The sequence below is a fragment of the Necator americanus genome, chromosome II (genome assembly GCF_031761385.1).
Source record: "Necator americanus strain Aroian chromosome II, whole genome shotgun sequence".
NCBI classification, from domain to species: Eukaryota; Metazoa; Nematoda; class Chromadorea; order Rhabditida; family Ancylostomatidae; genus Necator; species Necator americanus.
The window spans coordinates 11,574,037-11,685,188 of record NC_087372.1 but is presented as its reverse complement, the minus strand read 5'-3'; the positions used below and the strand labels follow the sequence as shown (position 1 = coordinate 11,685,188).

Sequence of the window (111,152 nt, the reverse complement as noted above, 5' to 3'; positions counted from 1 at the left end):
CACTGCAATTTCGTGACGTGAGGTGATCTCAATTTTTGTAATCGTACCAGAAACAAGAGAAATTCTCACGTGAAATATGAGATAAGGATGTATCTAATAGCTTCAAATTATGTGCATAAAAATTTTCATTAAAACGGAACATTCCAGCTTTCAAAAGTAACGGTAATGAGAATTATCGTTATCCTGTAACTCCCAAGCTTTTTTGTAGCCTAATTTATTTTTGGACAGGGGGACCTTCTGTATCTCTGACTTCTTGGAACTTACAGGAAGAAAAATAGTTCAAATTTGATAAAATTTCTAGACTTTCTGAAGGTGATATAAAGACAAACTCACTCCACTTCTTTATCAGAACACCATACAAAATCCCATGTACTTCTATATAACACTATTATTCTTTGACTTATTCGGTAATTTTGACAGCTCACACCATTCTTCTTTGTATATTTCCTTGTAACTACGCAGTTTTCTGCGTCTCTGTGGCTAGAAGAACATCTAAGACGGTTGTCTGCGCCTTCATGAACGACTGAAACGTGACCTCGTTTTCGCGCATCTGCCGGCGTATCCACTGGGCACGTTATGTCTCGGAGGCATCCGCGGAAAATCCGCCGTGACCCTCTTTACCGTTCCCCCAAATGAACGGTTGTTTTAATTGGAAACGCTTCTATTTCAAAAAGATCAGACTTTAGGGAAGGCTTGTACCTGAACGAGAGCATAAGATTTGGGAACGGTTAACAGGATCCCGGCGGATGCTCCGCGAATGCCTCACAGTGCACTACGGGTCCAGTGGATATGTCGGGGGATACGCGAACATACCTCGACGAGATCACGCTCGACGCAGACGATCGTCTTAGATCGCCTGCGTCTCTTCGTCTAGCCATAGAGACGCAAAAAACTGCGCCGTCACAAGGAAATATGTAAAGAAGAGTGGTGTGAGTGGTCAAAATTACCGAATAAGTCAAAGAATAATAGAGTCAGATAGAAGTACATGGGATTTCGTATGGTTATATTATAACTGTTATCAACAGAACTCTTTTTCTTCCTTTAAGTGCCAAGAGGTCAGAAATACAGAAGGCCCCTCTGTACGAAAATAAATTAGGTCACAAAAATTCTGGAACTTGGAGGATAACGATACTCCCCATTCCCGTGACTTATGAAAGTAGGAATGTTCCGTTTTTAATGAAAATTCTCATATACGTATTTTGAAGCTGTTAAATACATCCTTATATCATATTTCACAAGAGGATTTCCCTTGCTTCTGGTACCATTTCAAGCTCACCTCACATCGCAAAATTCCAATGAATGTATCTGATTCTTCAATACAAAAGTCTAGTAGCTCATGAACTATATCTTAGCCGGTGATGCGGCGTTTGACTAGGGGTATGTAAGCAGAGTCAGCTATTTAGGTAGCAACAAAGCTGAATCTCCTTAGGTTACGCAGCATCGCTAATTGCTCTGATCCGGGCACGCTCGGAAATTCACCGATACTCTCTTTACACGGACCGAAAATTTGCGACAATCACAGACAAAGAACGCTTAGTATGGTAGGGTCAAAACGACATGAGGGTCGGTGTAGTTGCGTAAGCAGCTGCGCTAGAATACCCGTGGTGGAGTTAGCGGTTGGGATCGAGAAGTGGCCTTCACGAATTGCAGCGCTGAGTGGTGTCAGCAAGGGATCTTAACCGCTAACAAAACACTAATAGATGAACGAATTCGCGCACTCTGCAAAATCCTAGTGATGATCAAAGTTACAAACTATATTCAAGTAACTCTCTCGCATAATCTGCAAATAGTTTGGAAAGTGTTCCTCACTAGTTCTGATATTAATATGATCTTTGGACTACTCTTTTGGTTCGTGAACTTTACTTTCTTATCGCTATTGTCGCCCATGTTTTTAGTTAATTAGGCTGCTCTGTTTTAAGAAGAAAAGGGATGAAGATAGAAGAATCCCGTTCCAATCAATCGCACTCATCGGTTCGACGTGAGATTCCGACATTATTCGCACACGAGTCATCAGTATTTAATGAAAACAACCATATTCTTGCCTCCATGCGTCAGAATTTGATGGAAGTCAATTTATGTTCAGCTCAATTTTATCTAATTATTTATTCTTTACATGGCAATCCGCGTGTTTACGAATGGAGTATACAATGAACAAAAAATGACAAAAATAACACCAGCAAAATAATAGCAATGAATACATATATAGGTTACTGAAAACAAGTGAATAACCCTTCCTAGCTTTAGGAATCTGTTAACAGCTTTCTTAAAGGCATCACCCCACGAATCTGAGGTGGTGCAGATTTCAGGTGGAGTATTCGTATACAGGATGGGAGACTACGGAGAGGGAGGTGATTCCGTCCATTTCTTGCTAATTGCCGTAAAAAACGGCCCGGAAGTTGCGGCGCCGCCCAAGACTGGCGCGCTCCAATCGAACCTCTTGTACAAAATGGTGCGACAAAACGAATGAAGCCGTATCTTCCGGGCCGTTTTTTACGGCAATTAGGAAAAAATGGACGGAATCACCCCCCTCTCTGTAGTCTCCCATCCTGTATACGAATACTCCACCTGAAATCTGCACCAGCTCAGATTCGTGGGGTGATGCCTTTAAAGGCAGCGTACTACGAATCTGAGGTGGTGCGAATTTCAGGTGGAGTATTCATACACGGCATAGTAGATTATGGAGAGGGGGTGATTCCGTCCATTTCTTCCTAATTGTTGTAAAAAAACGGCCCGGAACATACGGCTTCGAACGTTCCGGCGCGTTTATTTTCTACAAGGAGTTCGACTGGAGCGTGCCAGCCTTGTGCGGCGCCGTTTCCAGGCCGTTTTTTACGGCAATTAGGAAGAAATGGACGGAATTACCCCCACCCCTCTCCATAGTCTACGATCCCGTATACGAATACTCCACCTGAAATCCGTACCATCTCAGATTCGTAGGGTGATGCATTTAAATACTGAAAGCTTAGTAGGAATGGGCATTTTTGTACAAAATTGAGTAGTCCGAGCCAGCTATGCTAATGAAAAGTGTTGTAACAACTAACTATTACCGATCTCTGACGAAACGCAGACACGGGCATCGAGACAGGATTGTTCTGGAGTTATCATGCTCTACGGAGATGTCGTGGCGCTGCCGCTTGCGAGGGTGCCGGGAAAGTGCTGGTTATTCGCACTTTCATGAATTCGCATGCTTGTTGCTTTTGCGCTGGCGTGTGCTACGTGTCATCAAATAGATTTTCATCTATGATTTACCTTAGATTGACAAATATCCTAGTTTGTGTTGTTCTTTTTTCCCAAGACTCATTTAACACATACTGTGCCAGATTTGAATTCATTCAGTGGCAATATTTCAGTTTATATGTCTTACTTGTTTCGCCTCGGTTAGGTAACGTGGACTTGTTTCGACTTTCAGCAGCTACTTCATTCAACATATATCCATCGAATGATGTTTGTGAATTGCAGATAATATCGATGTCAACAAAGAGGAAGGGTGGGAAAAAGGTGAGTTACTGTCGTTGTTTTCTTTCCTCCTTGACCTCTTTCCTGAAAAGATCTCAACGGAAAGTGCCAGTTAGAAGCGGATATTGATTCGAAACTCATTTCCAAGTTGATGGGTGTTTCGACTAAATCCTTCCTGGCTAAACATCCGATTGTGCTAGTATGTTACGGGTTTCTTGTGTCCATAGAAGGTGGAATGACTTTTGGAATTTGCCTTTATTTCTGGACGCTCTGACTTTCACTTCCAGCAGCTTTAGCTTACATGTCATAGATCCTTTGAGACTAATGTATAGGTCTTAGGGCTACGACTGATTCAGTTGTTTATTTCTAGAAGTAAGGGCGCCGCTGAGGCCCCCCGCCCAACTACATTTTATCCATGTTTCGTATTATTTCATGTAGTTTCTCTCATTACGTGGTAGGCCCAAGCACTAAAAATCATGAAACCACATTAGCGAAATAGAGCTTAAATGCAGCCAAGCAAGTACTTACCCGTCAGAGGAAAGGACATCTAACTTCGGCGGGTGCGTCGCGGCACGCCACTCTTGGGTGAGCTGTCTAAAATTCGGTCAGCTTCGAATGGGAAGTAAAGTTGGAGTGCTTTTGGACAATTCCAAGAGGAGAACTTCAATCTGATTCCAGTCTGTTACTGGATTTTCAAGAGATTTTTTTTGCTCATCCGACGTTGCACCAATATGCCTTAAATAGGAGATTAAAAATGTCCAAATATAATGGTCGGGTCAAAACAGAATCGGGTGTAGTTGCGTAGGAGGCACGGTAACCGAAGTAAAACCTCCGACATCAAGCTGGAAATAGCGAACACATAATCTCGATTGCAACTGGTGGATCGCACTTTTGTCCATTCCATTCATTCATTTCATTAATATAATATACGTTCTATTTATCAGGAGGAAAGCGGAGACGCTGCTCTTTCGAAAGAGCAAGATGCTATCGCGAGATACGTCCGCTTCAATTGTCCAACGCTCTCAACGATGTTCCAAGGAAACGAAGTCTACTATTTTTCTGGTGAGGATCTCTTTAGCATCACTTTTTACATGTCGGTTTGTATTTCTCTTCTCAAAGTGAACAAACCATCATCCTCTCTACACCAAACTACACTCCGGTGAATAAGCGATAGATTTGGTAATTCTGGATACTGGAAGAAGTTACTGTAGTCCTGAGCACAAATTGCGGTTATTGAATAGAAATTCCTGCAACAATTTCGGAAAGGCCTAAATCAATTTTTCAGTCAACAGTTTTATATTTGAATGTATTATTTCTTGTAAAACCCTACTATAGTATTTTAGTTGTGGTGATTTGATGCTGATGATTTCGGATGGATTATTTTGTCTTGAGTTTCGATTTGCGACTTTTAATCTCTTGAATCCTGATGCTTTGCAAATTACGCAACTCGTGACATCTCACCGTGTTTTTGATCATCAGGTGCCGTAGTTGTTGAGGTGTTTCCAAAGGAAAAAAAAAAACGAAGACGGCTTTGGTTTTGACTGTTCCGTCTTTTCTGTTCTGTAATATTGGGACCTTCAAGGTTCGAAAGCAGTCGATACCCTCATGGAATCGAAGTATGGTGCAAAGGCGAAAAGCGAAGCCGCAGCCTTGTTTCCAAACAGGTTTTATTTCTCGGAATATTTGAAGTAGGTATGGTTTTGTTCTATTTCAAAAAGATCCTGTCTAGGCAAGCTGCCGTGAATTATATGCGTGATTTGATGGCCTATCAACTTTTCTTCCGTGCTCGTAAATTAGTGCCGAAGAAAAAAGATGAGAAGGATAAAAAAGGTTCGATCTATTTCAGGTGCCTGCCTCCGTAGTTTCAAATTCTCTTTCAGAGCCAGGAAAATCTACAAAGTCTGAAAAGGGAGAAAAAAGAAAAAGAGAGGACGAAACACTAACAGAGACTGAGGCGGAAGACAAAAAAGAGGAGAAGAAGACAAAAGAGTCTAAGGTCTGCTTCGGAGGATTCTTTTTATTAGCATTGATCTTTTAGAAACCGAAACTTCCTATCTGCTTCCTATCTACTCCGTGTTTCTCTTTTAAACTAAAGGAAACAAGAGCGTTGGAAGACAATGATATGAATAGATGTTGTTTAGTTTCTTAAATGTGAACTGAATATTATTCATCACTCATTCAGGGAGATGATGAAAAGAAGAAGAAGAAGAAAATCAAGTTGGAAATTCATGACGTTCAGGCACCGTTCCCACGTTTTACTACCACCTTTTTTGATGCATCATTCTTTTTTTTAAGATTTTCAATGACGACAAAGATGTTTACGTTTGGGTGTTTGATCCGACGCCTCTTTACAAAAAAGTGATTGGGCTTTTGATGGGTAGGTTTTAGCTCATCAAACTTTCTTTCATATTTTTCAAGAGGTGTTTTTAGTACTCGGTACTATCGTTGGGTGTTTGTTCCCTCTTTGGCCAATTTGGCTTCGACAAGGAGTTTATTATTTGTCACTCGCAGGAATAGGACTCTTTGGAGTGATCGTAGTAGTTGCTATTTGTGGGTATTTCTTCACAATTAACATTTCTGCTAGTCGAAGCAGTTTGATTCTTTCTTTTCTTTTTACAGTGCGTACTATTCTGTTTGGCATAATTTGGCTTGTCACTAGGGGTGAACACAAGTTGTGGATTCTTCCGAATTTGACTGAGGTAAGCGTCTATCGTGGTGATCTTTGCATGGAATAGAACATATGTTCTTGAATTCATTAATAGCTTCTAAGGGAGATTTTTTTTTCTCTGGTGTCCCGAGCACTGATTAAAGTCAGCGTGTCACGAAATTAGCGAAGTTGGGATCTTTAATGGGCAAAGCAGGGTTTGGGGTGTAGATCAAGGATATGAGCATGCTCGCGCTCAATTCCCTCCTAATCGTGCAGAGGCACGCCGTGAAAAACGGTTCGCGAACGCTTGGGGGGGGGGGGGGTTTTTTTTTTTTTCGCAAATTGGGGCCGAACCACGAAAAAGTTCCCGCTTGGGGGCCACATAAGTGACATAGTTGGTGCTGTTTAAAGTCAGTACAGCTCCTACAGTGACACTCTATTAATGGTTTATTTTGGTGAAGTGTGTATTTCCTTTAAAAGGTTGTCTAGATCGCTTTGTCCATTCGAATAAAACATGAGAGTGCGTATTTTGGAAAAACCTATATATTCTTCTTTTCTTCATACAAGCTTTAGCTATACAAATAACGGGTAATTGATTCAAGCAATTTCAAAGAAGAATTGAATTCTTATTCCAACCAGTTTATCACAAATAATAGAAATATTGACATTTTTGAAGAATAATTTCGATGAAAGGAGGTGCAGTGTTAGTACTTAGTTTTATCGACAACACTTTTCACCTTCCACAAAGCGTGTGTAAATGTGCAACGGGTGCATTTAAGCCATCGGCTGAATATATGCATCATGAAATAACGTAGTCACGTCATTCACCATCAAAACACGAGGGCGTCTGAGAATGGCTTGCCACGATCTTTCTTCTGCGTTTCCGAATTCCGTTTCCGAAAAATTTCCGAACATCGCTCATCTATTACGTCGAGTATTTCTCGTAAACTTGATAACCTTTTATAACAACCAGTACAACAAGTGATAACTCTCTCTTACAACCAGTGTGATGGAGGACCAACGCGAGCTTAGGCAGCTTTTGTGCTGGTAATGTTTTTTTCTTAGGGATAATAGCGCGAGAAAGTACTACATGTTTACAAAACACCCAGCAATGAGATCACACATGAAGTCCACATATCATGTTAAAAAGTTCGAAAAATGTTTAAAGTTTAAAGTTCCCTACTATATGTGAAAGTTGTGATCAGCATGTGTTAAATCTTTTTAAAAAATGGCAGTAATTTTCGTAACAATCCAATGAGGTCTGCGCATTCAACTACTTTGTTCTGGATAGAGAGGATACGTGTAGTTAAATCAACTGACCTGGAACTGGATACATTTGCGTAAGCTGCTGCGCTTGAAGAGGTGCGCTTGAACCAATGATTGCGAGCGAGAAGATGTCGCTCGCTCCAGTTGGATAGCAGAGATGAGTGAAGCTAGCGAGGTTCCCATAATGATCGTAACTGCTAGATTCGCCGCTCCGCTTACAGCGCAGCAACTTAACAACTGCAGTAGATAATAAATTAATAATATAATATAATATAATAATAGATTTAAGGTTATTTTGTGCTTGAAAATACGCAGGTGATGAAGCGCATAATGGTTAAGAATGTGACTGCAGTTGTGTGTTGAAGGTGTTGAGAGTTTCTATTGAGCCATACTCGGATAATCAGTTGTCACCTACAATCCATGTATTACATATTTTGTGCAGAGCTACAATATTCGTAGTCAGCACGCGCAAGAACATCTGTAGTTGATGTTTCACTGAGCCTAGGAAGAAGTTGTTTAAAAATCGAGTTGGCTCGCGTACGCGAGCGAGCAGTCGAAGACCAATGATGTCTCCTCACCAGGCTATTCAAATGAAACCAATGGGTAGTTTGAGGGGAGCGGAGCGTGTACAAGGGTGCGCGTTCTAGAGTACTTCGCAGAAACAAACGCCGTTCCCTCGTCGTCTTCTACGACACCAGGGGAAGTTGAGCGGCGCCACATAGTTTTCCGTAATCTACAACCCGAACTCTACGGGTTCTCTGGGGCTTCCGTGCGACGTCAATTTCGTGATACACTGCCTTTAGGTAAATGTCGGAATCTTTGTGACCTGCGTGATTATCGGATCTACTCACCTGTGCCCTTTAACATAGCTACAGCTTGGGGGAAAAAGTGCGTTCGCATTATTTAAGTGTTAAACAGTTGAAGAACAATAAAGGATATGAAATTCGGAGAATTGACGCCACTGTGTTTCGTCGCGTATATGGACAGCTAAGGCGTGAAGAAATGTGCTTTGGATCGTAAGGCGATAGTTTTCTGCATATTCTACGAGGATTAAATACTATCTCTGTATTTATATTCGCTTATCCCTGCGTATTGACTTCGAGATACTCTGTTCACTGAGGCCCCGACTGTATAAGCCTGCTCGCAGTCGGTGGGTGGATCGTTGACGTGTCATCATAAGAGCAGGAAATGGAGTCTTTGGTCATTGAATATCTGGAGAAGACCTCCAGATAGATTTCCTAGGGTTTGACTATAAAAGCATATAATCTTTATGCTCTGAAAAATTTGGACTAATCTTGTTTTACTACCTGTACTGGTGGTCTACTCGTTATTGTTTATAATAAATTTTTGAATGTTGTAATACAGCTAAGATGGAGAATTAGGAGTGAATTTCTTTTATCGCTGAAAGATTAACCATGTATTCACGTTACAAGCGTCCTCTTGCCTTCTTTGATAGTACTAATTGTGTTTATTCGTATCAGGACTGCGGTTTCTTCGAGTCTTTCCGACCATGGTATACTTATGAGTATTGCCCCCGTGGTAAGAGCGTAGATAAGGATCAGAAGAAAAAGAAGAAGAGAAAGGAGAAAGAAAGTGGTAAGTGATGCTCGCTTTCACTGGAAGCGTTTGCTGCAATTTTATTCTGTTTCAGATGATGAAAAGGAAGGGGAAGGAAACAAGCAAGAAGACATGAATGAAGGAAGAGATGAGCTAGATAATGTCAGTAAAGGCAGTAATTCAGAAAATGAAGAGGTTTCTGTAAGCGAGGTAAGTCGGTTTTTTAAAATCATTCTTACCTAACCATACGAATGAGACTTAGGACGCTTCTTCGGCACCACCATCTCCGCAAGGTGAGGTCAGAAAAAGGCGATCACGACGAGCTGATGCTGATTATGTCATTGTTAAGAAATAATCCAAACTAATTTCATTCGCAACAAACTACTCTAATGAAATTTTTTCACTTACTTGTTTGCCTAAATCTAGAGATAAGTCATAATAGTTCGTTAGTTAATTTCTGTTCTGTACTGGTGCGACTAATACTAATAGTGGTTTTTGGATGGTTTTGACGCTATTTCACTGACTTTTTAAGCGTTCTTTCTGCTGATTCTACCATTGTTAGTAGTGTCTATTTGTTGGTACCAAACACGGTGTCGGTTTCCCCTTTCTTGTAGTCACTTGTTCATGAGCTATGTTCACGATGGTTTTGAGTTTCAAGATAGGATAGGAGAGTGGAAGTGGTTTTTTTCAATACGAAAGGTAGTTGACGGAAGGAAGACATCCAGGTTGCGTCTTTTCCGGAACAAGAACATATTTGAAAAGTGATTGTTGAAAATATGAGCAAGTAGATCGTTATTGGGTCACGTTATTCGCTCGAACTTCTACAAATTAGAGTATCCTAATTGTTTGTCTGTACTACGCTTGAGTCTGTAGTTCAGGTGATGGAACTGTTGCAGATATGATAATAAATATAAATGAAAGCAAGTCCATAGTTTTATCTTTCTACATATCCTTTCTCTTAGCATTTCTTCAATGATTAGTGTCATGTAGCAAACAAGCATGACTTGTTACACTTCTTGTGCCCTGCTTACATGCAGTATTAGTGAGCGCTTTTGGCGCTAACTAGCCAGAAAATGCAATATCAAGTACTGGTGCTGAGCAGTCTGCCCACTACGGAAGGGCGAAATCCTACCACCGTAGTTGTGATGATTCTACCATTTTGGCTTACCCACTTTATTTCAGGGAAACCGTCCATCCGCTACATGTTGGATCGTCATAGTTGTTTTACTGTTCAGCGCCTAAAAGCTCCGTACAATCGTATAATCCTGTCTTTCCTGGTATTACTGTATTTGGTTCTCCTGCATCTTGTAAAAGTGGCGCCATTCGTGAGAGTTGCGACTGTACGATCTGTCGATGGTGTGAAACCGCCCTAGAGCCTTTCATTCTTCCCATGTGGATGAATTGGTGTCACACTTGTCTGGGAAGACGAAAACACCGACTTGATGCAGTCATTGTATCGGATAGACCGCGCTCATAAACCTCAAGTGACTCTGAATTGAAGGCCAGTCCTTATCAATTGTCGAGAAATTCTTTCTTAGTAGATTTGTCAAGAAAACCTAAGGCGGTCTTGTTGAGCAGTGGTGCCATCGAAGCGAAGTGACACATAACGTATCATGGGCGCATTTACTCTTTCTTCCGAGCTTCAAGAATGGATCCTATTTTTTCGAGTCTATTTCAGAATGTCTCCTTTGCGACTCCCGTTTACTACATTATGTTATTCTGACCGAACAAGGTAGAATTTTTACTCACTTATTAGGTTGTCGCCTAAGTATCGTAGTGTTTTTGATCCTTGTATTCTGTTCATACCTGCTATGACTTAGCAAAACATAAGATGTGCATCCTCTGTATTCTGACCCGCGTTAACTTCGCTCAGACATACGATGACTGTGTCATCTCCCTGTCATAAGACGTGTAAGATGTGGTTTGCCAACATTTAAGATTGTCGACACTCGTTGGATGATTCGACCAATAGGATGGTCATCGACAAGCAACGGGACGCTCGAAAACGTATGTCACCTCTGGAGAGTTGGTGATCATGTATGGCTTTCAACATTCTACTATTGGTAGAAGGCTAGCGAAGATTGCCAAGGTTAAGAAGCTCACTTGATGGGTGTACACAAGCATTAAGAGTTTGACCTCACATCAAAGAGTACATTTGTCTCTTTCTTACCTCTCTTTGAGTGATACCCGGGATATCTTGCACCCTACCACAGCCTTCGATTTGTCCGAATGGATTTTCGATGAACCGCAGGCAGGGGCGGGGCGCAATGGTTGTGTATTGCAACAGAAGCCGTCGTAAGAAACAGCGTTCCGAGGTGGTCCGTTTACATTGATGCATGGAGAGCTAAACGGAATCACCCTCTTCCCCACAATATACGACCCAATATAGGCATTACCCGCCTGAAACCCGTACCACCCCAGATTCTTGGGGTGATGCCTTTAAGAAGCGCGATGGTAAAGCGTTCATGTGCGACATTTCTATGGAAAAGAAACAGGGGGTTAGTTGTTAGTTGGTCGTTGTGAAGAGTCTTAGACGGTACCAAGTCCCAACCTCCACCCGCAGAAAGTGTTCATCTCCTCTAGGAATGGGATGAAGTACTCCTGCTTGAAGGGCAAGTGATTAACACTGAGACTTATGTTCTTCAGCTGCAAAAGCTGGAGGGCACCGATTGCACGCTCTTTCTACTGCGACAGCAGAGAACACACACGGAAAACTTGGCATTTGTCGAGCTGAACAGCTAAAGGTGGCCAGTAATTTCTCAGGGTCCTCGTAGTCTGAACATTGCTCCCATAGATTACTGGCTCTTCAGCCGCAAAGAATGCTAAAGAGTTGAAGGGAGGTCATAAAGGAGGGAATCGACAAGTTGATAGAACTTTGGAGTGAGGTAGTGGATGAGGATGGTGCATACTTCTGATATCCAGGTCTTATTTCTTGAAATATTTACAATAGAGTGTCATTTAAAAATATTGACAATACACCTAATAGATACATGCACAGATGCAAATTTGAATACAACTTCTGAATACTTATAATCCTGTCTCAGCAAAAACAGAAGGACCATTTCATGATTCTATGTCCGGGTACAGGGTTGGGTGTTCTACCCCTGATTTGACGTTGTTCGCCCTATAGATATTATCGGATGCGAGTCAAGGCTCTTCGATCAATTCCAAGGTGGATATCGGAGCTTAATAGCGGCCATAGCATACGACAATGATGAGAAACGAACGAAGTTCATGTACTGTAGTGCCTTGCTCCGCAACATAGCTCCGCAACATAGTATAGGAAAGCCGAATCGAATGCATTAGAACAAAAAGCTATGCAATCGGGAAAGGGGGCAAAGAAAGGAAAGAAAAATAAGTAGAAGAGGAGAAAAGAATTTATCCCTAAGCAAACACAACACAAAAAAGTTTGTATGGTTGCTAACAACGGGAAATACGTTGATAAGATCTATATATTTGGTAAATAGATAATAATCACCTTGATCACCTTGACTCCCGTTGATCTTCGAACTAGTCGAGCGGGCGCCAGTAATTCTTCCATTTGTCCCGATCGCGTGCCAGAGTAGCCCAGTGGTTCCTCCTTTCGCGTGGGACACGAAGAGCATCATATTTTTCTTTCAAGGACTTCGTGAAGAAATCTGACCATCGGGTCGGCGGTCTTCCTGTAGTGCGCTTAATATCGCGGGGAACCCAGTCGCTCACGGCTCTGGTCCAGCGGTTGTCATCAAAGCGCATCACGTGTCCGGCCCACCTTATTTTACTTTCCTTGGCAAACGCGGCGGCGTCTCTAATCTTCGATCGCTGACGTAGGAGGGAACTTCGAATCCCGTTCCTCACTTGCGTGAAACGGGATACTCCTAGCATCACTCTCTCAATTGCGCGTTCAATGACGCTCACCGCGTTTTCTTCCTGCTTGCGAAATGCCCAGGTTTCCGAAGCATAGGTCAAAGCAGGAAGTACGGTGGTGTTGAAGAGGTGAGCACGGAGCCGGGTGTTCCTGGTCTTCTTCACTACATCCTCGATGCTCTTGTACGCTCCCCAAGCCGCTCGTCTCCTCCTGCCCAGCTCGGGGGTCAGGTCGTTCATCATGTTCAGTTCCCGACCCAGATAAACGTAGCTGGTGCATTCGGATATGTTCGTTCCGTTGAGCGTGAATGGGGCATCCGAGACCCATCCGTTCCGCATGAACATCGTCTTTTGTAGATTCAGCTGAAGACCGATGCATCCACATGTTTCGTCGAATTCGGTCAGCATTCGTTCCGCTTGGCTGATGCTAGGTGTTACCAGTACGATGTCATCAGCAAAGCGCAAATGGTGTAGCTGCCGACCATCAACCTTCACTCCCATGTCGTCCCATTCCAACTTTCGCATTGCGTTCTCGAGGGTGGCTGTGAATATTTTGGGTGAAATTGTATCACCCTGTCGGACCCCCCTCTTCACGTCAATGATGATGTTCTTGTAGAATGGCGAAATTCCGGTCGTGAAGTTACTGTACAACTCTCGAAGTACCTTAATATACTGAGTAGGGACGCCTTGGTTGTCCAAGGCTTCCACGACCGCTTCCGTCTCAACCGAGTCGAAAGCCTTCTTTAAGTCGATGAAGGTGAGACAGAGCGGCATCTTGTACTCTCATGATACCTCGATGAGTTTCGAAACAGTGTGAATGTGGTCAATCGTGCTGAATCCTTTTCGAAACCCTGCTTGCTCGCATGACTGTCCTTCATCCAAGACTTTTTCAATCCTATTAAGGATTACTCTTGTAAAGAGCTTGTAGATGACGGACAGTAGGCAGATTGGGCGATAGTTGCCGATGTCATGTGGATCTCCCTTTTTATACAACAACACGGTCTTGCTGGTCTTCCACTGTTTAGGAACCTTGCATTCCGACAGATAACGTGTAAAGAGCCTCGCCAGGGTGTTGATGAGTACTGGCGGAAGGCTCTTCAGGTGTTCTGGTCTTATTCTGTCGGGACCGGGTGCCGTACGATTTCTTACCGACATGATAGCATGTCGTATTTCGGACGGGAGAACCTCTGGAATGACTTGTCCATCTTCCCTCAGATGGTGAGGAGGCAAGTGGACATGGCTGTCGAAGAGATCAGAGTAGAAGTCGTAGATGATTTTCTCCATCCCCCTTCTCGATGCAGTGGCTGTTCCCTTTGGGTTCCGGAGAGCAGTCATCCTCGTCTTGCGACTGGCGAAGTCTCGACGGACATAGCGGATGCTTTTCCCCGCCTCTGCAGCTTCAGCCAGCACTTCTGCTCTAATCTAGATAATAATAAATAAATAAATAGTAAATTCATATCCTCTTAAATACACCATACAATTTAAACAACAAGTAAATTCATATCCTCTTAAATACACCATACAATTTAAACAATATTCGCGAAATTAGATGGAATTTTCATGTACTCTACTTACCTTTTTTAAAGAGGAAAGTTACCCTGAGGGAGGTGCACAACGTCAAATGTTAACGCAATTTCATTATAGATATAATAGGATGAAGACAAAATGTAGCGTGGAGCAGTTGTGTATGCAGCTGTGCCCGAAGCGGTGCGGTGAACGTAGCGGTTAGGATCGAGTTAGGAACCTTCCTAGCCCCCATTCTTCGCTGCAGTTCGCGATGGTCCCACCTCGACTCCAACCGTTTTCTCCACCGCACCGCTTCGAGCGCAGTCGCCTACGCAACTGCGCCGTGCTTCATGTCGTTTTGATCCGGCTTAAAGGCATCACCCCACGAATCTGAGGTGGTGTAGATTTCAGGTGGAGTATTCGTATACGGGATGGGAGACTACGGAGAGGGGGGTGATTCCGTCCATTTCTTGCTAATTGCCGTAGAAAACGGCCTGGAAGATGCGGCGCCGCACAAGACTGGCGCGCTCCAATCAAACCTCTTGTACAAAATGGTGCGCCAAAACGAATTAAGCCGTATCTTCCGGGCCGTTTTTTACGGCAATTAGGAAGAAATGGACGGAATCACCCCCCTCTCCGTAGTCTCCCATCCTGTATACGAATACTCCACCTGAAATCTGCACCACCTCAGATTCGTGGGGTGATGCCTTTAAAGTTCACTTCAGTAGATGACAATATTTCCTTTTTATCTTTCTCCGCTTGTTATTTCCAATTTTTGATCTTTACCTCGACTTCTTAGTCTCCTGGATTTAACTTCTATTTTATCCTGAGTTCACGGTAAAAAAAAACTACCAACGAGCTAAGAAGCTTTGCTGTAAACTGCATGCTGTAACCAATTTTCTAAACTATTTTGAGTATATTTCTTCAACATTATTTTCGCCGAATGCGCGTAGCGGGTTGCCCAAAAAGGTCCCACCTCCGTCCACGGTTACCGAGCAAACAGCTCGCCACCCTTTAGTCTCTTCTCCGCCGCCTCGTGAAACGGCAGAAATCGCCGCGCCTGACTCTCGTAGATTTCAGCCGTAGTGAGATTCACCACATCTACAAAAATTCCCTAAAAGTGATTTTATGGATTTGTGGCGAGTTTGCTGTGCGGGTATTGTTGCGCTACCAGTGCCCGAAAAACTCCCTCTTAGGCTTGCAATTTTTATCCAGAGGATGGATGTTAAGTTCCATCATTATACAAGTAAACACCATTCATTCTGCAGCATGTGCAGATGAAACATTCCAATATCTAATCTTTCGTTGCGTACATATCAGGAATAACCGATTGTGAATAACCATAATTCTGAATAAGTTTTTGCGAGAATGCAACGTAGAAAATCATTTGAAGGGCAGAGCATGGATTTTGGTACACATTTCTAACTTCCATCACTATATGGAATGTAATGGGCTGATATAGGGCAGTCAATGAGATGTCCCGCTGTGTCTGCACAGTCGATCGAAGGTTCCAATCCACCCACGTGCTGACCAGGCCTTTCATCTTTCCGGTGTCTATCAACTGGTACCAAGCATAGGAGGATAAAAAAAAACACTGGCTCCATACCATAGCTATCTCCCGCAAGCGATGGAGTGGAATGGAAACATGGAAAAGAAAAAAGAGGAGAAGAATGACAGAAGAACAACGAGAAGAAGAGAACAGCGGAATAATAAAAGTGTTTCTTTCTTCGGAATAACAAAAGTCTTTTTTTTTTCATTGAAGACATCCTATACAAGAACCTTTATTCCGTTTATTTCACAATTCGACTTGATCTTGAAAAGTTACCAAAGCAGCAAGTAACTTCTCCATTTTCTCCTGTGTTCTGAAACTCTTCAGAGGTTCATTGAGCTTATCACGGATCGCTTCCTTTTGTGAAGATGGAACCTGGACAGAGCATTTTTGATCAGCGAAGATTAGCGCTCTTAGCGCTTGAAGGTGGCGTTTGGAAGAATTCTCAAAGTCGAAGGATAGATAGGCTTGAAAGAACGTTGGGTCGAGGTATAAGTCACGTTTCGTTGATTTTAAAAATACACGAGATAAAAATATTGAAAAAACACTAGAAATTGAAGGGAAGGTTTCATACACTATTTTATGGATACTATCTCGCTCTAAGAAGAAGTTGCGTTTTACATTTCAATTTTATTGAATTTTAAGTGTCGTTGAATTGTATGTTGTTTTATATTCATCGGATTCGACGTGCTCATTCTGAAGCGGCAACTCTACGCGATGATATTTGCTCTTTACTTAATGAGCAGTACTTACTGTTAGAGCGCTGGAAACAGAAGTGAAGTGATGCTAAAGGTTCTACTCATTGATCATAGTCCATATTGATTCATTATATTGATCGCAGTGTTTAGTTTATTTTTCTAGTTTTTCACCAAGTTTCACCGCAGGTGTTGTGGAGTGGATGGACCCAACTACTATTACTTTTGTGATCAATGCAATCGAAAAACATATCTCCGTACTTCATTGACGATCTTGCGGACCACACTAAGTTGTGATTTGCTGAAGTCGCCTTTGTATTCCTTGTCCGCTTCCAACTTCCATTCATCGATCTAGAATTATTTGAACATTGACTGTGCATTTTATGGAGAGTTGTGTGGAAATAAATACCTCCTCTTTTAGGTCCTCCGTGATGTCGTCTTCTATGAGGTACATCGCAGCTGCATAAATTTTACGTAACATCAGATCTTTTTCCCACAGGTCCAGGAATTTGTGGATAAGTGATTTTTGCTGTATATAGTTGAGATTGTTTGACAGATATTATTGAGTTTCATGTCAACAAAAACAAACCTCTTTAATTCCTCGTAATGACTTCAGAAAGGCGACTCCCGCTTCCTTTCCTCTTCCAATTTTTACTCCTTCGTTGTATTTATTAGCCAACTAAATGCTTATTACACACAATACATTTCTTCGGTGATGAGAGACATCTGAGGAGTAGTACTTGATAATGGTAATACTTGTCCAATTGTAGTGATCTTTCTGTTAAAGGCAGTGTTTTACCTCCTAACTACTCCTCTTTTGTACCACAGTTCTATAGAACAGAATGATTGAGAATTACCTGTTCAATTTGTTGATTTGTTAGTGACGTTCCGTTGAAAATTCGAAATAAAGCAGCTGGATCGAGTGAGTAGGCGGTTAGAATAATGGCAAATGCTATTGCACATCTGAATAAACATCTATATATGAGAATGAATGACAATAACGTAGGAGTTTTGATTTTTGCGAGCACATCACTCGTTTTAGTTCTGCTCGTCTCTCTTCACACCTTTACGGAAGGAATTCTCTATGATCTCACTTCTAAAAGGAGTAACCTCCGCTTGTCCCTGTGATGTGTGAGTGAGGAATATTTGTATCCATTTATTGTCGCAAGCTAAAGCTGTGTAGTGGGTTGTCTTTATTCTTTATTTTTTCGAGTTACATAGATGTTATCAGGATGTCGAATAGTCTGATATTTGGCCATCATGGCGGTTTTTGTCTGCAAAACTTTGTTATGTCGTTGGTTGCGAAAATTCATTATATCTCTCCCATAGGATTGGATGAACGTTTGAGGAAATTGGTGTCATTATGACCTTTGCTACGGAATCCATTATCCTTCCATTTGTCGCGAGTTTTAGGATCCAGTTTTGGGATCATCAACAGTGCTTACACAGTTGAAGCTAGCAATGGTCCTACTTCGATTCCAACCGCTTGCTCCACTGTGCCGCTTCGAGAGCACCCACCTATGCAACTGCACCAAGCTTCAGGTGATTTTTACTCAACAGCGCACGAAGAAAAATGGGCAACTGTTCACGTGTGAATCTGCAATACTCTGCGTCCTAACGATTTTTTGGGTCATTTTTTACTGGATAAATCCCAACACCGTCACTTTTATGTTATAGTGCAAAACGACATATAGGGCAGTGCTTGTGTAGGGCGTGGACACTCTTGGGATTTTGCCCCGTATCGTTCCAATGGATAGAACACGTGGTTCAGTGAATCTTCATTACCGCAGATGACCGCACAGTACCAAAGGAGGCGAATTACATGTCTAATACATATCAACCAAGGGCTACTACAAGCGGGCCAAACCCATAATTACCTGAGTTGCAGTGAGATCTGGATAAGTGATCGTCATCGGTATGATGATAGTGCTGTTGCATACGCGGCTGCGCTCGAAGCGGAGCGGTGGAGATAGCGATTGAAGTCGAGGTGGGAACATTGCGAACTATGGTTGGATCAAAACGACATGAAGCACGACAGTTGTGAAAGCGGCTGCGCTCGAACCGGCGCGGTCGGGATCGTGTAAGGATCCTCGCCACCACCACCCATCTCTGTAGTTCACCATGGTCCAACCTCGATTCCAACCGCTGTCTCCGCCGCATCGCCTCGAGCGAGCCGCTTGCGCAACTGTCCGTCCTTCATGTCGTTTTGATCCGACTATGCAACGAAGAATGATGTCAGAAAGGATCCCACCTAAATTCTAACCGCTACGAACGCACCGCACCGCTTTGAACTCCGCCTCTTACGAAACTGGACCGTTGCTTCATGTCGTTTTGACACCACTATACGCTGCCTTTAAATAATGTGTAATCCCGAAGTGTGAAATAAATTACCGCTCAGTTCAGCCGTCTCATTTTTGATGAGAAAAGCTGGAACATGAAGGACAGTTAGTGTTTGAAAAGTATTTCAAGTTTTTCTAGTTTTAGCATTTAACAAAAATTAGCATACACAACACTTAAGAACACGTGCAGCTATACACTACAATACATTTTGTTGATAAAATATCCAGTTAGAAAGGCGGTCCAAAGAACAAAAGTTCTAGAATGGTCCTATTCGCACCTCAAATGACACCAGAGAAATTTGGCAAATTTTAGCTTTGTTTGCCAATTTGAAATGGTGCCTACTTATGTCGCATTCTGCGATTAACCATTGCTTGAGAAATACTGTCACTACCTTAGATGACAGCATTGGACTTCGGATTACTGTGTTTCTCGAAATTGATTCTCATCGGAGAAATTGTGGGAAGGAAGCAAAACGTGAACATAGATTTATGTCAATTTTCTCAATTCTGAGTTTATGGACATAAATTTTGGGATATTATAATGTGATTTATACATTAAACTGCACTATAACCGCATACCACGGATCTGACTTGGTGAGGGAATCAGTGGGACAAGCTAGGGATGGAGTTGTAGATTCCGGGATTCCGCTCATCTGTCCCTTGTTGTCGTAAAAACTGCTTTAATTCCTACGAGATACGTCAGAGAGCTCCTCTACGTACACCTTCCGGTCCTCATTAATCTTCGATCGCTAGAACTCAGATGCGGCGAGTGCACAAGGGTGGCGCGTTGCCACTGAAATCGTCGAAAAGAGCTACGTCTTCCAGACCGTCATTTACGACGATTAGGAGGAGATGAGCGGAACCACCCCGGATTTGCAATCTATAACCCCGTATCCAGCCTTTTCCACTGATTCTCTCTCGGATTTCATAGTGCCTACTTGTTTAGCGTTGGAGATAATCTTTGGGATTGAAATAATCAAATATACCTAGAAGTAATCGAAAATACGTATAAATACATGGCTCTTGGGCTGAAACATTCGCCTCGATTTCTATCAAATAGATATCAAATATCAAATTCCATCCATTTCTTCCTAATCATCGTAAAAAACGGCCCGGAAGATACGGCTTCGAGCGTTCCGGCGCGCTATTTTCTACTTCTTTTCTTTTTTCTTTTTAGAAGTACTTCTGAAAAGTTTTCTTCACGCCCATCCCTCTCAAGCAACCAGGAAATTAGTAGATGTAATGGATTGTGGCAAGTCCGGAGAAGTATCAAAAATGTTACAAAATTCTTACTCAAATCCTAATTATTCTTGTGCAGACTACAGCACGGAACACCACTAGTTTTTTTTTTCTACATGTTAGTGACCTATTTAAATAGTTTTTGATGGGATATAAAACAATTACAACGATCGGTTACTGTCGTTGAAAGTAATATTCTCAAAAAATAAGTAATTCAGAAATATTCTACGTACCTAATTGAAACAATGGCGGACATTGTTGAGTGGTGTAAAAAAATCCAAATGATGCAAGCGACTATGTGGTTTAACTAGTTCGATCCGCGCTCGCTTCACTATACGTGTTGAACAATTTACGCGGATCATCCGCCGATTTTTTTCCCTATCTCGAGTGCTCCCAAAGATCACTGGTGCTTGCTCTGGCGGCCTTGATTTGAGTTGAATTTGCTAATTTGCGAAGCTGTCGGTCCATTCGATTATGCAAATGGCAGGCAAAGTACCTGAAGTCGTCGTGGTTGGACGAATTAGCTAATCTTCACTGGCAGAATTTGTCGACGCGACTGCTCAAACCATCTTCAGCTATTTCCTCTTCTTCTGAAATGTCGCTCGCTTTGACAGTAATGTGTTCATTAGGACACACACGTTTCGCCGTTGGCACCGTAGACAACTTTTTAGATATATCTTTGCTTTCAAACTAATTTTGCGCGGTTTTGAAGAAGTATAATCTACTGCACACATAATTTCAGCTATTCTAATATATTTAGGCGGGGATGTAGAAAACCACTTTGTCAGTTTTCTGTAACAGTTATCAATGAACTGGCGACACCATGCAAAAATTTAAAATTCACTGAGTACCTATATTTCATTTATTTTCCAGGTTGCCTTTTTGTCCCATGCTGTTGATTCTCCTTGATTTGAGTATGTGAACAGGATATGATTTCATTTAGAATAAAAAGAACTAAAGATTTCGCTCGTAGCCCCTCCGTCACGAAAGACGTAAATTTTTCTTATTTGGCGCAATTGTGTCCCCTTCTGGAGCAATCCATTGCTGTCTATTTTAAGAATATTTTGTATTGAACGTAACGCATAGGCAATGAGTGTTTGTCAAGCGTTTATTATCATTCAATGGGTCGAACGTAGCAGGGTGCGGCTGGCTATTTATGTCTTGCAGGCAAAACCATTAAAGTCATCAACATTTTGATGATATTCCCGATTAAAGTGGCTCGTCTTACAAAGTTGAACATTGAAGGCTACATTAATCTTAAGAACACCTTAATGTGTATACGTATAAGAGCCATCGTGCATGTACGTGCATAATTAATTTAGTAGACTCTTCTAAAAACGAAGGTAGAGATGAATCGTCAGTTCCGGTAGGAAAATATTGGTTATAACGTTCGTGTTCTTCTATTTCAAAAGTTTCGCGAAAATTCTGAGACGCAATCAACTGGAGGAATTCACATCGGAAGTTACGTGATGTTCTGATTTCCGCATATGAAAAGTGCATACGCAATAAAAAATAAGTAGCTCGTCTTGTTTCTGTGGACATCCATACTTCTTCATCCTCATGTTCTTCTGCAAAAAAATCCTAGCAACTTACTTTCAAGATTAGATTATTCGGCGTTCGAGCTACATAACATAAGGGCGCTATGTAGCAGTCATGACATTATTGTCTATTTACAAGTAGTGGCAAATAATACAATATAGTAAATTGTATGCTGTAAATAAATCAAGTCTGAAAATTTGTCCTCTCCTGCACTCCTTCCTTAAGTGAACATACAGGACAGCACATAACCACAACCCATAAGCCGATCATAACAAGAAGTATTTCTTTCTCATATGTGAAAAAAGCAAAAAAAAAAGCAAATGCATATTTCGAGGGTCGATGGAATTCTACCCGTAGAGGATCTGGCAAATGGTGAATCGCCTTTTCCGAGAGCATTCATGCTAAACAAAGGGGTCTTGCTGCTCTAATCGTGATTTTCAATGGCCCATCAATAAAATGAGCTAATAAAAATATGAATAAATAATATAAATAAATATATGGCAGTGTAGCGCTGTCGGTGATAGGTTTGCTGTGGCTGCTTGATTGATCGGAGGTTAGGAAATGTCCTAGTGATAAACTAACATTTCACCATTTCGGGGACGATAAATTGGTACCAGACTTGTCTCGGAGAATAAAAAAACAGTGACTTTACATATTAGCTAACTCCCATTAGTGACTGTATCAGTTAGACACGCGTTTGTAAACCTCGAACCATTCTGAATTGAATTCTGAATTGAAGTGAACGCAGTGGCGTATCTAGGCGGATTGATTAAGGATAGAATTTTATTTTTTTAAAGGATTTTTATCGTTTTTCTTCCACAAATAAATACAAGTAAATAAATTAAGACTAATGGCGTACTGAACACTTCTTTATAGATGGTGCTTGCTAGGAAACGCCAGTGCTCGAGTACTCATCAGTGTATAATTCTGTCCAATTCTGTCTCATTAACGTTTGACGTTAAGGAAATTAGTCCGCTCATTTGAAATGACTAATAGAGCAATCTATTCAGAAGTTGAATTTTGAGTGAAACGACGTCAAGCCTCCTCAATTCAGCTGAAGGTGACCTCCGTTCATGAAATCTCATCTGTTACGCTCTTTCATTTCTATGATTATTTTTGTAGCGAGTATTGTCAAAGTAAAGAAAAAGAGTAAAGAGTAATTACTTTTTCACGAACACTTACCTTACAGATTACTTACTGGTGGCTTCAACACTGATAGGAGAGCATGAGACTGATAGATGATCTACGAACATTTCCTGAGAAATAAAAAATAATTTTTTTTTCTAGAAAAACTGCTTACATTACCCACTTTATCACATCCATCCCGCAACCAAAAACCGAAAAGAAGCAATGAAACAAAAATCCTGGTTTTTCAGCAGCAGACTTTTTTCTTTAGTGAGGTAGCCCATCGATTTTTCTTTTTTCTTTAAAGAGTGGTAATTGCCTAAGACATTAAGCCTCTACTCACACTAGGTTGCACCTTGTAACTCATTTTGGTGGCGTTACGAAGAATTGCTTTAAAAGTAATTTTTTTGATTCAAGTGAGTGTGTAGTGGATATTTGCACGTGTCATTTGTGTGTGCACTTTGTCATTCCTACTTCTCAGGCTTTTAATTTTCCTCTTCGAGGCAATTTCCAGGTTTGTTTCTGTTTCAGAAAATTAGTTTCACATGTTACGTTCATAAAGAACTCTAATATAACGCCAAATAGTTTTCGACTTCAAAGTTTACAAAGAGGATACTATTTGGAACAGTACATAGTATTATATCGGCACACCCCTGCGAGTGATTCCGCATTCGTGTGCGTAAACCTTGAGAAAAAATTCCGATTCAAAGTCGAACAAGTTCGACTTACCTAATTACTTTGTCCTCATCTCGATACGATAGATAATGCAGTGTATCGAAAATGCGGTTTTGATGCCAATTTCACAAACAATAGTTGTTTACGTTCCTAAACCTGCGTGAGAGTTACTTGCTCTCCGGTCCTTTTCTGCTTTTTTTCCTTCACAAATCGTTCGCCTTATCCTTCGTTGTATGTGACTTTTATGCTTCGTATATATCCATTTCGCCTTGTTTTGCAGAAGTGTACTATGTCATTGTGAGTAATCTCATTACTTACCACACAGCAATTGTCCACGACACGTCCACGTAATGGCTTCCATGTCAACTACCATTGAAACCGATTCGAAGAAAACAAAACAGAAATTTCTGAGAAACATCGCAAGTCATCTGAAATTTTTCAAATGATTCCTGATATTTCTCAGAAATTTTCCAAAGTATCCTTCGTGTATTATCCTAATTCACAGCATATGTACTGTTTTCGTACAGTACGTCTCTATGACATCTTGTTTTTGACACAAGTTCAGGTTCATGTCAGTCATACACCTATTTCTCGAGTTCGTTTTTTTTTGCTATTTGCTATATTTGCTACAGTATTTAAGGGCATTACCCCACGAATTTGGGGTGGTGCGGGTTTTAGGTGGGTTATGCCTATACGTAGATTATGGAGAGAAGGGTGATTCCGTCCATTTCTTCCTAACTGCCGTAAGAAACGGCCCGGAACATACGGAACTCTCCACTTGAAATCTGCACTACCACAGATTCGTGGGGTGATACTTTTAATACTCCAGCACGTTTCCCTACTAATGATGAATGATATCATATATGATAGCAATGACATAGCAGTGACATACATAGCAATGATATGATATCATTGCTATGTACATCACATTTACCTCAAAAGCAGTAGTTGTCGGCTATTTAAAGTAACGTAAGTCTACTCTTACGGAAGGCAAATATAGATTTTCATAAGGTTTCAGAAGCCATTACCTAATTGTTTGCTTTCTAAAAAGGAATAATTCATATTGTTGGGATTCACAGCGAAGTCAGATGTCATAAGTTGACCATGGGAGTGAGCTTTGGACGAAAACAAATGCAATTTTCTTTGATTATGAATTCCTATCTTCACAATACAGTTATTTTTGCTCCTGGATTTTGTCTATTGCATTCGTCTTTACAAATTTTGCATATATACTTAATGCACATATGCTATTCTAATATTCGCTAATATAAATTCGTCCTAGTCATTCCATGTCATTCTGTTTGTTTTATTTCCTTTCCATTTTTGAAATTCAATTTCATGTGATAGCGTTTCGGCTGCATACACATTTTGATTAACCGTTTTTCGAACAACAAAAACGCAAAGATTTGTGTTTAAAATGCAAAATGTAGGAAAACTCCCATTAGTCCCTACTTCTTTTTCTGAAACCATAATGAATCCCCAGAGCGGTGTAATAGGTTCCAGCTGATTATCTCTTTCAGCACAGGTGTATGGAGTCTAACGACGCAATTTACAAATGTGGTCTGTGATTAATGTATGTCAAAATATGTCGGATATTTTGCGGGTTATACCTGAACTTCTAAGAAAAAAAAAACGGACTCAAATAACCTAATAACAAAAGATTTGTCATCAAAAAATTTTCTAATTTCCTGCGGAATCAGCAGAAGTGAAATTTTGATGATGGTTCTGTGTTACAACGTTTATTTTTCCTAGGATTTCTTTTCTACTAATATCAAGCCATTGTTTTAATTAGGTATGCGAAATATTTCTGAGTGACATAGTCTTTGAGAGTTGAGACTCATTCATCGACTAGCCAGTAAATGTGATTGTTTAGTATGTCGTCAAAACTATTTAAAAGCAGCATATCATGATTTTGACGTGGTGCGGAATCCACGTCAAAAACGTAGGGTTCCGAGAGGAGATTGCGGGACCCACTAGGGTTCCGCTCGTCTTTCCCTAACCGTCGTAAAAAAAATGACGTGGGAACCGACTTAGCTCCTACGAGATACATTAGAACACGTCTCTATGCACACGTTCTCGTCCCCTCGGCAGTCTATTCATTTGTCTCACTTGGATGGGCTGGTGAGAGAACATTGATGAAATTTGACTGCTCGCACTTAGATGCGGCGCGAGCACAAAGGTGGCGCGTTGCCACTGTAATCGTCGTGAAAAAGCAGTGTGGAAGAGCCTGTTTGACAGATGAGCGGAAACACGCTGGGTTCTGCAATCTACTACACGAACTCTGCGCTTTCGTTGTGAGTTACACACTACGTCGAAATCTGTTTTTAAGTAGGGTTGCAGGAACTCACAGCATTTTTCAAAGTTCTGTGGAACACAAATTTGCGTATGGTTGTTTCTTTTTATCTTACTTTTTATTGTGTTCAAAAATATAAAGTATAAATATAAGGATTACGAAAAATAGTTTTTACGAACTAGAACCAAACAATTAGCCTTCCAGTGTTAGGAATAACACATTTCTTTCCACAAAAACAAAAAAGAGAAAAAAGTTTTCTACTAATGCACTATTCTGATTTCGCTACAAACACATTTTTTGCATACTTCGAAATTTTTAGGAATAATTTTTATTAAGGAATTTTTCATTGGAACAATTTTTTAATTTTTTTTTAATGATCTAATGCAAAAATTTATTCATGGTGAAATGAGATCAATGCTTTGTTATGTTAATACACAATGGATAAATACCTTATTAAAATTCAAATTTTTGAAGTTTTCTTCCTGCCTGAACTGCGTGAAAAGTGGTTGAAGAGTTCATTCCGCTGTGTGGTGTTACTCCCTGCAAAGGTGTTGTCTCCACTGCACATTTAGTACAGTGCATGTCTTGCAGTCTATGGAACAGCGACGGATCGAAGGATTTGTGCGAGGTTTTGCAGTAGATCGAGAAAGTTGGACATAGTTTCGGAATGTTTGGAAATTAAAAGAAGAGTACATTGAAAAAAAAGCTAGAATCGTATCTGGAGATACATAAAAAACGATTTTAATACCAAATTGTTCACCAACCAGAGTTGTTATGCACGTGTTTCACCAAGCAAGTTGTTCTTTCATTGAATTCTTGCGAACAATCATTCATTCATTCAACAATCATTCGTAAGTCTTCCGTTTCCATCGTGACGCATTTCTGGAACTTAGATTTACGTTTATTTTAAATTTGAAAAATTTTGAGTTCAGTTTCGGGCAAGAGTTGTGTTTCAAATGGAAAATGTCCCTCAATTGAACCGAACACGCGTCGTAAAATGCGTATCACTGAACATATCGGCAATGTAACGCTTTGAGAAACAATATATCTTATTTCTATATCTGGATAATATAACGATAATATAATGTAATATATAGATAATAATATATCCGGATTTTCTCTTAACAAATCAACTTAACATTTCCAGTCAATTGGTCTTAACTCCTGCAAACGATGCTGATCTCTGCCAGAATCCTAAACGTATATCCATGAATCGTTTTATCCCCTTTCCACGAAAGTTCAATCATACATCTTGTTTACTTATGTACGGCTAAACACACGAGAATACGTTTTATTGCAACATTAGGGAAACTATGCTCACATAGAGCAGATGATGTACACAAACGAATTCGTACGCTTTGTTAGCTTTCTATTGTACCCGGACGGGATCCAGCTGGTGTGCTTGGAACCAAAACTGTGAGAGAAACAGAATTAATTATTCCGGAAAGTATTCTAATTCTCTTGACAACATTCACACATTTCACATAATATTTGTTATTAATTTTTATCCAACTTCTATCTTCTTCATCGTATCTTCTGCTGATCATTTTTTCCAACAGTATTGTTGCTTCGAGGATAACACGAATAGAATTAGAACACAGCTCTCTTTTCATCTCTTCCTCACTCTTATGCTCTGATTTTAAATGAAATTCAAAAACGTTTATGTTTGGTTGTCGTTTCTCTTAGTTTATGGTGATTCAAAGTTGTTGTCGAAAATAGGCAGACTGTAGAGGCTCCCTTCTTTTTAGTAACGTTTCGACTTTTTGGTAAATTTTTCTTTTTTTCATACCCCTGTGGTTTGGGAAACAAATATTCGAAAATAAACGGTGGATTTTTAGAGAGAGAGAGAGAGAGAAATTTTTTAGAGATGTTATATAAAAAAGAACCATCTCATTCTCAGTCATCATCTCAGTTTTTATTCTTATTCTTATTTTCAGAAAGGGGTTAGATAAGTGCCGAAAATTTTTAACTATTCCGTTTAACAGTGATTAGCAGTTAGCTAAAATTTATTTTTAAAAAATTAAGATATTAATAGCACTGCTCTTATGTTTCCTTAGGCTGAGAGAGTTTGAAATTTGAGATTTTTCACCTGAGGATAAAACATTCACGTTTTCATTCTAGCTCATAGTTTTACAGCGCCAACCATAATTGAATTTATTTATGCCTTAGTATTACAAGCTTCATTCTAAAACAACAAAAAATCTCTTTAAAATTCGTAGTTTTCATGACACGTCTTGCAGAGGATTCCTGAGGGTCAGCAAAGGCGTTCGTATAAACTGCAAATTCTGTTTAGACCTCTTTGGTCTCAGCTTCACACGAACGCTAAACATTGGAGTGAAGCGGAAGTCCCTCTTCTCGAGAACATTTTCTTTCCTATTGAATTTCTCCTCTGTTTGTAAATGTTCACAGATTCTTCTGAAAAGAAAACCGGCGTCTATCTTAAAGTATTTTCGAGTTGCATGAGTTCTTGACGATGCAGAATAAAATGACCACATGTCTTTAGTATGTCAGCGTTCGTCATTTTTGACAGCTTGACAGATATTTTTCTTTCATGCTGCTAAAGACTTACTCTTCATGTATTTCGATTGCATCTGTTTCATTACTTTTCGAAAATCTGAGAATAGAAGAACCGCATATCTGTAAGCATGTGTGAAATTGTAGCTAGCGGTCACTTTTAAATCCCGTTTTTTTATGACACACCCTGTGTCTACTGGAAGAAGTGAACAAATCATTGAATCGCTAGTAAGAATGAAATTCTTGCAATACTTGCTAAAAACTCAAAAGTGAACCCATTTTTCACGGATTTTGCTATAGGGCGCATTAGTGCTAACAGCGTTGTCCCCACGATTTGTAAATGTGCACAGCATCTGTATACACAATGCTTTTAAAATTTAATTCATCTATTAGGTTTCTGAGAAAGTGTTGCCAATTCTGTGTCCTTTTCCTTCTTTATTTTTTTTCAAAATACAATGGAGATCAATCAGTAATATGATCGGCATTGTTATTCATTACAGTGCACTACTTAACGCGAACGTCAGCGTTCCTCTTCTCCCAGGAATGGGGAGGTTGGAAGCCGAAGAAGTTGGCGAGTTTCAAATTCATGATTTCTAACTTGGTGAGAGTTTTCTTAGCCAATAAAGCCTTAAGGGGGAGGAATAAGTGGTAGTCAGAGAAAGCTACACGGGTAAATGAAAGGGGGGAGGAGAGGAGAGGGGACAGTTGTGGAACTGTGCTTACACTTAGCTCTTCGATTTTTTGATGAGTCTCCTTAGCTGTATTAGGTTTTCATGAGTTATCCATGAGTTATCATGGAGGAGATTCACCGAAGCACGTCTCGACCTCTTTTCTAGAACAGCCTCAGCGAGCTTATCGAGCTGACTGGGGTGAACAACAACAGTAACCGTGTTTTGTTGCGGGACCAGCTCCTAACACAGCATTTACCTTCGGATTCCAGAAGCGCTAGAGGAAGACTGAAGCTTCCTTTGAAGATCGTGCATCTTCTTGGTTAGCTGGTGAACCAGCGATGAACAGTCGTAATAGTAGTGGTGTCTCCTCGCATCCGGCACCATCCATAGAAGATGATGGCTCGAAGCTGCTCTTGGAAATTGAGATCGTTCTTAAAGCCAAGAAATGATACCAGGCTATATCTATGTTTTTGAAGAAGTCAAGAATATTCTAGGATTCTGGATAATGATCAAGAATAGAAAATTCTAGACTTTTCAGAGAAAGCGCTAACAAGACTTTCTTATCAACCTTGCAGATACTTTGTTGATTTTATCAATTATTTCTTCAAAAAAACTATTTTTACCAATCCTTATGTCGCTGAGGATCTGCAATATCCTAAGCACACATGGAGTTGTTACGCGATGCAGAATATGGCAAGGTGTAAAAAAATATCGAATCGTTTCTCACTCTATGCCTAAGTAATTGGATATTAGGTGAATGAAAGTGGTCTAACTCCCGAGAAAAAAATGCTGTGATTGAGAGAAAGGGAAATCAAATTGGGAGAGATTGGAATGGGACATCGACATCAATGTCATTAGTTGTTTTCCGCTGCTTTGCCGAAGCCTAGATGAAAGTTGTCGTGTCACTCTCTCGCTTTCGAAAGGTGTCTCTAGGAAGGAACCAACCAGAGCGAATTGAGTCGAGAGTGATGATAGAAGAGATGTGGTGAAGAGTTGTGGTGTTATATATTGCATATTTTTTTGTCGTACTTATGTTATTTATTGTACTTCTATCAAAATGAATGATACCGTAAACAAACCGTGATTTGAAGGCAGCATACCAGGAAACTGGCAATGTTGGAGGAGGAGAGATGTAGTTAGCGCCTATGAGCGTGATCACTCCCAATTCCCTTTGAAAATTCAAGAAAAGAGGTGTAGAAGACTTTTATGACCAAGACTCCTAGACAATACAAATTAGTACGGATAATAGAATGAAGGCAATTCGCAACACGTGAACGGTTGTCACGTGTCTCTATGAGTTATATAGGTTGAATTGCGAACGTTCGACGACTGCGGAGATGTCAGCGTTTCGTTACGCACACTGGTAGCATTGTCGGGGAGTTTGAAGCAATCAAAGCTGTTTTGCGCACTTTCTACGGTTAACTTAGGTAAATTGAGCGTGACATGATGAACTTTACCACTACCTCTACTTATGGGACCCGTAGGAGGATCCCAATATCGTTAGTTTCGAGATAAACTGCCTTTAAGCGGATAACTTCCAATTAATTCTTCTTTTTTTCATCACAACATTTTAAGCACATTGTCACGTTGTTCACCTAATCAACTGGTGTGTTTCCAGTTATTTCTATCATCAAAAAGTTTGTTTCTTTTCACATTTGCATATTATTTAGTGATTATTGGCAATTATTTGTATGGCTCGAATATATGTTCGAAACTGCAATACTTAATAATCCACTTATATAGTTCAATTTCAGAAGTAATGCAGTCTTTTTAGAACTAAACTATCTCTTCCGAATGAGAATCTAAAAAGATTTAACGATAAATTTGTCATGTCTTTAGTAAATAGTGTATTGTCAAATTTTGAACAACTTAGTTTTATGTATTTGAGCTTTCTGGCCATATACAACGTACAGTTTCACAGTTTTAGTCTATTGAAATCATTTTCTCGGAGAATCCTGAGCAGCATTCAGTTGGGGGAGATGTTTTGATGATTCAGCTTTCGTGTTCAAAGCAAACAAAAATTTGGTAGAGCCGTATCATTTATAATTTTTCTATTGGTGTTACACATTGTTACTGTTATTATGGTGTTGAATTTTGGAAAAAAGTAGGCGTTGCAACCCAAATGCCACTATACTAATTTATTCGAAGAAGTCTTGTGTAAACGGCTGTATATTGACGAGACCCATTCAGAGTTAGCTCCAGCAATAATAATGAAATTATTTGTGCATTCGGTTTTTCAACGGATTTCTACTTTTTTACAGTTGTAACGATTTCTGCCAGAGTGCTAACCGTTTGACGTTACTCGATTTCGCTTGGATGGTTCTTCTGGATAGCAAATAGTTTCAATGAGTAAAGAGAAATGATAACATACGTGTAATTCCGCTGGAAATTCTTCTGACAAATGCATGAAAACACTGATGGAAAAGAAATGCATCATTCTGACGATACCTTCATTTCTCTTGAACAGATCGCAATTATCGATTATTTCCCAATTATAACGCAAAATTTCTAGGGTATCGGAAAGATCGTAAACTACTATGTTACCTGCATTATTCAAGCGAGTAGAGGAGGTAGAAAGTGAGGAAATTGTGGAAACGAAAATCATGTAAATTTTTATCTTAACAACTTCATGAAGCGCTCAAGAAGAGGGACTTATCTCTAAGTTCTTGCTATGAACTCATCTCTTGAACAATTTATCTGAATTCTTGAACTTCTTTGCCATTCAAATTTTTGCATGTCTGTTTACCTCACGCGGAGTGACTTTCATCAAATTTCACTTTAAGAAACACAGAAAAAACACTTTTTCCTCATGGGAGAAGGTTGGAAATATTAATAATTTATTCGAAAATTTCACTTTATTTGTTCTGATTCATTGTTCGTATCAAAGTGTTATAAGAGTATTTCTTTCTAATCCTCAAATAACCATTCTCATCTTCAGACCAAGTCGGTTTTTAAGAAGAACACCTTACTTTTTTGCTGTGTGGTGGTCGAGACCAACTTCTACAACTGCGGTTGGAGAAAGAAGAAGCTTTTTTAAACTCCTATACGAAATACAGTTAAAAATGAACGGGAATTTTCAGGAATGCAAGGCGGAAAACTACGCAAGTTCCCAAAAAGCCAGAGAGGCGCAGCTTTTGAATTACTTTTTTGGGGGATGTTGGAAGTGGAGAAATGAAAGCCTTGCCATTAAGATGTTTTTTTTTTAGATTCTGATACTTTTAAAACTTTGCTTTAATGAGTTCGTCCACCGTTGTTTTTTCTGCTTCAAACCAGCCTCTTCATAAATCATCACATAAGACTTGTAAGCACGCAACGCTATCACACATTTGTACATTTCATCGAGTATCGCGCTTTCTAGCATCGACTGTTTTAAAGGTCGTTGCTATACTACAACTAAAATTAACTTGTATGTTGATATATGCTGAGTTATCCCACAAATAGTGCTGTATTCAATTGTTCAATTTTTAATGCTCTCTGTAGGGTGATGTGGCGCTTAGGAGAATAAATCACTAATGGTTTTGATTTTTTCCAGGTTCTGACGAAGGCGAAAACGCCGAAACGTTAGATGTTAACGAAAATCAATACCTATCTTGGCCTAAGCTCAAGCAAACCAATAAAAAAAGCTGTATTCAATGCTTTGTTTGTTTTCCAAAGTTACGATAAATGATGCTGTTCCAGAATCTTAAATATATCCTTTTATTTTCCACAATTCTGTTCTATGTTTTTGATTGGAATTCAGTGTCACTTCTACAAAACTCTCTAGTCCGTGAGACGGAAAATACGTTAATGTATGAAATTGAAATGACAGAATAATCCAAGACATATTTAACTATCGTATAAATTGTTATTTGAAGTCAGTATAGCACAAAATTGGCGATGCTGGAATCTTCCTAGGAAAAATATGCCTATGGGTGTAGGAGCATGGGTGCGATTACAGTCAATTCTTCACGTATGCGAGCGTAGGCACATACGCCATGTCTGGAAGCCAGCGGACAATCAGCGGACTGCTGACATTTTCTCTCCCGTTAGCTGAAAGACGCGGCGCGTATGCCTGAGCATACGCTACACGTCGTTAGGTGCGTCGTAAGAGAGTTTGCAATTCGAAGCTGCGTTCTACGCCGTTTTGAAGAATTTTTATATTCTTCAGGACGATAAGGAAGAATTGAGAGTGATGGCGCTCATAGTTTTGACCTATACCTCTAATCTTATCTTCTTCCTGGAGAGGTCCCAACATTGTTAATTTTGTTTTTTGTTGCGTTTAAGCTTTTAAGTGGCGCGCACCTGTACAAAAAGTGCACTCCATTACGGATATATATCGCAAAAGCGAGTGTAATGCAAACGTTGACAACTTCTTCAACTTCTGTTAAAACTTCTTCAGTTTGTGCTCTTTTCTTCAGAGTGGAAAGTGATCGTCAGCGGTAGTTATCCTCGTCGTGTATCAGAAGAACAGCACTTATGTATCCGAGTGAGATATCAGCACTTGAATCAACGTCCAAATTGTAACTTTTGAAAATTTTTCCTATATGTAAGGATGATGATGGGGAGGGATCAGTGAGCGTCTTACTACTTTGCTGTTACTGCCGTTGAAATTTTCTCCGAATTCGGGAAAAATCCTATTTTTCCAAGTTGTTTTCTTTTCCTGAAGGATACTTTTCATTGCTCATGTTTTAGCCTCCAATATTATTTGTCAAGCTCTTATTCCTGTTTGGTTAACTACTACTCTTTTTGTGCATACCCGTTCGTCCTGTTTTTTTTTTTTCATTCCCAGTAGGTCTTTTACTTGCGTCGTTCTGAAGAAAATTGTGTTCCAGGCGAAGAGATAGTCAGTAAGAAGGACTACATTGCTATAGTTATCTGAAAGTTGTTTTCGTCGGCAGCCCAGCTCGAATTGTTGAAGCAATGGTTGAAGTTCCTGTCGTTCTTGGAATTTTCGTATTATTTGCATTAGAACATCATTACTGTAGAAGAAGGTCAATCGAGAAATTATTCTAAACAATTGACGTGCATTCACTTCGTATCCCAATTTTGATGATGAGTTCCTGCCTCTGTTCTTTGATGAGTTCCTACATCAGTGGTCACAAACAACATTGAAACACAAAAGTATGAAACAAATTTTGAATATAGATCCATATCGACTTTTAATTTCTGCTATCTACATTGATTCTTCGTTCCTGTCCTTACTTTCCTACGATAAACTTCTTTTACAGTTTTCTGCATACCCCTAAACAACCACCATTTCCGCTTCTATTTTACCGTGCAAAGTCATCTTCTTAGAGGACTTTTGAAAAGCTTTGCAGCTTTTTTTTTGGAATTTTTGCACCTGCAGTCTTCAAAATGAGCTCTTCAAATAATACTCTACTATTTTTCATGCTGGGAAGAATGTCTTCCGTCATTCTGAGGTACCCTCGCAAGTTGATCCCAAGAATTCATACATAGTTAAACAGCCCCGTGCGAGGTTTCGTTAATGATGGTTATAGTGGTAGGAAAACGACCAGAAGCATTGGTATGTTAGATCAGATTCCCTTAAACAAATTCTTTTTCCGCAAACGCGATGGAAGGTTTTGAAAGCTGAACAAACCCTAAATGTGGTATCGTGGTCTCGGCCACACGAGCTGCGATGTCGGAAATGATATTGCGTGGGTGGAGATTGCGATTCGTTTGTGTAAATGAGTAGATTGCTTCTAGTGATCTCACCCAGCCCCTGAATTGTTCACCATCTCGTTATAATGAACTGAGAAAACTTTTTTGTGATGTTTGCCATATTTTAAGATGAGATCCGTAGTGATTCCATAGAAACGAGGCTTCTTTTTTCTGCGAGACAAACTAGCAGTGAGATGAGATTTGTTGTTCCAATTGTACACCCAGAAGTTCTCTTTTTACAACTCCTCAGTCTTTATTTTTCTCCTCAACCCTTCCCTGTTTTTCTCGATCCTTTTTTCGTTTTCTTTCGCTCATTTTAGGTGAATATTGAACAAAATTTTCTATTTAGGCCGATCTCTGGAGGAGGAATGCGACTTCATAAGAGTGCGACCTCATTGATGAAAGGGATGCTTGGCACCTTCTTTGCCGTATATTGTATGGTACAATTTGTGCGTAAAGATGAAGTTCTCAAAGATTTATCACCAATAGTAAGTTTAGCTATGGGCATCTCTATTTTTATACGTACGCATACGTTTTTTTTATGTTCATTTGAGATCTTCCTATCGTGGTGTGTCAACTGAATTTTTAAAATTTTACGGAACATCTAGTTACAGAAGGTTTCACGTTACAATCAAAAATTACATACATACATAGGTGTTTGCGATGTCGTAGTACAAGATGGCGGATGAAAAATTGAATTCGATATTTATCTGTAAGATGTGCTCACTTCGAGAATGTTTTCTTCAAATTCGAGTGCGATATGATCAACGGGGTCGAACATATTCATTCGTAACACGAGGTTTTTTAAAGCGCTCTTCTTTCTATGAATAGATAACTTTGCACAATGATGAATGAAACTTTCTCGGGTAAAGTGTACTTGGGGGAGGGGCGGAAGGCACTCAGCCACACCCTTATTCCTGCAAGTAAATAACTAAATCAGTCGGTGCCCTAAGACCACTTAACATTACTCAAAGAGGATCTAGGGGATGTAAGCTAAAGTTGCTTAACGATAAAAGAAAGATAGAGCTTCCAGAAACAAGAGCGCGGTTGAGCACAACTCCCACTCTCGCTTCCGTCTATTTTTCTCTTCGTAGAACAATACAAAGCACGCTAGATTAGGGATGCTTAGGTTATGAGAAAAGGAAACAACTTTTACGAGAAATCTCTAGCTTATTTTTCAATCATGGAGTTATGGGGAACAAGGATGGAAGAATTTTTAGGCTTGTAGTGTACTGTTCGCTATAAACAACTTGGGTTGAAAGATTTGGAAGGAGAAGGTTTGAAATTTTTTTTCTTTTTGCATTGCCGTGGTCTACATATTTCGTCTTTTACAACTATACCTCTAACACATTTCCTTTTCACAAAATTCACTTCATATTCCTTTTTTTTTAAATCCACATTACCTTTACGTTGAGCTTATTATTAAAGAAAATATAGGTTAACTCAAATATGTTCTTTTAAAGCTTTGCGCTTGGACACTCTATTTCATTATCTTACATTCATTTGAGTACCACACTCACATTCCGGCTTGCTGAACACCTTCACGACTGCGCGAAGAAGGCTGAAAGTTTTAAAACCACCAAGAGACGCCTGTCTCTTGAAACTCTTGAGCTGATACGCCAGCGTAGAGCAGCACGAGCCACAGGGAACCAAGAACTCACGTCCGAGCTCGCAAGGCTTTGTAGAGAGGCGATAAAGGAAGACCTTAAAGAGAGAAGAGCAGAAGTGCTGGCTGAGGTTGCAGAGGCGGGGAAAGGCATCCGCTATGCCCGTCGAGACTTCGCCAGTCGCAAGACGAGGATGACTGCTCTCAGGAACCCAAAGGGAACAGCCATTGCATCGAGAAGGGGATGGAGAAAATCATCTACGACTCCCACTCTGATCTCTTCGACAGCCATGTCCACTTGCCTCCTCACCATCTGAGGGAAGACGGACAAGTCATTCCAGAGGTTCTCCCGTCCGAAATACGACATGCTATCATGTCGGTAAGAAATCGTACGGCACCCGGCCCCGACAGAATAAGACAAGAACAGCTGAAGAGCCTTCCGCTAGTACTCATCAACACCCTGGCGAGGCTCTTTACACGTTATCTGTCGGAATGCAAGGTTCCTAAACAGTGGAAGACCAGCAAGACCGTGTTGTTGTATAAAAAAGGAGATCCACATGACATCGGCAACTATCGTCCAATCTGCCTACTGTCCGTCATCTACAAGCTCTTTACAAAACTGATCCTTAATAGGATTGAAAAAGTCTTGGATGAAGGACAGCCATGCGAACAAGCAGGGTTTCGAAAAGGATTCAGCACGATTGACCACATTCACACTGTTTCGAATCTCATCGAGGTATCGTGAGAGCACAAGATGCCGCTCTGTCTCTCCTTCATCGACTTAAAGAAGGCCTTCGACTCAGTTGAAACGGAGGCGGTCGTGGAGGCTTTGGACAACCAAGGCGTCCCTACTCAGTACATAAAGGTACTTCGAGAGTTGTACAGCAACTTTACGACCGGAATTTCGCCGTTCTATTATACAAGAACATCATAATTGACGTGAAGAGGGGGGACAGGGTGATACAATTTCACCCAAAATATTCACAGCCACCCTCGAGAACGCAATGCGAAAGTTGGAATGGGACGACATGGGAGTGAAGGTCGATGGTCGGCAGCTACACCATCTGCGCTTTGCTGATGACATCGTATTGATAACACATAGCATCAGCCAAGCGGAACGAATGCTGACCGAATTCGACGAAACATGTGGATGCATCGGTCTTCAGCTGAATCTACAAAAGACGATGTTCATGCGGAACGGATGGGTCTCGGATGCCCCATTCACGCTCAACGGAACGAACATATCCGAATTCACCAGCTACGTTTATCTGGGTCGGGAACTGAACATGATGAAGACGTGACCCCCGAGTTTGGCAGGAGGAGACGAGGGGCTTGGGAAGCGTACAAGAGCATGGATGTAGTGAAGAAGACCAAGAATACCCGGCTCCGTACTCACCTCTTCAACACCACCGTACTTCCTGCTTTGACCTATGCTTCGGAAACCTGGGCATTTCGCAAGCAGGAAGAAAACGCAGTGATCATCACTGAACGCGCAATTGAGAGAGTGATGCTAGGAGTATCCTGTTTCACGCAAGTGAGGGACGGGATTCGAAGCTCTCTCCTACGTCAACGATCGAAGATTAGAGACGCCGCCGCGTTTGCCAAGGAAAGTAAAATAAGGTGGGCCGGACACGTGATGCGCTTTAATGACAACCGTTGGATCAGAGCCGTGAGCGACTAGGTTCCCGCGATATTAAGCGCAGTACAGGAAGACCGCCAACCCGATGGTCAGATTTCTTCACGAAGTCCTTCAAAGAAAATTATGATGCTCTTCGTGTCCCACACGAAAGGAGGAACTACTGGCTACTCTGGCACGCGATTGGGATAAATGGAAGAATTAGTGGCGCCCGCTCGACCAGTTCGAAGATCAACGGGAGTCAAGGTGATCAAGGTGATCAAGCACACATTCAAATAACCCGCAAAGGTTTCTTGAATGCATCTTAGTAAGAACATGCGTAGTCTTACAGTCAGGCAGTTTCGTACAATAAAACCTTTCCCTTCATTGACTTCTGTTTTCTTTTTTGCTTTCTATTGATGGTCCCTCGCGGGTTTTGGAAGAGTTAGAACTGTACTACTAAAGACTGCACGTCTCTGAAGAGAATTAGCGATCTCGATCTCAGTAATTCATTTATTCTATCCTTTATCTATTCTGGGTTGTTGCCGCGCATTTGGGTAAGATGTCCGCTATAGGCACACGCTCCATAGTTCAAAACCGCTTTAGTGCCAACCAAGCCTCTCATCTCTCCGGAGTCAATAAATTAGTAGCAGACTTATTTTAGGAGAATAATAATACTGACTTGATACATCGGCTGGGTCCGCGAGTCACTGTATAGGCCAACACGCGTTCCAATGCCTCAATGATGAGGAATTACAGTAAAACGCGTTGGCACATTCCAGGTGGATTGGTACCGCAGAGGCTTTATCCTTTTGTATCTATCCGCCACATTCATTAACTCATAATTCATATACGCGAGATTTTTTTTCCCGTTCCAACCAATAATTTGTCGTTTCGACAATAACATCATCTTTAACAAATGCTGCTCTATTTACAATTTGAAAAGATGCTGATACCACTGTTGTGTGGCACCAACGTCAGTAATGATTGTCTAATAACTGGCATGGTAGCACTGCGTTCGTCGGGGCGCCATGTTACTCGGGTAATAGTTTGGCGCTCGACACATATTTGAATTTCTAGTAGATTTTTAGTGATTCAGAATGCCTCCTATATACGTTTTCACCACTGTGATCTTAGTATCATGTGAAAGTGTTGAATACACTTACTTATTTACATGCTTACTTAGATACTTAGTTTAGATACTTAGATGGCCCGTTTTCCTTCTTTGCCCTAGCATCATTTCCAATCGTTTCATTCCCTCGCCATCGTCATTATTGATGTTCTTAAGTTTTGTGAGTGAAGTTAACGAGGCCTAGCCGTATGGAGCTGAGCTATCAGCCGGTCCATCCGTGCAGCTAACACGTCACCCCATCTCGTTTGACGAGAGAGAGAAAAAAAAGTGAAACGGCACTTTCGTTGAAGTAATCAACACAGGTGCAATACTTCGAAACAGGTATCCATTCTCGGTACTTCGTCGCATCCCGGGTCCGCTCCAAAGAAGAGCGGCAGGCATCAGTAGGTGGGACTCCCAGGGTTGACTGCCTAGTTCTGGAGGAGCTTGCGCTGGGCAAGCCACCACATAGCAGCCTAGCCCCTCCGAACCCTGCGGGTCCCCGCGGGGGTCCCATCCCAATGCCTCGATTCTTGCGATCTTTAGGGCCTCGCGGCTGCCCCCAGATCCCATCCCTCAACCTTGTGTCCGATGGAAATGTTGCGGTACAAGTAGTTTTATTTGCGGGTTTATCCTAATATCAACAATACGTGGCAAAGATACTACACGACATAAGAAGGATGATCGAGTGGGGGACTCTCAAATGGCTCGATGGTTGCGGTTCTAGGCGATGAAGTGGATAGTGGATACGGTTCGGAGTTCGGGGGCAGCCAGCCATTGTTGATGGTTAAAGGTGGTTACAGATGGTGGAATGCGGATGTAAGTAGTTGCATGTGGTAATCTATCAAATACGTGGACATAAAAGAACGACACCACAATGGAACGAAAAAGGAAACTGGACCCCGAGTAAGCCCTTATACTGCGGATGGCGCGGAAATGCTACCGCGGAAATACTATGCTGAAGGAGTCGTGAAGGGTACAACATCGTTGGTGGTCTCCTTCAAGGCGGTTAGGCATTTCTTGGGATCCACTCCAGCATTCTTTTGGTCTATCTGTCGTCTATTCTTCTTATACGATGACCCACTCATCTATGATTTGCTATCGATATATATTCTGCTTTGTCGCAAAGACGGGATATGGCTCTTAAGTCGGGGCTGCGAAGACCAGCTAGGTGTTTTGTGCGCCGAATAAACTTCAGAAGACATCTCTCAGGGGCTCTGTTAGTAGTAGTAGCTTCATTTGGGCATGGAGACCTTGGTCCGTCAGTCGTTCTTTAGCTATCCAGAAGGGTTGTTGCCCATGTTGCTCTCATCCTTCTGTTCAGTTGTTCCTTCAACTTGTTTCCCATGTCCTTAGAACGTCCAAGGTATACGTGTGACGGAATTTCCACGATTTGGGAGCCTTCAAATTGTACTGCACTGTCCTCTAAGTATACGTTCTTCATGAACTAAGTCTTCTTCCGGTTTATCTGCTATCTTGTTTCCTTCCCTGTTTCGTTCATTGCCTTTTCATCTCTGCCTCATTGCTACTTCTCGAAAAGAAAAAGATGTCATCTGCAAGATGAACGTTCTACAGGAAATTCTTTCTTTTCTTCCCAATCAAGTGAATCCATTATCCATTGTAATGCGGTCGCAAACAGCTCCGGCGATATAGTATTGTCTATCTTTGCTTTACTCGTTTTCCAATTGGTAGGTTTGGGGACGGTGGAAAATTTGTATCTTGGTGGTGCAGCGATCGTAGCAATTCACTAATGTCTGAAGATTCAAAGGTTAGGACAAGAGGAATGCGGTACTCCAGGCAAACCTCTGAATGTGTTCCATGCAGCCGAACCCCTGACGGAATCCAAATTGTTTCCGGAGTTGGGCTTTAGTTGGTTGATCATATCTACGGTCTTAGGTGTGCGCGTGAAAGTGATCTCGGTAAAGTCTTTGTATAAAAAGCTCAGCAAACGCATCGTAGTCTTGGAGGTCGTTTCAAATACTTTTCTTATGGATAAGAACGGTTCGCGGCATCTTCCAGTGGTATAGGACCCTTTCTGTCTGAAGATAGGATCATCATCTGTGCTACTAGAACTACATGAAGCGGATGGCCACCTGCTCGACGAAAATATGCTGATATAAAATTAGGTCCTGGGGTGTTCCAGATTTCATGCTCTTGATGGCAACTCGTACTTCCGAGGGGAAAATCCTTGGCGGGACTTCACCACTAGAAATGATCGAAATTGACAAAGGTATTAATGAATAGAAAAGGCTCGAGTAAAACCTTCCGTGATGATTTCCATATCACGACGAGAAGAGGTGTGGATCCCGTATTCGCTCAACAAGGCTTTTAGCAGAATATTATACTCATGGAGGTCCTAGCGGGACTTCTTTAGGCTCGTCCTTCTTTGTGCTGCTTCCAAAATCTTTTTGTGCCTGTATTTCAAAAGATCCTGCTGCAACTTTTTTCTGCAGCCAGTTTGCAACTAACCGCTCAATGTGCGATGCATTCGGACCAAGTCTCAAAGTTTTTCTTCTTTCCAACAATTCCCTGGTGGTCTTCAAAGTTTGATCCAAGTTTGTCGTGCGCAGCATCGAGGAACATTCAGCGCAGGCTCGCTTGGGTCCTCCTCAATGTGCCAGTCACTTTGGGACAAAGAGTGTTCGAGTATGCAACAGTCGCATACGACTTCTTTCCTTCTTCATTGCCAATAGCAGAAATTATCTTGGATTGTGTGGCTTAGTCGTACTTTTTCGCAAAAGAGACGGTGATCAGAACCACTGCAAAAGAATGGCACCACCGAGAAGTCAGTTAGACATCACCTCCGGTTGGTAACCATGTGGTCGATTCGTGTTTGTTTGTCCGATTGGGCAATTTTAATCTCCACTGACAATGATTTTTCTCATTGGAATAAGAATTTGATTGGGTACTACTGGGAATAAGAATTCCCAGAAAGAGACAAGCGGCCAGTGGCCCGTTTTTATTCCGCTGCCCAGTCCAAGTCTCCCTGTGTTCCTCACCTGTGGCCTTTCCTAGTTTTGCGTTGAAGTCTCCGACAACGAATTTATAGAAGGACTTTTCGTTGCGGGTCACTACTTTCAGCTCCTCGTGAAACGCATCCCATTCGGATTTGCCAGCCGCTGAAGTTGGTGAGTTTGATGTGTTGATGATGCTAGTGGGCTTTAATGCCGAGGGCGGAGACGAAGAATGGCCAGACGAGGCGATATGATCTCTCGAGAATCGACAAAATGGACGACAGACGGATGCGCAACAAAACCAGCATGGTCTGCATTTCGCGACGGTGCTTTTTTCCGCAATTTGCGAGTGTACCGTCATTCATTTGTCGTATATCGCTCCTTTAACTCTTAGTCTGTTGCTTGGCAATCACGAGATATTTGATACGCTTTGCAGCTTCAAAAAGGGCATGTAGGTCAGCGTCTGTGAACTTTGCAAAAAAAAACGGATACCTTCTTTTCACGCTGGGTGATGAGATCACCCAACACAAACCTGCACTTACACTTTTTAATTCTGAAGAATACTTTTAACTGAATAATGCCTAGTAAATATTCAGCGAATTAGCCATTTCACGCAATAAAATCTTGCACTGTTTTTTCAGAGCGTAAGACCGTTTTTGGTGCATACTGTACTGTCACTTGTGTACTGAACAAATTCAGCTGAAATGTTTTTGCGAAGAAACAGCGATGTCCGATTTTCTGTAATGAGACTTGCCACATTCTTTCAGAAGTGCAAATTTTCGACTCTCTTTGAATTTTAGCATAATGACTGCGAGTATTCGTTTGATAATGTCAAGCAATAGTCAAGATTGTTAACAATCTTTTATTACGACTAACATTTTGCTCGTGTAACTCTAGAAGCGTTTCGGTTAAATGCAGAAGGTCCAAAAATGAATAAAAAAAGAAGAGTGCATAGCCGTGACCAACGAGCTGTGCTGTGAGCCAATGTGTCAAGACCTTTGCTGGTTTTGATCTACGAGATCATATCCGGGTCGTATCCTAATTAGTGTTAGTGAAGCGACAGCAGAGCGTGATGTTAGGGGACATCCGTGATTCCACCACGCTTTGCGATCTGAAACAAAAACCAAAGAGCCCAAATTGTTGTGCCTACCTCAGTAGCCGCGTTGCTGTGATGTTAGCGGATATCCGCGTGGTGCAATCGTTCCGCTAATACTAATTAGGATGCGACCAGCATAAGATCCCGTAGATCAAAACCCGCAAAGGTGTTGATACGGAGCCAACACGTTGGTCACGGCTATGCACTCTTTCTTTCTATTTATTTTTGGACCATTTGCATTTATCCAAAATGCTTCTAGAGCTATAATTTCGGGGTCGTACGATAAGATCGCGGCAGCAATACAGCAGGGAGCATCTTCACGACATTTTCTGCATTCGATTGTTTCATGCCAGTTGGATGTTCTTTAATACGAACACAAAGCGGTCGTTCTGTGTATTGGTTCCCACATATATTGCACCAACTTAGATACACTACACCAGAGACCATGCATTCGCCTTCTTTCTCGAATGTGCGTATTACACAGCCTGGAGTAATAAAAAAGCGATCGTACATTCCATTTCGAACTAATTGCTTTTTGAGATTTGTTGAGGTATTTTCACAATTCTCACTTGGTCCTCGAGAATGGATTTCACCACACAAGCCCGTGTTGCTTCACTCAGTTCGTCGGTTATGAAAGGGAGGCAGAAAATCATCCTATTCGAGCCAATCACTGTAGAATATTCTCGCTGCGCACCACGACCTGGCCCACGCGCTACATTAGCAGTGTATCCGCTAGCAATCGCGGTGCGTTGCGCTAGGTTGATCGCATGGACCCGCTTCTGGGCATCTGATGTCATCCTATCCAAGTTTCGTCATTTGAACGCATCAGTTTTCTCGATTCTTAAACGTTTTTCGAGGAAACATCCTATTTCTAATCCAAATGCAACGCTCTGGCCCACGTGAGATACGCGAACTCTGTGGCAAGATAAAGGTCACAATCAGCGATAAGAAAGGATAGTTTCTGGTCATATTACGTGAACTGGACATAACCATCACTCGAAAACACCTCGATGATGCTACACTCTACCACTTTTCGTCACATGAAGAGTTCATAAAACAAAGTCGCCATATCAATAGAACTTGCTTCGAGACCGGAAAGGCTGCAGGGTTACGTAAAACAATAATCATAATGCTGAAATACGAAATTCCTACTTGCCCTGTTCTATACGTGCTAATAAAAACACAAAAACACTCTTCCTCTGCTGTTTTCTCAAAAGACCAAGAGGTATTTAAAGTACGTCCTATCGTAAGCAATGTAGGTGGCTCTACTGATAGAATATCTTAGCTTTTGAACGCTACACTTGCACTGCACCACTGCTCAAATATGTTACCGCACATAAATCCTTTGTCCAAAATCCATAAAATCCAAAACCAACATGTCCCTTGAGCAGCTTCAAAGAGAGCATTCAGGAGAATGCGTCATTGAATCTTTCGATGTCACATCACTTTATACAAATGTATCAAACAGCGCTGCAATGCAAGCTGCACTTTCTTCGAGCTTCTGAACCAGCAGTCCCCTTACATACGGTTATCAAGCGAGAAACCCAAAGACAACTGAATGTTCTTCCTTAATGTAGAAATACAGTGGTCCAATGGTAAATGGAAGACGCGATGGTTCCGATAAACCTAGCTACAAAAACATTTTAGTTCATTGTCTTTCCGCTCACCCTTGGAAAACTAAGAAATCTGTCATTAAAAACATGTTTAGGACTTCCGTGAGGGTGACATCAGATGTCTAGGAGGGGATCAATGCGATCAACCTAGTGCAACGCATCGCGAATTCTGGCGGTTACACTGCTAATGTAGCGCAGCGAAAATATGCTACAGTGATTGACTCGAATAAGACGAATGTCTGCCTCCCTTTCATAACCAATGACTTAGGTAAAGCTATACGGGCTTGTGTGGTGACATCCGTTCCCGAGGACCAAGTGAGAATTGTGGAAATACTTCAACAAATCTCAAGAAGCAATTAGTTCGAAATAGAATGCACAATCGCTTTGTCTTACTCCAGACTGTGTAATATGCACATTTGGGAAGGAAAGCGAGTGAATGTTTTCTAATGTGATCTATCTAATCTCGTGCAAAACATGTTGGAACCAATGCACGATCTGACGAAGGCGACAACGCCGAAACGTTAGCCGTAAGAAAAGACTGTTAACAATCTTGGCTATTGCTTAACATTATCAACTGAATACTTGTCATATTACTTTTCGCTCGCTACTAACAAAATTGTTAATTAATTTACTACTAATGTCGTGGTTGCAGTCCGTGTCTGTGTTCATTTCCTTAGATCACCTCTTCCTGATATAAGTGCCAATATCTCACTGACACAATGGAATACCATTTTGGTGAACGACGAGCAGGTCCCTATAAAGGATAAAAGAAAAGTGTCTGGCGGTAATCAACCCGCCTGGAATACGCTGCCACGATCACTTTACAATTCGAACTTCCGATTGATCGTGCAAGCAGGGGAACCTTTCACCTACTGAGCTACACCTGCTCGTAGATGCAGCTTCAGTGCCCGAACAAAACAGTAGCCTGACGTTGCCAAGTCAGAAGAATAAGCAGGGTGCAGTAGAACTTCCCAACCAAGTTCGACAAATATCTGAAAGTTACAATCGTCCGAAGAAAGTGTGGAATTCAGTTTAAGACGGTCGGGAAAACTTAATGATATATTGAGTTATGGATCAGTCAGCCAACAAAAGCAGGGGTTATAACCAAGGAACTCATCCGATGGGACATCCAAAGGCGGGAATATTTGTAAAAAAATCGGCATCCTATCAATTCATCCAAGATGAGAAATTCGCATGCAATTGTTCAAAAATTTGATCGGTGCAAACACACAAAGTTGCATCTTGTAACAAAAAATCTGAGCTAGAAATAGAACGAAGAAATCAAAGAAGATCCACTATTATCGTTGTATTCAATTCTGCTGAATGAAAATACTTTTATTTAAGAAGCCGTCGGGTACACGGATAATTGAAAACTCTAAGAGAAGGATAGAAAATGAAATCAAGGACAAAGAAGGTAAGCATTGAGAAATTCGCATACAAATGTTATGTCGATAGCCCGTCGATAACGCAACTGATCAAAATAATTTCCACATTCTTCCTTCAGGGATCATGTTCACTCCACTGAGAGAACCTCATTTTATTGCCGAGGAAGTATTGACAAGAAGTGATATTAAACTTGAGGAACGCATGACATCACACTCTAGTCGGCATGGTTTGCTTTAGGCACTCATTTTCAAACTGTGTGAGTCCGAGGTTATGGATCTCGACTTTTCAGCTTCTCCCAAAATTATTCTTTCCTGGAATGCCGGACATACTCAGGGTAATCTGGGAGGATGCCCAGACTGGAACTGTAAGCTAACACACGATAGAGGAAAACTCAAGAAAGCTGATGCAGTAAGTTCCACTGGCAGAAATTGTTCTTTATTGTAAGAAAAAAAATCTAAGGAAAACGAACCACCAGTTATTGATTAATCATCATGTAAACAATGTTAAACATGTTTTTACATACATGTAAACAACAATATCTGCAATATAATTTGTAATAGTATGAACTTCTCAAAAGTATTAAAAGTATTTCTCAAAAGTATCAAAAGAATGAAGGAAAATTAGGCCTGTTGCGGTATTCCAATATTGGAAACAATGGATAATAACAAAAGATGAAGAAAAGAAGAAAAACCATTGAGATCACGGAATCACGTGAAGAAAACCACGGTAGAATAAATCTTCATGACGTTCTCTGCAGTGAGCTCTAGAAGAAATCGATGCTATCCAATTTTTACAACATAGGAAATTTTTTTCAGGCCGAACACATAGTGTATGTTCGGTTTTTTCAGTGTACTACTTTCCGCACTTTTGGGGATATCTTTAAAACTAGGAACCCGTAGAGATCGGGCTTTAGATTAGGGAGATCAGTGTAGGTTCCTTCATGTTCCTCTATTCGTCGTAAAAAAAAAGTCGTAGGAACGGCGTTTGTCCCTATAAGATGAAGTGAAATGAGCTACTCCTAAACACGGGTCCACTAGAGAGCGGTCGAAGATCAATGATAGGTCATAACCAGCCTACTTAAGTGAAACTAATGACTAGACTGTTGAAGGGACCGGAGCGTGTCCAAAGGGACGTGTTCCATCGTGCCTCACAGGAAGAAACGCCGTTATCACACCGTTTTTTAGGACCACGAAGGGGAATTAGACGGGGTCACGCTCGGCTCCTTAATCTACAACCAACACCCTGCGTCCCCTGGATTTTTCGTACCACATCAATTTCGTGATACGGTGTCTTTAAACTACGGGCGGTTTTAGCGTACTCGGTAAGAGGTTCCAATGTGACTGTATTCTCGATCGTTGGTTCGAATGCGCCGTAGTATCAACCACATTTTTCTGTGTAGTTACAAATATGTGACGTAGTCCAACGTAGAATGTCTTGATTGCCATGCGGTATCTCAAACTTGGGTAATTAAACTTTATCTATATTATTCAATCGTTACAAATGCAAGGCACGAACAAGGTTAAAGCTATATGTGTAAGATCAGAAGTAAATGTTACAACAACAAAGGGGCAATTAAGTGAAGATGTAATACAAAGGGATAACGGCAGCAAGTAATGCACAATGTATAAGTGATGTGTTGATGCATTTCAGACGAATAGTCAAAAATAAATGTTACAATAACAAAAGGGGCTATTAAGCAAAGATATAACTGCAACAGAAAATGCACAATGTTTAAGCGATGTATTGATGCACCTCAGACGAATATGACGGAAACAAAGAACTTTGACTCCGCACGAGGCACCAACTAGCTGATTTCTGCGTCACTATATATGCTAAGCGATGCAGCTGGTGTTGCAGCTGCGTCTTTTATCTACGCGATGATTTGTACTAGCACTTAACACGTGTTAAAGAGTCTCATTCAAAGAAATTTGCAGGAGAAGTCAGTTACCGTAATTCTCCTTCACTGTCTATCACCTTCGTGATAAAATAGGGACGTTTTCTCACCCAGGAATCATGCCATGTTCATGTTCGCAGCTTATGGAACCAACATTTTATGCAAATGAACAGAATTGATGTGGGTGGGTGTAGAAAGAGTTTCCAGTGTTTGCACATTCGATCGAGGTTCGGTTTCCGCCCAAGTGCAAAACCCAAACCTACCAAATTCATCATCCCTCTGGTGTCGATATCTCGTACCAGACTTGAATGGCGTGATAAAACTAATGTGACGCATAGGCTGGCCTCGCAAGTCACTATATATGGTAGTTACAGGTTCATAAACTTTTAAGGATTCTCAAGTGAATGATTCTCAAGTGTGGTTCCAAGCGTTCCATTCCAAGCGAATTGATTAACGCCAGACACGCAACCATTATTGAAATACACGAAAAACCATGCATTGTTTGATCTGCTTTGTGCAAAAATAGGACGCCAGCAGAGCTCAACCAGTTGCCTATTCACCTTCTACTATGAGGCAGAGTGTTGTAGTATACCATTTCTGCCAACCCACCAGATGCTGTTAGAGTTACAAACATTGACTGAAGCTATGTGTTGGTAATTTTAAGTGGTAATACCAATGTAACGAATAGCCATTTCCCGAACCGAAACCTCTTAGGAATTTTGTGAGTTAATTGAAACACAAGAGACTTGATAGCTTTCTAGTGAGGAGGATGTGTGCTGTATACACGATGTATCGCAGTGAAGCGTGCGAGTGATGGGTAGCTCGGCTAAGAGGTCTGAAATAAAATTATGCACATTATTCTTGAGTGAGTGCACAGAATGAGTTAGTGGGGATTTTAATCATTTTCTTCTGAGTTCATTTCATTTTCATTATTTCCCTCCACTTTCCACGCAACACATGTTTCAGATTCTTCTAGCTCATAGTGAACCTTTTTTAAATCGCACTACGGACCAATACGTAGTGTACTTCAGCCAGGTACGAGATACTGATACGTTCAATTTCCAAGAAATTCTTTGAATGGAAGTTCAGGAATCCCCAGTGAATTCTAGGATTGAAGTACCATACAGGGACTTCTTTAACATGTCATTGGGTTTTCGTCATGACACACCAGCATCCTCACCCTACGGTTACACTGTGAAGTTGAAGGGAAATTCGAGATATTTCGCAGAGGTGAGTGAACAATAGAAGATCAAATAACCCAATGTTTGTGATTGATTTCTAAGTGGAGCTTCAAAGCTTTCGAATGCACAAGGACTCAAAAGCGCAATATGAATAATTTTGATAATGATGCGAAACATCGGTTAAACACTAATTAAGCATCCAAAAAATGGAACTGAATACAAGCTGAAGTTCTTTTTGAGCTTTATTATTCACGAGTTATGAAATCACAAAGATACCTTCGTTTATGATAATATTCTTTAATAATTGTTTATAATAGTTATCTTGAAGAACAAGTATGAAAATACTACCGGCACAGTTGGTGACTGTTACAGACCAAGTACCTGTACTTTAGTACTGTATTCAGGTCATAAATGCAACACGGGTTCAGAAAAAGAAGAAAGGCGCTGCTTGGTTTGTTTCACACTGCCCCACAAACAGTAAAAGAGAACGCTACGTGAAGCAATTGCAAGTATGTTTGTTAATCAATTTTTGATTGTTAGTTAGAATTTGAAAATGTCTTCTGTCTTCTTATCCTTTCTGGAATACATATAAAATGAAAATAGTGTGATCAATGACGTTCACTTTTAACTTTCCTATAGCTCAGTCACAGCTATAATACGTTAACTCGTGATATACAAATAATAGCGGAACTGTTTCCTTATAGAAATTTGGAATATATTTATCATATGTTCACAACGTAGACCACTTACCGCTAACTTGATCACCTCATTTCCATTGATCTTTGAACTGCTCAAGCCGGCACCAGCAAAACTTCAATTTGTCCCGATACCTCGTTAGTTTCTCTTTTTGCTTGGGGCACGTCTTATTTTCTCTTGAAAGAAGAAAAGTGAGCATCGGGTTGGTGGTCCTCATGTGGTGCGTTTGATATCGCTAGGAACCCAGTCGATCACAGCTCTGGTCCAACGGTTGTCATTAAAGCGCATCACGTGTCCGGCCCACCTTATTTTACTTTCCTTGGCAAACGCGGCGGCGTCTCTAATCTTCGATCGTTGACGTAGGAGAGAACTTCGAATCCCGCCCCTCACTTGTGTGTAGTGGGACACTGTTCGCATTGCTCTTTCGATTGAGCGCTCAACGACGCTGACCGCATTTTCTATCCGCTTACGTGAGCAAGGAGTTGGATGTTTCTGTTCTTCTCCACTACATTCTCAGTGTTCTTATACGCTTGCAAAGCTGCTCATTTCTTCCTTCCTAGGTCGGGGTCAGCTCGTTCTCCATGATCATTTCCCGACTTAGATAAACGAAGTTGGTGCATTTGGACATGTTCGTTCTTTTGAGCGTGAATGGGGCATCTAATGCCCATCCGTTTCTCAAGAACATCGTCCGATGCATAACCCATACATCTACGTGTCTTGACGAATTCGACCAGTTTTCGTTTCGTTTTGTTGACGCTAGACGTTATCAGAACGATGTCATCAACAAAGCGTAGATGGTGTAGGTACCGAGCATCAATCTTCACTCCCATGCCCTTCCACTCCCGCGTTGCGTTCTCAAGAGTGGCTGTGAATACTTTAGGTGAGACATTGTCTTTCTGTCGGACAACTCTCTTCATTTCGATGCTGAAGTTCTTATACAATAGCGAAATTCCGGTCGTGAAATTACTGTACAACTCTCGAATTGCCTATCTGTGCTGAATAGGACGCCTTTTTTCAAGACTTCCATAACGGCTGCAGCCTCAACTGAGTCGAAGGCCTTTGGGTCGATGAAAGTGAGAAGTAGTGGCATATTGTATTCTCGCGACACCTCGCTGAGTTTCGAAACAGTGTGAATGTGGCCAATCGTGGTTAATCGTATTCAAAACCCTGATTCTTGCATCGCTGTCCTTTTTCTAACACTTTTTCAATCCTATCAAGGATTGAATCCACATATCATCATCCTTGTAATGAGATTGTAGATGACTGATAGTGAGCAGATTGGACGTTAGCTGCGAATGTCATGTGGAATTCCGTTCTTATACAATATATGTCTTTTTGGTCTTCCATTGTTTTCTTCACTAGTAAGAACTTCACTAGCAAGCGAAGAACTTCGCTATGGTGTTGATGAGGCTCGGAAGGTTCTTCAGATGTTTAGATGCTATTCTGTCGGGGCAGGGTAAAGTATGCTTTTTCATCGATTTCTTAGAGAAGCTAATCAAATCGGGCCGAATCTGCAACGCTTACCCAGGAAACCGGGAGCTACTGGAACATCAACAGAATCTCCCATTTCCGTCGGCTTGCATTAGGGTCCTTTTTTAGTAACTGTCATGGGTACCATAACGAAAGAGGTTTCAAAGCCCGAAACCATGGACGTTACTTTGCGCCGATAAAAAAACAGGCACAAACAAGAGCTGTAGTAGCAAACACATGTGTTATGCAATAGACTAGCAAGGTTTGGGCTACGTCAGAAAGAGTGAGTGCATGAAGACTGACGTAAGTGAGGTTGACACCATACTGAAGACTTTTAGAGGAAGAGTGCTTCCGAGTATCTCGGTTCCGCATCCTATGGCAGCCTTGCACGTAAGCTTACCGCTCGAGTGAAGGCTTCTTGGCTGAAGTGGCGGGTGATCAATTACGTGCCCTGTAAAAAGAAAATGCCCGACAGTCTGAAGGCAAAGTTGTGCAGAACTGTCATTTGACCGGTAACGCTCTTTTTCACCGGATGCTGGTCTGCAACTAAAGAAGTGGAGTATCATCTTGAGGGTATGGGAATGAAGTTGCTGCGATGGGCGATACATTGAACGGAATGTATCCAAACAGCTGAGAAAAGTGCATTCGACTTGGTTGTGTTCAATAGGATCAGTTGTCGTGGAGAATTCGTCAATGTTTTGGACCTCTACTTCTAAAATAATGGTATTTTTCTAGAAAGACTTTCCTGTGGATGTGTATGGAGATTGTGGAACTCTGAAATGCGCTCGAGGAGGAGAATGCGAGAATATGTTAGATGATAGGTGAGTAAAAGATAACAGTTCATTTCGCGCATAAGTTATTAAATTCCGTAAATTCTCTGTATTTCAAACATTCGAAAGCCAAAAATGTTCCACTTCTTCCTGACTATTTTGGCACACCAACGGAATATACCAGTCAAAACACTACAATAAACCTAAAAGACCTTTGAAAAAATCGAACAGATCGCTTTTTAGTGAAGCGAACTTTAGAACTACTGCACACCCCTGGAAGTGTGCATCAAAACTATTTGAATCAGGAAAATATGGTAACCGACCGTCAATTTCATGTATGAATCAGTTAATTAATGGCTAAGACGCATAATTGGTACCTACTTCCTGAACTTCCACTGCCGCTGTTTTCTGTGCGGGAACTCGAGCCTAAAATGTAGTTATTACTATAGTAGGGAGGACCTTTGCTGACACCGTTCCTCCGCAATGGCGCCAACTTGATTCCAATTCTGCTATCTTCACCGAGCGCAACCCGGTACGCAACTGCTTCATGTCGTTTTGACCCGACCATATGTCTGTCGTGTCGTTCATCCCTCTACAGTAATCACGACGCAGCTGCGCCCGTTGATACAACCAGCAAAAGAAAGAATCTGGTGTAGTAAGCCCTATCTGTCAGTGTGGCATTCATCGAACTGAAACACAATGGCGTATCCTGCTATGTACTATGTTCATCATTATTTTTTTTTAAACCGAATTTGAAAAAAATGGAGTACAAAATGGAAGAATGCGAATAAAGGATAAACAATCGTGCTTAGTTTTGATCGAGAGCATGATATGATCACGCAGTTCGAATTCAGTTAAGAATTGCAAAGGTTTAATTTAAAAAAAACGAAGATGAGTACAATGTATTCTTTCTATAATATATTTTCTACAGTATATTCCAGCTACCACTTCTACATTGCTTTCGAAAATTCGATTTGCGACGATTACATCACTGAAAAGCTCTGGAATCAAGGCTATCGACGAGATATTATTCCTATTGTGTTGAAGGTGAGCGTTTTATCACGATCACCTCAACTATCTTTGAAGAAAATAAATAGTTCACGCAGAGATCGCTGGTGGAGCAACTTGTCCCTCCGAATTCTTTCATAGCAGCCGACGACTTCAATACTACCAAAGATCTCGCTGCGCATCTTCACTACCTCATGTTCAACAAATCAGCATACACGTAGGTTTCAATGGAAATTTGTGGTGTTGCTAATCAGATGAGAAGGAAGTGGAAGCAAGTTTTGGCAGAATTGCTCCAATAATTTCCTGTCCATAAATTATTGCAATTACATATGAATTTTCTGCACTCGCTCCTTCTAGTCTTCCAGCAAGTTAGAGGCAAAAAGTTAAGGCAGGAAATTAAGTTAAGAAATCCTGTCCAGTTCTTCATCCAAGATTCTGATCATTGATGCGCCATTTCTTCACAATATCTCAATCTTGTCTCAAGTCTCTTTTATGTAACAAATAAAACAGTACTGTAGAACTAGTTCGTTTGAACTCTACGATCATTTCTAGCATGATAGTTTCCCAAATACTTAGCCCATCGTCACCTTTTCTGAGCATTTACAAGTTTGCCTCGTTTATTGTTTCATCACCAGTCCTTCAGGGAATATTTTCAATGGAGACGTGAGTACAAAGTTGTGTTTCTTGATGGGAAGAATCATGATGCACTGGAGCGGCCGTGGGGTTTTTGTCAGGTTCTTAGAGTTTTGAGGTTTTCAACACTCAGATCTTCTCCTTCAATCCGAGAAAATTTTTAGCTATGTCGTCTTCTATGGGAGAAACCGAGGCCTCATTTTTCCATACAAGGTGTGTACGTCTTTTGCATAAAGTGGTGGACAAAAGTCCGGTAATTTTCTTCGCCTTGATAGCTTTCTCTGATTTTTCATTTTCCTTTGGCTAAATGTACTATTGTATATAATAAAGAGTAGAGTGGGAAAAGCAACTCCGTTGGAGAAAGACGAAAATTTAACATAGAAAACTTGCTACTTTAAATTTATGGAAAATAGCGCAGGCAAAAGTTCAAAAAATTTTCAGCTCTTGTACTGTTGGCACTACACTTGTTCTCTCTTACTGCTCGTTTTTCGTGCTCTACAGTTTCTTGGCAAATTTCTTTGCTTCAAGGTAAGTATGAGTGAAAAGTAAGAAAGTGTTCTAAATGTGCAAGAGCCAGTTATCAAAGCCAGTTCTTCGGATGCAGGGAAGAGAAAAGTTAAATAAATTTATAGCTGAACTTCTTAGGACTAGCTCGATTAAAGGAAAGAAGGATTGATATCAAAATTGTTAGAAAGACTGGTAGCAATCTACTTCTAATCAATCGATGTTCAAAAGGATCTGGTCAGACTTCCAAACCTTTGAGGACCTCCAGGACCGTCCTACGTTGTTCATGTGCTGGCGGACGGTTTGACATTAGATCCTGTAAAAACCGTCAGTTTTCTTAAAGAAACGTAGCATTTTGTAAAGCCCGCATTTGTATTATGTAGAATAGGACCTATTAGCCGCAGAAACGAACGAACCTTTTTTATCTGGAAGTGCTGAAGCAGAAAACCGCAGGAACGGAAGGATTTGATTATTTATATTATTTTATTTTCGATCTGGAAGTGTTGGAATAAGCTTAACAAGCGTAACGCCGCTATGGCGACAACGGAGTGGTAAGGGTTAAGGTGCAGTTTGGAGTTGATTGAATATCGAGGCCAAGTATGTCCATTACTTCGCAGTAATATAATATGAACATCGACCAATTGCTGAACAGCACACATGCCCGATCCTACTCCGTTCGAAGAACGTGTGGATTTTGCAAATCATCCTTGGGTTGTCCTACTCTTCACGAAAACCATCGATTTCTTACTTTGATAAGTATTAAGAGGAACATTATGACGAACACTTCCTTATTCGCAACCGAAAAAAACGGCTTTGATAATTAGCTCTTACACATTTAGAGCAACTTATTGGTTTTTTACCCACATCTTAGTAAAAAAAAATTTTCAAGAAGGTGAAGAACACGATAAAAGAGTTGCAACATATACTAAATATAAAGTAAACACTGAAAGAACTGAAGAATGCTAAACTTTTCTCTGCGCTATTTCTTGTAAGTATTGAATAGCGAATATTCTTTCTACAAATTCTTCGTTTTTTACTGGATCTGTTTTTCTTACATTACTCTCTATTCACATCATACATACTGTATCATATACTACATTTATATAGTTGAAAATGAAAAACCGGAGCAAAAGCTTGAAGAAAAAAACCGCTAAGCTCTTGGATATTTTAGTTTTCAATTGCTGTTCTCTTCAGCGTGTGGATGCAATGGACAAACGTAGAACAATTTGCTTTTCTTGCAACTGTCTAAATGCATCACACCACGAATCAGAGGTGATACGGATTTCAGGTAGAGTATTCGTACACGGGATCGTAGATTAAGGAGAGGGAAGTGATTCCGTCCATTTTTTCCTAATTTCCGTAAAAAACGGTCCGGAGGATACGGCTCCGAGCGTTCCGATGCGCTATTTTTTACAACGAGTTCGATTGGAGCGCGCCAACCTTGCGCACACGCCACATCTTCCGGGCCGTTTTTCACGCCAATTAGCAAGAAATGCACGGAATCACCCATCTCTTCACAATCTACGATCCCGTATACGAATACTCCGCCTGAAATCCGTACCACCTCAGATTCGTGGGGTGATGCCTTTAAGATTCAGAGTGTCTCAGAGATTGTATTAAAGTCACTGGCGTATCAATCCACCCAGGATGCGTGATTTTACTGCAATTCGTGATCGTTGAAGTTTTCGAAAGCGTTTTGGCCTATACATACAATGATTTGTGGGGGACAGTCGATGATCAGTTCAGTGTTTTTATCTTCCCAGAAAGGTGTTGTACCAATTTACCGGACCCGGAGAGATGAAAGGCTTGGTTTTCACTAAAGCGGCTCGAAGCATCGACCGTGTGGCTACAACGGCTTCTAAAAGACTGGGCCACACCCGCTCCAGAGATCGTATTGGTGATCATCAAATATTGATAGAGAATAGTAGTTTGATTAAAGAAATAACGAAATTGATGATATTATAGTCTGAAAGCAAAGAGATGCAGAGTAGGAATCCAGCTCATAAATATGAACGTGATCACTCTCAATTCCTTCTAGTAAATCTGAGAAAAGTACTTGAAACAGCTTTAGCCGCGCCGGTTTCCCTTACGATTCAACTTATTGTGATTGATGGAGCAATGGCAATCCGCATTGCGTCTGCGATTGTGCACCTTGTTGAGCTTCTTCGTCTTGTTTGAGTTAAAGTACTCGGATTGCGTACCTTAGACGAAGACGGAGTCCCGGATGTTGTGTTAAGAAAAGCAAAACGAGTTTTCAATGAGTCAGGTAGATTCTTTATCAAGTACAATGTTACGACCAGTAGTAACTGTGCTAATGCGGAAGAGGTTGTGGAACAAATAAAGATCAAAAATAACAATTCTGCTGCTAATTCTCCAACGTTTCTTTTCTGTATGACCTGATGTACTACCCAACATGTAACAGATGTTCGGAAAAGAGCACTTAAAATATCCGCATTAGCATAGTCACTACTGGTCGTAACATTGTACTTGATAAAGAATCTACCTGACTCATTGAAACCTGAAAGTGGCAAATATAGAAGTTGTAGATTTCAACAAGTGGTGGGACCAAACATGTGAGAAGGACGGCGAATTAGTGCGTCGACTGTTGGGCGAACTACCGATGAATAATTAAACAGGTTTGTTGATATTGTTGAATGTAACTGTCATTACAACGTCCATAATATTTCTTAGCATTCTTTAGCGCCGCTTTTTTTAAGTATTAGGTTGGTGTTGCTATAACTCAGCTTAAACACAACTTTATTCATCGAAATAAAAACCACCAGAATCTACACACCTTTCCAACGAATTTAAGTCTTTAATATAAAAATTGTAAAAAAAAAGTACAAAAATAAAATGAATTTGAGCCTTCAGTATACAAATTGAGATTAGAGGAACCAACAAAATTATGGAAAGTGCTTTCAACGTCGTCTGAATGCTGTCGCCGATGCAAATGTGAATCAAGAGCTCGAAAAAAGTCATAGTCTGTTGAGAAAAGGTCTGGGGAATATAGTAGGTAAGTGAGAACTTCTATATCCGGATGGGTAAATTTTTGCCGAGTGATTTGTGCGGTATGTGGCCTAGCGTTGTCTTGCAGCAGAATCGCCCCTTCTTATTCACCAGTGCCAGCCACAATTTTGGCAAATGTTCATACGTATGCTTTAAATTACAGCCGTAGGACCCTGCTGTAACTGTTTGGCCTGGTTGCATGAAGCTGTAGTGGATTATATCCTTACAACACCACCAAACTGTAAGCATGACTTTTTTTGAGGTGAACATCGGGTTTAGGAAAAGTGTTTGGAGGGTCATGCTTATCTACAGACGCGAATCCACGTTTCCTATTATCCTAAAAAAAACCACTTTTCATCTTCAGTTATAACACTGCTAAGGAAGGGCTCATTTTTTAACCGAATCAAAAGGTTAGAACACGTGCCATAACATGCCAGACACTGCTCTGTGTGTTAGTTTCTAGATTTGCTTCCAGATCTTCATCATCAAGCGACGACCTACGACCGCAAACAGATTTTTTTTCGAGATCAAGATCGCTAAAAGCGATTTTTTAAAAACCAGAGCTCCATTCGCAAAAAAACTTTGACCTAAAAGCCCAGCTAAGGTTACGAGATGCTTCTGCAGCGGAGTATCCCAGTTTAAATTCCTAAAGCGGTTCATGATTCTCGAAACCCCTGGAAAAGGCCGGCTGAAAAAATTAGTGCGAAAGCTATACATGTATTTGAAAGAGCAGAAAACGGTATGTGTTGTTTGCCTTGAGACGGGATAATTAAGGGTAAAAAATTGTTTTGTTTACGCATAACTCGAATCCGAAATTGATTTTTTACCAACCTAATAGTATTCAGAGATATCCCCGTTGTTGGGATTTTCCTATCAGTGATTGGCAAGGAATGTGTTGAAAAAGTGCAGCTTCCTCTTCACACAAATCCACGAAATTAAGGAACGTTGAGCACGCAGAGCCATTAATCCGCTCTTCGTCCGGGGAAAGGCATCCGACATAATCATATACGCGCTATCAAAGAATGATGAAATTTTTGGGGTACCTCTAAGGAAGTTCTCGACAGTTTGGCAAAAGATTTCATTGCTATAGCATAATGCGCACGTTCGTAGAGTGCGCAGATTATTTCGTAGTGCATACTTTCTAATATCGTGTATCAATTCCCCTGAGTGCTGCGGACACCTCAAATCTGTTGGTTCAGAGTGGGAGTTTCGCGTTTTCATAACTACATTTGCACAAAGTCACCACAGTCTTGCAAACTAATCTCGGTTATGACGTATTGTCAGATAGGAGCGACGCCAAAGTTTTTTGTGAGCATTTTTTTAAAGACAGGAAATTTAACCATTATTTTCAAACAGCTGATGCATTTTTGGATTCGCGTCCTTTTACCAAGATTGTCATTCCAAAATTCTGAATGTACAGGGGTCCCACATTGTATAAATGTCTGAATGCAACACATAGAATAGGTAAAATTCACTAGGCGCAAAGTTAATCAGACATTTTCAGACATTGTGTCATGATGTCTACGGGTTCGGAAAGAATATAACTCAAGGAGGCAGTATGAATTTAATCAAATTGTATTAATTTTATATTCATTGGGTTATATTTATGTTGTTCTGTGATATTCGTTCTAGTCATGCTCATTGTGATGTCAGGTTGAAATTTCTCAATTTACTAATACTTGCGATCGAATAAAATTGTTTATAAATTCTCTTTGATCAAAATGAAGAGGTTCAAACTGAACAGCATTTCTAAGTCCCGCACCGTCAACTCCAGAAGTCTAAGAGAGGCTTAATTCGAAGAAAACAACCGATGTAGTTAACAGGAGGAAAGGTGAAAGAAATAGGTTGAATTGAGGCGCTGGCTTCTGAAAGAGATTCATATTTACTCCTCGATCCATAGGTCCCGGAGGGATCGGGAGGGGCTAGGGCAGATTCGAACCTCCGCTCGTTCGCACAGACACAGCGGAACCTCATACCAGGTGTGTTACATACGCTCTGAACTGTTACGGTAGAAAGTAACGAAACGGAACCCACAGTGTCAGATTGCATCCTATGTCACAGTTTCCTGATGCATTCGCACAAGGAAACTGTAAGATCGGATGAGATCGGATGAACTGTGAGATCGGGTGAGGAAAGTGTAGGGGCGTCCATGAAGGCGTAAGGGTCATATAAGGAAAAATAGCGTCCAGAAGGGCCCCAAAAGGTCAATCTAATGTGCCGATATTATAAAGCAATCAGATTGATCCCATTACACCTAACGACATCTGACACGCTTCGTTTCTGCAAAACTTCAGGAATCAACATAGAATAGGACATTCAACTGGAATGATTGGAATTGAAGATAGCATTTTCCGAGGAAACTATGTCCTTTTCACTTAAAAAAATCTGTTTCATTGCACTGATAATTTAGCCAATCACGTGATTTTGCACGTGCCGTCTCAACCAGGAGAAGAGAACTTCTTTGGTGAAGTTGAAGCTGTCCTAGTGTTAACCTGAGAGTTTTTGAATCATGTGAATAACGTTTTGGACCGTTTGTCATAAGCTCTTTCGGTAAAAAATGTTAACACTGAATAATTTTGTATTGATATTTGTTTACATAAGAGTAAGCCATTTAAAAATACCACGTCTTAGATGGTTAGGGGAGTAAGAGTGTTCCCCATTCACTTCTTAACGACAATGAACGCATACAAAATGATTCATAACTCTTCAAACAGAATTATGTTTTGCACTATTTTGTTTCGGAGAAGCAACACAATTTTCTTTCGAGGAGCGATAAGGCTGACTGGTATCCTGATGTTTTATGTGCCTTCCATGTCATTGCTGGTAAAGAATAATGTCTCTGGTGTCCGATATTGTAAGAATCTTTCTGTCACCATCTGAAGCACTCACATTGTTTTCTTTTCTGGTGTGCAGCATAATCTTATCAGCGTCACTTAACCTTTCATTTATTAGAGAATATGCTATCTAGATATGCTCTATCCGCCGAGATGACAGCTGTTAACACTGTCTCGATCCTTTTGCTATTACTCTTAGCTAGTGCTATGATGCAATTGTCCTATGCACGATCTGCCACAGTTCGCATGAATTCCAGGGAGATAAGCGAGAAGGCAAGAAAAGTCACAAATTAGTTAGCAGATACCAGATAATATAGGAATACGCGAAAGTGCCGATGCACCGTGAATGTACTCCACTTTTGTAGGTGAAAGCAATGATAATGAGCGAAGTGCATTTACATAGCGCTAATCAAGGAACAAAAAGTATGCATGATGGAACTATAATTCAGGATAAAATTGGCGAAAGTATTGTGACAACAACGCCAGATGGTAAGAAATGAGTTCACAGGAAACTTTTCTTTCCAGAGTTTTTTCATTTGTTAGGTGTATGTCATCTAATGGACTCATCCGAAGTTTCTGATTGTTTTACATATCTTATTGATCCTCGAACTCCAGCTGCAACTGCAAAGTTCAGTATGAGGTGAGGAATGATTCAGTGAGTGTTACGCAGTCATGTTTGAATTACTTTTTGCAAGCTATTTGTCTATTGCTTTCATATTACTGTAATAACGAAGGCATTTCACGAAACGTCAGAATGTCAGCGATTGTGCTTCTTTCCGGCATTTCCTCATGTATATTTAAGAGTCCCTACTCTCAAACGGAGCACATGCAGGGTCCCCGTACAGTCGTGGTGCGCTTTACAAGAAAACGACGAAATACCTTCAAAACCTTTTGTGAAATCTTCACAAAATAGTAAGAGAACCCTTCAACTTTCTTACCTTATTCAGTGCAGTTCGATGTGGCTTCCATTTGTCTCCTACCCACATCTAAACGATGCTCAAATTCTTCTCACACCGATTAAGGACGTCTGGTGTAAAGGGTGAATAATGTCTGTGATTCTCTGTCTCAAATGATTAATACTGTGGATACATTCACTGTACACATGCTGGTTCACAACTACACAAATGAAAGTCTGAGGGGTCAAATCCGGGAATCGGGCTATCCATCGCTTGACTAAACCTCTGCCTATCCACCGCTGGGAAAATATTGTATCCGGGAACACGAGGACTGAACCGCTGCTGCCTACTTCGTGGTGTGTCGTCATCAAGTGTGTGCGCACACGCTCGTGCATCATACTACGGAATCTTTGAAGAATTTCGTCCTATTTGGTGAAGATTTCATATTTCTATCTTGTTTTGTTGCGTTTCTGTGGCCGGTCGAAAGTGCACCATGATTTTATCGACACCCTGTGTTTGAGATCACTAGCTCACGTTCTACTCTGAATGTAGCTTTGACCACTGAAGATTACTAAGAATAACTAGGAGACGAATTCTCAGCTTCTATAGCTATGTTTGAGAACGAGTGCATTATTTGAGGTGCTGAGTTATTGCAGTGTGAGGTAAATTCATACATCAACACACAAAAAGTTGGCGTTAAATGATTGTGGCGGTATGACAAGTCACACCCTCTTTGGTCCGGTCTTGTCAGTGCTACGATCAGTGATAGTTTCGATTCTCCCAGGAATGATTAGTCTTGAACCCTAACGCTTCATCCTCAGTTCCTTTTTGTTCGGTATTTTCTCATATCGGAATTGGCACAAAAGTGATCTCAAACCAATTAGAACAAATTGATGGCGATGTATTGCAGTTTTCGTTTTAAAGAATTCGGTTTATTCGTACTCAGCTTCTGAATGCCTATGAAATGAAATAGCTCGAACTTCACACTGTTGCATGACGAAAAATGCTTAAATGAATGCGTTTCAGTTTTTTTTTTGTTAAAAGTCACTGTACCGAATATGCAGTACCAATTTATAAGTCTAAATTCCCAACTTTAATATATATATATATATTAAATCATTAATATTATATATATATATATTAAAGTTCCGTTCCGTGTTCCCAAAAGATGTCCACTTGTCACAATAGACGTGAAACCAGTCCCCTACTTGTGTATCTCATATAAAGATTCAAATTTCTCATTTATTATGGAATGAAATGTTGCAATGTTTCATCATCATTTGTTGACGATGTTACTGGGTGTACATTAGAATCTGCTTCGCTCTCTAATTATGCTTTAGGACATAGTTAAAAGGATCTTTTCAATGACTAATAGGAATGAATGAGTTTTGCTATTTGTATCGCTCTGCGAACTATAACTGCTTGACATTCTGTGTGTGGATCAAATCATACATATCGGTGATCCACATACAGCGATACTCGTTCGCTGGTACACTGAGCATTGTATGTTAAGTTTTCACTACTTTGAGCGATGTTAGTGTGCCACTTGGTGCACTAAATGTAGAATTCATTTTTGAAAGTGGATACCGTTGAAGGAAGTTGTGAAGAAGTGGCAAAAAAAAACTGTTGAAAGACAGACATTGCGGCACTTCCTTTCCAAATAGATAAGAATTGGTTCTATCACTTTCAACCACGTAGCTCAGATTCTATTTCCTTAGCAGAAATCTAACCTGACTGCAATAATAAAGCATGACTCGAAAATGTTTGCGAAGGAGAAAAAACAAAGAAAAAGGAGAACTCAAGGGATAGGAACCATGTGTAGATGAACAGTGCCTTATTCCTATTCTGTGAATACATTTTTTAAAGTCTTTAAAGTTTTTTAAAGTTAGTAGTACTTTTTTAATGTTCGGAGTGTTTAATATTTTTTAAGACTACCAACTTATTCAGCCTTAAAAGAAACATGGAACCAATAAATGCGACGGTGACGCTCTACGAAGTGAGCCGGTGGAGAGCAAATTTTACCAGACTTGGAAGAGCTACACTTGATTGGAAAGAAATTGGCCTTATTCGAAACCTCCGTATCGAAATTCTTCGAAATGCTAAAAGTTGGTTTAATTCAAACGTGGGTTCGAACAAGCGTCTGCTTCACAGAGTGAAGGTTATTTAATTATCTACGGCAATTTCAACGCAGTCATGCTCACTATCCTACTTGCAGGTGGACGTGACAGTGAATAGTCAACCTGTCTCATATTTTAATTTATTTGTTGAGCCGCCCGAACTGGATTTTGCGTACTACGACGCCCCACCACAGTCAGAGTGTAACCCAAGAGTTGAATGCTGTCTTATTCTTCATTATGTCAACTTTACGGAGATAGGTCAACAGTTTAATCCTCACACTCTCTCCAATCATCAATATTTTTAGAACTGGATTTTATACTAATTCAAAAATACGTTCAGGGTGGAACAAATTTATAATGTATCCCGAAGGGTTTTACGCCAACTATTGTATCGGCCCCCTTTATGCCGAATGTGCCCACGACGATCCTGAGGTGGAAAACATTTTGAGGTGAGGTTTCCATTTAGGAGAAAACTCATCGAAACTTTTCTACAAATATTCAGGAGAAAACTCATCGAAACTTTTCTACAAATATCTCCGATACGCTCCTAATACTATTAATGCAAGGTTTGGCAGATATATTTCGTGCCGAATAGGAAGCTAGAAGAAGTGGACTCCAACAGAAGGTGTTTGAGAAGGCTCTCATAGAGAGGTTAGAATGTGTAGGAGTTGCTTCAGTCATTTCCTGACGAAGTATTTCCAAACAGGTAGACGATCTTTTGGAGGGTCCTCTATTTAGCAGTATGTTTTGTCAGATACGAATATAAAAAAAAAGTCGTCCAACAAGCTAATAAATCTTTTCGATGATGATCTAGGGCATGGTTCTTTTTATCCCCTGGAGTCCTTTAGATCTGTCGCGTTCCCGGGTGCTAGTTTCGCAGGTTCTGGGACCCTACCATCTTGGGGAAAAGCGGTTGCGTTAGAGTTGTTCCGCACGAGGGAATGCTAGCCAAGCAGACTTGCACCGGCGTCGATGGTTCATGCCCTACCTCGCGGGTACATTTAATTGGAGGCACTAAGGTTACCACCTTGCCTTACTGCATTGCTGTGGCTCCTGTGTACTCAACTGCATACAGTAAACTCTGAGTACCTACTCAGCCTTCATCCCAAACTACATGTGTACATAACAATTTAATGTAGAAAGGGCGGGGCATAACCAGCCACTTACTATGAGCCCGGTAGGTACAAATACCCAGAGTGTGAGCAAAGTTTGGTCGCGGAGCATGTGCTCCGCTCCGCCAGACAGCCTCATGGACGCCGGTTACCTCCAACCAGCTGCAGCTCCTCTTCCTCCTTTTGGCTGGTGCTCGAAAGTTGCGCGGTTGTTCGTGTTCGCATCCGCTCCTTGAGTCCGTTCCGGTTGCCGTTTGCCATGTGACATGTTGATGAATGAGTTTCGAAACACAGAACGGCTACTTTCATAGAGGCAAAAGTGGGCAGAACGTATAGCGCACGAAACGGAGGAGAACGTTGGGACCTTGCCTCATCTGCGCGACGCGTCCTTTAGATATTATGCGAAAAGAGTCGCGTCGAATCGGCGACAAGATCTCCACCAACATAATCAGATCAAGTGTGATCTACCTGGAGAATGTCTCTTCCTTCCTAACAGAAATTTTTCAGCTCTTTCTGAAAAGTTGAAATAAACATACAAACTGGGTTTAGAGCAGAGAAGATCTATATTATTCCTCCTAGCAAAACGGCGTAAAATAGTAAGCAGATTGGAAAACAGCTTTAGATACGGAAAGACTTCTTTTGAATAATTAGCATTCCTCTTTGGCGTTCATTGTTGCATTGTTTCATTGCAGCGAGCAGATTCAGAAACTTTTCAGGGTTTTTCAAGCCGCAAAGCCAGTTCCAAACGCAAGGTTGTGAGATTGTCTAAGATTTCAAAATTGTCTACCTTGTGTCTCTCAAACAGCGTTTATGGCTCTCTTCTTGATGGATTCGGCTTCCAGCACTTTTCACAGAGAATCGGTTAAACGACAACTTTTCTGCCCTTCGGACACATTTTTAACCTTTTAAGTGCGTGGGGCCTGTACAAAAAGTGCATTCCGTGATCTATAAAAAGTCATAAGCATTTTTAGCGCAAATTAGCTGCGGAGTTGCCTGTAACGATTCCGATTGATAACGCTATGCAATAGTATCAATCATATTTTTTAAAACTAATATTTCTCTTTCTCTCTCAGAACTCAGTGAAATATTGCCGACATTGTTGCAGTATATATTAATAACAGATACAATAATCATTCAGCAAAAATATCGATTTCTGCTAATTTTTTTTGAAACTGTTATCAGTTGATTAGCCAGCTAGCGATGTCAATCCTTTCAAATACCATCTACATGAATCGCGAAATGTGATTTTTTTGTGTGATGTGCATTATCCTAAAACAAAGTCGAGTATGCTGGGCAGAAAAGTAACAAAGCAAATACTGTTGATGTAATTGCTGATCCCTACATACTATCTGAGCTTTCGCATCAAAGTGTAATCTCAGTATTCGTTTTCTATGTCAACTGCCTTTTTTTGTCTTGCCTTCCATATTATACAGTTGTATATTAATGAATGCAAATGTAAATGCAGCTGTGAGACTCTTAATACACTGCAAAAGACAGATTCCAGTGAGGGAGGACTAGATTTACAAGGTTTTTTCGTTCACGTTCCCATCTGAAACGCAAGTAAAATAGTCTGTAGCGATTCGTTATGTTAAAAGATGTGTTTGAGCATAAGAGTTTGATCATGAAGGCCTAATGTTCTATTGTTGTGCGTTCAGTTCGCAGAACAACGTAGTTTGAAAACAAGAAAATTCTCTTGCAGCTTCAAATTATGGACTGCGTGGTCGAAACTGCTCGTTCACCCTGCATTTAGCTCGTTAGCTGTGATTTTCTTAATGAAAATACGTCCGTAGATCAGAAATTGTGTGTATCATTCATTCACCATTCTGTAGAAAGTTCAAAGCTGAAAAGAATGCATTGGAAAGAAGGACTGGGTAGTAGAAGATTGTGTAAACAGCACAAGAAACTGACGTGATTTCAGTAATCATGAAGCGTAGCGGAGCTGGATCTGGAGCTGAGGTCACAATCTTGCATATAGACCTTGCTTGCTTCCAAATCTCGTTAAACTTTTGGAATCACTATCATTCCAAAGAATGTATAGTAAAATAAAACTCCTTTCAGTAACCCAGAAACCCTTTTATCTTTGTATCATAAAATTACACGATGAAAACGGCCTTGTTTTTCACTGAATAAAGCCACTTCCACATTACTATGTTTGCCCAGCACTCGATAACGTTGTCGTTTATGCGCAGTTATGTACTAGGTTGGCTACTTATTTTTTTACACGCGTATACGCTTTATGATTTCATTCCTCGTTAATCGCACATTGATGATCCTCCTTCGGTGTATTCACCATGATTGTCTGCCAAAGGGTTCAACCTTTTTGGGAGGGTTACAATTCCCTGGGATTGGAGGCTGGGAAGCTGAGACTCAAGGAGCAACTCAACAGCGGATTTGAGGTCAGTGGCAAGACTAGACTTTAAGGAATGCTGAAGGGCCCAAAATAAAGGGTTTGATGGGGTGGAATTAGAGGAATGGAGACAATGTGTTATCGCTTCCTAATCCAGGGTATCGATCTGGCTGAGTGTAGTCGCAGCGATATGCGGCCGCGCGTTATCATGAAGGAGATGAACAGCGGCACGCCTCGGTCGGTTTTCTCTGATCGCGGCGGACAACTCCTGATTTTGCTGCGTGTAGATTTTGACTTCGACAGCATGGTTGTCGTGCAGTAGCATCAGCAACGGTATTTCCAGCTAGTCCGGGGTACGGATGTTTCGTTTCTGCTGAGTCGTCGAAAGAGAAGTTTCCCACGTGAAAGTACCCAAGCCTGCCGTTGACGCTAGCGTGGGTACACTCGTATTCGATTAGATCATTCGGAGATGGTGTCGATCCAATTGGATTACAACGGTGGTACAGTTCTTCGGTTCTTTTATATATGTTTGTCCGCAGAAAAATACGTGTTCTAGCCTCCACATGTTAATTTTTTCAGTGTGTAAAAGAGAGAGCACCCAACCTAATAGACATCTCACACACATTTTGTTCGTGTACATATGTTCAGATCATGTAGGGATAATAAGTTTGGAAATCGAAATTCTGGAGTGCTCATTGTAGAACAGAAAACACTGATTCTATTCATTGGTTCTTTTAAGGCGGGATATAATACGACATTTTTTTAAACATTTTTTTGCTCTAGCGATAATTTCTTTTACTTACATAGCTGGCCCGTCTTCAGTGCATGAGCTGCTAGCTGCTCCACCCATACAACGTACACATCACCCCCATCTCTTTGGAGGCCTCCCTCGAAGGAGCTTAGCATCTCTTGGGATCCACTGTAGCGTTCTATTGGTCGATCCTGTCGTCGATCCTCAATGTGATAGGGTCACCTATATGAAGCTTTCGATATATACATATACATTCTGCTGTGCCGTAAAGACGGTACGATTCTGTTGAATTGGAGTAGCAAAGACTGGCAAGGTATTGTGTGCACCGGATGAAGTTTAGAAGAGACAGCTTTTTAGACATGACAGTGGCATGTCCACGTCTCCGCTGCTCAACATAGCGCTGGACTGGACCGAAATGATGGAGCTCTTTATTCGATAGTTGGTCCGTAACTTCCGTGACGTTTGCAACTGCTGCTCAAGCTGTTTTCAGCTTTCTATTCAGATCTTTCTTCAAGTCAACCTTCGTTTTGATGGAACGTCCAAGGTATGCAACAAAGTTTCCACGATTTGGAAGTTTTTCAGTTGCACTACACCGCCCTCGCAGTAGATGTTCTTCACGGACTATGTCTTCTCTCTGCTTATTCAAAATTCTCTTTACTGCTTCAATCAATTCTTTGAGAAGTTCCTTCACTGCCTCGTCTCTGCTTCATCGGTGCTTCTCGGAAAGGGAATGATGTCGCCCGCAAAACGAAGATTTGACAGGAATCGTCCATCGACATGTTTGGCCTTTTCTTCGCAAGGGAGTGATTTCATAATCCATTGTAGTGCAGCCGCATATAGCTTCGGCGATATGGTATCGTTTTGCCGTACCCTCCTTCCAATGGTTAAGGGAGCGATGGAAGTATAGTATTGTAGCGGTGCACCAATTTTAGCTATTGATTTATGTTCTCACATACAAAGCGTACATGTCTGGTCGGCTAACGCTAACAGTACTGCTTTCGTTCTTAAGATGTATAAGACTTTCTCTTGGTCGGCAAACCTAAATGACCCCTGACATGTGGTACATATAGCTCAACACCTAACGGAATCCAACTTGTTCTTGAGGTTGAGCTTCACCCAGCGTCCTAGACATCCGCATAAGGACGACCTTGGCAAAAACTTCGACTTTATAAGACGCTCAGCCTGCGGATAGGGTGGCATGGCTATGGCGCCGCTAGAACTACGTAAAACAGATGACCACCAGCCCGAAAAATATCTACCGCATGAAATTCAGGAGCTACGTCTGGTTCCACGCTCTTGATCACGACTCGCACTGCCGGAAGAAAATTTTGTAGAGGCTCTTTAAAGGAGGTGATCTGAATTAACACAGGAGTTGAAGAACGGAATAGGTTTGAGTGGTTTGAGAAGAACATTTTTCTGACCATTTCAATCTCACTGCGAAAAGAGGAAAGGGTTTCGTCTTCGCCCAACTTCGCACAACCCAACAACAATATTCCACGAATACCCCCCTTTCGAGGGTATTCGTGGAATATTGTTTTGACGGAGATCCTTGGGTCATTCTTTCAGAATAGATCTTTTTTCTGCTGATTCCAGAATTTTCTTCCGCCTGCGTTTCGAAAGATCGCTTCGGAAAGCCTCTCTGCACCTGATTTTTGCTTTTAACCGCTCAATTTTCAATGGATTTTGATGAAACCTCAAAACCCTTCTTCTTTCCAACAATTCCTTGGTAGTTGCTGGAATCCGATTCAAGTTTGTCGTGCGCAGCTATCAGGCGCGTTCAACATAGGCTCATGATCATCTGAAAAGAAGGCCGTAGGCTGTGTCGTATTTCCACTCGAAAAAGATAGTGATCAGATCTAGTACAGAAGGATGCTTCTACCTAGATAAGAATATACTATATTCGGTTGGTGAATATGCTGCTGATCCTCGTCCTCAAGTCGTGCTATCGGGCGATTTTCGCGTAAACCGGCAATCAACAGTGTTCTTTCTCCTTGAAAGGAGAATTCCCATCAAATAGGCGAGAAGCGGACAACAACATGCCGTTTCATTCCGGTCCCCGTTCATAAATTCCTCTTCTGTGGCCTTTCTTAGGTTTGCATTGAAGTTCCGGATAACGAATTGTTGGAAAACTTGCGGATAAAATCCTTCCGCTCTTTATATAATCGCGCCCATTTCAGATTTAGCCACTGATGTTGATTAAAGGCAGATGATGATGTTTGTGGATTTTCGGCGCAGAGGTCGGAGGCGAAGGATGGCCAGACAAAGCGACAAGATCTTGTGAGCCTCGACGAGATAGACAAAATGAACTTCCCTACATTTTGTGCCAGAGCCTTTTGTCTGCTGAGGACGATTGTACCCTCATTCATTTGCCGAACGCCGCTCCTTCTGGTCTTTTGTGGAAATGGAAAGAAACGGCGTGGAATTTTATACGCTTATCTGATTATCTTATCGCCTCCGATTATGCATTCTTGTCAGGGTCTGTGGTTACTGTTTCCGAGCTGTAGAGAGTCTGAGACAATATCTATGACAAGTCGTGCAGCGTCGCTTTGGCCCAGAACCGAAGTCATTCTGAGCAACCTGAGACTTGATCGCCTCACATCGGTCGCATACCGTCGGACGCCTGAAACGGCTTTGCCCAGTGTGCAACTGGGACTGAGGCATGTATGTTGGAGCGACAAGTCGACTTTCCCTCGCGACAAGTCGACTAAGCAGCAGTGCACTTTCACCACATATAGTCGCCATTCCATGCGAATCAGCGGCCTATTTTGCGACAAGTTTTGTCAAGACGAGGTGAATCTTAGTCATATCTTGGTTTACTGCTAAATACGGTCCCGATTTTGAGAAGTCGAATTGTCGGGATCCAACTCCTCCTTAGCCTGTAAGACTCTGCTGGTAGCAGTACATCCGCTGTGCGTCGAACTTTGACGCCCACAGTGACCTTCACGTCACTATGGGTAAACCGCTGTGAAGGACAACTTTCTATATGCGCTCCTATATCAGATTGAAATGACTATCTTCACGCATTCATATACCATCAATAAACAGTATGCAGGATTGTGCTTGACATTTCGAGCATTTGGTGAAATCTTCTAAAAACAATTGGAATTTTTCACTAGGCAACTGTAAACATGTTTTGACTTAATGCTTTTTTTTAGCAGCGCACGGGTGCAATCGAATTTGCCGAAGAGAAAATTTTCGTGTGCTCCTCGGGAATTCGCACCTCTCAATATTCTCTATTCTGTCGGCCCAAATCACTCAATGAAACTGCGACTGGACGATGTACGGGCACTGTCATGTTCATGTATAAACTAATGCTACAAGCAACAATATCTTCATGAACATTTAGTCCTGTTTACATAATATACTGTCTGTTTCTCAAATGCCAATTCTCCGTTTAAATTACCCCTAATTATACTTTCAAAACTGTGATCATACTGATTAAAAAGCAATCGAAAATTTCAAAAGGCTAAAAACCAACAGCACCTAAACATCTGATTAATGAAGAACAGAAGCACAAGGAAGTTGTGCAGAAAGAAATCACGCCAAAAAGACATATACCACCTTGACATTAATTGGGAATAGACTCACATCAGAGCGAAAACCACTAAGTGAAGTAGCGGAAAGTGCTGGATGTATGCATAAATGGCAAACTAAATATGGAAGCTATGAACTTGCAACGCTTTCTTAGAGAGGAAAAGCTCCAAAAATGACACAGGAAACTAAGACAAAAATTTTCTATTTTTTTTTACAAATGTACATAAAGCTGCTAAACAATCCAATCATTCATGCAATTTTAAGTCATTGTTGATTGTTTATGAGAAAACCTGAGGGATCAGACATCAGATGTGCAATAATCTAGTGTATAGCAATGTTGCCAGAAGGGAGTTCTGAAACTAAGCGCATAAACAATCCATGATATCCGTTATCCATAATCCACTATGTATATTTTTTATGAGAAGTTAGAGTACCAAGAGTGAATGGTAAAGGAGGTTGGGACTTTAATAAACTTATTATTATATTATAGCCTGAACAGGCTTTTTTTGCTGTTCGCTTCGCTCGCCTTCAATGAGAAATAACAGTAGCGACATTTTTGTGAAGGTAGAATTGCCTTTTTCTATCAACTCTTCCTTCAATTTTTTACCCCGAAAATTTAAGCATAGATGAAAGATCCCCCCTAAACGCTCAGTTCTATATTTGGAGAATATGTTTCTCTCAAACCTTCACAATTTGGAAACATCATTTGAAGTAGTTCGAGTTTTCTCCGTTCTCAGCTATTAGCAAAGAATGATGTGTTAAAATGAAGATGTAAATATCACCATCGTAGTGATAAAAATGAAGTTCTACGTCAGCTCGCGTAAACTGTTGACTGCTATGTATTGCATTTAAGCAGAAAGAACCGTAGAAACGCATTCTACTGCGTTGGGACTCCCGCGCACCAATCCTACGCAGTGGAGCCCGCACTCTATAGTTTCCCGGCACCATTCCGACCCTGTGAGACCCGCCCCACCTCATTTTACAGCTGTCTGGCTCCTGGGCACGAATTCGACGCCGTAGGACTCGTCTCACCCAATTTTGAATTCATACACATATGTATATATATGTATATATATATATATATCGACTAAGCGCGTTATTATATAGCATGATTGATATGGACTATTATGCCATCAAATTTAAGGATCTTACCATTTCCTAAAGTTATGATATGTGGGGATTAGGCTGCAGAACTGTTGAATATCAATGCATTATCAAATTAATGTTTGCCATTTACATAATCAACGGTTTTATCAGTTCTGCCAATGCTTTATGCTGCAAGCAAATTCTACAAATCCTGGTCTTAATTTGTATTTTAAACAGAGCCCGTAACAGTGTACTGTGAATGCTAATAGCTGGTAAGCGTCCCAGATTATGCATATATACATTACGTAATATAATATTATATATATGATATATATATATATACATATATGATATGGCGAACAGTAGTTTTCACTGCAAATACCATGAAAAGAGATGATATCACATCTAACTAACTTCGATCAAGGAACAAAATCATTATTGAAGAAGTGGAACTTAAAAATAATCAGGTTCAGTCCACGTCCACGTTCAAGGCCTTTGTCTTCGGATTTCTGCCGTAGAACAGGTAAGTTCCTCACAAAAACGATGACACCATTTGAAATTGTTCCTTCTCGGGAACTGTCCAAGTGGAGGTGTACCATATCTGCTTCTCATTCAGCAAAACACTTCTTTGAAGCGTATTCTGATAAAATCAAGCTTCTAAGAATACTGATCAAAATCTCTTTTATCCGAGTCATGTCGGTGTTGACTTCAGTGAGGATTACTGCCTAGCAAGGTAAAGGAATTTCTTGGGTAACAGAAAACACCAGCGAACAAAACGAATGGCGATAATGACAGCCCAGTTCCTTCGGCAACAAAGCAGGACTAAAGTTTCTCAAGGAAATGAAAGTATTATTTGAAAGAAGACGTGGAAAACATGTACCTTCAACCCCACTTTACTGGATGTATGGGAAGATGGAGCTGATAAAGAAGAAACTAGAAGAGAGAAAGGGGAAAAAATCAAGTTGCTCACAAAAATGGGTGATTATCCTCTCATGACAGATAAGGTTTTATTGAAGAGCTGAACATACAACAACAACAATACTATTGAGAAAAGAATATTTTTAAGGTGGTCCATTATCGGTTATGTACATCCTTCTGTGCAACGAATTTTTCAAGCATTCAGCACTATTTATACGGGGGTCCTCTAATTATCACCTTAGCCAATTTGTACCGTAAGCTGACGTCATATTTTTGAGGGAGTCCGAATGAGAGGTTAGCACTATGGAGACTGTATCTTTCTTTTTTTGCTGTAACAAACCACTTTCATCCGATTACACAATATCTTTAACGACGTCAAGAATTCGATTCGAGAATTTAAAAACGCAATATGAAGTCCTATTTTGCAATGATTTAATGTTGTTCATTGTGATTAATTCCCTTTTATGCAACCACCTGAGAACCCTGCAAGGATGCCAGAATTTCTCTAATTTCAGTAATGTTGGTTGTATTTCGGAGGCATTTCTCAGTACAGTTCGACGTGTGTCGCTGAGTGAAAGCACACAAGCTATCCTGTCCTTGCACATTTTCCTGATCTACACTCGAACTTCGAAGAGAATCATGCGTGGAATTTCGTCAATCCCTTTGTTGCACCAGCTTTTACACATTTTTTCATAAAAAAATTACTTTCAATATCATCAAAACGTATAACTTTCTCACATACCGTGTTAGCAAATAAAGAATATTGTGTGATGAAAGAAAGATGATAGATTTTGTCAAAAATAAATGCAGTTTGATTAATCTGGTGGGATTTCTACGAATTATCAAAACTGCAAAGTAAACTACGAATAATTTTTGTTTGTTTACAAAAGAGCAAAAGTTTATCATGGAATTTTTGAATCAAGAAAGGCAAGCAGTCGTCACACTACACGACATTTTTCCCCCTCTGCCGACTACAGTAACACATTCACAATAACAAGAGAATAACAAAGATGATGAAAAGATCTGTCGTCACAGGATTGAAGAGTGGGTGTTGGTTTAGTCAAGGCAAGATATTAATTAATATTAGTTACTTGATCACTTTCAATAATTGATTAGTGATATAAACTTAACATCCTTAAAGGGAAAGAGATTGGTTATTGTGGCTCTCACATTTTCTTCAGCAGATGTTGAAAAGCGAAAGCTTAAATCTGAATCCTGAGAAAATAAAAGACGGAAAGAGAGAGAACGGAATGAAGAAACCACCAAAACGTTGGAAAAAATCAGTGATAAAATGAGAAGATTATTTGGAAAAATAATTTGTAGAAACCCAGATTCTTTCTATGAGATAAATTTTGTCTGAATAAAAGGCTCGTTTATATTTGATAGCCCGTTTTAAAATGTATTGGCAGCAACCCCCATTTATCTTCTCATCCCTCCAGGATCAATAGATTGGTATCAGACTTGTCTGGGAGAACAAAAACACTGACTGGAAACATCAGCTAGCCCCGTAAGCCATTGTATTGCTCCACAGCATTCCAAAACATCAACGATTCCGAATTGTAGTAAAACGCGTTGGCACATCCTAGGCGTATTTATGCGCAGAAACGTTATCCCTTATCCTCTTATTTGCAGTGTCTCAAGCTTCGTAAAAGATACTTACGGTATTCATGGAAACCTTAAAAAATTGTTGCCCGAAAAGGGTTGAAGTACTGAGAATTGCTCAAGCTGCAAACATTTCTACTTCTATCCGCAAAAAAGAACAAAAGACCCGTGGTATGAGCTTCTTGGGAACCTGCTCTTCAAGCTATTAACGTATACTTCTACTTTTATTCATCGATTTTCCTAAGGCCACTTCTCTTTTTTGTCACAAACGCGCTGCGAGAAACACGCTGCTTTCTGACACCGCCAATCATGAGGAGATTAAGGATTTGTTAGGAAGAGAAATGAACACAAATCTAAGGAAGAAGAGAGGATAACACAGCTGAAATAGTGAGACCAATTCGAGAATAAAAACAGAATAAATGTTAGATACGTGCATGCTACTAAAGCGTTTCTATTAATCGCTAAATAATAATAATAAATAATAAATAATATATCTAGCTTAATATTAATCGCTAGCAGTTGCACATACTTCTTTTTATCTGAACAGAACAGGAAAGCTAACTTTTACGTCTTTTAAGTCTTTTACGTTGTGCTCATGCACAATGACGATAATGTTTTTACTTTTTGATCGAAAAGCCTATCGTGACGTCATCAGTGGAGCGGACTCTGCGTGCAAACGCCATGATGTCGCGGAAATCCAGTCTATATCGAGAAAACTGCTTCCAACTGCATAGTTACCAGCTTTTCACGTTTCGTCCACGTTTTACCTCGTCACGATGACGCTATAGAACTTAACGGCTACGTGGTCCTTATTTAATATTTTTCTTCAGTGCAGTACGGTAGCAGTGAAAGAAGGTAAGAGACTCTTTCCCAAAAGTTACAGCACTTTTTATCTGGAAACTTATGTTTCATAAAGCAGCTGGTTCCTGTTTCATAATTACTCACGTCTAATTACAGAATAAAAGGAAATGTATAGGTGGGTAGTGAAAGAAATCTTCGTCAAACACCGAATAAACGAATCGCAGCGCACAAGATTAGTAATCTTCTACAGAATTCTTTGCCAGTATGTAGTTTATTCCTAACTTATTCGATTAGGAGGCACAAATATTTGTCAAATATTTATTTCGTATTAGTATTTTGTCAAAGTACTAATAAGAGCTTCTTGTTGATTTGTGCTTAGCAACTCCTGTCCTTATACGACGTTCTTGCATAAAAAAATTCTATTAATATATTGCAATGCTCCCGTAGCGACCGCATTTCCGGATCCTACAAGACTTTTTATTTTTAAAAATTATTTTTTTAAAATCTATTACACGACTTTTCTAGAGCTATTTTTTAACAGTGCGAAATTTAAGGAAATAAGTGTAAGTCATAAGACTAACGGGGAAAGTTTGTCGGGAAGCTGGCAGTCTATTCTATTATTGACTTTTGGATTTTTATGCAAGTGCAATCTACTAGACGCGCTGAGAAAATCAGCGCTATTGAGCGGCTGAGAATCCGAGAGTGGAACGCTAGTTGGTGCTGGATATGCCCGATTTGCTTCTGTTAACCCTTTCGCGAAGATTCATGTTTCCTAGCACGTACGTAACTAATCTATCAAATAAAAAAAAATCAAATAATCAAAGCGCAGATTTAACCTTTTAACTTCTGAAGAAAATGTCATTACAGGGCATACAAACGATGTAAGCAGCGTACTATCCTAGGCATGCCAAAGTTCTAAACACAAAAGCTGATGAGAACAGTTCTTTTCAAAAGCGAAAATATCCGTATCTAATAAGTGTTCCTTAGCGAACGATTTTTAGCACAGATTTCGGGAGCAAACACCAATACTAGCCGTTAACGATGAAAATTAGCGCCCTCGTATATTTTTTTTGCCCACTATTTTTCGTCGCAACAAATACTAAACTCTTTTCAATCTGCAGAGAAAATGTATTATTTTTGACCCTTGGTATAAATAAAATGTATATAGAAACACAAAATATCCTTATTTTGTTAAAAGTAAATATAGATTTTTAAAATAAATCTTTAAATATACATGTGCATACTTGTCTGTAAATATGATGTAAGAAAAAAAAACAAGCTAGGTGTCTCTTGAGAAACTGTTTCGTTCTGGGAGTACTAGACGATCGATATTATGTTTATCCATCCAAAAAAGCCAGTACGAAAAAATTTAACTCAGCCATCAAGTTGCGACATAATATAATATTAGAAAAGTATTTCTTATGCACTATGCGAATATATTAAATTGCACTCGACGTCCATATTCAATATCCAGAATAATTTGCGAGATTAAACGAGAAATGACGTAGTCGCTATAAGGCTTCTGGGATTAAACTGCTTCATTTTCCAATTTTATTTGCTAAGAAATTGATGTACGGCTGCTCAAGCTCTTTCTCTCTAATTCTTTTCTTAATATTGCTCATCATCTTAATAGCTGGTTGGAGGAAAGTTTTAGGATCCCTCTCGTAGAATAGGGGGTGGCAGCATCATTCATCTTCTCTGAGAAGAACCTGTTTGTAATAAACATAATATCCTCTCTCCTCATTCGTGAATTCTTCCAATATATCAATTCATATCTGAGGTAATGAAGTATCCTTCAAATCTTTCAGACATTCGTTTCTTACTCATCACAATCACAATTATTTGAAGGGCCAATCTTGTTGTGTAAAATTCAGACGAAATTCTAGTGAGCTCTGTTCCATCTTGTTTTTTTTTGTTTTATGGCACACCTGCAGGTATTTTCAATAAATAAATAAATAAATAAATTATTAATTACCTTTCCATCTGTGGAAAGGAAGTTTTATTTCTCTGACTTGGGCCTATGAAATAAGGTATGAGGAAACGCTCGAACAATAACTATGGGTCATTTGAGGAGGTGGTAGTAAAGTACTCAAAAAGAGGGAGAGAGGGAGATAACAGAGGGAGGTAAATGTTCACCGGGCTGCATTTTTTCAATACATATATGTATGTTACATAGTTGTTATCGGTTTACGCTCGGCCGGATGTCCGGGTCCGTCGCGCTTACGTACTTGGCTTGAACGAGTTCGTCATTGAGTTGGCCTAACGTGCCTCGTTGCTTTCATGTTGAAGAACATCGTAAGACGACTGTGGCGGAGAACAATTGGCGCTGATAATGCATCCAGCACCACTTCAGCTCCTCCTCATATCTTAGCATGAGAACTGATAATAGAAACTTGTTTAGGGAAGACTTCTAATAATTAAACTATAGAAGAAGTTCGTCCATTTTTAAAAGTAATTCGGAGAATTCGGAAAATTTCGAGCATTTGGAAATTAGATTTTCGATTAGAATGAATTACATTTGGTTTCGTATTAGGCTTCTAATCTTAACTTTTAGACCCTGAGGGTTAGCACCTTCAAGGCTGTGCACAAGCAGCAGGAGCTCGGATGCTTATACAAGGCGGGATTGCCCAAGGGTATCTCGTTTTTTATTTAAAAAAAACATTTTGAAGAAACGATATAGAGGCTAAAGTTAAACGGATGGATCGTTCCGATCTGATTTAAATTTGAAGTGACTAGTCTTTCAGTGGTCATCCCGAAACACTTAGTAAAGTACACCGTTTAACTACTTAGATAGACTTTTAGATGAAGTAGTGTTGTCTTGGACTTAATTGCACAATCGAATTCCACATTTCGCTCACGTGATATACAGAGCAAGTTCAAGGCGAATGAGCAGGCAGCAATAGGCACTCCGAAGGCGCTACTTTAATTACATGTTCTAAGAACGAACGTTAGGATTCGCGCCGAACGAACGAACGGACAGAGAGAACGGCAAGTCACAGCTCTATATTAACTTATGCTCACAGCTCTTAAAAAAGAGAACTCGACGCGAGTTGGAGTTGACTTCTTCGCTCACTTGGACCGAAAGCATCCATATTTATTCCTTGCTGTATTCGATATTGAAGCTATGCAGCCATTGTTTCGCTCATTATCTATGTTCAAGCGTGAAACTCTACCATCACTCTACTGAATTTCAACGTTATTTGGTTCTATCTATTTCTAAAATGCTGAAAACGAAGCGTAAGCATTCCAGTTTATTGCAGAAATATTTTCCGATAAATGTCATAGCAACTACGGAAATACTATTCAGTGGATCAACAATTTGTTCATTTCCGGCAGGACACTTTCGAAAACACATAGCTTAAAGGCATCAACCCACGAATCTAGGGTGGTACGGGTTTTAGGAGGCTTATACCTATACGGGGTCGTACATCATGGGGAGAAGGGTGATTCCGTCCATTTCTTCCTAATTGCCGTAAAAAACGGTCCGGAAGAATCCGCGCGTGCACAAGGCTGGCGCGCTCCAATCGAACTCGTAGAAAACAGCATCTTCCGGGCCTTTTCTACGCCAATTAGGAATAAATGGAAGGAATAAATGGACCCTCTTCCCATTGACTACGACCCCGTATAGGCATAACCCACCTGAAACTCGCACCACTCCAGATTCGTGGGGTGATGCCTTTAAAGACAGTGTACCACCAAACTCACAAAGTAGGCATCACTAAGGGCAAATTCGGTCACTATGGCAGGCAAGGATTCGGAATGTTGGTTACGAGTATGAGCAGGGCCGCACTCATTTCCCCCTAATCGTTGTGAAAATGGCGTGGAAACCGCCCTACTTCCTACGAGGCACGTTAGAACGCGCCATCCTTGTACGGTTCCTCAACCTCTTCGTTAGTTTTACTTGGGTTGGTTGCTGAGGTGACCTCGCTGATCGTCGACCGCTAGCTCCCGTATGCGAACAGTGCACAAGAATCTCGCTTTTTAATGTACTTCGTAAAAATAAACGCTCTTTCCAAGCCATTTTTAAGGACTATTATGGGAATTGATTGGCACCGCGCTCATACTTGTGATCTACATCCTGAATTCTACATTTGTCCACAGAGATCCCAACATCGTCAGAACTGTGCTGCAGTGCCTTTAAGCCTTTAATATTGAAGCTCAAATGACATTTAGCTGCATAGAACACAGGTAATAAGTGAGGATAACGAAATATTCGAAAGGTCAGACACTGATACTGAAATATTTCACCTAGTAGTCAGGACAACAAGAAGCAATAAAGCACCATAAGCAATTATCTGATTGAGGAACTTAAGAACTCCTAAAAAGGAGCTGACTTTAATAGATGTGTGTTTTTTTTCAGCACCATGACCAGATTCTGTGATGAAATAACTTCCATCACCTTAATCTTTTCTTGCTTTCTGGTAATTCTCACACATTATACATCCTGTATATCCGTCTGTCTGTCTGACAGAATTAGCAAGATACTCTACGATGAAGTTTTGTGAGGAAACGTTAGAAGCTTTCGCAACCTTTAATCTCAGAGGCTTTTGCAATTATCTGATTGAGGAATTTAAGAACTCCAAAAAGAGGAGCTGACTTTAATAGGTGCATGTTTTTTTCAGTTTTCACACGAAGGCGCTATGAATACGATTGACTTTACAATCGTACTAAATTACTTTTTGGGAAGAAAAAAATCTGGCACCTGTGATTAAATCACATCGCCGCATTTTGTTACAAATTACACTGGAAAAAGGTCAAAATTTTGCTCTGAGTTGGTATTTTCCTTAATACTTTACCAATGGTATAATCAAGTTTTTTCTATTGTATGTAGTTGGGGAACCTTGAAAGGATAAATATTCTATATGCTGGCCCCCATATCTGCATACTACTTCAAGCAACAGTCGTTGAGTTCGCGTGAGTAGTCATGAACGCGAATTATTAGTGTTGGGAAGGAGAGCGCGTGTTCGACACTTAGCGGATTTTATTAGATGAACAGCAATGCACTATATTCTTCCACTTCTCACTCGCTTCTGGGATTTCTTGCGTTCATATTTTCGTAGAAAAAACTTCTTTTTTTTTGTTGCTAGAAAGTATTCGTGTCATTTTTTTTTTGTTTAGTTCTCTTCCTGCTTTCGGAATAGATGAGGGCTTTGTAAACCGTTATTATAGGGCAATGTGCCTTCATGGACCTGTGAATTTGTGGCTGGTGTTCGTACCCTTCACTGTAATTTTAGACGTCCAGACAGTACCAATTTATTTGGCGGTCCTGAATTCTAGAAAGTACTTTAAAGTGTATCATGTGAGTTTTTCTTCAACGACCACCTTTCCACCTGCCTGGTCCGGAAAATTAGACCAGATGGCATCTGGGCAGATGGGTCTGAATTTCAACAATTTCATAACTACACTGATTTCGTAGAATACTTCAAGAAGAAGCCGTAAAACTGCGTAGTTCTCTTCCCAGAAACGGTAACAAAAAAACCAATGACTATCGGAGTAAATAGGGGAATTGACTAGACTTGTTCGAAAAAATTGTAACCTTCTGTATTCGTAGGGAAAATTGTGTAGACTCACGTAATACGCAGTGACGCTGAAAAAATTTTGAGAATTTTTTTCCTTATCACAGGCACCTTTTTGACTCTTAAAGGCATCACCCCACGAATCTGGGGTGCTACGGATTTCAGGTGGAGTATTAGTATGCGGGATCGTAGATTATGGAGAGAGGGGGTGATTCCGCCCATTTCTTCCTAATTGCCGTAAAAAACGGCCCGGAAGATGCGGCGCCGCACAAGGCTGGCGCGCTCCAGTCGAACTTTTTGTAGGAAATAGTTCGCTAGAACGCCCGAAGCCGTATCGACTGGGCCGTTTTTTACGGCAATTAGGAAGAAATGGACGGAATCACCCCCCTCCCCATAGTCTCCCATCCCGTATACGAATACTCCACCTGAAACCACCTCAGATTCGTGGAGTGATGCCTTTAAGAAGGTGGATTCTATCCGCTTTGAAGAACACTTCACCTTTCACTTTGGACACATTTTAAAGTGTTCTCCAACAATTAGGATAGTATCACCTTGATCACCTTCACTTCTACCGATTTTCGAACTTGTCGAGTGGACGCCAATAGTTTTTCCGTGGACTTCCCCCGCTAGAAGGATTACAGCCGGTTAACCGCGAGGCTATGTGGCGCGTCCCCATGGAGAGGAGCTAATTGCGAACCAAAATCGACCTTTTATCCTGAGAAGCAGGCGGATTCGGAGGACGGATTCCCTGTTTCTGTGGTGCCTCAAAACATCCTTTTATCCCACACTGCAGTCCGGGCAAAAGCCAGCAATCAAGTGACTGTGAGGTGCAGGGAAGGCGGTTTGAAGACGCCTCAACAAATGAGCTCCACTTGTCCGCTCCTGGGGAACACAACGTTTTCCCAAAACTCATGGCACTAGCAGTTGGGAACCCTTCTCATCGGTTTAAAATCATATGAATTTCACAGTAATAACTATATCACTATTGTATATTGAATGGAGCGTTCGTGTATTTTTGGTGTTTCATTCTTCAACCACATTGTAGGTCTTGGAACGAAAATCCCGAAATTCCTCAGTCATTCTGAAACAATGAAGAGTCCGAAGCATCAAGTGCATCAGATTAGCAGACGGAGATCTCCCTACGCTCGTTCGAGCAGTGAAATAAGAGGCTAAAGTGGATTTCACCGCTCCTAACCTCACCTTTTTAAAGTAATTTTATTGTTTCATCATCTTTATGTTATTTCGTGGTTCGCAGAAGTGTAAAAAAACAGATACATTGATACTTTTGAAAATTACCTGAATTGCAGTGATACTTGCAAAGCATGCAAAATTACTATTGAAAGGAATCCAATATCGAAAAATTCTCCAATAATTCCCTCAACGTTTAGCCTGTGTGGAGAACGCAAATTGTCAGGAGCTTAAGTAACTGCTGGTCTATTGCAAGCAAGAAGTTATTTCCATGAATATTTTTGTGCGAGGCGAAAACAACAGCTGTTTGCAGTTGCAAGAAGTTTCATGACGAGTTGTGTAAGAAAAATGTCCCAGTGCTCTCAAATTAGTTAATATAAAATGATCAATAAAAACGATGAGGGAACGGTTGAGTTACTGTAAACGTATTCGAAAAATAACTATCAAAGAAATTCTGTTAAGTTCAAGAGGAGTTCTCATGAATTTCTATCCTTAGGGTTTATTTAACTTGAAATATGTGCACTAAAAATTCAGATAATCAAAAATGGAATGTCCACGACTGAGTTCCCATTACAATCTTCAACGTATTTGAATGCAAAGACAGCTTCTTTCCCAAGATGATCGATATCCAACCACTGCTAATGTACCTAGACAATATTGAATTATTGTGGATGCATAGTCTCTCTCCAGCACACCGACTTTTCACCGTACTTTTCATCGTTTTTTTTTTCTACTCCTCCTCCTTCTGAATAGGCTCAACATCGCAACAATCAGTATTGAAGCGTGTTACATTTCGCGGAGTTGGAATGAATAAGAAAACAAAATTAAAGCGGCAAGATTCACATCATATAATCCTCACAGAAAAGCTGATTGATTCCTGTAAATCAGCTTAGCACCCTGGCTATGATATCGCTATGTGCGTCTTACACAACCCTTTATTATTCCGATTATGACTGCTTATATATTAGTATTTGCCTCGTAAATTTAATATTTAATTTATTTCCGCGTAAAAAGTGGTAACAACATTTGCTGCCTGTTCTATTCCGACTCCTTCCGATCTAATCCGGACCAGTAGATTCAGCGCTATCAAGTAACTAATTTTTAAAATACAATTTCATTTGTCGCAATCTTTTCCGGGAAGTTCGCGGAAAGAGTATTTAAATTGTGTTTGACGAAACTGCCCTTCTGTTTACGTCATCCGCGTTCCCTGTATCTGGGTAAATTAGACATCTATGCACATATATTCTTTTGTAAAATATGGATATATCCATAGTTTCCCGTGCTTTTACCTGGAACATGTTAATTCTTGCACTACTTCTATGAATTAGTCATTGTTCCTCTCCTTGTTCCTTCTATTTCTTTTAATTTTACATTGATACCAAAGCGTTTTTTGACGAAAAAAAAACCAGTTCTTTATTTCCAAAGCACCAGAATCGATTCTGAATTTTTTTGAAGTTGTTACATCGATGACAGCTCGATAGACGACCTAGAAAGTCGCCGACGAAGTTGTGTAATCGAGGAAAATATCGTGCCAAAATAAGAAACACAGGTAAGACATTTTACAGCGGGACTAAATTTTCCATGTCTGCAAATCTATGCATGGTTTTAACATATTTTGAGAGAATATTTCACTTAAAAAAACCAAATCGAACAAATATGTTTAGAAGAATGTTTGAAAGGAGAATGAAACTAAAAAAACTCAATACTGTGAAAGTTTTTATAATGTAGTGTTTCCTGCAAACAGAAAGGCGAGGCGCTTATTCGTTTCATCGACAACAGAAAGAAAGCCGTGCATGCTAAAAGCTCTCTGATATAGGAAATGAGTGTCCCGGGATTAGCATGTGATTGATTAGTCGGCTGTCCGTTCGTACTCTTAAGAACTACTGCATTCTTTTTCATATTCGTCGGTCCAATCCTTATCTTCAATAAGTGCCGACATAGGTGGTTTTAAAAACTCTAAGAGGGTAATGCGTTGTGGCGATTCAAATTTTATTGAAAGAGTATTAGTAGGTAAAGAAAATCGATATTTATTGAATTGTTTTAGAATATACAATCAGACTTTTAGCGTCTGTTGTGCTACCGAACATTCTAGATTCTTCTGGAAAGAATTTTCACCAGCGGAATGGAATTTTCCTTTTTTCCGCTCCTTCCTCGCTTTCATGAGTCAATCCGAACAGCTAATCTCTACCGATTCGCTCGTTTTGCACCCCTGAGCGAGGTATGATGGTGTCCGCGTGGTGAACGCGACAGAGCAAGTGAAGCAGTTATCTGGCGAGGCATGGCGGAAACGCTCTAAAAAGCATTTCGTGACGGAGTTCGAGCGAATTGGTACAGCGCGGCGGTAACGCGCGCTGTCAGCCCGGCCGGGGCCAGGAGCCGCGGCTCAGATGCTCGGTCCTGTCGTTGCTCCTCCACCGCTTCCTACCTAAAACTTCCTTTCCATTGCGTACGTTTATATTCTACTAATACATAGAAATAAATATTTCATAAAGTACATAGTAGTAATATATATGTATAAATAAATATATAGATATATTATATTATATAGATATATTATATTATATATATTTATATTTTATAAAGTTGAAGTTCGTGAATGATGACCACTTTTTTTTTAGGTGCAGAAATATAGGATGGCAAGATTTTAATAATAAAAATTGTTTAAAAAAATAACATATTGACTGTAATAAAAATATAAGAAAACATATAAATATTTCGGGAGTATATAAAAGATTTGGAACGCGTATCTTTTATACGCGTTCCAAAACCTCAACGATTACGAATTCCAGTAAATCCGCGCATCCCAAGTGGATTGATACTCCAGTGACTTTATCCTTTTATATAAAAGATTGAAAGTGCGGAAGAAGTCAGGCTTACAGCACCGGAGGGTTATGTCGTTTTGTGTCACGTCAGTTTTAAACTGCACATTACGTTATTCTTCTTCAACGAGGGCTCACCTATCACACAGCAGAAATTCACCGACATTGAACATCGCAAATAATTTACACGCTTGGCAAAAATAGCAATAAAAAACAAAAATAGTAATAATAGCAACCTCAAGAAAATTACCACATTTTAATTTTATAAAAGAACGAGATTTCTTTTAGATACGTCTAACATTTAAACGCTTTTTCGCCATTGAACATTGTTGTATCTTCGGGTTGTAGGGGTTTTGCGACTTCATTTAGACAGTTTCTAACTCTTGTGCCCTTCTGTCGATGTCCTAGCATTTTGATATTAGTGGAGGAAAGCTTCTTTATTTCCCTGCTGGAAAATATTCAAGAACGGCAGTTAAAGTTTATGTAAAAACCAATGTGCCTGTTTCTTGTTCAATTCCTATATGTGAGAACTAAGAAATAGACATTTTGTTCTCGTTAAAAATTCTCAAAAGTTCTAAAAGAAGTTCCCTAGCAGAAAAAAATCTAGCATTTTAAAAAGACATCGATCTTTGGAGTGATTTTATCTCACGTTTTACTACAATTATACTACACTACTTTTATATTTTTTTTAGCATGACTGATCGTTCCAGAAACTATTTTAGACTAGTAAACGGAATTAGCAAAATTTCTTTCTGACCTCTTTTTTTTCGCTTGTCTGACGAACGCAAACAGCTCCCAGCAGTTGTTCTAAGCTGTAGGCAACTTAGTGTTACTTTTTTTATCAGTAAAACAGATGTCACACTCCATCTCTTCATGAAGCGCATAGGCATTTTCTTCTCTTTTCTTTTTTTTTTGAAAGTAAAACTACTAATCAAACTACTTGTTGTAGTTTCGGGACATGTCGAGTGTTAGTCTTCAAAATCTGCTTTCCACCACTGGGACAGACGACAGCGATGACAGGTGCGCGTCATTATTTCGAGCATAACGTGCAATTTTTATAGCGAAGAAGGATCCCCTGTCCTCTTTCTCAAATGTATTGCCTACCTGGGGAGCAGAAAAATTGAAATTTGTAGTTTTTGCATGGAAAAAAATGAATTTGTTCTGAGCTTGTGAACTACATAAAGTCACTGGTTTTTGTTACAGTGGGGCAGTTCCACGATCAGTCATGGATGTTTCCGTTTAGTTTGTTAGAGAAAGTATAAACTGCATTTCTACTTTCTAACTTTCGAAATATAAATTGTGGAAAACTTAGTAATATTCTTGCGCCAGTTTAAAATAAGGGAACATGTTCGCGCAGTACAATTCTTTTGAGGTCTCTGTATGTTATCTTCAATGCAGCATTTAATTTGAAATAAAAAGTGAATAGGAATCTTCTTCTACTTCGTGATATCACCTTAATGTATTTCCTTCCTCATCCTATATCCTTCCTCCACACTTATACTTCATATCTTATAATTTATCCTCTTTATAATCTCTTTATAATTCATTTTATTTATCCTCTTTATAATTCATTAGTTTAAGAAATTTTTATTTGTTTGAATTATCATGTTCACCAGTTATCATGAAGTTTATCATGTTCAGTTTAATTTATCATGTTGTCGATTTTTTTTCAACACTGATCTCTTCATGTGAGAACAGGTGTAATAAAGCCTAGAATTATTTTTTTATTTGAATAGATTTCAACTATGATGTGTCTGCATTTTTAAAACTCAGTAGGTGGTTGTTCAGAATAATCCAACATTTCGCTACTATCGTAAAACGTAAGTGTGAAGCTGGTAAGATTGTTGTCCGTTCTTATCTAAACCCACTCTTCCCCATGTGTAGATACGCACAATCGTTCTGGGAAATTTACATATATTATTGTGTTCAACCTAATTAATTGGCAGAAATAGAAAAACATTTTCACAAATAATTCTAGGGGTATTTTTTGAAGTTGAAACTGATGGATGATATTTGGAAAACGTAAATTTGCAAAATACACTATTATTTTTCTCTTATGTAACCTATTTGTGTAATTATTTATTTTCTTCGATAACATTTCAAGGAAAATTCGTGATTGCTTCAAAAACGTTCGAACAGTCAAACTGAAGTGATATAAGGATTTTTTGGGAAACTAGTATTTACTGGCCACTCGACATTTGTTTGAAGCTGTTGAGTATCCACTCTTGGAAAATAGCAGTCACTTCTTCGTTCCTCATTCCTTTCCTTTTATTTGGCACCTCTCTTCTCTCTCTGTACGTCTTTCACGTCCGTCGGCGACGTCGCTGAGATGTTGACTCACTTGCTCGCAACTTTAGTGTTTGAATACTTGACGTTAGAAGTGACTCACCAGGATTGCAAACAACTTCAGTCAGTGCATAGGATTCGCTCGAGCACGTCTACGTTTCTCCACTATCTTACACATTTTATGGATTCTACCGTATAGGTCTATGCAAGATGAACTGCTCACCACCAGTCGTACGATCACAATGTGCCATTTCATCGTCTTCAACTTCTGTGTTGGTTTCTTCGGATACTATATTTGGCTAATATTTCCGAGGCCGAGATCCAATGAGGCCACCGAAAGTGAACGTAAATCTACTGGTGAGTTCTTCTTTCTAGGGATTTCTTCTTTTTTTTTACTTTGGACTACTAGAGAAAAACTTGAAGGAACTTAAACTAACTTAACTTAAAGGTAAAACGATTGGTAAAAATTGATATCAGATTTTTAATTAAGACTGGTTGTTGTTGTGTTGTTCGTGGATAACAACCAAATACCTGTAGATGAATACATCCTTTTGCATCCGACAGAACAAAACCATTAAATTATTCTGGGAGAATTTTTTGTTTACTCTCATAGGATTCTTGTATTCTTTTTTTTTTGTTCACTGAACTGATTTTAAACTGAACAGTTATTTTTGTGCATTCTTGAGTTTTTTGTATTGTTCGTTAAGGGCATAGTCTCTGAAATTTCTCTTGACAAAACAAAACATTCCCTCACAAAGGTTCGGTTAAAGAAATGCGAAATTAACTTTTTTTGAGATTTTGCGGGTCCCATGTATTTAATGAGACGCTTAGAGAGTTGCGACTATCGGCAAATAGCGGATAAGTGTCAGAAAAAGAGGAGAGATGGAATTTCAAAGTGGAATTCTTGGGAACCTATAGAATTCCGCTGTAACACTAGTATTTCTCCAAGCATGTTTTATGGATCGGCTTGGATTTTCGTGTACACGCAAAATCTCCGAATCACCAATCTTACAACAAGTCATTTTTGTTCTAATTTTTCCACGGGGTTCCAGCATCAAAAACAACGCATCAGCAGGACCAATCTATTTGTTTTGTATAGCTAATAAGGAGCTGAAGATATTTTATTTATGTCACTTTTTTGAAGAAGAAGCGAAGAAACGAAAGCGATGGATGTTTACATTGCAACTGCATCCTGCGTCATATTTTATTTACATAGACTATTCACTTTCGCTCTCATGCAAGGTTATTTTCCACATGCAAGGTTCCTTGTCAATACTGTTTGTCACTCGTATGTAGTTCAATAACAAACCTTGCGTGCTACGAAGTAATTGATAGTGGGTTGAGGTATTTTGTGCTTAGAAGTTCGTATTAAAGGCAACATGGCACGAATCTGACGTAGTGAGAGAAGCCACTGAAAAATCCAAGGATTTGGTTGTACAGTGCGGGATCAAGGGTGGTTCCGCTGACCTCTCCCTGCTCGTCCTAAAAAACGAGTTGGAAGACTCTGTTTTCCACGACGATTCCGACTGGAACGCGTCGTCCTTGTGCACGCGCCGCATCCACTTGCGCAGCGGTCGAAAGCCAATGAGTTTTTGTCGGTTCCCCATTCAAGCGAAAACAATGAATAGGTTGCACTAAAAAACAATGAATAGTTTGCAATGAACAGATTGCCTTAACGTACCTGGTAGGAACCACTGCGGTACACACGCCGAGTTTTGGGACGATTAGGGAGAGGTCAACGGGATCAACCCTTATCTTGCATTCTACAACCCCATCTCTAGTTTTTCCATGGGGTTTCCCTCACTACTTCAGACTGATGGTATGCTGGATCATTTAGTAAGTTCTAGCCATAAGTATTGGATGGCGAAAAATTATGTGCGCTTGACATTTGGCTTTGTCAAAATTAATGCTTAGGTCTATCAAGAAGAGATCTTCAAGAAAGCTGTGACCCATGGAAGCAAATCCGTCCCAACTTTATCTTTGAACAGGATAGGGCTAAAACCCATGAACCAAAACAACGATCTTCTTCCTGGAGACCAATATCGGCTCTTTTTTGTCGAACAATTCATGGCCCACAAACAGCCCAAATCTCATCCCATTAGAACTTTCTGTTCGAGGATTTATTTCATCCACTTTTTTTTTACTCCATTCCTTCATCGAATCGATGATTCGCCGCACCAACGATACGTTGAAGGAAAGAACCAACGCCTGTATCAAGACGAATGACAGCAACTTCGAAAAAATTTTTATTATGAAATGATTTGGTTTTATAAAACTAAATTTTTAAAATGTTTGCGAACAAAACTTTTTTTATGGCCCACGTAACTTTTCGCCACTCTGTATAGGCAGGTCAGAAGGACTTCAAGAAGGTGCAGTTGAACTCTTGGAGTCTCCCTCGCTTGCTGCTACCGATCGGGGGCTTCACATAATTTCAATGGAGAAAACGAGAAAGACCTATGACCACGAAACCGAATCTCACATAGAAATGATGTATATATAAATATATATGATCTTCTTATTGGTTTCATTCAATTTCAATGAGTTTATTGTAATTTCACAGTTTTTCTTTTGAGAACATTAATATTTGGAAAAAAAAAAACTATTGCAGGCAATTGTTGTGCACTTCTAGCACTTTTCATTAAAGGCATCATTCCACGAATCTGAGGTGGTAAGGATTTCAGGTGGAGTATTCGTATACGGGATAGCAGATTATGGAAAAAGGGTGATTCCGTCCATTTCTTCCTAAGTGCCGTAAAAAACGACCCGGAAGATACGGCTTCGGGCATTCTGGCGCACTTTTTCCTACAAGGAGTTCGACTAGGGCACGCCAGCCTTGTGCAGCGCAGCATCTTCCGGGCAGTTTTTTACGGCAATTAGGAAGAAATAGACGGAATCACCCCCTTTCCATAATCTGTTATCCCGTATACGAATACTCCACCTGAAATCCTTACCACCTCAGATTCGTGGAATGATGCCTTTAAGGAAGCGCATCAAAAAAATATTTCTTGACTTCCTCAAAATCTTCCTATTTTTTACTACACCTTACGAAATCGTGAAATATTTATTTCCAGATGAAATTCGATGAAAGCACTCGACACTGATGTCAACCGACCAAGACGGAGCTTCGATAATGTGCAAATTATAGAATTCTATGCTTAATGTACGTGAATGTGTATATATTTCAAGTGTTCCCAATAAAGAATGAATTGAGTGCTTCTCGCTGTACTTTCCTTACATACTCCTTCGCTAAATTGTTGTACTGCTTAGTTGAGACAATGCAAGTAATTTCCGCTTTGGGTACATTGCACTTATTGTTATTGTTTGCGCTTAGGGGTCACCCAAACAAGGGATTTTTGTCATCGCCACGCAGGCGGAACTTCAATTAATCTTTTACAACAGTCTAGTGTTGTGCACATTACGTTTTTTTTTGTTAAGTTTAAAAATGTAGAATCAAAAAAATACATTTACGACATGTGATGCCTTGAAAACCTAAACAAAGGTAGTAGCGTTGCGGGCACGGCTCAAAAAATAAACAGTGTATGTGGTAAACAAGTGATAACCGATCGGGCGGTTAAAAATAGATTTTTTAAAATTCTTGCTAGAAATGTGACCTCGAAAGGAGAACCAAGGAGTGGCCCTTCAGACTTCGACGATGATATTTTGAAGTTAATATTAGATCAAAATCCGCGTCAAGCAACGAGAGACGTTAGTAGAGGAGTTCAGCACGTGACATTCAGCTGTTTGCTTCCACCTATAGAAATTTTGGAAAACGCTGCACTCGTAAACCGCAGAAACGACATTCTGCTGCATGATCATGCAAGACTAGAGCAAGACTGGCTCGAGGAAGAATCGTCGAATTTGGCTGTTCTGTTTACCCCATCCACCGTACTCCCCCGACCTTGCTCCAACAGATTACCACCTTTTCTGTTTCCTACAGAATTTTTGGAATGGCAAAACTTTCAGAAGAGGCTGTTTGTGACCTCTTCCTGTACAAACCGGCCAGGAAGGAGGAATCGATAATCGATATTTATGAGGAAGGAGTCGATAAATTAAGAAGGAGATGGGAACGGATTATCATATTAAATAGCGGGAAATGCATCTGGTTTTTCTTTTAAATTAATTTCCTTGTTGCTCGAAAATAAATATATAAAAGGCAAAACGGAAGTTATTTATGATTCAACCCAATACATTTATACTTTTATAAGAAACTTTTATAAAGATGATACTAGGTCCGCTTCAGCTGATACTTAATATTTCAGTCTCTTCAATGAATCCGAAACAGCCTTCGCCCTCAGGCTTTTCATATGACTATTCTGAAAGGTCCCATAAACCATTTAGCCCACCCTGGTTCATGATATGATAATATTTTTAAGAATTAAGTTTTTGCTTAAAATTCCGTAATGTTCTTAGTGTTTGCTAAGAAAGTTCTCCCGAAAAATGTCAAAAATATAAAAGAAATTCTTATAGAAGGATCATTCTCTTCTAATTTTTTCCTGAGAAAAATCTTGAATTAAATGATTTTCCCAACTTCTTGCAAAATAATCGTTAACTTCATTTGCACCATCGAAGACTTCGGTTTGTGTTGAATCGGAAATCGTCGCGAATGTGCTATGTTTGGTGTTTCTTAATCAGGGAATGCGATTATCCGGTCGTCATTCATCTCAATTGGGTCAGTCTACCCGCCTCTGGGCTAGGTTCGAGCGGGAGAGAGAGCGCATTGTGTCTTTTCTATTTCTATTCTGATTCATGTTACTTCCGTTGTTGTTCGTTCTTCTGAGCGTAGCTAATTCTCAAAAAGACCCGAAAGGTAAGTCCTTTTGTATTATAGTTTTTTTCTGCTGTCAGACTCACATGCAAATAATCCGCTGCAGAAAAAAAAGACAGCGCCAGTCTTCTCTGACAATAAATTGGGTTCCGGTTTTAGTGAAGTTTGTGGTTTCTTTTTGTTCCTAAGATTTTCTGACTCATACAAAGTGTGTTCCATTTTTTTGTCTTTCTTTTCTGGTGCACCATTGGTGTATGTGAATAAATAAATAAATAAATAAATAAATAAGGTTCTGCCTTTCTGCAAAAAAAAACATTAATTACGTCTCCTTTTTTTTCTAGAAAGTGACGAACAAAATCCTACATTACAAAGTCAATTATTGATGGTAATGAAAGTGTACTGAGCGATAGGTCATTTCCCATGTCCATAAGCTGGCATGGAATCAGGATCCACGTTTTCTCCTAAGAGTGACGACCGACCGACCGACCTATTCGAAACACCATCAATCACTTTCGTTGGCCGGCGCAAAAGCGATGAATTATGGGGTATTGCGAGTTCACTTAATGTTTCTCGTGCTGAATGTAATGGATTGGGGTGAATGGGATCCGTGATTACCTATCCGGATAGGGGACTTAAAAAACAGATCTACCTGGGCAGCGTAATTTCTCTGAGGCCTGTTCGAAGTGGCCCTCTGAAGCAATCGAGTACCTCTACTCACTTCTTTTTTTTCTCATTTTTTAAAATCGCTTAGGAACAAAAGGTGTTCTTGGAAACATTTCGCCTGATATCAAGTAGGAGTTATCCATTGAAAAATGAGAAAACTTTGAGAAAAGAATATCGTATACTCTAGCGGGAATTAGAGAAGTGAAGACGACAAAAATGACACCTTAGGCCCCCAAGTTTGAGTTCTTTTTACTGTTACGTAATGTTTGGGCTTCAATTTAAATTTAAAAAAAAACTACAGCGAAGTTGCAATTCTTTCTCTGCAAATCCAACAATTAGACGCTTTAAAGGCATCACCCCGCAAATCTGGGATGGTACAGATTTCAGGTGGAGAGTTCCTATACGGGGTCGCAGATTATGGAGAGGAGGGTAATTCCTCATCCTCGTCCCATTCTTATTTTCTTCCTAATTTTCTTCTTTCTTCTTGCCGTAAAAACGGCCCGGAAGATGCGGCACATGCACAAGGCTGGCGCGCTCCAACCCAACTCCTTGTAGAAAATAGCGCGCCGGAACGCTCGAAGTCGTACCTTCAGTTCGTACGTTTTCTACGGCACTTAGGGAGAAATGGGCGCGATCACCCTTCTCTCCTTAATCTACGACTCCGTATAGGCATAACCCACCTAAAATCCGCACCACCACAGATTCAATCGATATCCATTTTGGCTTTGTTACCTTTAAGAGTACCATTCCCTTCATTTCAATTCCACAGCAACTTTCCAGGATATCTTCGTTTTTGAAAATTTTTAACGTAAATTGTGCCACGATTTGAATTTTACTGTTGTCCAGTGCAATTACATATAACAAAATTTTGTTGCGCAGAAATCGCACAGTGTTCATGTTCGAACTCTATGAAGCCAACGTTTAATGAAGCTTATCAGAGTTGACTAAGATCATAAAGTGAAGTTAAAGTCGTCTCGTTTCTCTCTCAAAAAAAGACACTGAAAATGTCTGAAAGAGGGAGACTACATGCGGCCAACACCTTCATGTCCTCCTTGAAGAAGATCTGCCCGATTCCATATGTGCTCATCCAGTGCGACGCGTCTGCTGCTGCTCAGTTTTTTATTCTTTTTTTATCCAATCCGAAATTTGCTAAGTTCACCCGACTGAATGCATCTTGATTCCTATCGCATGTTTCCACAAATTTCTTTCCGACTGTTTATAAATACCAAATACATGCCAAAAAATACCCAGGATATCCATATTCACAAACCATGGAAAGTGGCGAGAATATCAAATGCCAACATTTGACTGTTTAAATGAGCCGATTAAGGTTTCGTGGACAAGTTCGTACCATGATTTTACAGACCGCTTTATTAACAAATACACGACGGAATCACCTAAATATCGATTGAATCATCTTGTGAAGTGAGGGATTCAAAACTTTTTTTTTGGTGATTTTGACTGTTTTCTTAATAATCTAGGAATTTTTGGGGATTTTCGCAAACTAAGTGGAGAATTTTAACTGACTTTTTCTCTGGTAATTCCTTGTTTCTAACGGTATCCACATGGAGTTTCTCTTTTTTTTTGCTCGAAGCCAACAAAACAATTTGTTGGCTCATTTGTGATCTGATTTTCGCAATCAGATCTGAGATGTGCCTAAAAGCTAATGTGCACACGACAATTTATACACTGTGTACACATTTTTTTTTCCAACGGGAACACTTTCCTGATCTGTATTTCAAGAGGAAATTGCAGCTCTACGGATATGTTTCGAGCGTTATCCAAACCAACGTCTAGTGAATGTGAGGCCGTATCATAGCGAGTGGAGAATGCGAAGCGAAGATGACTGTCTTCAGTTCTGCAGAGACACAGCGGTGAGCTCCACACATGAAATTTCAAATACAAAACACAGTTCGTTTTTCTGTTCCTCTTGATCTCAAAATGTTTGCTGGGCCTTGAATTTCACCCGCTGAATATTTCAAAAATTTAAAAATGTTGTGTAATGTTCATTACTGACATCACATTGGTTGGAGCTACAGTCACCGTCAATCGCGTTCAACCGAGCTGACGCGACGCGTGAGCGGCGAATTCGCGTACTGAGGAGATCATCAGTGCAGCGAAACTGCACCACTCGCTGACGAGTCGCATCCACCGGATTACCGGTCCGGCGGCAGAAGTTTTTTTTTTTTTTTTGAAATGAACTTTTTGAACGAATGGTTTTACGTTCTCTATTTTATGCATTTAACACCTCTCAGACGGAAAACTGTCGATTTAGACCCGCTGTCGCTCTGTGGTATACGACACTGTGCAGCACATCTGCCATTTCTTTCTGGATGAAGGTCACGATGTCACTGCTCCTGCTGCCAGGATGACCTACTTGCGTGTAGTCAGTGAAGACTGTTTAGGTTTGGAATATTTCGCAAGAGTTTACTTCACGACAACTAGTTACTTTTGAAGGAATAAATGCAAAATTCAGTTTAGTTGGCGCACCGTCGTCATCTGAAGCGAACGTCATAGAATCCAATGAATCCCAAGAATCATTGCAAGGTCCTGTGCAATCTCCTTCACAGTTTGTCGTTTCAACAACACCCTTTTACCGTCCTGAAACGGTAAGATTTTCTTCAACATTCTCGAAAAACGGTTTCTAAACACTAGCTGAAAAAAAACATTTTTCTTCTTTTTGATTCTTTTTCTGGGAAAGATGATAAAATGAAAAGGGAGAAGCCAAAAAAGATGCTATTCTGAAGCAAAGATAATAAAAAATTGCTCAGATGTTCAGTATATAAGTCTTAGCTGATAGCAAAAGTGATTTACCCGAAATTCATGCGATCTTCAATCGGGCAATGGCATCCATCAACTTTTTCCACATTAACGTCTTTTAAATTCAAAGGAAATATTTCATTTTTCTCAAGTTACTGTTTTTCTGAAATTGAACATTCTTTTATCCCGGTTATGTGAAAACCTTCTCCTATAAAATTATACATGCAATAATTAAGAAAAACTTTTCAAACATTAAAGATGTTATTGCGTGAAACAATTTTGTTCAGCCTAGCAATGAGGTGTTCGAAAGATAGATGTGGGTGTAGCTGTTTCTAAATCTCTCGGCACAGAAATACTCAGACAATACAAACAAATTTCGTCAAATTAAAAATTTCAACCAAATTTTATTTGCTATTAATTCGAATTTAAAAGCAACTGAATGGGCAAAAGGGATCTGTCTCAGAGAAAAGTGAAAATTCCAGACTGCCGAGCCAAGAACTGAATTAACCACTGAGGAAGTAACTACCGAAGAAGTAACTCCAGAGGCTACCGAGGAATCCCCTTCCTCCACAACCACAACCATTCCATCAGGTATCTTTTTTTCTTGTACGTTTTTTGTTGAAGGAGAAATAATGTGAATGTTGCGAATTTCTTAGAACGTGTACACTTCTCCGTTGTTTCATGTACTCAAAAATTTGAAAAGTCTTCTTGAAGAAAGGAAATCCGGAGCACACTTTACAGGAAAAATTTGAAGAACCGCATTTTCCTCTTGGACATGTAGCTGTGATCTACATAAGATGAAAATGCTGACCTTTAAGTGACTAATCAACAAGATTTAGTGGTTGTACACGAAATTGAAGGGTATTATCCAAGATCTGGATCTTGAAGTTCCGTAGATGGTGGAATGTGAGCAAAATTTGCACTTTTGCATTCGATGGAAGATCGTTTCGCAGCAGGAAGTCTTTGTCAAATTTTTTGGAAAAACAAGAATTAATGAAGTTTTTGGGAAACTGCATTTCTAACAAACGGGATCTGTAGTTCTTCCCGTATCGGAGAAAACTGCTGACTCGCTCAGTGAGAGAGAGAGATACACGAGAAGTCATATTTTGTTCCAGTGCTTGATGTTTTCTAAAGGAATTTTATAAAGGTCACCTTTATGGACCTTTTTTACGGATAACTAGAAAATCCCTTCATCTTTCATTGAAACAACACAAGAGAGAAAAAACAAGACTATTTTTGAAACATTGGACACGTAAAGAAAAGAAAAAGGATTTTATTTCTTGAAGTTCCGAGCCAAAAGGCGGTCATTTTACCTGAAATTAAGCTGTCTTTTTCCTTCGAAAAGTATCCACTAAAGTCCACTTGAAATCAATAAAATTTTTATTTCTTCGGGAAATTAAAGGTGTCCCAGCTGCGGCAAAGTTCAGAAATTAGCAATGGTAAATTTTGAAGGACACCAAAAAAGTTCTCAGAAAAACTTTAGCCATAACATTAGTAAATGAAATAACTAGAGGTTACTATAAAGAACAGGTAAGGAGCGGAACTGATGTTATTATTATTGGATTACTCGCAGTTTATCTTCGGATATAACTCATTCAATCTTTCATTAAATTAAAATCCAAATATTTTCATAATAATTCAGTTCAAATATTCAGATGTATTTAATAACCTAAATATTTTAATATAAGAATCCAAGTATCGATAAAGAGCCCGAACGCTTTTCAATATGGTCTTTTAAAGGCGATGGGCACTTTTTCGCGGTAGAACCCGTTCGTTCCGAAACGTAGATGTCACTATCATGGAATTCTCTGATTGATTGCTGCTAAACTGATATTATAAATATATTCTGATGATACAGAGTCACCGTTGAATGAGTTCAGCAGAGCTGATCCCGTGCCTGATCGCCTCAGGCGGCACTGGTGCTTTGCCTGTCTTACGTTGACGCATTCGAGGACTGATGGGGGTGGGGGTTCTGCTTCCCCGGTGGACCGACTCATCGTAGCACTAGTTGCACGCGTTGCGTCATTTCGGTTGAATAGGCCTGGTTGCGACTGTAAATGCGATGAAAATACTTCGCAAAGGAGAGTTGTGCTTGAGAGATTCTTGATTTCACGAATAGTGAAATCAAGAATCTCTCAAGGGCAGTGGGTAATGTGACGAAGTTTGTTTTGCGCTGACATGTTGTTAAAATTATTTCTCAGCGTATTTCCATTGGACTCTGTTGAAATTATAGTATTTCCTTGCAAATACGAATATATAAATCTTTTTAAATTGGCGTATTTTCACCTTTCTTGGGATCACGACTCCATTCTTAGTCAACGACGACGAAGACAATTTCAAAGTTTCGGGAAAACAATCCGATAACGAACAGAAGTTGGGCGGATACGAAGTTATGAGAGACATTGATGCAGTTGAAAGTTCAGACAAGAGGTGCACACAGGTTTTTTTCCGGTCCTGCTCTCCAGCAACTTTCCATTGTTGTTTTCAGATGGCAGTCATCTATGGAGCAACTTACGAAGAATAAGGATCACATGGCTTTTAGAGGAGAAAAAATGTCTCCTACGGTGAGTTACGGGAAGCGGCAGCAAAACAACTATTGTCTGAGGGAGGATTTTCTTTAAGGAGGATGTGATGGAGTCAGAAAGGCCACGTTCTACGCTTTCCTTAATTTCAAGAGGACAAAAAGTGCACTTGAATAAAGAACTCAATCAGAAACTAGGTAATGAAATTTATGGTTACCGTATCATCGGTTTACTTCGTCCTTTCTTTTCAGATCAATTAAAGAGAAAGTTCCCGAACAGATATGCACAATATCTTGCCGAGAAAAATCCGAGCTCATTCCCAATCTCTGCAGAAGAGGTGACTACCACAGGGCCAGAACCACATTTCGTTCCCTTAGTAATGAAGAATCGGAAATCCGTGAGCTGTTCTTTGAAATCTTTGTTTCCCTGCTTTGTTTTACTTTGTTCGTCGCGAACAATTATTTTTACAAACGTTTTTTGGGAGTTATTTCGTTTACTTACAATAACACACCTCACTTACGCCAGGACTTCTCTCCAACAGTTCTTTTTGATCAACGACTGATCACAACCTCTAGATCTACTTCCAGAAGTTCTCCGCAAAACGCATAAATTTCTCTGATGATAACATTTTTGCGCGGAAAGAGCGTACAGAAGGAGGAGACGTCAGAAGACGGGAACGGAAAAAACTAAAGGTGAAGGATTGGAGTCCCTCTCCGCGACTTTCACACAAGGTTCTTGTTCTAGCAAGTGGTGCTTCATGGTTCTCATTCGTTCCTGAATAAAGCTCTCGATTTCTTGGAACAAATCAATGGCAAGAAGGAATTTATTGGTGATGATTCGGACAGTCAAGTCGACAACTCAGCTGCAGTCTCCGCATTGACAAAAGGTACACTTAAAAATATTAAGAAAACGATAAATGGTGAACTCATACCCACAGACATCCTTTTTCTCCAATTCTTTTTTTTTCGGAAAAAATTGAAACTCTAAATGAAACTTGTCTGACATTTTTAGAAGGATTTCGGACCACTTAAAATTTACATTTTTGCATGAAATTTGTTCCTGTTGAGCTGTTTTCATTACTCCTCTTCAAACCCATGCAACTGGAACTGGAAGTAAATGACTAAAGAATTTAACGATAATTTTTTGTGTTTGTCAAAGCTCTGCATATAATCAATATAACTTTTCACTTGTATCATTTTTTGTCTTTTGTTTTCCTTCGTTTCTAAAATCGTCCCCTCATTTATTTTCCTAGTCAATTTATCCCTATCTATTCCACTCATTCTTTATTAATTTTATTTTATTCCATTTGTTTACTTATTTATTTTGTTCAATTTACCCTTGCCCACGCTGATTTTTTGGAGGTCAGACTCTTTCTTACCGCGCTGTTATTGTCTGTGCATACCTTAGGAAAAATAACATCACAACTTATAACTAAACATACGAAAATCCACGAATCACATAAAACCACGAATTATATAACAAAGCCTTTCATCCCTCCGGGATCGATAAATTGGTGCCAGACTTGTCTACGAGGATAAACAAACACTAACGTACCACATCGTCTATCCACCTCAGGTCATAAACCTCAAACGATTCTGAGCTGAAGTGAACGTGGTGGCGCATCCCGGAGTAATGATTACCGCAGAACACATTATCCTTTTTATGTAAATCCTACACGTTTCTTTTTAAAGACGACATTTCCTTGCGATTTGGTAGAAACGCTTACAAATGTATGTATTATTTTTGGAAGCAGAAGGCAATTGCAATTGATCCCCATGACACCTCGACAACGATTTTTATTTTTACCCTAAGATGACTGTAATCCTGCATAGTGAATATGTTTCATTCAGCCAATAATCCACATAAAGCTTAGGATTTCAGGCTGTTTCAGTGGTTACATTCCTTTATGGGTATCGTTTGAGAACTCTGCTGGCAGTGAAATGATTGACAGTAGTTACGTTGAGGATTTCGAAGCGTGTAAAGATTTGTGCGCAGATGAGGTGAATAAGATTTTTTCCAAATTGGTAGTAAACAAGTTTACAGATCAATAAGGTTATCCATGTACAAAACGAATTTTCCCCGCAGACATGCACTTCGCTGACATTCTTCGATGACAAACAGTGCATGGTGAACGTTGAAGACGGTGGTGTGCACCTGAGAAGACCAGCTCACGGGCGACGCTCAGCTCGTACTGATCTCAAATTCTGTTACCCAGGTTTGGAATTAATTCGTGATCGATTACCGGATTCATTCCCATGTCCAAAAATCCACCTTCAATTAGTTCAGTCAGTAAAGTTCTGTTATTTTCCTAGCACGTTGATGATAATGACCGACAATGTCGTCGGACACATTTTTTTCCCGCATGGGACCATGTCCGACGATGTTGGGGGACAGCATCATAAGAATACTTAGTGAGTAGTTGAGTGGTTATAAAATATTTAGTCTTATCTGCGATCTGTTTTTTTGGACGCTGTCCGTCGATGCAGTCAGACTATTCGCTCGCAAAAAACAAGTACGGGTGGTCCCATGCGGCAAGTACGCAAAAAAAACTGCATGGTCCTCAATTTCTTGACCCCATCATAATTTCCTTCTACCAAACATAAATTCACCAGTGGTCGTTATTTGTTTTTCTCTGCTATCTGGCAGATCACTACTTTCAGACAAAATCCATTCTTACCACGATTGTTCCACATTTGTCGGATTTAGGGAATTCGCCCTTACGGTAGGATTAAATCAATATCCGGGAGCGAAATTTATCTGATCAAGTGAAACATTTATAGGTGGAGCCACGTGAACAATTCGACGGTCTACCTCCTGGTTATGATGGTCTCAAGCTGTGCATTGAGCTCTGCGTTCTCAGCACTCAATACAGGTGTAGGGTACGGTCGATTTTTGAATTTTTAACTGACTAGATTGTGCTAAATTTATCCGTCGACTTTCTAATCTGAGAGCTGTGTAAGATTCGCTTCGTTGTAAAATTTTAAATTCACAAGGATTCAACTTCTTGACACAAATCTGCACCGAAATACGTTAAAAAGTGGAACAGATTGCCCGTTTTTTCAGTCAGCCACCTATCTTACCCTGGAGGGGAGATGTTCACTGAGCGAGATGGATGCCAACACAGCACCATCGAAGTTCGAACGCTCAGACGTTGTCGGTCAACTTTACTTTGAGAACGGATGCACCGCTTATTCAAATCAGGCACAAATTGGTTCGTTAACCTACAGTATCGCTAATTTGCTAATTCTTCGACAGAAGAAAAAGACGCGAATCCGCGTATTTTTCGTCTTTTTTCATAACTCGCCTCAACTTGATCTTCGTTATAAGACCTACATATCAATGGATTCATGAGCGCGAGCTCTACCGACTGAATGTAATTAGAACTTTCAAAACCTGTCAAGGAAACAGTTTCTGAAAAAATTATCTGCGAGTATGTACATATTAACAAGGCTGAGTCCGAGATAATTGCACCCCAAGGATATATGATTTTTGACGTGAACATATTTTTCGAAATTATATTAAATATTCGTATTGTATATTGAGCCATTCGGAGTTAGATTTTTCTTTTCTATGTTTTCGGAGTTCTCTAATTCAAATAGCGGGTCATATGCGGTTCCCTAATTTTCAATTTTATTTTCTCTTTCTTTTTGGCTAACCTCCAATTTTGTTTAATAGGAAAAGTTTTGCACTAATTCTTCTTCAAAATTGAGACAGCATTGACGAAATCATGTTTGCAACTCTCTTCGAACAGTATAGGATTTGATCGCGATGCTGATCCTTTCCCCTTTTCACAGTCGTCTAAAACAGTAGGACTTGATTACCATCCGTCAATGATCACAGATTGTGGATGCTATCTCTTTCGCTAAGGGAAAGTAAACTTGGTTGGCTTAGATACGCGACTTGTTTATCAACAACTATCGAAAATGAGCTAATAGGTTCGACGAGTTAGAAAACCTACAACAGAAAGACCGTCGAGCCGTCCATCGTTTTCGTGCTGGATTCCTTTTTCCTTTTTTCCCCTTTTTTCCTCCGTTTAAAAAGAGACCTCTTGGTGTCTCTTGCTAGCGGAAAGCGTAAAGAGCAACTCAAACATGATCAAAATAAAAGGAAGCATAAATCGACCCTGATCGAGCAAATTGAAGTCTAACGGAAGTATAGTAGGGTCAGAACGACATGAAGCACGATGCAGCTGCGTAATCGGCGATGCGCACGGCGGTGAAAGCGACTGGGATCGAAGTGTCAGCATCGCGAAATTTAACGAAGAATGGTGCTAGCAGGGGTGCTCCCTCGATCCAAACCGCTACGCGCAGCATCGAGCGCGGCCGCTTACGTGACTGCACCATTCTTCATGTTGTTTTGTTGGCACTACACATATGATGGGCAGTTCAGTTCGGTGTTGGTCGCCAAAAAACTGTGGGCTGAACATTCCATTCCTTCAGCAGAAATTTGAATGGGCAACAAAACTTAAAGAAACTGACAACGTATAGTTCCCTAGATTTTTCAACGAAAACAACATCGTTACTCAGATAAAAACACTATCAGTATTGAACGAATGAAGCTGAAACGCAAACCTACTCCTATCAGACCTCTTAAGATCAAGCCAATCAAATTGAGGAAGAATGAGGAGAAAGGGTGAGTTGCAGCGGTTATCTGGTAACATAACACTTCACTTAATCCTTTAAGGCCTCATTCTTCATTCACGAAAAAGTGAAGAGAGAAATCTCCATGATCCATGACCTGTCACATTTCCAGCGTGCTTCCTGTGATTGCAATCAACTTTATGTACATAATAATAACTCAGTGATATTAATGTTCGAACGATAAATATTGGATAAGTTCTTCTCATCGGGAGCGAACGTTTGTAGAGTCTTACTTTACAGGCAGTATAACTACAAATGTAAGAAGAAGACATAATACAGTCGTATCAAAAATTCCTGATCCTCGCGCTGCATTCTATCATATCTACGATGAATTTGTGCTCCAGTGGCAGGATTCACATCGTCTGCAAACGCTTGGAAGTCGTTGCCATAAGGTGTTAGTCGTTGCCTTATGCTACATTGCACCATTAATCAGGTAAGTTTAACATAAGGATAGATACGACTGACATTCTCACAGTGACGTCTGAAGGAGGACGCTGTTGCATGAAACTTCCCTCTTATTATAAACACTTTCGCTCATCTTCACTGATCCTAATAACCTAATTTCTTTTTATTTGACGCGTTCAAAATCCAAATGCTAGGATTTGTGCATGAGAAAACTACCTTTACAAAGTCTGTTTTTTTTTGCTTCATTAAATATTAAAGGGATATCTGCCTGTGACGACTAGTTCCGTGTATTATCTGACTACCATATTAAGCAAAAAACATTAGTCGCACAATTTAGATTACTGGTTGGGCACAAACCCGAGGTGCTTGCTTTACAGTTAGGTTCCTAGGACTCCGTAACACTTTTAAGCTGGTAGCGATGTGCTACATCTACACTACAGCCTATGGCAGACTCCCAATCATCAAAGCGAGCTGAAGGGCGATGCAATCGCGTAAGCGGCCGCGCTCGAAGCGGAGTGATGGGGAATGGGGTTGCGATCGGGTGGAATTATCCCTAGCAGCACCGCAGCGATGGGTCCCAGAAATAAAATCTTCTTCTTTTAGATTATCTGTGCTTGGATATAGATAAATCAAATATTCGCCTTGAGACAAAGAAATAGACATACACCCTTATGTGTCATTCTTCATAAGCTCTTACGTGTCCTCGTTAATTTGCTGTAAGTGCATCCACAAAACAAATTTTGACAGACTTGTCCATCTAACTGATCACACACTTAAAAGCAGCGTATCATGACATTCTTGATCCTTAGATGTCTCAGATATCTGGACAATATTTGGATTGCAGACTATGAATCCGTCGTGAAAAACAGCGTGGGAAAATGGCTTAGTTCCTGCTGAGTACGTTAAACGTGCTACCTCATCTGCGAACGATCGGTAAATAATCAATGAGGTTCTCTTAGCAGCTTACTCAAGTAAAACCAGTGAATAGGCTGCTGAGCGAACCGTAGCGTGTACACGGATCCCGCGTTCTGACGTACCCCGTGGGAACGAAAGCGATTCCCACGTCGTTTTCAGGACTACTCCGACGACAACAAGGTCATGGTCTATACGTGATCTGCATTCAAACCACATGTATGTTGTCCACCAAAAATCCAATCATCGCAACTATCACGATATGCTGCTTTAGGCAAAAACTACTTAAGGCATCAACAATCTGAGGTGGTACGGATTTCACGTGGAGTATTCGTATACGGAATCGTAGATTATGGAGAGAAAGGTGATTCCATTTTTTCCTAAATGTCGTAAAAAACGGCCCGAAAGATACGGCTTCGAGCACTCCGGCGAGTTTGACAACTTTGATTGGAGCGCGCCAGCCGTGTGCACATGCCGCATCTTCCGGGCCATTTTTTACGGCAGTAAGGAAGAAATGGACGCAATCACCTTTCTCTCCATGATCTGCGATCCCGTTTACGAATACTCCACCTAAAATCCGTACCACCTAAGATTTGTGGGGTGATGCCTTTAATTTCTGACACTATCAGACTAATCAATGTCGTCCGTAGGCAAAAAAAAATAGAAAGCAGACAAAGAGAGGGTTGCTTGCATCGCTGATTTTATTTGAGCAACTATTAACATCTATTAAGCTACCGACTGGTTTATCACTGCTGATAGAATACCATACATTCTGATAACCGGGAAGGAACTGGTTTACTTTGATCGTGGACGGGGAGAGCCGTGGTGAACTGCGACTTGCGAAATGGAAATCGTGTAAATGGTTCTGGTTCGCAGACTCGTTTGAAATTCTTCTCGTCACAGAAGTTCAACCTAATCGCATCATCACCCGGACCTTCGTCTGCGAGTGAATGATTAGTTCTGCGGCATTAGAGCTGATATTTGTCATAGGTGAATGTGATGATTTCAGAGAAACCTTTCACTGTAAAAAGTTCCAGAGTTCACCACTTAAAAAATAACAAATCGCGACTTGGTTGAGGGGAATTGGCGAAATACCAATTATTGCAAATACATCTATTATTTTATACAAGAATTAGGAAACAGTTTAGATATATGCATCAGTGTGGTCACGACGACGTTCTCCAGAAAGGAATTCATTGAATGCTACTTCCTCGTAGCACTTCAACGGTACTCGATAAAGGGGAAGTGGAACAAAAAAAAACAGAACCGAGGAAGAAAAGCAAATTCATGGGAACTCTTTTAGGTTTTCATGTCTGTGTAACAATTCTCTTGATGATTAGATTATTCGATAAAGTTTGTGGTAGCTTATTACTGAAAAGTACTCAAAACTTAGTAGAAGCTACACTACAAAAATAAGGAAGAAGAAACTTTAAAGATACGCTCATAAATAATAGATGAATTTCCATTTTTGTTGTAAACAACGGTACATGAGCAGCAAACATCTAGGAATTTCCGGGGGAAGCAAAATGACGAACTTGTTACTTCTCAAGAAAAAAAACGATGGTGAGTTGGTGCTCTATTGCGATCCATGAGGAAAAGGGGAAAAACAGGCGTATATGATATATGAGTGTCCTAAATTCTTATCAACCTCAAACTCAAACATAACCTCAGAAAACAGAACTGTTTCGCAAATTAACCTCGTCAGACTTCACCTGGAAGCTTTTCTTTCAGTTCAGTTACACAAATCCTTAGTTGTAAACACCTGTACGTTAACACTTCGACACCTCATTCAGGGGGGTCGACCCAAAATGATCACCGATTCGACCACACACGGTCACAAAATGATCATTCACTCCCCTTAGTTGCATAGCACTGTAAAGTACGCCGCTAGCGTTTTGGTGTTTGGTCGTAAGCAATTTCACAGAGTAACGATGGCCCAAAATTTAATTGGTATCCAAATTTGAAACAGAAGGTCCCATCTGGTGCAACGAAGTAACGCAACGAAGTGATTATTGTTGAATTCCCCATATCACAGCAAACTTCATTGCGAACCAAATAAAAAGTGCGAAAAAGTATTGCTGAATAACGTCATTATTTTCAACAAAAACACCAATCACTATGCGAATTTCTTCTCTCTCCATTTCGATTTTACTCATAATTATTCACATCACAGACACATATTTATTAATTTGAGAAGAATTTCATCTCACAAAAACCTAATGATATGCGAGGTGCCGTCGTTGATGGTTGTATGGTTGTTGCATGGAATGGTGGGGTGGTTTGATCGTACCCTGGTAGCATCAGCACGTACGTCCAAGCCAGTAGAATGTGCCGAATAGTTGCATTTCGCAGCTGAACAAATATACTGGACGAGAATATCCACCAGAATATCCAGTAAATCTATAGAGACACAACTTAATAAACAAAAAATAAGATAAAATTTGGAAGGAGGACAATTAGAAATGTTGTCTTGGAGCACATCAACATGTTCTAATATTCGTAAAACCCCACATATTCTTACCATGCTGTTCGAATTTTTCCCAATTCTTATTGAGTTCAGGAACAGAAAAAAAACTGGAAGAAAATCCTTGAAAAATAGAAGAAATATTTTTTCTCAACGAAATTACTTTACAATTTAAAATGCACTTTTGATCCCTCCACATCTAAGACGAGAGTGGTAATTTGAAGGGCGGACACTTAATATTTCTAGGAAAACTCGTACAGGTGAAGTCCTAACAATGAATTAAGTATTCGGTGAATTTCCGTTGTGTTTCCGGCGAATTTAATGCGTTGCGTTGCGTTGAGTTCAGGAAAGATTCAGTAGAGAAAATCTTTGGAGATGACATCATTCTGTTCCCGAATGTGGCAATTTCAACCCACGCCCGTTCCGGCAAAAAAACGATGATTTCGAATGAGCTGCTTTGAAAGGGAAAAGAGTCATTTGTTTTCGAGACGTTAGTCCATTCGCCTAACATTTGCGCATCGCACGAAATGGGATTGGAGGCCAAAAAAAGTGTTGGTGGTCTTTGATGACGATGCGGACAACGAACGATACCTTGTATTTTTATACTGGTCATAGACAGCGCTCATCCCATATCCTCCTCGATCACCAACAATCACAGCGCTCCACCAGTTCCCGAATCGTTCTTCTGCTTGTTGTTTCATATATCTAAAAAATTAATCCATAAAATAACACGGTAATTATTGGAAATTGAATAATTAAAATTTGAATTATTCAAATATTACCACTTGGTTAACGATACTTGGTTCTGATATGAGTAATTATAGTAATGTGAGTAAGTAAGTAAATAGTAAGGATATGAGTAATAGGTGTAATTATTTGAATTATTTTTGCAAACTACTCCTATTTTTGCACCGAAACTCAACTACTTCATGGAACATTTTCTTTGTGGGAATCAAATCATTTTCTTTGCGGGAACAAAGAAATCCATCAATATCTGGTTACATCACGTTTCTCTTAGCACCATCAATGATGTGACATGATATTTAAAAAAGAGCATGATATAAAAGAGGTTTCCGATAGATTGGCATTTACATTTAGTGCAAAATTAGGTAAAATTTTCAATCTTTCGCTTTTTCCACCTGCAGGTTACATTCAATAAGTAGTTTTCAATTATTTTCAAAAAAGCGAAACACTGTTCACATTACCGGGTACCAGAGGTTTCAGTTCACGTTACCGACAATAATAAAAAATTAATTAATTAAGTAATCACTGGTAAACAAATTAGTATAAATAAATATTAAACATAGTAATAATAATAATAATAATAATAATAATAATAATAATAATAATAATAATAATAATAATAATAATAATAATAATCAATACCTACAGAATTGATTAAAGGTGTATTAGGTGCAAAATCACCAGATAAAGGAATTCTCCGCACCGGTACATACAAATGATGAAATGCATCTTATGCTGTTTTATTTTGTAAATTCTATTTGTGTAAAGAGTTGCCTCGTTGAAGAATTCAGATATCTGATCCTGGATTTCTCGAGCACAATTTGTTTCACGGCGAATAGGAAACATCGTATCTCGTACCGTACCTGCTATTGGAAAAATCAAAGAACAGAGCTACTAAGAATTCTCTCCGTTTTGTCGTGGGTGATGAAGTGATGTCATGGATTCTTCACATGAGCATCAAACATTGTTAGTTCTTATGTGTGACTATTTGATGCATGTCCCCTTTCTCCTTTTCTTTCCCGCAAGAGGAAAAATTCTTGGGTAATAAAAGATTAATGAAGTTTGAGAAATAGCTCGAAAATCAGGTTCCATGAGGATTCGTTACATTTCAATACGTTTTGAAACATTTCTTTGAGAAAAAAGAACAATTCGTATATTGGCGCAGAAAAAAAAAGAATAAACATCAAAAGTGAAAAAGATGAAAATTAGAGAATGATTTATGAAACGGAAACGTGGAACGGATTGGAGAAATACAAGATGCTCGTGGCTCATGTATTTTCATTTCCATTCAGAATTACCATGTATTTTAAAAAACAAGCTTTGGAAGATTTGGTCGGCAGGATAGAGCACTGAGGACGGAAAAAAACTTAAATAGCTAGAGCAGGAGGAAGAAGGGAGGAGGAATCATATCGTGGTTATTTTCTAAATTTTGATGTCGTGATCCATCATGAACATGTAATTATATTTTAGAAATATTTTAGAAACAGAGGAAATCTGTGACTATGCATCACGTTATTGATCAGATCATAATCCACAATAAGGACGAGGAGGAAAAAATACAGAAGAACTTACAATCTATTTCCAGGTTGATAAGTAAGAAACGCACAAAGAATACATTAGTTTAATTGTTGGTAATTTTTTGTTCCTCATTTAAAGTTTTATTCAAGAATTTCCTTTTTTACTTCTCTCTTCGTCCTACATTTGTTACTTAGTACATACGAATGTTTGAACAGATCCTAAGATTCCTAAATATCGACTCCTATCCATATTTTAAGGTAGCTCACAGCAGGAAGGAAAAATGAGCAGCAATAATTTTAGAGCAGCTTCTCCTAGAGTCCCAAAAGTTAATTAAGAATTTAAAAAAATTATAGGACTAGTTTTTCTGTAGAAAATAAAAAGAACTGTCCAATTCACTCACTTAGCTTGATAACTGTACTGATGAGGATATGTACCGACGGTTTCCAGCACTAATTCTCTAAGTTTTTCCGACTTACAATTGTCATCTGAAATAACAAATGCGCAAAAACGCAGCGATAATATCTCATTTTTTCAAGCGGAGAATAAGTTGTGATTGACAAAAAAGTCAAAAATACTTACGTTTTGCCCTAGCTGCATTGACAGAAACTGTGCATAGACCTATCAGGAGTAGTCGTGAGATCAATCCACGACAAGCCCTCCATTTGGGCATCCCTCTGAAAGAAATGATTACACAATCTCCCGAAGATTATCAAAGCTATCCAGGACGTGAAATGTTCGATACCGAACGTCATGACAAGTCGAACCACAAATGGCAATGGAACGACGAAAAGTTCCAGCGTAGAAACTAGTAACTAGTAATTTGAGAAGATCGGAGCACGCAAGAAAGGTTATCTGACTGCGATCAAGGAAACCTTCTCTAATCGCTGCAATTGAATGGCTTGGCCACGCAAAAGTTCACGATGTTGACCTTCACTTTTAAAAAGTTAAAAAGAATAAAAGCTCAAGTATGTGGAATTTCGAACGAAAACAGAAAAATGAGGAAGTATTCGTCAAATGGAGAGTGCAGACGAACAAATGAGATTTCACTGAGAATAGACGAGAAAAGAGGTTTTCTCTAGCATTCCTAAATAAATCACTCACATTTTGGTTTCTGAATGCTGTGGGTGAAAAAGTTTTCGATGTTTCCATAAAAATGAAATAGAGATCAACGTAGGCAGAAGAGAGGGGGGCCTGTGGTAAGAAACAAAGCAAGGATTATCCATAGCAATGAAAAAACCACGAGCGTCCATTTTAATAAGTAGACTGGAAGATCCATAAAGTTCTTGAGAGAATATAATTACTTCAGTTCTTCTCCAATTAACCCTACCATAATTCACTCTTCGTACGAATATCACTATTCAAAAATAGCGACGATACCATCAGATTACATGGAGCAGGGGTTTTCCGTGTGTAGCGCGGCGCCAAAAAAAAAAAAAACTGGCATCCTTACATCCCATGAGAACCTATAAGTTATTGGAAAAAGCATGTTTCACACTAGACTTAGAAATATGTAGGATTGACAAAAGAGAACTTGAAATGATGACAGTATGTTCATCGGGAATAAAAAAAATCATTCACAGAATTAACTTAAAAACTCAATATTCAAAAAGTTTTTCAAAAATCCCTTCAATGGCATGAGAGGGTGAAATTCAACAGAGTAGCGGTACAGTTGGGTCGAAACGAACTGAAGCTCATTGCAATTGCGTAAGCGGTTGCGCCCGGCATGGGACCCTCTGTAGCTCCAATCAAACTGCAAAAAATGAGCAAACCCTCACTTCGAGCGCAACCGCTTATCCAGTTACATCAAGCTCCAGGCTGTCTTGACCATAGATGCTAGAAAGGATTCTTCGAGGCTACTAACAAAATTAGAACTAAAAAAACTTTAAAAAAAATTAGAAAACTACAACTTGTAAATAAGTTGGAGTAGACACTGTAAGGGCGTAAGAAATGAACGAATTGGCTGCGTTCGGCAATAGTTGCAAGGATGGAAAAAAGTTGTGAGCCCATTGAAAAAGACAACAAATATCGAAGAATGAAGTTCTGTTATTGTGGGAGTAGTCGCCACCCAAACCCACTATTAATAGCGCCCACATCATCATCATTTCGAGCGTTCAATGTCGGGGCCAATTCCATTCAATGTTTCAACGGTTGTTTAGCAATGCAACGCACCAGCTTTAGCCGATAATTTCGCCGCCACGTAAGGCTACTTTTCTTTCCACGCTTAGCTAAGCATTTAAGAGGTTTTGGGAGCGTAACCTCAGCAGAAAGTGCACTAATTACTTGTTTGTTCTTCTCGTCTTTCGTTTCTTCTCGTAAAACCGCGCTTCTACTGCTTTCTAGATCAACTTTGCCTAAATCCGGATGTTTACCAGGAGTTGCGATATTTCTAAATCCTTCTCTTTATGAAGAAAATGCCGAGCAAAAGGTCGAAAATGAAGCCTTCTGCCCCTTTCCCAACTTTTAGTTTTCTATAGAACATCAAAGAAGCAACTGTTGACCAGAAAAAATTGGGAACAAAGCGCAAAAGGGTCAAAGAAGGCCCGCAACTCGACGACTGCACCTGATATTTTTCGGCAGGGAAGGATAATGGATCATGCATCTTCTCTTTAAAGTGACTACAATAAAAAATATGAAGAAGACCGCATAAAAAGTCTGCGCGAGTTGTTTTTTTTTTAACGGAAGCGTCCCAACAAAAATACTTGTGCTTGCAAAAGTTTGAAAAAACAAAAATCGGAATAACAACTATAGATGAAAATTTTTTAGGATGGAAGTGCTTTGATGATAGGAGCGGAGAGCAGCTCCCATGACGGTTGTTCCTTCTTTAAGCAACCGACTAAGACTATGGGTCTCGA

At 40.0% G+C, this 111,152-nt stretch overlaps 11 protein-coding genes across 18 annotated transcripts; 9 read left to right on the top strand and 2 right to left on the bottom strand.

Moving 5' to 3' along the window:
* Positions 1 to 2,326: 2,326 nt before the first annotated feature.
* On the top strand, positions 2,327 to 9,281 carry RB195_017562 (uncharacterized protein; the record flags this gene model as incomplete). Of its 2 annotated transcripts, XM_064184610.1 has the most annotated exons (13): positions 2,327 to 2,348; positions 3,383 to 3,498; positions 4,401 to 4,518; positions 5,039 to 5,120; positions 5,186 to 5,286; positions 5,337 to 5,452; positions 5,639 to 5,695; positions 5,752 to 5,833; positions 5,887 to 6,006; positions 6,076 to 6,155; positions 8,851 to 8,965; positions 9,021 to 9,136; positions 9,189 to 9,281. In XM_064184610.1, the coding sequence occupies 13 exons, from the start codon at positions 2,327 to 2,329 to the stop codon at positions 9,279 to 9,281; spliced, it is 1,218 nt and encodes a 405-aa protein (XP_064040491.1). The 2 variants fall into 2 exon arrangements, with proteins under 2 accessions (XP_064040491.1, XP_064040492.1); XM_064184611.1 differs by lacking the exon at positions 2,327 to 2,348 and having other exon boundaries at positions 3,469 to 3,498.
* Positions 9,282 to 12,436: 3,155 nt separating this feature from the next.
* On the bottom strand, positions 12,437 to 18,722 carry RB195_017561 (uncharacterized protein; the record flags this gene model as incomplete). Of its 2 annotated transcripts, XM_064184608.1 has the most annotated exons (3): positions 13,556 to 14,189; positions 17,968 to 18,048; positions 18,643 to 18,722. In XM_064184608.1, the coding sequence occupies 3 exons, from the start codon at positions 18,720 to 18,722 to the stop codon at positions 13,556 to 13,558; spliced, it is 795 nt and encodes a 264-aa protein (XP_064040489.1). The 2 variants fall into 2 exon arrangements, with proteins under 2 accessions (XP_064040490.1, XP_064040489.1); XM_064184609.1 differs by lacking the exons at positions 13,556 to 14,189; positions 17,968 to 18,048; positions 18,643 to 18,722 and adding an exon at positions 12,437 to 13,546.
* A 10,308-nt stretch (positions 18,723 to 29,030) lies between these two features.
* RB195_017560 (uncharacterized protein) lies at positions 29,031 to 29,366 on the top strand (the record flags this gene model as incomplete). The annotated part of the gene is made up of 2 exons (XM_064184607.1): positions 29,031 to 29,115; positions 29,221 to 29,366. The coding sequence occupies 2 exons, from the start codon at positions 29,031 to 29,033 to the stop codon at positions 29,364 to 29,366; spliced, it is 231 nt and encodes a 76-aa protein (XP_064040488.1).
* A 4,930-nt stretch (positions 29,367 to 34,296) lies between these two features.
* Positions 34,297 to 56,726, top strand: RB195_017556 (uncharacterized protein; the record flags this gene model as incomplete). Of its 2 annotated transcripts, XM_064184602.1 has the most annotated exons (14): positions 34,297 to 34,316; positions 34,907 to 35,045; positions 45,897 to 45,966; positions 46,057 to 46,164; positions 46,228 to 46,346; positions 48,799 to 48,867; positions 48,922 to 49,062; positions 49,418 to 49,522; positions 51,915 to 52,000; positions 52,891 to 52,996; positions 53,056 to 53,174; positions 53,601 to 53,691; positions 53,755 to 53,803; positions 56,641 to 56,726. In XM_064184602.1, 14 exons carry the CDS (start codon positions 34,297 to 34,299, stop codon positions 56,724 to 56,726), a joined length of 1,308 nt encoding a protein of 435 aa, XP_064040483.1. The 2 variants fall into 2 exon arrangements, with proteins under 2 accessions (XP_064040483.1, XP_064040484.1); XM_064184603.1 differs by lacking the exons at positions 34,297 to 34,316; positions 34,907 to 35,045 and adding an exon at positions 42,054 to 42,152.
* On the top strand, positions 36,408 to 36,908 carry RB195_017559 (uncharacterized protein; the record flags this gene model as incomplete). The annotated part of the gene is made up of 1 exon (XM_064184606.1): positions 36,408 to 36,908. The coding sequence occupies one exon, from the start codon at positions 36,408 to 36,410 to the stop codon at positions 36,906 to 36,908; it is 501 nt and encodes a 166-aa protein (XP_064040487.1).
* On the top strand, positions 37,168 to 37,464 carry RB195_017558 (uncharacterized protein; the record flags this gene model as incomplete). Its single annotated transcript, XM_064184605.1, has 1 exon — positions 37,168 to 37,464. The coding sequence occupies one exon, from the start codon at positions 37,168 to 37,170 to the stop codon at positions 37,462 to 37,464; it is 297 nt and encodes a 98-aa protein (XP_064040486.1).
* On the top strand, positions 37,515 to 37,844 carry RB195_017557 (uncharacterized protein; the record flags this gene model as incomplete). The annotated part of the gene is made up of 1 exon (XM_064184604.1): positions 37,515 to 37,844. The coding sequence occupies one exon, from the start codon at positions 37,515 to 37,517 to the stop codon at positions 37,842 to 37,844; it is 330 nt and encodes a 109-aa protein (XP_064040485.1).
* Positions 56,727 to 60,057: 3,331 nt separating the features above from the next.
* Positions 60,058 to 70,469, top strand: RB195_017555 (uncharacterized protein; the record flags this gene model as incomplete). Of its 2 annotated transcripts, none has more annotated exons than XM_064184600.1 (7): positions 60,058 to 60,207; positions 60,300 to 60,423; positions 60,478 to 60,574; positions 62,778 to 62,988; positions 63,046 to 63,205; positions 63,288 to 63,396; positions 70,313 to 70,469. In XM_064184600.1, 7 exons carry the CDS (start codon positions 60,058 to 60,060, stop codon positions 70,467 to 70,469), a joined length of 1,008 nt encoding a protein of 335 aa, XP_064040481.1. The 2 variants fall into 2 exon arrangements, with proteins under 2 accessions (XP_064040481.1, XP_064040482.1); XM_064184601.1 differs by having other exon boundaries at positions 60,142 to 60,207.
* Positions 70,470 to 75,824: 5,355 nt separating this feature from the next.
* RB195_017554 (uncharacterized protein) lies at positions 75,825 to 89,992 on the top strand (the record flags this gene model as incomplete). Of its 2 annotated transcripts, none has more annotated exons than XM_064184598.1 (5): positions 75,825 to 75,877; positions 80,217 to 80,397; positions 85,571 to 85,641; positions 87,107 to 87,264; positions 89,979 to 89,992. In XM_064184598.1, the coding sequence occupies 5 exons, from the start codon at positions 75,825 to 75,827 to the stop codon at positions 89,990 to 89,992; spliced, it is 477 nt and encodes a 158-aa protein (XP_064040479.1). The 2 variants fall into 2 exon arrangements, with proteins under 2 accessions (XP_064040479.1, XP_064040480.1); XM_064184599.1 differs by lacking the exons at positions 75,825 to 75,877; positions 80,217 to 80,397 and adding exons at positions 84,023 to 84,039; positions 84,137 to 84,248.
* Positions 89,993 to 90,065: 73 nt separating this feature from the next.
* RB195_017553 (uncharacterized protein) lies at positions 90,066 to 102,531 on the top strand (the record flags this gene model as incomplete). Of its 2 annotated transcripts, XM_064184596.1 has the most annotated exons (18): positions 90,066 to 90,204; positions 94,091 to 94,209; positions 94,611 to 94,740; positions 94,817 to 94,944; positions 95,578 to 95,686; positions 97,411 to 97,525; positions 97,584 to 97,659; positions 97,718 to 97,814; positions 97,869 to 98,014; positions 98,193 to 98,309; positions 98,362 to 98,503; positions 99,499 to 99,617; positions 99,661 to 99,832; positions 100,278 to 100,339; positions 100,398 to 100,496; positions 100,681 to 100,828; positions 102,144 to 102,249; positions 102,301 to 102,328. In XM_064184596.1, 18 exons carry the CDS (start codon positions 90,066 to 90,068, stop codon positions 102,326 to 102,328), a joined length of 2,052 nt encoding a protein of 683 aa, XP_064040478.1. The 2 variants fall into 2 exon arrangements, with proteins under 2 accessions (XP_064040478.1, XP_064040477.1); XM_064184597.1 differs by lacking the exons at positions 90,066 to 90,204; positions 102,301 to 102,328 and adding an exon at positions 102,498 to 102,531 and having other exon boundaries at positions 94,165 to 94,209; positions 97,869 to 97,954; positions 98,205 to 98,309; positions 99,703 to 99,832.
* Positions 102,532 to 105,874: 3,343 nt separating this feature from the next.
* On the bottom strand, positions 105,875 to 110,433 carry RB195_017552 (uncharacterized protein; the record flags this gene model as incomplete). Of its 2 annotated transcripts, XM_064184595.1 has the most annotated exons (5): positions 105,875 to 105,926; positions 106,630 to 106,743; positions 108,701 to 108,785; positions 108,880 to 108,974; positions 110,372 to 110,433. In XM_064184595.1, the coding sequence occupies 5 exons, from the start codon at positions 110,431 to 110,433 to the stop codon at positions 105,875 to 105,877; spliced, it is 408 nt and encodes a 135-aa protein (XP_064040475.1). The 2 variants fall into 2 exon arrangements, with proteins under 2 accessions (XP_064040475.1, XP_064040476.1); XM_064184594.1 differs by lacking the exon at positions 110,372 to 110,433 and having other exon boundaries at positions 108,880 to 108,970.
* Positions 110,434 to 111,152: the final 719 nt, after the last annotated feature.